Source organism: Pan paniscus, chromosome 3 (assembly GCF_029289425.2).
Source record: "Pan paniscus chromosome 3, NHGRI_mPanPan1-v2.0_pri, whole genome shotgun sequence".
In the NCBI taxonomy this organism is placed as follows: Eukaryota; Metazoa; Chordata; class Mammalia; order Primates; family Hominidae; genus Pan; species Pan paniscus.
This window is the reverse complement of record NC_073252.2, coordinates 50,573,403-50,705,000: the sequence shown is the minus strand read 5'-3', so window position 1 is coordinate 50,705,000 and position 131,598 is coordinate 50,573,403. Positions and strand designations below refer to the sequence as shown.

General features: G+C 34.9%; 1 protein-coding gene and 1 long non-coding RNA gene across 2 annotated transcripts; one reads left to right on the top strand and one right to left on the bottom strand.

Moving 5' to 3' along the window:
• Positions 1 to 23,933: 23,933 nt before the first annotated feature.
• LOC129397593 (uncharacterized) lies at positions 23,934 to 101,220 on the top strand. Its single transcript, XR_008625150.2, has 5 exons — positions 23,934 to 24,211; positions 25,515 to 25,605; positions 44,189 to 44,419; positions 92,003 to 92,046; positions 100,771 to 101,220. It is a non-coding gene; the product is annotated as an uncharacterized LOC129397593 (long non-coding RNA).
• GK2 (glycerol kinase 2) lies at positions 50,620 to 56,563 on the bottom strand. Its single transcript, XM_003832276.5, has one exon. The coding sequence runs from the start codon at positions 54,462 to 54,464 to the stop codon at positions 52,803 to 52,805; it is 1,662 nt and encodes a 553-aa protein (XP_003832324.1). The 5' UTR covers positions 54,465 to 56,563; the 3' UTR covers positions 50,620 to 52,802.
• Positions 101,221 to 131,598: the final 30,378 nt, after the last annotated feature.

Here is a 131,598-nt window from a genome sequence, read left to right as displayed (position 1 = left end):
AGTAAAAAAATAACCTTATTCTAAAGTGCGAAAAAGAGATGAATAGACATTTTTGAAAAGAAGACATACAAATGGCCAACAAGTATTTGAAAAAATGCTCAACATCACTAATCATTAGGGAAATGAAAATTAAAATCACAATGAGATATTATCTTACCCCAGTTAGAATGGTGTCTTTGTCCATTTTGCATTGCTATAAAGGAATACCTGAGGCTGGGTAATTTATAAGGAAAAGAGGTTTATTTGGTTCACAGTTCTGCAGGGTGTAGAAGAATCATGGCACTGGCATCTGCTTCTGGTACAGACCTCAGAAAGCTTCTAATCATGGCAGAAGGTGAAGGGGGAGCAGGCATGTCAAATGGTGAGAGAGAGAGCAAGATAGCAAGAGGAGGAGTGGCACACTTTTTAAAATAACCAGCTCTTGTGTGAACCAATATAGCAAGAACTATATTAGCATTATACAACTCATTACCTTGGGGGTGATCACCAAGCCATGCATGAGGGATCTGCCCCCATGACCTAAAAACCTCCCACTAAGCACCACTTCCAATACTGGTGATCAAATTTTAACATGAGATTTGGGAGGGACAAATATCCAAACTATATCAGATGGCTATTATAAAGAGACCAAAAATAACAGATTCTGGAGAGTATGCAGAGAAAAGGAATCTCTTACACACTTATATACTGTGAGTATATAAACTAGTATAGCTTATGGAAAACAGCATAGAGATTTCACAAAAACTAAAGAGAGAACTACCATACACTCCTGCAATCCCACTACTGGCATTTACACAAAGGAAATGAGTTTATCAAAGAGCTACCTGCACTCTCATGTTTACACTAACAAAGGAAAGATATGGAATCAACCTAAGTATTCGTTAACAAATAAAGAAAGAAATTGTAGTATATATACACAATGGAATACTATTTGTCCATAAAAAAGAATGAAATCATGTTATTTGCAGCAATATGGATGAAAATGGAGGTTATATGTTGAGTGAAATAAGCCAGACACAGAAAGACAAATACCACACATCCTCACTCATATGTGGAAGCTAAAAAAGTTAATCTAACGGAGACATAGAGTAGAATAATAGATACCAGAGCACTGGTGTGTGCATGGAGTAGGGGAGGACAGAGAGAGGTTGGTTAATGGGTATAAGTATACAGTTAGAAGGAATACGTTCTAATGTTTGATAGCAGAGTAGAGGGACTACAGTTAACAACAATTTATTGCCTATTTCAAAATAGCTAGAAGAGAGGATATAAAATGTTCCCAACACATAGAAATGATAAATACTCAATATGATGGATATCCAAAATACCCTGACTTGATCATTTCACGTTGTATTCACGTAACAAAATATAACTCTACCCCATAATGTGTACAAATATGTATCAATAAAAATAATTTTTAAAAACCTCAATAGGGACTTCTGGGTAAATTGTCAAGATAATTTTTTTTTTTTTTTTTTTTTGAGATGGAATTTTGCTCTTGTAGCCCAGGCTGGAGTGCAGTGGTACGATCTCGGCTCACCACAACCTCCGCTTCCCAGGTTCAAGCGATTTTCCTGCCTCAGCCTCCTGAGTAGCTGGGATTACAGGCATGCACCACCACACCAGGCTAATTTCATATTTTTAGTAGAGACGTGGTTTCTCCATTTTGGTCAGGCTGGTCTCAACCTCCTGACCTCAGGTGATCTACCCACCTCAGCCTCCCAAAGTGCTGGGATTACAGGCATAAGCCACCACACCTGGCCGATAATTTTAAAATACACAAAACAAGCAAAAGACCGTGAGCAACAAAAACACCTCTGAAGAAAAATAAAACATATATAGAGAAATAACCTACCACGTATGAAAATCTATTATCAGGGATAAAGAGTCATTTTATAATAAGAAAGGTAAATTCACGAATAGGAAAGGACAATTCTAAAGGTTCACACACTTAATACTATAGCTTCAAAATACATGACATGAAAATGGACAGAAATGAAATAGACAAGCCTTCAATTCTAGTTAGAGATGTCAATATCTTTCTTTCTTTTTTTCTTTTTTTTTTTTTTTGAGACGGTATCTCGCTGTGTCCCCGGGCTGGAATGCAGTGGTGCGATCTCGGCTCACTGCAAGCTCTGCCTTCCGGGTTCAAGCGATTCTCCTGCCTCAGCCTTCGGAGTAGATGGGACTCCAGGGGCGCGCCACCATGGCCAGCTAATTTTTGCATTTTTAGTAGAGACGGGAAAATGTGTAAATATTAGGTTTCCTTTTTTATTTGTTTTATTTTTATTTTTTATTATTATTATTATTATTATTATTATTATTATTATTATTATTTTGAGACAGAGTCTCTCTCTGTCCCCCAGGCTGGAGTGCAGTGAGTGGCATGATCTCGGCTCACTGGCAAGCTCCGCCTCCTGGGTTCACGCCATTCTCCTGCCTCAGCCTCCTAAGTAGCTGGGACTACAGGCGCCCGTCACCACGCCCGGCTAATTTTTTGTATTTTTAGTAGAGACGGGGTTTCACTGTGTTAGCCAGGATGGTCTCGATTTCCTGACCTCGTGATCCGCCCGCCTCGGCCTCCCAAAGTACTGGGATTACAGGTCTTGCCTTTTTTTTTTTTTTTTTTTTTTTTGAGACAGGGTCTCGCTCTGTCTTCCAGGCTGGAGTGCAGTGAGGCAACCTTGGCTCACTGTTATCACCACCTCCTGGGTTCAAGCAATTCTCATGCCTCAGCTTCCCAAGTAGCTGGGATTACAGGCAGGCGCCACCACGCCCGGCTAATTTTTGTATTTTAGCAGAGACGGGGCTTTGCCATGTTGCCCAGGCTGGTCTCAAACTCCTGGCCTCCAGTGATCGGCCCACCTTGTCCTCCCAAAGTTCTGGGATTACAGGCGTAAACCACCACACCTGACTGAAATATTAGGAAATTATATAACACACTACCAAATAACTATGGGTCAAAGAAGAAATTACAGGAGGAATTAGTGTTTTAAACAAAAAAGTAAAACATTTTTCAAAACAATACTTGTCAAATTTGTAATGTTATTTTTCTTAAATTGGGTGGTAGGTTAACAGGTGTTTATTTTGTTATTATGCTTTATAGTTTCACTGTATTATAATTATACATCAGTTTGTATAAAAATATACAATTAAAATATAAATGAAAATCTGAAATAAACACATGGAAAATATTCCCTTATGAAAGACTAGATAGGCATAATCCAAAATAGATTTGGGATTGATATGTGATAGATTTCAAGTTTCAAGGAAAAAGTAGCATTAAATCTTAGGCTACAGTATGTGAAGTCACTGGTTGATCGTTGTTTTTTCTTCTGAAAACATGTGATCTCCAATAACACTAAAAAACATACTACAACCTGTCCTTGTTGCATGTTTAGGTTCTCTGTGGTCCTTGTCAAATAATGAAAAATAAACATATGTGCTTCATGCAGTTGGTTGTATCATCAGGCATCAAAAAAAAGAAACCATAGCATCTGTAATTCCCCATTTTAATTACATCCCGAAGTAATGGCTGCAGCTGAGCCATTTATTGCTTCTGTAAACGAGAGCCAGTAGAGGGAAGCTGATTTTCCGTAAGTCATTTCTGAAAGGGGAATATAATGGCGACAGCATAGGAGAGATGTTCAGAGTGAGGGACTTGGACTGACCTCTGATGTAATAAAAACAACTTAAGACAGGCAATATGTTTAGCATCTAGTAGTGAGGAACGTGGGGGTGGGAACAGAAACATAACCATGACACAGAAGCAGTAAAGACCCAGATTTCGCTGGAGTCACCAACCAAAGTGCAATGTCAACAAAATATCAGCAACGAATTCAGTTTCTTTATTAATAATATAAATAAATATTTTTATTCTGAAATATTTTCATTTTTCTGAGATTAAAAAAATTATTTGTGTATGTAGAAAATTTTCCTGAGATATGGTTCTTAATACAAACACATATTCAATTATTGTTTACTTATGTGATTTGTTTTGGAATTAAGAGTTAAATATTTTTATCATTGGTAATTTAAAATTACACTCACACACATACACACTTACACATACATATACATATATTCTTTAAATAGCTACAATTTCCCCAGGCAACTACTTACCATGACAAAATGTTGGTTGCTCAAAATCATTGTGTATTTTCTTAACCCTTGAATATTAAAGTACAAATAATTCTTCCTTTCTTCCCGGTATTGACAAACTTTGTGTGTTTTTTTTTTTTTTTTGCAGGAAAAAAAACCATACTTTCAAAAAAGATTGTATCACAGAGATTGTATAGGAGATTTTTATTATTGGCTAGAGAATAGATGTTTAAAACTTTTCATATTGACTAACCCTGAAAAATGAGGTTTTCATAATATTAAATGGGACCAGAAAACCATGTCAGATTTATAAAACTGTTTGTCCTACAAAACTATGTAAGTGGAAGTTTTTTGAAGAGGGTTGGCTTGAAGCACTTCATTATTTTGAAGACTGGATTAATGTTCATAGTTTTCTGTTGCTCCTTTTTATGGGGGTTGTCTCAAATGCAGTATATTATGCAATGGTTTTGTCATGTATCAGTAATGATATTAACAGTCTAATGCTAAACAGGTTCTGAGAAAATGAAGAGGGGAAAAAAATGACTTACTATATTTACCCTGAAACAAGATTCAATCTGCCACTGTATTTAATGCTATATTTTTCATTATCTCACAAGCATATGTTGAAACCACTACAGATGATGAAGTTAGCTGCTGGGCAGAGTTATCATCAATGCTTTCCATCTTTATTTTAATAAGAGGAATGAGCAAATTGTTTGTGACCTTTGTCAAGGGCTTCGTGAAAGACAAGAAACCTAACCACAAAATCACTAGCCTGGAGCCCTATTGAATATTCAGAACCATCTTTCCTAGAATAAAATATTGTATAACAAAGCCATTGTTTCTGATAGAGCCATGTCTCAAACAAAAGGTCCAAAAGCTAAAGGTAAAATATATTTTCATTTTTTTTCTTTAAAAATATTGAATGTATAATATTTGTTGGTGGTCATGTTGAATTTATAGGAAAAACACATTTCTTTAAGGTCGATGCATCCTTATAAATAATAATGCCTACCCCTACTTAGGACACCAGAATCTTAGTTAACCTTGACACCTTTATAAAACCAAGCCTCCTGGGTTAAGTGGAATCACCATATTGAATAGCAGAAGCAACATCTCTTGAGAGCTTACCACCATTGTGCTAACCTCTTTACTCAGTTATTTCACATAATCCTTACTCTGGAGGTAAATCCTGTGATCAACTCCATTTTTTAGATTGGTAAACTGGGCAGAAGAAGAGAGAGTAACTTACCTAAGATCATCCAGTCTGTGTTGGAATTCAGATGATAAAACTAAGACTTAAGGCATCTGACTCTGGGTGCCCAGTGACTGCTCTATGCTGAAGGGAACTGGTATTGCAAAATTGCTATCTTTTGAAATAATCTTAGTTATTATATAAATGATGTATTTAATATTTCTGTCTATTAAAAACATAAGAGAGTGTGAGAAAACTTTGGATTCTTAGGTGTATACCAGATTACCTTCCGAAATTATAAAAATAGTGGATTGCCTATATTTCCCTGCAGGAAGGCTGCATTTCCCTCCTAGAATTATCATAGCGTATCTCTAGCTTGAGAATATTTTAGACATATATTTGGTCCTATTTGTAGACAAATATACTTTAGTTGCCATTCTCTGTATTGCCATTACATAACCAAGAAGGCCTAAGCTAATACAGACAGGTGCTTGTCAAGTTCAATCCCCTCATTCCTGAGTGGAAAATGGTCAATGCTGCTTGACTTGTAACCCTAGGTATAGGACAGTTTAATTCACAATAAAAAGAAAATAAACATTCACAACTGCCCTCTGCCTGTTAATTGTGGGAAGATCACTGAAGATAATACAATTTACACATGTGAACTTTTGGTCTTTTGTGCTCACTCTCCAAATTTTATTTTTGTACTTGCAGTTTTCCCTTAAGAGTAGTATACTTTTCTAAAACTCTCCTACAGTTATTTGTGATGAAAAAACACAATTGATTAGAAAAAGAATCAGCTCTCTATCTTAAAGTCCTGCTGTTATTCACAAGTGATTTTTTAGTCTTGATTAGGAAGAAATATTTAACAGTGATGGTGCATTAAATTGTCTTTCTTTAGACAAATGCTACACAAAGTGGTTAGCCAACTGGCGACAATATCTAAACAGTTTGTTACCAGTTCATCATGCACAAGGGAGCTTGCCCCAGAATGTAAAACAACACATTGCATCCTTTATTGAGAATGTCTTATAATGAAAAGAAAAAATGTAGCTGAACCAAACAGTGTGCTTTTGATGTAGTTGATTTACATTCCCAGACTGGCACTTTAAGTAAGACTGCTGTAGACCACTTTCAAACAAGACTTCACAATTTCAAACATTCTTCCCTGCTGGATTGTCTTTGCTAAAAGCACTTATCTATTGCTTTTATTAAGGCCACTTAGTCTCTATATTTCTCTTAACCTTTATAAGAAAATGAAGAAAACCTCATAAATACTTCTCAATGTCCTCCTTTTCTTAACATTAAATAGTTAATAGTCCTAATATTTCTCAATTAATAAACACATTATCAATCATTGAGGTTTTAGAATGAAGAACTCTGAAATAGAAGTCCTAAGACAACTTGATTTCTTCTTATAGTAGTCATATATTGCTCACTCAATCTTTTGTGACTTTTTTTCTTACAAAAAACAAAGAAAATCACTTTTAATTCAAAAAATAGATCACAGTAATTTTATTTTTAAAATTTTCATATCAACTATCATTTTAAAATTTAATAAATACATCCATATTATCACTTCATAGACATTCTACCTTCCCATTATTAAATAGGGATATTTCAAGAGCAATATTATGGACCAATGCCTTGGGTTTTCCCAAAATTAAATGACTAAAGCCCCTGACACTGAATTTCAATCATATAATTTTATGTACGTGCATCTGTTAGTTGAAAAATTGAATATACACTGTCAAAAATTTTTTAACTGAAAGCTGTTTTGTAACATATTTTAAATGAAAAAATGGGATACAGTGTTATTCTCTTAGCTTGTTTCATTCTTGTTTGTTTTTTTTAGCTTCAGCAAAGAATTCCTGTCACAACATTAAAGAAATATGGACAGTCTTCAGGGATGCAATTGAAAATGAACAAATATGAAAATAAAACCATGGTTAACCCTAATAGATATAGTAAGAAAAGCAAATTAGGATTTGGAAATGAGGAAAATATCTAAGCAGTCACTTATATAAGAGTCACAAAATTGGAACAATGCTGTCAGTCTAGCAGTGACATACAAATGACACTTTTGTGCAGATTCACTGTACAGAATTAGTCTTGAATGGCTAGATCTAATTTGAACACGATACCTCTTTTCAACTCTTAAATTTCTCAAATTAATTTTTACTAATCATTATTCAGTTTTTATTTGGCCTAGCCTCTTAGGTGCTACACTTGAGTCTTTCTATCAATGACCCCACTCCTGGGAACACAGTCATAGAAGAACAGGATAAATTGCTGTCCTGATATGAACTGACTCCCAGGGTGGTATGCCTACATGCTTTGCATTGGGCTAATGGGCAAGACTTGAACAGATGTGTTGGAAATTCCCACTTCTGTTTTGTCAGTTAACGTTGATAGACAAATATACTATAATGGCTGCTATACGGAGTTTGCAAAGATAAACACATCTCTTGAGAATAATAACATTGATATCCTTTGGAGTTGCATAAAAAAATCTGGGAGAAAAAAGATTTCTTGAAAGTGTTCTCCTATGAGTATGTTTTTCTGTGCTATCATAGACTCGGCAAACTGTCTTTTGCTGTTGGGGTTATAGTCTGGCTATACTGAGGTAGAAACAATCATTAAAGGAGTAGACGTGAAATTCTGAATCAGGAAGACTAATTCCGGAGTAGCCATTTGCGGACTCCAGATAAGCCCTCTGAGACATTAGTGGTTAGCTGTCTGCAAAACAGGGCTCTTAATTTCTACTTTAGGAGATATTTTTGAGTAGTAGAAGAAAAAATACTTAGAGACAGTTTAGATGTTAATAGACATTAGGTGATCAATTAATGCTTAAAAATGTTTTTGTCTAGGTGCAGATACATTCACTCTTGTTTTACACATGTAATTTCAACTTTATGTAACATACTGAAACCACTGCTACATCCTCATATGAGGGTCTCATTCATTCATTTTCATCTGGTATATTCATTGTATATGTGTATGTATACAGAACAGCAGGCACATGCACCCCCACACCCATGTTTGCTTCCAGATTCAAATGGTTTTTGGACTCTCTGAAGCCCATTTAGTTTTTTCTCTATGCCCATGAATCGCAGAATAAGAAACTTTGATTTAGAGTCTCTATCTCATGACATTCGTTTGGATGATCAAATTGATATAGCAGTTACTAACAATGCTATATTCCGAAAGTTCCTGCATTCCTTTGTCTTTTTTGAGTAGGTCCTTGTTGGCTAAAGAATTGGGGGGAAATTTTCTAAAATTTGATTTTCCTTTGTAAAAACTAATTGGCTATATTCCAAAGGAGCAAAGCCAGATTGTCTTTGGAAATTGAAACTAAAACCCTGCACTTGTGATCAGAGACCCAAGTGCTATGATTTATTAATATTATTTTGATATCAAGTACTTGAAAAATAGTTTGTATGAACAATTGGGGAGTCTAGCAAAATAGTTTTGACATTTCGCTAACATTAGTGCTTCAACACTGAACCATCTGCTAGAGAGTTCCGAGTCTGAATGAAAGGTGCAAACCTGGATTAGCATCGATATGGTTTTCTTTCAAGTTTGGCTTATTCTCATCTCACTGGATGTTTTCCAGGTCCCTTTTGAAGCCAAGATTGCCATTGTAGAGTGCAATGCCATATGTTAAGATTCATGTGACATATTACCTAAAAGTCATGAATTATTATACCGTGTCTCTTTACAAAGCTGTGATTAGAAATGTTTATGTAAGTGCACCTCCAAAGAAAAATGGTACCCAGTGTTGGGCAACAGTTTGCCTGGTAGCATCAATGAGATTCCCTGACACAGAGAGTATCTCAAAAACAGTTTAATCCTGGGATAATGAAAAATCAATGCCTTTTCCCTAAGTGTGCTGATCTTAGAGAGGAAATAACAGATTAAAAGAATCATTAGGAATAAATCAGTAACTTCCTCTGCAACACAAAAAATCATCAAGAAAAATGCAATGACTCAAAAGCTAATCAAAACACCTTATGTCTAAGGACAAGTCAAAAATTGCAAAATAACACATCATGTTACTAAAGAAAACATAAATGTCAATGTTTTGTTCTGCTGAATATTTCAAAATATATATGCATATACAAATAAATACATATACATACATATATGTATACATATATATGTACATACACACATTTATACACACACACAAACATACACATAGTGTTTGCTGGTAGTTAATCAGAGGTACTGCAGGTTATAAATGGAGCTTGACATTTTTCTCTAATATCATTCAAGAAATGAATAAATGGAGCTCATCTTGGTATTTTAAAATGCTAAACAACGCTTTGGCTTTTAAAAGGATTTGGAATGGCTAGCTTTGTATTTCTTTATGCATAAGGATTAGGGCAGGAGGAATGTTTCTATATTCCATGTTCTGTAGTCTATATTCTAAATAATGCTCATAGACACTTACTGACAGATATATATTTGTACTGCTTTCGAAGTATCTAGGATAAGATCATTTTTGATTAATGCCTAATGTTAAAAAAATACTAGTCATTATGAGAAACAAAGATATGTCAAAACAGCTTGTTTAATCTTTGGAATATGTAACATTTGTATATATTACTATACATAAATTAGTGATGAAAGATTAATCAAAATTGGTAGTACTATAAATCACCTGGAGGAGACACATACGTTTTGATAATAATGATAAATAACTGATTTTGTCAGCAACATTTTCTATATATTTTTTAGTGACCTAATAAATATGATATTCAAAGGTAAGGGATATTTCCACATATAACCAGTTCAAATTATAAAGATTTCTAAATCCTTAGGAAATTGTATGGAAGTAGGACGTTTTTATACATACATACATATAAATATGTACACTTCATGTAGTTACAAAATGAATACACTCAAACTTGCCGGCCCATATTTTCTTAGCTTCGACAGAACTTAGTGGGCATTTAGTCAAGGCTCTGTGTCGCTGTGGGATCAGCCACACGTGATTATGTATGGGATCAGCATGATCGGCTGTCACTGGTTTCACTGACATCTGTCCCCACAGTGAGACAAGCTGCAACATGAATTATTGAAGACATACACATGCAGATCTTTGTCATGATTATGCCAAATAATACATTTTGCCACACTCTTGAGAGCTGAAAGAAGTCATGGACCATGTTGTCTTTAACCCTTTTTGGCAATCTGCTACTTTGTTACAGATTTAAAAAAGAAACACAACACTATGACACTTTGTGATAGGCTTTTGTTTCTAACATAAATGAAAAACAAATTCTCCCTCCCCTCCCTTGAAGAGTTTTTATTTGCTCTTTTTTACAGATATTCGCCAAATGATTTGAATACACTTAGTTTGATAAATTTTTTCTACAGTTAAATGGTAAACAGAATTAGTCTCCTCATTTATAGACGATTTCAATTTGGCAGATTAGTTGATGCTACCTCACTAAGGAACCACCTTTAATTAGAGGAGCTTGAAGTAGTTTACAAAAACACAATACATTTTAGCATTAATAATATCTCTTTTTTTTTTTTCTTTTTTTGAGATGGAGTCTCGGCACTGTTGCCCAGGCTGGGGTGCAGTGGCGCAATCTCGGCTCACTGCAAGCTCCGCCTCCCAGGTTCACGCCATTCTCCCGCCTCAGCCTCCCCGAGTAGCTGGGACTACAGGCACCCGCCACCAGGCCCGGCTAATTTTTTGTATTTTTAGTAGAGACGGGGTTTCACCATTCACAGGATGGTCTCGATCTCCTGACCCTGTGATCTGCCCACTTTGGCCTCCCAAAGTAGTATCTTTAAAGTAGTTGGGAAATTTAAACAACTTGGTTGATATTCTTGTTAATCAGGAAATATACTCCAGGGTAACAACTTGAGGGTCCGTCTTTTGAAAATTTTGTTCTGCTCTGAAGCAGTGCTTTTATAATATAATCTGCCCTCTAAACACCACAAAAGTATATCCAACACTCAATTGTATCTATTATGTATATTTTTATATTTATATGTTTATGTATTAAGGGTTGGGCAATATATATATTTATAATTCTAGGACAAAATATGTTGCTATATTACTAACCATGTTACCATATAATTGAATGATTCAAATATAATATATTTGGCCTTGAATAAGTTACTTAACCTCTCTGTGCCTCAGAGACAGAACATTGCTCAGATATAAAATGTCATAATAGATACATACTTGCCTGTCATGCAGGGTTGTTGTATAGGTAGAATAAACCTATGAAATGTAAAATGTATAACAAATTCAGAACACTAGTATTAAACATCCATAATAGCTGTTTCATAAGCTAATAATATGGCTGTTATAATGGCTTATTTCCCCAAAGATATTTGCATTTAACAAAAATGTTTACATTTCCCCTTGGAAAATATGGCTAAGAAATTTTCCGATAATTATTGCTACCTTCCCTTATTTTCTACCCTGTTCCTATTTCTGTTTCCAAGGTCAAACACTCAGGTGCTTGAATGATGGCTGTGACTCCTTAGAAATCATTTTTTGGTAAGGCATCTAGAAGAATGGAGTTAAATATTGCTGGGAGACCATTTTTCTTGGTTCCCTCCTGTTTCTGCACATCTTATGAGCAGGGAGGGGGGCTGACTTTCCTTTTTCTGTACTAGCTTTTAAAAATATGTTTCTATAGTCAACATCTTCTCTCAGAGCAAAGCTTACTCTCCAGTATAAAAGATTTTAGTTCTCTAAGCTCAGGGCTTATCTGTGCAATGCAACCCACTGCATGTGCAGCTATCATTTACCCCTTTGTGCATGTCCGTGTGGAAACTGGAGTTTAGCACAAATACAGACTCTCTGACTCCTCCTATTATGTAAGTATTAAACGGTCCCTGGTCTTTGAACCAGGAGTCTTAAGTCTTTGGCCAATATCCATGAAACCGCAGTGGTCTAACTTGTTAGACTGAAAGTGCAGTAAAATTTCAGATCCTTCACAGTTCTTGGCAGATGTTTCTCCTCCAAACTCCGCACCCCCCACTGTGTCCCTAATCCAGTATATTCAAACCTTACATGAAGAGAGATTTTTATGGGGTAGGGTGACTTTAAAATAGAGGAGTTAGAAGGCAAGAAAATGAATTGAGAGGAGTCTAAATTCACTTCCATGCCCGCTGATGCCAGGCTATCAATAAAGGAAAGCTTAAATGTAGTGCAGATCTGATGGTAGTAATAGCAGTTTCTCATGGACAGATGTGGTGAATAAGTACCTGATTCTGCACCTTTATCCTGGCCTCACTCACCACACAGCAATGCCTCCTGACCACAGCAAACTAGTTCCTACTCATTATATTAGAATAATAGTCTTTGGCAACAATATAATAATTGTTACATTAATAATATGATTATTACATTAACAATGTAATAATGCTGACTGTAGCAAACTGATTTGGCAGTTGTCTATATATATGGAGTAATGTTCCTTTTGTTCTCCTTTATTCCCTAGGTTTGTGTGAGACTAAAATAAACATTGGAGAAGGTAAGTTTCCTTTCAAGCTCAGAGAGTTGAAAGCACACAGTTAACTAAATGGAAGAAAAAAAAAAAAAAAAGCTTGGTGTCCTGTCTTAGTATTTGACTAGATTGTGTAAATTGCTATGACTGCATGAGTATAAAGTTGTTCTGTGCCAGCATAAGAGAAGATGAGGATCAGCCTTACTCCAGATGTCTTACAATCCATGATATGCATATATTACTATAAAATTATGATAAAATTTGGTTTTAGAGCCTAACATATATGCCACACTTTAAATACTATTTGCACACAGTTTCAATATATTTTGCCCTGAATACTGAGACAACCTGAGGTAACTTTGGATTTTTGAGGGCAGGGTAGAAAAAATTAAGAGAGAAAAATCTTTATAAAGGATTAATAGTCTAATTTCAAAGACATCGTTGGAGAGAAAATCAGTTTTCAAAAAATCTAGGATTTCTCTGTTCTAAGTCAAGTATAAAAATAATATATGGAAAAACCTGCATTGTTTGCAGTCGATATTCTTGTCCCCTACCAATGTTAACTTATTTATGAGTATGCAAATTGTATGCAAAACTAGGAGACTCCCTGGGGGTATAGCATTCTACTGTCAGCAAGATATTCTAAAAACAGATGTTTTAATATAGTCTTTAGGATTTGATGAGGGAAATTATGAAGTGCTATGTGAAGTCAGTTTTTTGTAATTTAAAATTTTTCAAAAGCAGATTGATGCAGTCTTACTTAGAATAGGTATATAAGCTTTCTCTTGCTAGTAGTCAGACTAATAAAAAATGATTTAGTATGGCAAAAATAATAATAAAGATGTGCCATCTTAAGGACTTTTCGGAATTCAAGCATTTCCTTTTGCAACTATTTTATGATTATAGTCCAGCCTTTTGGGTGTTCTGTATCAAAAGCTTGCGCTAATTTGAGCTTAGTAAGAATATATTATTTATTTAAGTATACTCCAAATAATAGTATAGCTTATATAAGGAAATTTACATTATAGACTCTTTACAATTTTCAGAGATTCAGAGGCATTATACAATTACTGTAAATTTAACTGTGGAATAAGATCACTTTCTCAGCATGGAGCAGAAAAGTCCACTGATTTTATATCTCTTTTCTCAGACTTCATTTAATTATAAATATAAACAAAAAGCATTTATCATTTAATTGTACAGAAATGTGTGAATTGGTGGCTTGACATATGGCATGTCAGGTGTGAGAGACAGGAGCCACTTCACCTCTTATTCCCATTTCCCATCAACTCAGACTCTTCTCCAGCTAAGTTTTCAAGGCTACAGAAATATTCACAAAGAAAAATAAGGTCAATTGCACCCAAGTTGCTAACTTTATGAGCTTCTCCTATATTAAATATGGTATAAAGGTTTATTCCTATCATTTGTAGCCGTAAGCTACTATTAAACAATGACGACTCTTCTAAAAAGCTAAACCCCAGTAGGCTTGTGAGCAGGACATTTTTTCCAATGCTATGTTCCTGTCGGAAAAAAAATAAAACAAACAAAAAAACCAAACAAGAAAAAAAAACTGGCTTTTTGCGCTCAATACCAATTTGCATGCGGGTTTGCATATATTTGCATATGACATTCCTGAGCCCCTAATTCCAAATATGCAAAATAAAATAAAATTAATTGAATAGGGTAAATGACTACAGTTGAATTCCAATTCAATGGAAAGGGCATGGCACACACAAAATACATAACAGATTTAAAAAGTAATCATTCTAATTGCATTCCAGATGAAGAGTCAGTAACCCTGAAGCTGAAGATGGCTATGCCTCAACTTTTCTTGGCAGAGGGTTTACTAGGGACTTCTTTGGCATATTCTGCCTGTGTAGCTATCCTACTCCCATCTAGTAGAGGTCACATCAGCAGCAGCAGTAGCCTAAATTTTTATATCTGCGCATACACTATACATACATGATCTCACTTGAAAATTACATCGACCCTCCGAGAAAAGCTAGATAAAATTATTTTCCTTAATTTAGAAATGTAGAACTCAGGGGCAAGAAAAGCCAAGTTGTTAAAATATTATTTATAGCAAGCAGCAGAGTTGGAAAAAAAAAAAAGAAAAATACAAAATGTGGATAGTTTACTCCAAATGTAATGTTGTTTACTCCAAGGCACTTCCCACATATCTTCCATCCTAGTTTTATAAATAGGATTATAGCTGATTGGTTTTTTGTATCTTTTACTCTTATCATCAAGCTCTTCTGGGGCTCCCTTATGTAGCCTGTTTTCTTTGACACTTTAAAATCTTAATGTTTTAATGTTTTCTCCATTTCACCCTTTTGACTTTAAGAAGAAGCTCTTATAAACTCATTTGCATTGCAGTGTTTATAATTTAATGTACGTCATGCATCACTTAATGACAGGGATACATTCTGTGAAATGCATCATTGGGAAATTGTGTTGTAGTGCAAACATCATAGAGTGCACTTACACAAACCTAGATGGATGGTCTAGCCTACTACACACCTAGACTATATGGTATAGCCTATTGTGCCTAGACTGCAAACCTAGGCATGTTATATACTGAGTATTGGCATGTTACTGTACTGAGTATTGTAGGCAATTGTAACACAATGGTAAGTATTTGTGTATTAAAACATATCTAAACATAGGAAAGGTACTTTAAACATGCAGAATTATAATCTTACAGGAACACCATTTTATATGCAGTTTGCTGTTAACTGAAAAGTTGTCATGTGACACATGACTATACTGGAAAATAATCTTAATTCAATAAGTCTGAAGAGCAACTTCTTTATAAACTTACTGAGAGTCTCTTCTATGATAAACCCTTTTCTTAAGTCTGGGTGCAACAGCATAGAAAAAAAAAACAGTTAAAAATATTGTCCCTTAAATTCTAAGGTTGGGAGAAGTGGAGGATGGCAGTAAATAAATTGTAAAATAAGTTAAATGATTATACACACTATGGAAAAAAATGAAAGAAGAAAGAGAAATAGGGGGTACTAGATATTGGTTGGGAGGGATTGCTTCAATTTTAAATAAGGTGGTCAAGAGAGGCTTTAGTGAGAAAGTGACATTTGAGCAATGACTTGAGAGGATAAGAAAGTGGGCCCTATAGCCATCTGGGGAAAGAATCTTCCAGGCAGATGGAAAATCAAACATGAAATCTCTATGGCAGGAGTATAACATGTTCAAAGGGCAGCAAGGAGGCCATTGTGGCCTTCGAGAGGACTTGAGTTTTTACTCTGAATGAGATGAAAAGGCCTTGGAGAGTTTAAAGAAAGAAATATCATGATTTGTCTCACCATTTGTGGTAGAATGAAGAACACAATCACAATATTTTGTAGCTCTTCCTAGCAAGAGATGGAATCATATCATTCAGAGTCCAGTCTGGAGGTGGAAACCTAGTTACTTGAGATAATTGAATATAAATAAATGTTTATAACTAAGTATAAAAGTATTAAGTAGGTCATTCAATAAAAAAGAGAACACGAAACTATCAGTGAGGTAGGAAGCAGCTACGTCCCTTAGGGGTGGGCAAAAGAGACTAGACTATTTCAATTTAGCAAGTTAGAGGAAGTGTACCATGAAGCAAAACAAATCAGACCTCTGAGGAAGGAATGTTGGCCAGCTTTTGTCAGAGTCGCTGAGGGATCCTGACCAGATCAGTACCATGTGTTGAGAAAATGATCAACTAGATTAGGTTCCTGCCATGAGAAGGACCTGCTACTGGGTGTGAAGAAGTGATGATGCAGTGATGCACTCACATGAACCACAAGAATATAGGGACCAAATTGGGAGAAGCAAGTCCACTTTCCTTTCTCCAATTTTGCAGTCTCTCTCTGTTATCTCTGACTCCACTGGCAAAGTCAAACATCATCTGCTCAGTCCCACCTCCATCATTACAACAAAGCAGAGTATAGAAGGATGAGTTTGGATCTCAGTGAAAATTGCATAATCATCAGTGCAAGGCTTCAATCTGGCAAAAGTGATGTTATTTAATTTTCAAGGCTAAGTCTCAAGAGGCATCTTTTCCTTTTGCTCACTTTGGATGCTACCTTGAGATCACCATGTACTGAAGGCAGTCTGGCTATTTGGAGGATGAGAAGCCACATGAAGGGGAATGATGGCATCCCAGAAGCCATCTTGGACCTACCATATTTTCTTGGGAGCTGGAAGCATATGTCCAGCCGTACTGTAGAATTGCTTCAAGTTAGGTGTTCTGTGTGCTTTCTGTTATTCCTTTTGAAGGGGACTGTCTAATGGAGTTCTCTAGTTTCCCTCTAATCATTGTATGACGGATATCTTAATAATTAGTCTCTAGAAAACAGCTCTCTGGACCCACATAAATGCAGCCAAGAAGTTGTGCCTATATCTGAACTAAATGTAGATTGTGAGATAGTGGGGTTTCTGTCTGATTCTGTAATGAGAGGAGAGTTGGAGGGGAAGGATGAGCAATTTTTTGCATGGGTGAGGAATGGAAGTCATCATAATTGGAGGGTGGACTGAGGTAGACTGAAAAACATGGCTGCATTATTTTACAGCTCTTTTCATTAAAATTTTATTACAATGTGTAGAGAACTTAGTTTTCCCAGCCAAGAGCCAAACCAATTACCAGACCTGTGAGGCCATCTTGGATCTTCTAGCCCAGCTTAGCTTCCAGCTGAATGCAAGAGTAAGTCTAGATAAAACTAGCAAAAGAATAGCCCAACTGTATTAATTCATTTTCATGCTGCTGATAAAGACATACCCGAAACTGGGAACAAAAAGAGGTTTAATTGGACTTACAGTTCCACATGGCTGGGGGGAGCCTCAGAATCATGGTGGGAGGCAAAAGGCACTTGTTCCTTGGTGGCAACAAGAGAAAAATGAGGAGGAAGCAAAAGTGGAAACCCCTGATAAACCCATCAGATCTCATGAGACTTATTCACTATCATGAGAGTAGCATGGGAAAGACTGGCCCCCACGGCTCAATTACACCCCCCCGAGTCCCTCCCACAACACATGAGAATTCTGGGACATACAATTCAAGCTGAGATATGGGTGGGGACATAGCCAAACCGTATCACCAGCTAATTCACAAAATCATGAGAAATAATAAATCATTGTTGTTTAAAGTCTCTACGTTTCGAGGTAGTTTGTCTCACAATGCTAGCCAATCTATATTACTTTAACAGGATCACTCTAGCTATTTGGTTCAAGGAAGTCTATTAGAAGTAAGGGTGAGGAAAATATAAGGAACTAGAGAAGAAGGAAAATGTTATTCTATTCCTCAAGCTCAAATTAGAAATTAAATTTTGAGAAACATAGAATATTTAAGGCAACAAAATGAATCTGTGATGGTAGACATTAAGGCAACAAGAAATAAACAAGGAAAGGTGGTTTTTAAGGCAAGGATCCTTACTAATGTCTCTAAAATTATACAATGCATGAACTATATGTAAAAAACTGAATATAGTTTCTGAATAAATATAATAATAATAACTAGAATTTAAATATACTAACTCATCTTTTCCTCACAATAAATCTATAAAAATTATACTATTATCTCTAACTTATAGGTGAAGAAATAGAAGTATAGGAGGTTAAGCACCTTACCTCAGGTTGCAAAGCTAGTGAGAATTGGAGCTAGAATTCAAAGTCATACAGATTGAAAGTTCTAGAATCTGTTCTCTGAACCACTAGCTACACCTCAAAGCCAAAGAATTTGGAGTGTTTCAGTTAAGTAGTTGACATTTACTGAATTTAAATTGTATTCGATTCCTAATGTGTATAATATATTTTATCTGAATTCATGATGTATAGTTATAGGTTTGTTTTTGTCCTTAAAATTATTCCATTTATTTAACGTAAATCTAAGACTCAGTCTATCTATGATGGTAAGTAGAAAAGAGTGAGGGCAATTTTCCTAGAGCAGAGGATACGTGAGTTAGGTATTAAAGAAATAACAAGAATAAAACATCTTCCAAATTTCTGTGCACATCAAAATCTTATCTAGTTTTCAAATTACAATATACAGGCTATTTTTTTTATAAAAGCATTTCTGACTTTTTCCAGCCTGAAGTCATTGCTTTTCCACCAAATTTTTTAAATAACAAATATATCTCTCAGGACATATTTTCTATCTTGTCTGACATTTATTTATAGATATGTTGTATCTTCTTTAAGATGGAATCCAGGCAAGGTTTATTTTTGTATTTCTTTTCCTTCCAATGTGATGAGTAGATAGGTGAGTGGAAGAATGAATGGATGATTAAAAGGATAGATGGATTGATGAATGAATGTCTCATGCCTTTGAAGTAACTCACACTTTTAACCCACATTTTCAATATTGCCAAGGGAATATTTTTTGTAAAAAAATTGTTTTACTCCAGCCAGGCATGGCAGCTCACGTCTGTAATTCTAGCACTTTGGGAGACTGAGGCTGGTTGATCACTGGAGGTCAGGAGTTCCAGTCCAGTCTGGCCAACATGGTGAAATCCCATCTCTACTAAAAATACCAAAATTAGCCAGACATGGTGGTGGGCTCCTGTAGTCCCAGCTACTCAGGAGGCTGAGGCAAGATAATCATTTGAACCCAGGAGGCAGAGGTTGCAGTGAGCCGAGATCACACCATTGCACTTCAGCCTGGGTGACAGGGCAAGACTGTATCTCCAAAAAAAAAAAAAAAAAGAAAAGAAAAGAAAAAAGCTTTACTGATATGCTAAGACAAATTAATGATAAGTTATTGAATTGTTTCATAGAATTATCCAGGTAAGAAGGATATGCCATGTTGTTTGGCCCGATTGCCTATCTTTCCACAAAACTACCCAATAGTCATTTTTTAATAATCATTTTGAAATTGTCATTACTCATCCCACTAGTCTGTTTCTTTTATTAATTCATTTTTGTGCATCTATTTGAATATCCATTGAAAGGAGACGGGCACATTCCTCAGCCCCGGGCTCAAAACAAACAAGCCCAGTACAAACACATCCCATCCTCCCATCCCACCACATATCGCCATATATCTCTCAAACTTCCTGAGCCCAGTACAAACACCACCAGGAAAGTCTCCGATAAGGGGACAGCCGTTCAAAGTTTTACTGAAAGAGCGGGAACCAAAAGAATTCCTTTGTTCCCGTGTAACTTTCAGGCTATAAAAAGCAAACACTCGCATTGTTCAGGGCCCTCTTGTATGCTGTGGAATGGAGGGACCAGGTTCGAACTTGTAGTAAAGATCGTTGCCGCTTGGCTTTGACTCTGGACTCTGGTGGTCTTCTTTGGGGAACTAACGGTCTGGGCATAACACCATATGTAAGGAACTATTTCACTGATGTGCCAGGCCTTTCTTATTTCCAATCAGAGTATTTCTCGTCATAATATAAGCTTATTTTTTCTTAATTTTTGAATGCAGAGAGTACCTCTGATACTTAAAAAAAGTAAATCAGTTACCCAGGACTGTCACATAATTTGCAAGGATAAGTGGAAAATAAAGATGTGGGCCCCGTGTTGAAGAAATATTGTTAATTTCAAGATGGCAACAGCAGGTCATTAAAGCAATCACGGGGCCCTGTGTGACTGCATGGGTTTCACACTCATGAAGTGGGCCCTGGAGTTACCTTTAGATTTTTCGTCTGTAACCTTGATAATTAGCTCTTTTGCCATGGAAGCAGAATTAAATACCTCTTTACTTCACTTTCCAGTGGTGAAACAAAACAAAACAAAACAACAAAACAAAACACCTTTGATGATAACCATGAAGTGCCACTGAACATGTACTTTAGGGGTGGTTAGGCTGTGTATTTACATTTTCTGCCTATTGAGATATTAGAACATTATTGAAGTATAATATAATACAGATGAGTGCACGTTATAGGTGTACAGCTCTACAAATTTTCACCAGTTAAATACTCACAAATAGCCAGAAAAAAATAAGGAAACCAAATTATTTGCATCCAGGATATCCCCCTTGTGTCCCCTTTGGTTACTTACATTCTGCCACCCAAATTTAAGGAACATCATGACTTCAGCAGCCTAGTTTAATTTTGTATGTTTTTATATAAATGTAATAACATAATACTTACTTTTTTATGTCTGTTTTTTTGCACTCAAAATTATGTTTGAGAGAGTCATCTCTGTCATTACATTCAGTTGTAGTTCATTCACTCTCATTGCTGTGTAAGATTCCATTGTGTGAACATATGACAATTTTTAATCTATTCTTTTGTCGATGGGCATTTGGATAGTTTCCAATGTTTGAGATATTACAAATAGTGCTGCTATGAAATAATGTTGCTGTGATCATTCTAGTAATGTATTTTTTGTGACTATATGTAGGAATCTATTTCTACTGTGTATGCACCTAGCAGTGGAATTGCTAAGTCATGAGTATGCATATGTTTCATTTTAATGGATACTTTTGAACAGTTTTTAAATTTGCTATACAAATTTACACCCAAATCAGCAGTATATGAGAGTGATTGCTCCACATGCTAGCCAACACTTGATATAACGCCTTTTTAATTTTAGCCATTCTGATGTTTGTGTAGTGGTATTATATTGTGGTTTTAATATTTACATCTCTGATGACTAATAAAGCTGAACACTTTTGCATCTATTTATTGGACATCTGAATATCTTTTTTGTGAAGCATCTGTGAAAGTCTATTGACCATTTTTCTAATGGGTTGCTTATGTTTTTCTTTTTTATTTACAGGAGATCTTTATATATTCTGGATCTGGGTCCTTTGTTGGGTATATGTGTTAAAATATTTTCTTCCTCTCTGTGGGTTGCTTATTCATTCTTTTAATAGTTTTTTTATAATGAACACTGGTTTATATTTTAAAACCTTTTTTATTAAATAATTATATGACAAAACCCATAAAGGACAGAAAGACTTTCTATGAAAATATCCATCCAACCTTTGCACAAATGATACAGAATTGACTATGGTGAAGCCTAAAGTAACATAAATTTAAGTTAAGCAGAAAGAATAATACTGATGATGCATCAAAATCAAAGAATTTCCCATTGAAATAGTGGGAACTCCAACTATTTGTATGTGTGTGCCCAGTAAGAGCTTTCTGACATTGCCGACTATTGTGTGGCAACCAGACTTCTTAGCAGAATATTAAATATTTGATAAATTCTAATGGCACACTAATTTTAATTTATGAATATCAAATTTTAATAACACTTATTAGTTCAGTGGATTATTGGTATTTAGTATTTAGACCTTTTTATACATAAAATACAAGTCTCTAACACAGGTCTGATTAATTTCAAATAATGAATGAAAATTAGTCTTTGGCTTTTGTTTGCAGTCATATTTGCCTGTGGTCAATTATAACTTTCAGATGTTTTTCCCTACAGAGTTGGTGTTAACAAGTCCTTCTTTCAAAATATACATGTATTATTGTTTGTTGTCTTCTAACATAACACAAAATCACCAGTGTTATACACGTCTCCTAGATATTTATATTTTGTCGTCAAAGGGTATGATTTTGTTTGCTAGACATTTTTATTCATTCATTTATTCATTTTGTTCATGTTTTCATTCACACATTCAATAAACATTAGTTGCACAACTGCTAGATACTAGGAAAATGGCCGTGAAGAATTAAAAAAAAAAATCCCTGCCTACATGAAGCTTACATTCCAGTGAGAGTAGATAGATAAACATGATCTATGTACTTGTAAATATGTATACCTATATATGTATGTATAAATGTATGTAGGTATATATATACATATATATGTGTGTGTGTGTATATATATATATATATATACACACACACATATATATGAGGAAGAAGCTCTGGCTATCTTGAGAAGAGCATTCTAGGTGGGAGGATGCAAAGATCTGGAGGCAGGAGAGTGCTTGGATGAAGATAACTTCCATATTGTTGTTTTGATGACTTCAATTTGACGCTCACTGAGATATGTACCCTTTTAATCAAAGTCACAATTTGGCAATTATCAGGCTTGTCCCATGAACTTAAACTAGAAATAGACCTGAAAACAAAATTATTTACTTGGAAAACATAATGTGTGGTTCTGAAAATTAGAAATTAGAACCACTAAATTCATCCTCTATTGAAAGAGTTCTGTGGCAATTTTGAGGCAATTTGATTTCAGAGGCTAAGTTGTGACTTGTGATTTTCATAATTGAGAATGACATAGAAAGTGTTTCTATGGTTTTACTAAAAAAAAATAGTGTTACTTTATTTTGTGTCCATGGGATACTAATAGTTTAAAAGTAAGGAAGAGCAATTTTATGAAAGTCTGTCAGGAATTCAGAATGTTATTCTAAGGTTCACAAATAATGAGGCAAAAAGCAATGTGCTGACTGTGATAACCTAACTCCAGAGATGCATGGTTACTAGGCACATTCAATCCCAGGGTTCTTCTATTAGCCTAAAACTCTCATCTTAGTGTTCTTTTCCACATATTTATAACTTGTGTGAAAAAAATGAACTGTTAATAAGATTAGATATTTATTCAATTTATATAATTTAGTGTGCTAATAAATTTGAGATTCATAAAGAAGCAAAAAGACTGCTGAACAGGACTCTATATGCCACTTTTTTCACCTTAAAGTTTAAGATTTTGAAAATTGTTATGCCTGTGAAATAGTTTTTAATCTAGTTCAGATCAACTTTTCACTATTCCTCTAAAAGTGTAATGATTTTCTAGCAATTCCAATAAAAATATTTTCATAAACACTTGTAGGAGTAATTAAGAAAAATATCTAAGGAAGAACTACAGTAATTAACATACCAGGATTAAAGTTGACTAGCAAGAATTACTAGAGCAGTTTAAAAATATCCATATGTCTTAATAGAAAGTTGTTGCTACAGAGAAATGCTAAATGTTTAAGGTGATGGTTATAGTAATTACCCTCATTTGATCATTATACTATGTATAAATGCATTAAAATATCCCATTGTTTGCTGTAAATAAGTATAATTGTTATGTGCCAATTATAAATAGAAAAATAAATTAAAAAGGAAAGACAGGAATCAGATTCACTGAAATCAGTATTCTGTTTTCTTGAATTAATCAAATATTGAATTCTTAATTCAATAGTTCTCAAGAAATTATAAATAACATCATTTACTTATGTATTTTTTTCTGCTTTAATTTATTTCTAGAGTGATCCTTTCTTTCCTCCTCCCTCCTTCTCTTTCTCTCCTCTCTTCCCTTCCTCTCTCCTTGTTTTCTTTCCTTTTATCTTTTATGTATGTTTTTATGTTTATCTGTATGACATACCCAATTTGTTTAAATTTCAGAAGAGCAGCTATATGAGCAACATCTCATGACTGAAATACATCCCAGCATTACGTATGCAGCAATATTAGATGTTGCTCCTCCTAGAGTTGTATCCCATAGGAGGTAGCCAGGCAATCAGTACCCTCAGCAAATCAGTGATGACGTGAGCAAATAATTTTACCTTTTTTCCATCCCAAGCAATAAGTTCACATATCTACTTGGTCAAATGTGGTAGCTTCTTTTCTCTTTAAATGTTTATACGTATCCTTAAAGTTAAAATAGGTCTTGATGGTTTTATGGGAAGGTATAGTGTTTGTAGAACATGACAAAATATCTTTCCAACAAGAATAACACTATACAGTATATGATGTCAATAGTTTGCAAAGTAATTTCATTTTTGACCTTCTTTATTATTTACATGCAATTTAATTATTTGAAGTTACTTTTGTACCTTTCCATTATGTTTATTTGATAAAATTATGCTTGTTGGGATATTACTAATACTTAAAATGAAAAAAAACAGAGATGGTTATATATTAATGGAAAAGAAGTAGATTTAACCAGCTAATTCATGTAACACATTTTTATTGCTCATATATAAACATGGTTCCTGTCCTACTTAAACTTAGATTCATGTGTGGAGAGATAGACAATTGAGACATAAGCAAAGATACAAGTATATAGTCCAAATTGAGATGTGTGGTGTGAAGAAAAACAATAGATGCAGTGGAGGAGAATGGGCTAGGGAGGACTAATTTTAAAATGTATGGTTAAAGAACATCTCTGAAGAGGTGACATTTAATTTGAGACTTAAATCACTGACTCAGAAGACTGAGTGAAGAATATTCCGGAGAAAGGAACAGAATGTGGAAAAGTCCAAGAGAAGGAAGAGTCCTGAATCTCGTTTGCTTCACTTCCAAGGAAGTCTCACATTTCCCCTTCTATTGCAGCCATGATGTGAGATACATCTTGAGTAGCTACTAGAGTTTTTTTTTTCTTTTTTTCTTTTTTCCAAACTAAAGGACTGTTTTGTCCTCATTACTCCTTTTTTCATGGATTATTCTATTTAAAAAAACCAGTGTGGCCTCCCAGTGCCAGTGATTCTAAGTTCAGTGTGGTTTAGATATTTTCCACTGCTGATATTAGGTTGAACTATATAAAATTACTATTTTGTGGGTCAAAAACACGATTGCTTACCATTCCATGTAGTTCTATCTGCATATTTCTACTTGCTCTGTCAACCCTGAAAGATCTCTAGTGCTAACTTTATCCCTGGGATGTTTTTGGATAATAAATTGAAAGGCAAAGACTTATTTTTAATGGCATTCACTATCACACATTCTAAAACTGTTGAACTGTTGCAGAGAAAATTTGGCTTTATAGAAATATTTTTACCTAATATGGATAATCAAAACATGTAAGGGAATTGTGCATACTTTTCACTTTTTATTTTTTTGTTACATTAGGGCATCAAAATTCCAATATTCAAACAGATTTTCAAGACGGCTGACTAGAGGCACCCAGCACTTGGTTTCTCCATAAAGAAGAACCAAAACAGTGAGTAAATAATCAGTTCAAATAGATCCTCTGAAAAACAACATTGGAATTCAGCAGAGAGGTTTCAAGAAACACCTGAGGCAGGGAAGGAGAGTGAAGCAAGGCAGCCAGCCCTCTGGGATACCCTGGGAGCCCACAGAAGATCCTCGTTGTAAGACAGAGTGAGATAAGCGACGTATCCCCAGTGGTCCACATTCCCACTGAGGATTCCTGAAATCCTAGCTATGGGAAAGCCCTCTCAGCCTTCACAAGCCCTGAGACTATTACAGGGAGCTGCTTGGAGTTCATGAGATGGCATTGCTCCAGAGAGGAAGCTCATGTTAGGTCCCACGTCCCCCAAGACCCAAGCAGCTGCAACATGATACCAATTTGAGAGCCTAGCATCCATTAGACTGTATACTGACATGGGGAATAGCCCCCATATCTTCACATCCCTGTAGCCCTAGTGACATCCCCTAATATCCACCTGGAAGGCTGCCATGGCACAACACAAGGTGGACCCGGCAGTGAGTACTGCCAGGTCCCCAGCGCTGTAGCCCACACAGTCCTACACTCCAGGTAACAGGTAGTAACAGCACACTGGAGAGGTTGGCCTCTGGACTAAGGGAGCCAAAGCAATGCAACACACAGCCTGAAAGCCACCTGCTGGGGACCACTGCCACTGATGGCAACCTCATCACCCATAGTAGCAGAGCTGCAGCATACATCCACATGCCCTGAGGACAGATTCTGCCTACCTACCACTGCTACTGCCACCACTTGATCATGCTCTTAGGGGTTTGGGAATGGCCCTGAGTTGCCCTCTAAGCCTGTACCTGTGCCTGTGCCGCCCCTCCCAGTGTTCAAGCACACCGCCTGGGGACCTGGAGGAAGTCCAGTGGCATCTGTCACTCTGGGCATGTGGATGCACCATCAGGAGGTCTGACAAAAGACACAACTTTGCTGCTGGCACATGAGCATGCTGTCTGCTGGCCTGGGGATCACCCCACCCCCACCCCCCACAGCCTTCTCCTGTGCGCATTTTCAGAGGGATGTGAGGACAGACTTACACTGCCTGGCACTGACTCCTTTATTGCCCAGCACAGCCAAGGGCCTGGGGACTGCACCCACTCTGTTGATCACCCTAGGTCCATGTGCATACCATCAAGGGACCTAACAACAACCTAGATCATCTGTTACTGGCATCCAAGCATGCAGTCTGAAGGGCTGGAGATTACCCCACTTTGTTCACAATAGTTAGCAACCATGCACCCCTACTGGGGGCTTGAGGACAGGCCCACAGAGCCTGCTGCCACTGTCATCATAACCGACCCACATATGTCACTTGGGAAATGGCCTGTCCAGCTCATTACCACCACTGCTAACACCAATGCATGCTGCTTGGGACCTCAAGGGTTGTTCCAACATTGCTACTGCCATTAATGATGTCATGCACACTGCCTAGGGACCCAAGGACCTGCCCCCATATGTATAATATCATATATTTAGTGAAGTAATAATAGCTGGAAACTTTTCAAGTATAGCAAGAGAGTTAGACATCAAGATACAGTAAGCTTACAGATCCTCAAATGGATACAACATAAAAGGTTCTTCTCCCTGGGAAATTATAGATAAGCTGTCAAAAGTCATAAACGAAGAGAAAATCAAGGACAGATTAGGGAACTCTTATCAGACTAACAGTAAATTTCTCAGCAGAATCCTTAAAGCCAGGAAAGAATGGAATGATATATTCAATGTGCTGGGGAAAAAAAGTCAGTCAAGAAAACTATATCCTAGCAAAGTTATAATTCAAAAGTGAAAGAGAAGTAAAGTTTTTCCTAGGTAAGTGAAAACATGATATTCATCACTAAATTGGCCATACAAACAATGCATAAGGGAATCCTACACCTTGAAGTAGTATCTACCAGGATGGTATCTACCATCATGAAAATGCACAAAAGTATACAACTCCCTGGCAGAACAAACAAAAATGAGGAAGATAAAGGAGTTAAATGTTACCACTACAGAAAACCACCAAACCACAATGATAAACAGTAAGAAAGAAAGAAACAAGAGATATAAAAAGGATATACCAATAAAAAAAATCTAAAAACCAGGAATAAGTCCTCATCTATCAATAGTAACCTTGTATGTAAGCAGATTAAATTATCTACTTAAAAGACATAGACTGGCTGAATGAATTAAATATACATGAGCTAACTATATGCTGCCTATAAGAAACTCATCATCTGTAAAGACATGCACTGAAAGTAAAAGGATGAAAAAAGACATTCCACGCAGATATAATTTGCACCCAGATATATAAAGCAAATATTATTAGATCAAAGAGGAAAGAGAGACTAAAATACAATAATAATTGGGGCTTCAGTTTTCAGCATTAGACAGATTACCTAGACAGAAAATCAACATAGACACACTGGATTTAAACTACACTTTGGACCCAGTGGACCTAATAGGTATTTACAAAATATTTTATCCAACAGCTGCAAAATACACATTCTTCCCAATGGCATAAGCAACAATCTCCAGGACAGACCATATGTTAGGACACAAAAGAAGTCTCAAAAAATTTAAAACAATTGAATTCATATCAAGTATCTTTCCAGACTACAATGGAATGAAACTAGAAATCAATAACAAGAATTGTGGAAAGTCTAAAAATATGCAGAAATTAAATAACATGCTCCTGAGTGACTATTGGGTCAATGAAGAAATTAAGACGGAAATAGAAAAAATTCTTGAAACAGATGAAAATGGAAGCACAACATACCAAAACTTATGGGATATAGCAAAAACAGTGGAAAGAGGAATGTTTATACCAATAAATGCCCATTCAAACTCTTAAGTCTGGTAAATAAATTAAGTAAAGTTGCAGGATACAAGATCAACATGCAAAAATCAATAACATTTCTATGCATCAATGACAACCTAGCTGAAAACAAGGATGCAAATTCCATTTACAGTAGCTACACACACACACACACACACACACACACACACACACACACAGAATCCTAGGAATAAATTCAGCCAAAGAGGGGAAAAATATTTAGAAAGAAAACTATAAAACCCTGATGAAAAACATTGAAGGGGACACAAATAAATGGAAAGACATCCCATGCTCATGGATTAGAAGAATTGATATCATTAAAGTGACAGTACTACTCAAAGCAATCTATGGATTCAATACTATTCTTACCAAAATATCATGACTTTTGGCCAGGCGAGGTGGCTCACGCCTGTAATCCTAGCACTTTGGGAGGCCAAGACCTCAGATCATCTGAGGTCAGGAGTTCGAGACCAGCCTGGCCACCATGGGGAAACCCCATCCCTACTAAAAATACAAAAATTAGCTGGGCCTGGTAGCAGGCACCTATAATCCCAGCCACTCAGGAGGCTGAGGCATGAGAATTGCTTGAACCTGGGAGGTGGAGGTTGGAGTGAGCCAGGTTTGCGCCAGTGCACTCTAGCCTGGGTGACAGGGTGAGACTCCATCTTAAAAAACAAAAACAAAAACAAATAACAAACAAACAAAAAATGACATTTTCACAGAAATTAAAAAAAAAATTCTAAAACTTATTTGGAACAAAAAAGAGCCTGCACGGCCAGAATAATTCTAAGAAAGAAGAACAAAGCTAGAAGCATCACACTATCTGACTTCAAAATATGTCACAAGACTGTAGTAACCAACACAGCATGGTATTTACATAAAAACAAACACCACAAACCAATGGAACTGAATAGAGAACCCAGAAATAAATTCACTTATTTAAAATCATGATTTTTGACAAAGACATCAGGAACATACATTGAGGAAAACACACCATCTTCCATAAATGTTGCTGGGAAAACCAGATATTCATATGCATAAGAATGAAACTAGACCCCTCTCACTCAACATATACAAAAATCAAGTCTAGATACACTAAAGACTTAAACAAAAGATTTAAAACTATAAAATACTTGAGGAAAAAGAACAGGGTGAACACTTCAGGGCATTGGTCTAGGAAAGATTTTATGGCTAAGACATCAAAAGCATAGGTAACAAAAACAAAAATAGAAAAATGGGACTATATTAAACTAAAAATTGTCTGTATAGCAAAGGAAACAATAAACAGAATGTATGGACAACATTCTAATATTTATCCTATGTTGAATAGGAAAAAATATTTGAATAGGATAAATCTACACATTTATCGTATGTTGAATAGGAAAAAATATTTGCCAACTATTCATCTGACAAGGGACTAATATCCAGAATATATGAAGAACTCCACTCAACAGCAAAAAATCAAATAACCCCATTTAAAAGCAGGCAAGGGATCTGAACAGACATTTCTCAGAAGAAGATATACATGTAGCCTACAAATACACAAAGAAATGCTCAACATCACTAATCATCAGGGAAATGCATATCATAACCACAATGAGATATATATCATCTTGCTTGAGGTATATAATAGTTACTATCAAAAAGACAACAACTAACAGATGCAGGTGAGAATGCAAAAGAAGAAGTCTTCTAAACTGTTGGTAGGAGTGTAAATTAGTACAGCCATTATGGATCACAGTAAGATCCATATGATTTTTTCAGAAGACTAAAAATAGAACTATCATACAACCTAGCATTTTCACTACTGGATATGCATCCAAAGGGATAAAGATCAGCATGTCAAAGGGATACCTATATCCTCATGTTTATTGCAACACTATTCACATTAACTAAGATATGAAATCAACCTAAGCATCTATCAATGGATAAATAAATAGATAAGGATAATACACACACACACACACACAATTGAATACTATTTGGCCATAAAAAAATGAAATCTTGTCATTTGCAGTAACATGAGTGGGACTGGGGGACATTATGTTAAGTTAAATAAAAGAGACACAGAAAGAAATATTACATATTCTCACTCATATATGCGAGCTTAAAATGTTGATCTCATGGAGATAGGGAGTAGAATGATAATTACCAGTGGCTGGGAAGGATGTGTGCATTGGAGAGCATGGGGCCTGAAGAGAGGCAGGTTATGGAAACAAAGATACAGTTACATAGAAGAACTAAGTTCTAATGTTCAATTGCACGGTAGGGTAACTATAATTAACAATAGTGTATTGTACATTTCCAAATAATTAGAAGAGAGGATTTGAAATGTTTCCAACACATATAAATGATAAATGCTAGAGACAGTGGATATCCTAAATACCCTGACTTGATCATTTCATGTTGTATGCATGTAACAAAATACCATATGTATCACATAAATATGTACAATATTATATATCAATAAAAACCAAAAAAGTAGAAAAATAGTGTTTTGAAATATTTTCAGTACATCACAATATCACTATTTCTTCTTCCATTCAATGTAAAATATTTTTGAAACTCTATGGAATTGATTTGTATACAATTACTATTTTTTCTTGATTTCTACCATAATCATAGGAATAATCATAAGCAGTTTTAACAGTTTTCATGAAAACTGGTTACAATCGTAGCAATAATTATAGTAGCACTTTCTAGTGCAATAGCAGTGTATGCACTTTGCAAAGTGCTTTCATATACATTATCAGATCTTTTTTCATAAGTAGCATTTAGTTTAGTTCCTCCTTGTGTTCATTTCTTGCATTTAGTTTAATTTCTTACTTGCTTGTTCGTTGTAAAAATCATTTGTGTTTACAGTAAATTCATTTTTTTATTAAATCTGTTTGGCTAATTGAGACATTATTAACTTATGACCAAATAGCCAGTGAGAAAATCAGCTCTGGGTTAAAGGTTACCATGATTTATGCTATCACTCTTTTGGAAACTTTACCTTAACTTGTGGTGCTCCTGTTTGGCTGGAAAAAGCCATATGGCCAATGAAAATGTGCAGAAGTTGCCTGAAACCAATCCACAGAGAGCTGGTAAACTATAACTTTAGGCTGTGATGACCACATGCTGCCTTTCATCAGCCAAGAAAACAAAAATAGCCAAGCTTTTTATAATGCTTTCTAAAAAAATTGTAAATCCATGATTGTATCTTCTATCAGAAAGTCTTCGTGGTAATACAGGTATCCTAGGTATGGGCCTCATTGATCCTCTAAAAAAAATGTACCACTAGGGAATTCTACTTCACCAACATTTTCTTGACAATAGTTGAATCAATCATGTAAATCAGTCTTAGGATTTAGCTGATTCTGCAGCATGGCGGTTTTCTTTGAAAAGAAGAAATGTCTTGATCCTCAAGACATTCACCGTCATCTAAATGTCTTCCCCTTGATTCAGTTTCTTACATTATAGACTACTTTAGTGAAGATATCCTTTTCTTGCAACAGTTATTCACTTAAAAAGCCTTCAAAATATTATCCAGTCACTGAAGGTTCTTTGAAGAAAAATATGACTGCTCGTGTAAACAATTAATGGTTGTTAAGCATGGCAGTGTATATTATGACAAACAACACATGCTACATTATGCCAGCTGGTGTAATGATGTGATAATGTCTGACTCATTAACTCTGGCACACAGTTTACGATGCCCTTCTATGACAGGATTAATTGATTCACACATACATTAAAACAAAAATAACTAAACTGAAATTTAGCTGGAAGCCTGGCTCCTCATTTGTCATAAACCCTGCTGTTGGTGATAGCTGACAAAGACCCTAATGCCGAACGGGGTTGAGGTTCCCTTCCTGACCTCACCTTTCTTTCTGAATGGAAACAAGAGCCTTGGAAACAAACCAGAATGCTTTAAGGTAAAGTCTCCCCTAGAGAATAATTCATGCTGGAATATATATATATATATATATATATATATATATATATATATATATATATGCATATACAGTTTTCACAGTGAAATTGCTCAAAATACTTTTTTAAAAGCAAGTAGCTACAAAGCAACCATTACTAAAGGGTGTCTGGTCTACGAGAAATACAGTTTAGATGACTTTTTGAAATACTTGGATGTTTAAAGATAACTCATCAAATACTTGTCAGAGAACTTTTTGTAACTGTAACTAATCCAGAATGATGTTAAGCAGAATAATAAACAGAAGGCTAACAGGAGTGCTAACTTTTACTCTTGGTCTCATCTACAATTTCATCTATTCATTGAAGTGTGAGGGTTGACAATGCTTAAAATCTGAGCCTAGGGAACTCTTCTTCACCTAAAACATGAAAATGCAATAACAGTTCTATTAAATTGAAAGGCTCACTTGTTCCAATACAAAATCTGTATTTGGCATTCTATGACACTTTCAATTAAGAACTAAATTATTTCTTTATTAAATGTTCATTGTTTCACTTGAGATGATATTGTATTTAGCAATTTCTAGTTGTTTTATTAAATCAAAACTGAATTGTATAATATGATTTTTATTTCACAAGTGCTTCTATGCACTGGATTTATTAATATTATTGTTACTATTGTTGTTACTAGCAATTTTGGCCCAAATGTTGGAGGATATAGAAAACCCAAAAGTTTACCTGAGTATATTTTATTCAACATACTGAAAGACAAAATGTAAGGGGGAAAAAGTGAAAACGTTTAAAAAATTACAATTTCTTTAATTATTTTAATTAATTTTATTCATTTTACCATTTTTTGTTTTTGGAATCAGAGGATGCACATCATGTCCTTCTTTTTACATTAAGACTAAACAATTTACTAGGCTGGTCAAGTAACCATGATTTGTTCAGTGTTGTATCTAAAAAGAGTCTCAGGAGTCATTGTCATCTTGTAAAGAAGATATGGAATAATAAATTTACCTCTTCTTTTGCCTTGCTTATTTTTCTTGTGACATTAAGTTAGTAATTCCAAAACTTTTTGTTACCATAGGCTATTTTTTTCCATTTTTTTCTTCTATAAATCACTACTTATACAATTTTATTTATTATTATTATAAAATCTATGTCTAATGGAGACAATTTAGAAGATACAATGAAAACACAATGAAGAAAATTAAAGATTATCCATAATTTTATGACTCGGAGAGAAGCACAATTAACAGATTAATAGACTTCCTGTCTTAATTGTTTTATGTATATTTTTATATACTGTTTCTAAAGTTGAGATTATTTAAATATGATTTTGTATCCATTTTCTTTCTTTGGATTATATTCTGAACATTTTACATTTTATTAAATGTTTTAATAACATTATTTTTAATGACTATATAATACACTTGAAAGTTTCAATATTGCTGGTCACTTCATTGTTTTGAACTTTTATTTATTATATAACAGTAAGATTTACTGCAATGAACATGGGTCCCATAATGTGAAAGCATCAATCTATAGAAGAGTAAACTTGAATTTGTCAACAAACAATTCAGATGCCACACTGCTTAAAAGTTAATCAAAACATAGTAACTGCCATAAAATCTTGAGATCAACATTAGATATCAGTGTTGTTGCTCTGAATTAGTAATATTTCACCAAAGTGGAAAGGAAAATTTATGCTCATTTATTTCTCTCCAATTTGTCAAGAAAACACACGATGTATCTTCCATGTGTTGACATGTGAAAAAAACTCTGAAACCTACAAATTGACAACTAATACACTAGTAGATAATAGGTAAACTTTATAAGGATAAGTAGAGTAGAACTAATAGTGTGTGGTATAATTCACTCTCCCTATTTAAAAAAAATGGAAATATGATTTCCAAAGAGGTGACTATGCAAACTACTGCAATAGGAAGAATAAGCACTGAAGAATTAAAATATAAATATAGATATGCAGATTATTGGATATGTCTTTCAGCATGAAGGTACTTATTTTGAGGGAAGAAATATGCTCTACCTGAGGTCCGATGCGGGCTGTGTTGCTTCTCAGCATGCTGCCTTAGCTTCCTGATGACTTCTCAACATTTGCTAGTTGTACTTAATAGTCTGGTTTAGCATTGGGATAGCTTCCCTTATTTCACTGAGATCAGTTCAGTGTGCTGTCTCAATTCTTCATAGTTTTTTTGCTTTTTAAATTTTTTTTGAGTGTGTGTGCGTATGGCTAATCTTTTTGTTTGTAACTATTGTTTTTAGTGAAATTTGAGTAAGAATATTGAGAAAAATACCTTAGTATATAATTTTTAACAAAAAGAATGTTTTTAAATGTAAAAAGTAGACCTGCCTATCATAAGCTTATCATACACTTGCAATGCCTATGTATACATAGTGCTTGTAGGCATTTGAGTTTGCAAACCCTTGGTCTGAGATTGAGCTTGGTTGAGGAAAGAAGGAGGTGTTACAGACAAACAAGACAACACACCCAATAGAGTCGGCTGAAACTTCAGTTTACTTTACAATCCCCTCCTGGCCGCACTGCTTTATAATTCCAAGTAACTCATCCTATTCCTTCAAAGATGGCTAATAATTAGGAAGAAATATGGAAAGAAAAAAAAGTATGTGGCTGAGTGCAGTGGGGCAAGTCTGTAGTCCCAGCTACTTGGAAGGCTGAGGCAGAAGTTTCCCTTGTGCCTAGGAGTTCAAGTCCAGCCTGGGCAACATAGCAAGACCCCATCTCTATAAAAAAAGAGGTACAATAGTATATGCAAAGCAAATAAAGCATTTATGTTAAATCATATAATTAGCATTAAGAGTTTAGAGCTGTGTCTGCAAATAGTAAATACTCAATAAGTGTTAGACATACATCACAAAGTAGTTATAAAAAAGACACAGTCATCTGACAAGTAATAGTTTATACTTTCAAAGAAATTACAAACCATATAGTTACATTTGCATGTAATATATACACATATAATATTTATAATACACATACATACATTCACATATATACAAACATACAGAGAAAAAAGAGCTATAAAAGGAGACACCATGATACAAAGGAGATTATAAAGCAACAAAAGATTAAAAGTTATCAGGCAGAGCTTAAGATAGAAATGGAAGACAAAAATAAGCATTAATAGAAACATGAAAGCTATATTAGAATGACAAACTAAAATAAATACAAATAAAAAAGTCAAAGACACAAAATAATAATAGGCTTGAGGAAATCACTCAAAGTACTTGATAACAGAAATAAAATACCATCCACAGGGATCCAATAAATGCATAACTGGTACCCCAAAAGAAGAGAACAAAATAGATTAAATAAAAATAAGTAAGTAAATAAATAAATAATACTTTTTTAAAAAAAGGAATTGAATTTGCAGATTGAAATGGTATGCAGTGAACCAGGGCAAACTGAGATCGAATGTTTAACACCGAGCTCCAGGATCTGCTCCAACTTCACGTGGCATTCTTCCCTCCTATCTACACAGTCTCATCATAACACCAGTCATAATGGATTAAGGATTCACACTACTCAAGTATGGCCTCATTTTTTAAATACCTGCAATGACCCTATTTCCAAATAAGGTCACATTCTGAGGTCCTGGAGATTAGAATTTCAACACATCTTTTGGAGGAACACATTTAATTCATAATACCTTTCTTTACCTTATGGGGAAAAAAATACTTTTTCTGTTTAATTTTGAGATGGTTGGAGATTTCTGAGATTGGAGCATTTTCCTTATTGCAATAGTCTTTTTTTGTTTTTCGGAGTAAAGTCTTTCCTTATCTAAGTTTGAATTATTTTTGACAATAGTTTATAGGTAGTACAGTTTCAAGTTTAAATTTGTTATTCCTATCACCTTTCCATTAATCCACAAAAAATTAGTGCTCACAAAAAGTTGATGATTTGGAAGATTTATTTTTCAATAATTATAGTTATTTTTACTAAAACATAAAAGTTTTTTTAAACCATTTTCTTACATAAAAATCAGAAAGACAGCTAGAAGTAAGATGATTAGTTACTGGCTGTGTAAAACTGGAGTCGACATTTTAATTGGTTAATTCAAACAGGACTGCTTCTAAAAGTAGAGACTATTCATCGAAAAGTAACAAAATAAACTAATCATCCCTATGATTGACTATGACTTAATAACATTAAGCCAAAATCTAAAAATCTAATGCTTTACACTGTGTAAAAGACATCAGAATGTTTCACCATTTGTCTAAATATTTTGTATTATAAGAATAAATAGTTTTTTGTTTTAAAGTAATTTTCTTTAGAATTTATAGTTTATTTTGAGAAGTTAAGATTAAAATACAGGAAATTTGACCAGTGGCCCAGAAATAATCCTTTAACATATGGTCTTTGGAGGTAGGCTATATTAGATATAATTTAAAAGATAGGCAACAAAAGATGTATAGGAGTATTGTTACATCAAACATTTTTGATGAAATCAAAATTTTAAAATTTCAGCATTTACTATTCAGATAAATGACAAATTTCAAAAGAAAAAATACTTTTAAATCAGTAATTGCTCTTTGGTAAATCATCTCATTCAGAGAATGGTAGAAATGAAGATTACAAAGCTACCAAAAAAACACTAAAGTACAGTTTCTAATAAGGGTTAGAAGGGGACAGTAACTTGGAAATCTGTATAGGAAAATAATCCCCAAAGGTTAAAATAATCTATAGTAGTTATTTAAAAGGAGAAATACAGAAAGGAGAGCTCTGCAATTAGTCACAGGAAATCAAGAGATGTTGTTAGAAAAGTCAAACAAATAAAATGTTTGCTCCTTAATATTTGTGTAATTTCCAGGCTCTGTTTCCTAATAGTAAACTGTAGACAACAGTAGGTAACACTCCAGGTCGCTGCAAGGATTAAGAGAGATAATATATATTAAATCCTTAATACATTGTGTAATTCATGGTAGATACTTAACCTTCCTCTAATTTCCTTTCCTCCACACAATTGATTTTTATCCACTGAGTCATAGGATAAATGGACCAGATTAGATTACAACTCTCTCAGTTCAGAATCACTTCAGCATCTCATTCAGAAAACAGCCTGAACCACACATTTATTTTAAAATTGTATTCTTTCAAAGAAATTGTTATTTGAGTTATTTTTACTTTCCAATGCGTCTGTATCTTTCTCAGTCAAAATATGAGTTTTTCTGTGTGTGTGTGTGAATTTTTTTAACATCTTTGTGAAGATATTTTCTACAGATTACTGTAAATGAATATTATTTTAATTAATGCATATGATATGTAAGGGTCCTTTGTATTCCTAATCACAGTGCAGATGAATATGCCCTGTCATGTGGGAATCAAAGCTATTGCTTTGACTTGTAATGAGTTGTTTATATGTTATGCAATGGTGCTGACTAGTGGCTTATTTTTTGAAGAAAACAACTTAAAATATGTATTTTGCATGGCAGAGCAGAAGTTTGGCTTCTACATATCCACTTAATATGACATTATCCTGCAATATTATACTTCATTTATTCATGCATTCATTTATTCATTCTGGACAGTCACCAAGATATTTATTGCCAATACACAGAGCCTGTACACAGTGCTTTGCTACACATGGGTTCAAACACATAACTAAACACTGTAGACAAATGCTACATTCCAGAAATTAAAGGAAGGTCATATATATAGAACTTAGAGAGTGAGGGGGCTCTAGTTGGGAGATGAGGCAGGACCAGACCACACTGAGCCTCAAAGGTCATATTAAAGGTTTTGGTATTAATCCTAGAATAATGAAAAAAAAAGAGGAGGAGAAGAGAAGTAATTAAATTTTCATTTTAAGTTGCAACTCACTTGTTTCTAAAGGGGATAGTGGTATGGTGAAAACCTGGAAGGATGCGAGGACAATAGTTAGGATGCTGTTAAAGTAAATATTTGGTCAGAAACAGCAATACATTGAACTAGGGTATCAGTAGCAGAGCTGGAGAAACGTAAATAGATTTAAGCAATATTTATGATCTAAGTTTGGCAAGACTTTATGACAACATGGATATAGTTTAGAGAGCGAGGAGCTGTGTGGTAAGATGAACAGAGATATTAAGTACGATTTTCAGGTTTCTGGATTCGAAGACTGGATAGTGACTTCATTCATTGTGATAAATAGAAAACACTTCAAGTGGATCATGTTAGGAAATAAAGCTATTTAGTGTAGTCTAATTTCTTTATTTGTCTTCTTCCCATACCTAAAGTTTGTAATACTTCGTTGCTTTTGTCATTTTTTTTGGTAGATTTTCACCTTATTATAAAATTAGTGCCTTTCATTCCTTTAAAATGGGGGGAAATAGAACTAAAGAAGATTTAAAAATCCTTCATTTTTTCAATCAGCTTTAATAAAATACTTTTAACAAAAATATTGGCTAAGCTAGCATATGAATATATTATTTTATTTGAGAAATAAGTCTTTATGAAAATAATATGCATTTCAATCTAACTTATTGCAAAGTGTCTAAAGTGTAAGTCCAAGATTAAATCCAAATTTAAGATATAATTGCTAAAAGTTAGGAAAAAGTTTTAGTTAACAGTATGTCTTAGTTCAGACTACTAAAACAAAGTATCATAGACTGAGTGGCTTATAAATGACAGAAATTTATCTCTTAACAGTTCTGGGGGCTGGAAGTCCAAGGTCAGGGTGCTAGCAGCTTCCAATTCTGAGAACCCTTTTCCAAGTTGCAGAAAGTCTTCCCCTTGTATCGTCACAAGGCAGAAGAAGAGGACAAGAGAGCTCTCTAGCATTTATTTTATAAGGGCACCAATTCCATTCACAACGGCTCCACACTCATGACATAATTACCTCCCAAAGGCCCCACCTTTTAATGTCATCATATAGAAGGTTGATATTTCATTCAACACATGCATTAGGGTGAGCGGACACAAACAGTCTATTGCACCTTAAAGTTGGCTGGTACTCATTACATTGGAATTTTCTAATCAATTGGAGCAAAGATGGATTAGAGCTTGTTGTGATTGTCTCAAGAGAGTGATAACCTATTTTGACACATGAAATTTTATAGGTTATATAATAGAAGAATTCGCACTTTTGGATTTTTATATCGCAGACAAGATGCCTGTTAATATCCCACTGTTCAATCGCTCCAACTTTACTATCTAATATTGATTTTTTTTCAGATAGGATATGTTTATACTCAGTGATTCTTTAATAAAATAACAAAGTGTTTATTAGGGAAATGTGCTGCATTTTGAATGAAGAAAATTCAGAGAAAAATAAGTACAGATAAATAAATAAATGATATAATCAACTTTATTCTGTTCAATGGCTGGCCATAGTTTGAGTAATTTTATTGACCCATTAGCGTTAAATCAAGAAAGACTTAATGGAAGACAGTGATATGTACAATTTTTCAAAACACAGTGTTTACAATGGGTAAAATGTGATACCTTCAGAATTCTAGGCTTAGATTTTTTTTTTTACTCTATCTTATGCATGACTTAAAATACTGCCAACTTGCCAACAGGTATTCAGTACTAGAATGTGATAGCACAGTGGGGTAGACAGCTAAGTGGAATTTAAGATTTACTGTTGATGTGCTAAGCAGTATTAATATTATTATTTTATTATTATTATTGTAATTTTTAGAGATTTGGTCTTGTTCTATTGCCCAGGCTGGAATGCAGTGGCACTACCATAGCTCATTGTAACCTCAAACTCTTGGCTTCTAGTGATTATCCTACCTCAGCCTTCTGAGTAGCTGGGACTATAGCCATGCATCACCATACCTGGCTAATTTTTGTATTTTTGTAGAGATGGGGTCTCAGTATGCTGCACAGGCTGGTCTCCAACTCCTGGCTTCAAATGATGCTCCTGCCTTGGCCTCCCAAAGCACTGTGATTACAGACATGAGCCACAGTGGCAGACCATATTATTTTGTAAATGTTTTAATTAAAAGTTTCTTTAGAAACATTTTAGAATTTTAGATGTTACTTCTGCTGAAGAAATAATATAAAGGCTTTAAATATTAGGGAGCTATTCATTTTTTACCCATTCATCACATTTTGTTTTCTTTTTAATTGAACATCTATTCTCTGCCAAACTCTACTGGAAAAGAATACACATAGACACAGAAATAAGAGAGCTCCTAGCTTAAGAAAGCTTGTGGTCTAGTAGACAAAGGAGATAAACATGTAATTAAGATGCTATTTGTTAACTGCTCCTAGAGGAGTGTACAATAATTTATAGGAACTCTGAGCAGGTAACACAAAATTTAGCCTGGAAAGGAGGTTATATTAGTGGAAGTCTTTCCAGTTGCGTATGATAGAATTCCAACTCTAATTGGCAGCTGAAACTGGATTTATTTGCTCACATAGCTGAACAATCTCCCTATATCTACTTGGAATTGAGTACTGAAAATTGTAGAGTAATAGGAGTAACGTTCCCCATTTTAGTAGACTAGAGGATGTTCAAGCCTCTCTCATCTCAGTCTCTTTCAGCCCTATTGAGAATCAATTTTAGAGCCCGGAAGCAAGGGATGAAAAAGGCCAGGGACCAGACCACCTTTTAATGATTCTAGGTCTATGAGGCTGGGCTTGATTGTGTGCTGGCTCAGTTGGTTGGGTCAATAAACCTATTATAGTGGGAAGTCTGTTAGGGCAGTTCTCAAACGTGGCTGCAGATTAGAATCACTTCTATAATTCAAAAAATATGCCAAGAAATTAAGTCAAAATTTCTGGTGATGGGTTCTGGAATGAATATTTTAAAATGTTCTTTAGATGTGGAAAGGAAGAAAAAGGCTACATACCTATAAAGGAAGATGTATAGGTGAGATTGTGTAAAGAATAGTGAGCAAAACAAATGGCACTCTTGTGAATAGAACACTCACCATTGCCTCTGCTCTAAGGCAAATCTTAGCGTGAATGCTGGAGCAGCCCTACGTGACCAAAGGGAAGAGCATGAGGAGATGGCATTCCCATGAGACATCTTCAAGAAATAATGTTTATTATTTTCTTTGGTTTTATCCCCAGTCTGATGTAGCCCAGGGAAATGGCTATCACATTTTAATTTAATATGTGTGCTTGCCTCTGCTATAAAACTATACATTTTTATAGGTAAATTATCTTATTCATCTTCATATTCCCAATGTCTAGCTGACACGATACTTGGTATATACAGGACACTCAGTAAACGACAATGGGATTAATGAATCTAGTGATATAGTACCACTATCTAGGGTTTTCCATATCTGGATTTAAAATCTGTAAAATTTTCTATTTGTAAAAATAGAAGTACTTACCAAAAACATACTTCTATAAATATTTGTGCTTTAAGAGGTAGCAACTCAGAAGCAAGTTATAATTCAAGATTGATCCAGAAGATCTCTGGGAATAAAAAGAATAAAATTCAAGTCTATGCTTATTCATTAGGAAAAAACCTCCAGCTCAATGAATTTTCTGTTGCATTTTAAAAAATTGGCCCTGTGATTACACCCTAGAGAAGAATAAACAGAAATTATGTCTTCTTATATAATTTATATATTCTGTTTAACCTTATGTAGTTATATCAAGTAAAATGTATGAGATATAAACTATTTAAAACATCCATGAAAAATAAAAATTTCTGAAATATTAGCCCATTAGGAAAGGTCAAGTTTAAAATGCCATATTCACTGGACATTTGATGAGTTTTTTTTTCTGTTACATAGTATGATCTTTAAAATGGTCATTTTGATAGCAGGTCTAATATCAAGTGTGTTTTTTTCCTACTGAATATTCCACATTCTCTCTGGCAATAAAGGTTCTGGATCCCGGCAAGGGCAATTCTTCTGAGGACGCATAAGGCAATTGCTTGTAATGCAGTTTACTTGTCCAAAGAGTTCTTGGCTCTGTAGTATTGACAATAACAGAAATGTATTTGGACATCCCAAACCCAGTCAAATATGACTAGGAAGACAATGAAAGGAACAGATGGATATCTTTACAGAGCAACAATTTCAGAGCCACACTTGGGGTCATGCCCATTTTTTTTTTCCAGGAAACGTGAGAAAGGGAACAGATAAGGATCAGGGAGAAGGGCTTAAATCTCTCTGTGGTGAAAAAAATCTCTCTACATTCTTGAAGATTCTGAAAACTAAAATGCATATTATTTCAAGGTTATTATGCAAAGAATACTAAAATTTGAAACTAATGCTTTATGGATAATGTACCACGTTTAAAGATAAACTAGCTTTAGAGCATATATTTTAGCACACAAAGTCAAGTTCTTTATTATTAGCATGTATTTTCCTAGAAGACAAGAATAATTGAATTAAGATAAACCCTATGTGTTAAGACTTCTTTTGAAGCATTCTAATGAGAATTCTGCTATGGGTCTTTCAATCTCTCCCTTTTTTTGTTCTCCTATTGTTCATAATTAACTATACTTTCATTTCAATGCAATTACACTAGTACACTCGTATAACATGAGACTGATGAGAGAATTTCACTTGGATTGTGGAAAGTTTTCAGGGTAGCAAATATTACCGTATTTCTTAGGGAATATTATCTTAAAATGCGTATTGAAAAAACATCACCTCTGAACTTTATTATTTGGAGAACAGGACATTTTTTATTAAAAAAAAACAATAACCGGGGGGATATATGAATTTGGAGAAGGGCTAACAGCATATTTAGAAATTGTTAGCATAATGATAATTTTAAGTTATTTGTTACATGAGAGGCATGATCCATGAGGTGGTATTAGATGTTACTTATATCAGCCCTGGATGGGTCATAACCACAAAAAAGTAAAGTTTTCATGTGGTAAAATATACACAATAGAAAATTTATCATTGTAACCATTTTAAGTGTACAATTCAGTGACATTTAGTACATTCACACTCTTGTGCAATCACCACTGTCCATCTTCAGAAATTTTTCATCATCCCAAACTGAAACTGCATGCTCATTAAAAAATAATTACTCCCTTTACCTAGCATCTGATGACATGATTCTACTTTCTGTTTTTAGGAATCTGACTGTTCCAGGCACCTCTTATAAATAGAATCATACAATATTTGTGTTTTTATGTATGACTTATTTCACTGAGTATATTGTTCTCAAGGCTCATCCATTTTGTAGCAAATGTCAGCATCCCACTCCTTTTTAAGGCTGAATAGCATTTCATTGATTGTACATAGCAGATTTTGTTTATTCATTAATCTTTCCACAAACATTTGTGTTGCTTCCAAATTTTGGCTATTGTGAATAATGTTGCTATGAACATTGATGTACATATATCTGTTTGAACCCATGTTTTCACTCCTTTTGAGTGTATAGTTAGAAGTGGAATTGCTGACTCATGGTAATTCTATGTTTACTTTTTGAGGAACTGCCATACTGTCTTCCACAACAACTGCAACATTTTATATAACCACTAGCAATGCACAAAGGTCTTAATTTTTCCACATCCTCTCCAACACTTATTTCTGTTTTTTTTAATTGAATAGCCATCCTAATAGTATCTTTCTGTGATTGTGATTTGCATTTCCCTAATGACTAATGATGTTAAGCATCTTTTCCTGTTTTTACTGGCAATTTGTATATCTTTTTTAGAGAAATGTCTATTAAAGTCCTTTGCTCAGTTTTTAATTTGGTTGCTTTTGTTTTTGTTTTTTGTTATTGAGTGGTAGGATTTCTTTATATATTCTGGATATTAATCCCTCATCGGATATATTATTTGCAAATATTTTTGCCCATTCTGTGCCTTGCCTTTTTACCGCCTCTTGCCTTTTTATCACCCCCCTTCCTTGGAGTCATGAATTGTTGTCTTGATCATCCAGATCTGCGATGATTAAGAACACCTGTGGCAACACCAAACAGAGCCCACAAACATCGTGCTGATGAGCAAGGACTAGGGAAGAAGATGCTCAAGAAACATCCATGAAAACAACCAGGAGGGCTTTGAGAGAATACGGAGCTGGAGCTCGGATCTTCCTTTCTGAAAAGCATGGGAAAACCTAGAAGGCTCTGTCTTAAGATAAAAAGACCAGGGACTTTCTAGGGGTCATAAGGTGAGGGGTTGTAACTTTTACAAGATGAATCTGGGGACCTGGGGGGAAAACGATGTTAAAATCCAACAGTGCCAGAGATTAGAAGGGGAAGGAATCAGAAAGGAGGGAGAATCATATTATAAATGTCGAGGATAAACTACAGATGGAACAAGATAATCAGTTTACTGTACCATATCAGGCAGGGGATAATAGTGATGCCTGAACTAAAAGTGTGAATGAAGGGGAAGGAAGAGAAAAGCAATTTTAAATTCAGTTCCCCTGACACACCTCTTTCCTCAGGAATTAATTGAATGTTGGAGAGAAACCCCTGTGTGATTATTACTGCATTTACAAATATCTCCAAATATGAGCTTGGAGAAAACTGTTTTTATTCTTAAAATTGAAATCTTCAAAGAAAATTGGCAGTGTCGTATAGAAGAAAGCTCCCCTGGGTTCTAATCCCTGCATTATCAGGCACAAACCAATCCTTGGACCTGGAACCATAACTTCCTCTGCAACCCAGTTTCTAAATCTTTAAGATAACGGGTCTGACATCTGTGATTTCTAATTTCCAGCTAAAATTCATGAGGTGTATGCTATAGTTTCAACGTTTGTTTCCTCCAAAACAGATGTTGACATTTAATTGCTATTGTAACAGCTGTAAGAGGTAGGAACTTGGAGTGGTGATTAGGCCATGAGGGCTCCACCCTGATGAGTGGGACTGGTGCTGTTATAAAAGGGCAAGTTAGTCCCCTCTTACCTTCTGCCTTCCACCATGCAACATCACAGCAAGAAGGCCCTCACAAGATGCTGGCCCCTTGATCTACGATTTCCCTTTTTCCTGAACTGTGAGCCAATACATTTCTGTTTATTATAAATTACTCGGTGTCAGGTATTCTGTTATAGGAGCAAAATGAACTATGATGGGATATATTTTAAATGTAAAAGTTTCTCTTTCTAAATTGTAGGTTGACTTATAACAGTCTTTGACATCTGGAAAATGAAAAGTAAATACCTGCAGTTCTCCAGTAGCAGCTATATGTTACATGACAAAAATGAGACACCATGAGATGCTATTAAAATATTTTGCTTTTGTCCTTGTTCCTCTTATTTGGGCATTGCATGATTCTCATAATACATGTCGGGGCTGGTATAAGAAAGTGAAACTGTAGTGAACTCACAAAAACAAATGAGAGAAGAACACAAATACAAAGTACTGGACATTGACAAGAGCTGAAGGGTAGAAGCTGTGAAGGGATGAATGAAAGACAGACAAATGATTGTCCAAGTACTTATTGAGGCAAACATTTGGTAGATAATTTGTTTTTGATACAACTGTAATGAATGTCATTCTTCTCTATGGAACAGCACGCCAAATCTTTAGCACATCGCTGCTTGGTGCCCAGTGGGCAGCAAATGCCCAATTGCCAATGCCACTTTTTAGCGCATGTTCATCTGCAGGATATTAAACAGATTGCCATCCTTTTGATGTTTGTGAATACGAGTAGTAAATACCATATGATATGACTCAATGAATTTGTTTCAGAAAAAAAGAAAAAGACAAAGAAGAGAATGAAGAAGGGAAAAGACAGAGACAAACAGGAGAAGGAGAAGGAAATTTCCTTCTTTCTTTGATAGGAAGGGGTGAACTGGCAAATCTGAAAGGAAACAAATGTTACGGAAGTTAGTAACAAGCTTTGTATCTAGAAAAGAATGATACACCTGCCAGTTCACTTGCCAATTTCTGGCACATTTTGTGACTAAAGAAATGATTCCCCAGAGAATCTGTAAACATTTTTTTTTTTCAGGAATAGAAAATCATGAGTGAACAGAGAATTATTTCATTATAGTTCAGAATCTTCCAGAATGCGTCCGCCTTAATGGGCCATAGAATTTGTATGTGTGTATGAGTATGTAAATGTGCCCCAAATTATTCATTGGTCAAGACATTACTTAAGTTTCATAAGAAGTCTAATAAATGGTTATTATTACCTTCACTTTCATCTTTTAGATAGTAGGTATAGGTAGATGTAGTCCAAGAAAAGCACTATCAATTGGGTGAAATTAAAGGAACATTAAAAATCTAAAAACTTTTTTTCTAATCTTTCTTTCAACATGTTTTAATGACATCTAGTAAGTGACTTAAAATTTTCACCTACTTCGTTGTATTAGATGATGTTGGATTAGACGGTCTCTTGAGCCTTACCTAACTACAACCTCTTCTTGCACATGAATGTAGTCTTGGAGTTTTCTTTGAGAACACTATTTTTGAGAATACCAAACTCTACAGAACTAATCATATTCCCCAGATGAATCATCTCCTAAATGCTAACGCTATAACTTTTTTGGATGGTGAAGATGATTTTCTTGTTATTTTCCTCAATGTTGTTAATTGTAAAACCGAGCTAATGGTAAATATCTATGACCTATTTGAAATAGAATGTGGAAGAAGTGATCAGTTGATTCAGTGACGTGCACTTGAGGCCAGACAAACTTTTTCTCAGAGAAGAGAGAGAGCAGAGAGAGAGAGAAAGAGAGAGAGAGCGAGCGAGCAGAGAGAGAGCAGAGAGAGAGAGAGAGAGAGAGAGAGAGAGAGAGAACCTAATTAAAGATTCTTTCCCAGGTTGTCTATTCATCCCCTGCTCTGGTCACATTGCTGAGGCCCACAAAGTTGGAAGCAGGGAGGTGCAATTAAGCATATTGTCTACCTCTGTTTGGAGAAGAATCTAAACAAAATAGAGTTGTCATTATTTGTAGTTACTAGAACATTTTTGTCCTGGTTTTGCTCAACTCTGTTTCAAAGCTACTGGTATAGACAGTATAGTGTTTCCTTACTATTTTTGGCATTATAAATATTTTCCAAACTTGACTTTCCTATGACACTTGAAAAACATATTCTAATAACTGAATATAAGAAAGGTTTGTTAGTTTTCATAACGGTAAACTGAATTTCATAGATAGTTTAATATGAGATTAACACTACAGTCTTACCACCTTCTGTTTTTTTTTTCCCACCAAAGGTCAAGGCCTTCTCTTGTTTTCTTTTCTAAAATAAATCATTTTGTTGAGGGCTGATATGATAATGAAGTATAATGTATGCTAAACACATAGAGAACAAGGATCACATGCAATTTCTCCAAGCCTCAAATAAATTGAGCTGTAAAGGTTGTTGATGGAAACGATGGGGGCTGTTTAAATATTAAGTTTATTCATTTTGTATTGATTGAAACAATCAGAATATAGACAGACTATAGAGCTGTCATTTCAGTGGGAGGTTAAAGTAGGTGACTTACTGAGATGGTATTGTATTTATTCTAGACTTTGCTGGAAGATTACCCTAGGGGATCTTATTAGTTCACAAGATTTAAAAAAAGGCATGAAAGCAAATTTTCCATATAGAGCAGTCATAGAGTTGGTACATAATTTCCCACCAAAATGAGGATTGTATAATGTAACATTTAGACTCACGCATTGAGAATGAGGGCTTACCATGAGTGAAACAATAGGTTCCTTGGTAGATTATGAATATTAATATCAAAATGATAATATAAGCACCAGACATCACACACAAACAGATAATAATTCAGATTCTGAGTAGGGTGGGGAGGGGGAGATGCTTATCTCTCTCAGTGCAGTGTATATGGTTTCCATTCCCAGAGCTCAGTTAGAAATGATCTAGCTGTTTAGTGCTGCTTCTACATTTATATCACATGAGGTGTTTTTAATTAGATTTAATAATACATCTGTCTTCTCTTCGGATACCTTTAACATTTCTTTCCCTTCCTCACCTTGTTTCTCTTTTCTTCTTCTCCTCTCTCTCTCTTTCTCTTCCTGTCCTCCAACTTTTTCTCTCTCTCACTATTCTTTCTTACTGTCCTCCTCCCCTCCCAGCCACAATTTAAATTTACAAAATGGCTTCTCGGAAAATAGCATCAGAATTAGGTGCTTTTCTTTCTCCTGGTTAGTGTTCCAGCTCATGCTCTCTCACTCGCACATATGCCTGACATTAAATGATGACTTGCTGTTTCATAACATGCGTGCAGTGAGACCCCATCATCATAATTTCACCATGTAGTTCTGCTTAGTGGCAATATAGAGAAATTATTAATTAGATAATTTTATAATAAAATATACAGAAGCTCCTTTATAGCCTTGGGGTAAAGTATTGTAATTTACCAATATCCTATGAGTTAAGTTAAGAAAATGAGACTTTTAAAGGCAAAGATACCTAAAAAAGATAAGCTGATAAGCACAGGAATGTGCATATGGAAGGAGTGAGAGTGAGATGCTGAGTTTGAGGACTTTTATTTCTGATTTTCTTATGACATCTTTGTTTGTAACTCTTCATAAGGTCATTTGGAATAAGTCCCAGAAGGAGAATTATGACCGGATAGAATGAAATGAGAAATTAATTTGTTTTAAATGATTGTAGACATTATCATGTACTTCTCCAGCCTAATCACACAAATGACTTCAAATAGAGCTCACAGACCTGCTAGAGAGGAACTGGTACACCCCATGCTAGCTCACTGCAGACTCAGTGAGGATACATCAGTATGCATAATAAAGAGCAGAGATTAAGCTACTTGAATAAACTTTGGCTATATTCCTTAAGAGTTTGAAGATAATTTTCTCCTTTTAAAAATAGTTTTACTGAGGTATTATTGGCTGCAAATATTTAAAGTGTTTGATTTGATTAATTTTGACATATGTATTTATCCTCCAAACCACCGCAATAATTACTATAATAAATATATATTTCCCCCCCCAAATTTTCTTCGTGCCCCTTTAAAATCATGCCTCCTAAGCCTTCCTGCCAATTTCTCATCACCCCTCTCCCAGCTCCCAGGCGCTACTGATCTGCTTTCTGACACTGTACAATACTTTGAATTTTCTAGAATCTTCTAAGGACAGGATCATACTATACTTTTTTCGTCTGGCTTATTTCCTTTAATTATTTTGAAATTTGACTATGTTATAGTGTTTACCAATAGTTCATTTCTTTTTGTTACTAAATAGTATCCCTTTGTGTGGATATATCATAGTTTGTTTATCTTTCTACCTGTTGGTGGCCATTTGAGTTGTAAACAACTTTTGGCCATAATAAGTCCTGTGAACAAGTCTTTGTATGGACATATGTTCTCATTTCTCTTGGGTAAATATCTAGGATCATATGTGTATTTAATTTTTGAAGAAATTCTCAAAGTGTTTTCCAAAGTGCTTACACTATTTTACATTTTCACAAGAAACATGAAAGGCAAGTTCTTCTACATCTTTACTAGCATTTGGTAGAGGCACTCTTTTTTTGTTTGTTTTGTTTTTTAAGTATTCTGGTTACTGTGTAGTTTCTATCTCATGTAGTTTTTCTTTTTTAGTTTGTTAATCTGGTGAAGTACATTGAGTCTTCTAATTATGCTGACTCATTATCCTATTGTTACATTCCCTCACTTGGTCATGATGTATTATTCTTTTCAAATATTGATAAACTAATTTGCTAAAATTTTGTTCAGAATTTTTGCATCCATGTTTATGACAGATGTTGGTCCATAGTTGTTTTTTCTTGTAACATCTTCTTTTCCTGGTGTTGGAACCAGGATAATGCTATAAACCTGGCCTCATGGAATGAGTTTGAGAACATTCCCTTCTTTACAGTCTTCTGGAAAAATTTGTGTAGAATAGGCATTATTTCTTCCTTATAAGTGTGAAAGAAGCCACTTGAGCTTGAGGTTTTCTTTGTAAGGGGGGTTTTAAGCTAGAAATTCAATATTTTTAAGAGATATAGAGCCATTCTGGTTATCTATATTTTCCTGAGTTTAAGAAGTTTGTGTTTTCCAATGAATTTGTTCATCTTATCTAAGTCATCAAATTTACTGGCATAAGGTTTTCATAATATTTCTATATTCTCATTTTACTATCCTTAATATCCTACAGGACCTGTAGTAGTAATGTCAATCTCATTCCTGATATGGATAATTTTTGTCTTCTCTCCTTTTTTTCTAGTAATGGAGGCTAAAAGTTTATCACATTCACACTCTGAAAGAACGAACTTTTGGTTATATCAATTTTGCCATTTTGTTATTGTTTTCTATTTTCTATATCTGTTTTGTATCTTCTTTAGAATTAATTGATTACTACTGCTCTCATCTTTACTATTTCTTTACTTCTTCTATTTAGCTTGGGCTTAATTTACTACTCTATTTCTCGTTTCTTAAGGTAGAAGCAGAGGTTAGTGATTTAAGACCTTTTCTCCCTTCTAATACAGGCATTTAGTTCCGTAAAATTCTTCTTAAGTACTGCTTTAACAATCTCTCATAAATTTTAATATGTTGTGCTTTCATTTTCACCCAATTCCAGATACTTTCTATTTTCCCTCTTTATCTCTTTAACTTATCAATTATTTTAAAGTTTGTCACTTAGTCTTCAAATGTTTGGGGACTTTTCTAAAGATTTTTCTAGTGTCGATGTATAATTCTAATGTGCTCAGACACCATACTTTGTAAGAAACCTTTTTTAATTTTTTGAGGCTTGCTTTTTGGCCTCTATATGGTCAATCTTGGTAAATATTCACTGTGCACTTGAAAAGAATATGTATTCTCCTATTGTTGGGTGGCATTTTCCATAAATGTCAATTAAGTCATGTTGTTTGATAGTATTGTTAAAATCCATATCTTAGTAAATTCTTAACTACTTTTTCTATCAAATATTGAGGAAGAGGTATTGAAATATCTTCCTGTAATTGCACAACTTTTTATTTTTCCTTTCAGTTCTATAAGATTTTATGTATTTTGAAGCTCCATCATGAGGTGCATAAATATTTAGAATTGTTATGTCCTGTTGAATTTACCCCATTATCATTGCAAATGATCTTATCACTTTTAATATTCTTTGTTTTGAAATTTACTTTCTGATATTTCTTTTTTATTATTATTAACTTGGTATATCCATTTTCTATCATTTTATTTTTGACCATTTTTCTCTTATGTGTAAAGTATGTTTCTTGGAGGCAGTGTATATTTTGGTCTTATTTTTTAAATCTGACAAGTTTCCTTTTTAATTGGGGTAATCAAATCATTTACATTTAACGTGCTTGTTGGTATGGTTAGGGTTAAATATATTTTCCTACCTTTTCTTTGTTCCTCATCTGTTTTGTAACTTTAGAATTGAATATTTTGGTAGTTCTAGTATATATTTTTAATTATAAGATTTTGTTATTTCAGGATTTATAGTATATATCTTTCATTATCACTATAACTTCAAGTGATACATCATTTTCCACACAGTATATGAGTCTCAAACTACTACACCTTCATTTATCCACTTCTTTGCTATTGTTTTCTTTTAGACGTGCTTACATTTCATACTATATTATTATTTTTGTTTGAACAGTCATTTGTTTTTTCCTACTTGAAAGCAATATTTTCTGAAATATTCTAGTGTTTTTTCCCAGCATATATCCAGCTAATATATTAAATAAAAGGGTAAGTTATAAGAAATATTGGTGCAATCATAATATACTTTTTGTAGCAGCATAAAACATACTTAACTTTTAAATACTGCCTTTGTAGGTTTCTCCTGATAAATAATATGTATACACATTGCCCCAAAATGTATATAGCTGTTTACCTTAAAGTATTTAGGATCATCCATGTTATAATCTACTGACTACAATGTACTTTTAACTTATAAATGAGCTACTCTATATGATATAGACATGATATAAAAAAGGGAAATAGTGTCCCTGTCCCTCTAGGATTCACACAATAATTCAGTAAAATAGTAATTAGTGAGACCATGTAAATTGTCTAACAAATTTCAATTTGGCAAATATTTTTCAGGAAAATATCTAAGCTATGAGAATACTAAATTTCTATTGTAAGAATTTAGCAAATATTTCCATTAAACATTCAGTTAAGATGTAGTCTCTCTAATATGTAGAAAGGAGGACTTGTAGCCTATTAAAAACAAGAATAACAATGACAAAAAGTCCCTTAATTTTAGCAGATTAATTACACCTCTTAATCAAGTGTGTGTAACACAAAGAACCAAATCTGGGTCCATAAGTGTTAGAGGATAGTTGATAAAAAGATTCCATGAATAGAATCTGAATAGCCTATATTTTAGAAAGAATGGGGCAGAATGTTATGGCAATGGAGGGGGCCAGCCTTCAAGATGGCTGGCCCAACCCTGTCGATGTTAAAAAAAACACACCCAATATTTCTACAGTGCTCTTCTAACGTATTTTCTTTATTTCAGGTCACAAGTCTAGGGTTTTCATGGGTCATGTAGCAAGTGGTTTATAAACAAAATCAGAGTCTATAATAGTGTCATTATATTAAGAGGCAGAACTGCTGTATGCTTTCATTATGTAAAATGTTTACATCTTGGGACTCCATAGCTGGTATTATTATGGTACACCCGATATATATCTTGCTCCAATTAGCATTACCATGCTACTCACTATAAAAAATCCCAAAGGCAGACTAGAGAAGATAGAAGGATCACCACTTTCAGGAGACTGACGGGTAACCCAACCCATTGACTTCATTACGGCTTTCTTCCATGTGGCATAACGAATTTCACTTTCTGTGGCCTGGATCTGTGGTTCAAATCGTTCCATCCTGAGAACCGACAAAGCCTGGGGTTCAAGGCTCCAAACGCTTACTCCCTCTGCAGCCCCTGCTGCCATGGCAGCTCCTAGTGCAGTTGTTTCAGGCATAAAGGGTTTTATTACTGGAATATGAAGAATATCTGCTTGTAGTTGCATAAGAACTTTGTTGTTGGTCATTCCTCCATCTACCTGCAAATGACGAAGTGGAATTCCACAGTCACGGTTCATGGCTTCCAAAATCTCTCGGGTTTGGAAACAAACAGCTTCTAATGCAGCAAAAGCAATATGACATTTATTGGTAAACTGAGTGAGGCCACAGAGTATCCCTCTTGCACTGGGCTCCCAATAAGGTGCATATAACCCTGAAAAGGCTGGGACAAAGTAACAGCCATAAGAAGTTCCTACTTCTTTAGCAAGTCTTTCAATGTCTCCTGAGGTCTCTATAATTCCAAGATTGTCTCTTAGCCAACGAATAACAGCACCTGCTATAGCAACAGAACCTTCCAGTGCATAGTATGCTGGCTTCTCTCTGCCTAGTTTGTAAGCTACTGTGGTCAGAAGGCCATGTTCAGAAAACACACATTTACGACCTGTATTACACAGTAAGAAGCAACCTGTTCCATAGGTGTTTTTGGCTTGTCCCTCCTGGAAGCACATTTGTCCTACTAATGCAGCACATTGGTCCCCCAAACACCCAGATATTGGCACACCTTCCAGGGCTCCAGTTTTAATTAGGCCATAGATCTCAGAAGAACTGAAGACATTTGGAAGAAGGTCCATTGGAATTTCAAAAAAGTCACAGAGCTCTTTATCCCATTCCAAAGAATGGATATTAAAAAGCATTGTCCTACTTGCATTTGTTACATCTGTACAATGCACACCTCCATTAACTCCTCCTGTCAAACTCCAGATAAGCCATGAATCAATGGTACCAAAAAGAGCTCTACCTTCTTCAACAGCCTTTTGGACGTTTCTCACATTGTCAAGCATCCAACGAAGTTTTACTGCACTGAAGTAAGTGCTGAGTGGAAGGCCTGTCTTAGACTTGACGAAGTTACTATTTCCTGGAATTTTTTTACTAAGATCCTCAACAGTAGTCTGGGTTCTTAGATCAAGCCACACCACAGCATTGTAGAGAGGCTCTCCTGTTAACTTGTCCCAGATTACAGTGGTTTCCCTCTGATTGCTGACACCAACAGCTTTTATGTTGGATATATCAATATTCAGTTCATCAAGTTTCTCACACGTTCTCGCTATACACTCGTAGACAGACTGAAGAATTTCCTTAGGGTCTTGTTCCACCCATCCTTCTTTTGGGAACTCTTGTGTTAATTCCACTTTGTGATGACTAAGTAGTTCCGCTGTTTTTGAATTGAAAACCAGAAAGCGAGTGGAGTTGGTGCCCTGGACCACCGCTCCCACCAACGGCCCCACAGCTGCTGTCTTCGGGGCTGCCATGACACCAGTAGGTCGGCTCAGCAGCTCTGGGACCGTTTCCCAGGCCAAGGCGGTGTTGGGGGCAGGGAGCGCAGCCAGTCAGGAGCACAAGGCGCAGGCGCAAGGCAACCTTTGCCCTTTAACTGGCGCGGCGCCTTCTCACCCCACCCCTCCAGCCCAGGCTTCACCTCCAGCCACTCAGTTGTCTTCTAAGATTTAAGTTTTTTTTTTTTTAAATCATATATTTATCCATGTAATTACAGTTACCGGCGTTCACTCTTTTGTGTGGATCTATATCTCTACGTTATCATTTTCCTTCTTAGTAGTGCAGGTCTGCTGGAGATGAATTCTTCCAAATTTGAACATCTGAAATATATTTCATAGTAATATTCAAAGGTATTTTCTCGGGGTATAGAATTCTATTTGACATATTTTTTCTTTTTAAGTTTCAGGACCTCGGAGCTGTTGCTCTACCATCTTCTCTCTTGCTGTTTCAGGTGGAACTTTGCTATTATTTTTAACATGTCCATTTTTCTCTATCTTTAGGGTTTTTCTCTTTATCAGTGGTTTTGCCCAGTTTTATCATGAAGTGTCTTGGAATAGTTTTCTTATTTTCTTTGCTTGGGGTTTACTGAACTACTTGAATCTGTAGGTTTACAGGTTTCATCGACTTTGAAAAGCTTTGGGCCCATTATTTCTTCAAATGTGTTTCATTCTGTCTCTTCTATCCCTTAGGGACTCCATTGATGCCCTACTCATTATAATTACCTTTTCTCCTTGTGCTTGATTTCAGATAGTTTCTGTTGCTATCTCTTCAAGCTCACTAATCTTTTCTTCTCCAATGTCTGCTCTGCTATTAATTCATCCAGTACATTTTTCACCTCACATATTGTAGTGTTCAACCCTAGAAGTTCAATTTGGGTTTTTAAATATCTACTTAACTTTCTGAACACATGGAATACAGTTAGAATAACTTTTAATTTCATTTTCTGCAATTCTAACCTCTGTGTCAGTTCTGGTTCGGTTTTGATTGCTTGCTTATCTCCTTATTATGGCTTGTATTTCCCGTTTCTTTGCATGCCTGATAAGTTTTAATTAGATGCCAAACATTGTGAATTTTACCTGACTGGTTGGTTGCTTGATATTTTTGTATCCCTATAAGTGGTCTTGAGTTTTGTTTTGGGATGCAGATAAATTACTTGGAAACAGTTCAATTCTTTTGCGTCTGCTTTTAAGATTTCTTAGATGGCACAAGGATAGTACTCAGTCTGGGGCTAATTCTTCCTCTTTACTGTGAAGAGATCTTTCTATGTACTCTACCCAACACCCCTGACAAATGAGCCTGTTTGGAACAGTAATTCCTCCCAGCCCTGAGTGACCACTGGATACTGTTATCTCTAGTCTTTCCAGGTGCATCTTTCGTTAGCCTCAGTAGTTTTCTCATATACATGCACTGATCAATACCCAACTGAATACTCACTGGGGGACCCTGTAAAGCTCTCTGGAGTTCTCTCTCTGTGCAACTCTTTTTTCTCCAGTGCTATGCCTGGCAGAGTCTAGCTTCTTTGGTTTCTCTAGGCTCTCAGCCTAATCTCCTTGCCATAGGTTTCCACTGAGTTTCAATTGGGTTCCCTGTCTGTGCTGTTGCTTCAAAACTCTCTCAAGAAACTAAGCTGGGGAAATCATAGTAGTCATGTCACTTGTTTTTAACCTCTTAGAAATTACTGCCTTTCATTCCGTGATATCCAGCATTTTGTGAACTGTTGTTTTATATTTTGCACATTATGTGAACTATTTCATCTATTTTTTCCATTTTTGATTGTTTTAGATGAAAAGGTAACTCCAATCCTTTTTACTACATCTTGGCCAGAGTGGAATTCCACTAAATGGAAACTTAAATTTTCAGAATAACTGTAGAGTCAGTGAATAAAGACTTATTTAATCATTAATTAAAATATATTGAATATGCAGTCAATGAATGGCAATTTTCTGTATTAGGGCATAGGCTACATTTCTGAATTAGCTCAAGGATAAGGCCCATTTGTGTTTAGTAAAACCAAATAGAACAAGATAGAAAATAACTTAAAAATTAACTGTGATATTGTTATTTCACTATTTTAACTGGGTCATATTTTTTATTTAGGCAAAAACCCTTCAGGAAATACTATGAAGTCTGGGAAAGAAAGAACATTGAGACTTAATTTGCGAAGTAAGGTATAGAAATGATTAAAAACTGGATCAGATTTTCCTGGTTGTGTCTTTGTTTTTAAAATTCTATCAAAGCTTTTCCAAGCAAAATTGTAGAGGCAACATTTACCCATATTCCAGTTAACCATAACATGTCTGCATTTTCATGGAACAAATTTATATTTACATTGTTTTAACTTTTTTCTCTCCAGGTATTTGGCAAGAGTAAACATTGTGTGTATAGATTAATGTACGCAATAAAAAGATTTGACCCAGAGCTTCTTTTCTACATTCCCTCTCTCCGTTCACACCAATATTTACAAACAAATGTTCCTAATTCCATTAGTTTTTGAGTCTGGGAATACTTTAAGTATTTTGTCTTTAATACAAATACCTTATTTATAAAATCGTCAGTTCTGCTTATAAAGAACTGGCTTACATAGTAGTTTCACTGATAATAAATTGTAGCCACTAAATAATCAGATAATAAGTGTCCCAATATAGTTTAGAAAGTTTACCAAATTGAAATAACTTCCTTAGAGTAATTGCAAACTACTGATGGGTTTAACCAAAGCTGATAAACAGTATTTAAAACAAGCAAACGAAAACTAAGGAGCTTAAATGAAGTCCACTATCTTCTTTATTTCAAAAACAAAACAAAACAAAACCAACTAAAACTTTTGTTGTCTATAATAGCTTCTTTATATTCTAATGTAGGATTTAAGCACTTCTGAAATCTTTGTTGGCACTACTTTATTTGTGAAGCCATTCAATTTTACAAGAAAATTGTTATTTCATTTGTATTATATTCCACAAAATCATAAATGCTTTAATGGTGAACATACTATTCAGAATAGTTCAAACAACAAAAATATATGAGGGGATTTTCTTCAAAAAGTCTTTTATTATGGGATTGTTAAAAATAGAGTTGTTAACATACTTGACTTTGTATATTATTCATTTACCTTCAAGGCTACTCTTCTAAAGTGCAGCTACTTAGTATTGAAGGTTTTAAGTAGTGTTCACATTGTAACATTTAAAATTTACTCATTCAATCAGTAACATGGTGAATATGTTTTGAGAGGTTGCTATCTATGGATTTCATTATAAGCCATGATATAGTGGTGCATCAAACATTCTTACTGCCCTTATTATAACCTTTAAGTTAAGAACAGTACCAGCTTAACGTACTTATCTTAATGACATATTTTCCTGTGCATGTTTTAGAGAGCCACTTGTTTAATTATTTTTTTCCTGTTAAGCACACTAAATTGTAAGTTCAATGAAGTCAGGGACCTTGGTTATTTAATTCAATCCTGTATTTTCAGCACTTACACTCAAAGCAGGAATTCAAGTAGCATTTGTTGGATGGATTAATGAACACCACTAAATATGGCCCTCACTTTATTAAGCAATCATCGTAAAGTCAAGATAAATTTAATTTTGCTTGCTGGATAGGCTATTGGTTATTCATTTTTCTTTTTCTCTTCTTCTTTCTTTCTTTCTTTTTTTTTTTTTTTTTTGAGACAGAGTCTAGTTCTGTCGCCCAGGCTGGAGTGCAGTGGCACGATCTCAGCTCACTTCCGCCTCCAGAGTTCAAGCAGTTCTCCTGCCTTAGCCTCTGGAGTAGCTGGGATTACAGGGGCCTGCCACCACACCTGGCTAAATTTTGTATTTTAAGTAGAGATGGGGTTTCACCATGTTGGCCAGGCTGGTTTTGAACTCCTGACCTTAAGTGATCTGCCCGCCTCAGCTTCCCAATGAGCTGGGATTATAGGCATCAGCCACCGCACCAGGCCTCATTTTCAATCTGATATAATAAGATGGATTGATGAAGAGACAGAGGATTGTATAGATAGAAAGATATGATAAAAGTAGTATAATAAAATGATAATTATATAATCTGTGTGGTAGATACGATGTTGATAAAAGTTTTTTCAACTTTCTATATGTTTTCAAATTTTCATAATAAAATGTTAGGAAAGTGTGATGTAAATACAAGCTGATCAAGCTGCAAAACAGTGCAAAGAGACCTATTTCATACAGGCTTTTTTGTTTGGAGGGACAGTTGAGTGAATGGAATAAAAAAGTCGCTGTTACGTTTACATCAATTTGAGAGACTGTGTGGCAGAACAATCTAGTTATAGTTGTTCATCCCAAGAAAACCATTAATTATGAATGATTTTTATTAAGATGGTTGTACTTTCATTATAAGCATTTTCTTCTGCTTTTTATAAACTTTTTAAATTCTAGGAAACCAGCTGCCTGTTTAATGCCTTGGCTCTTAGAAATTGCAGACATCTAAGAATGCTGCCACTCTTTTCAATCTCGAGAGTGGGAATCAGTGGAAAGTTTAGATTTCACCGAATTTGGACTTATCTTAGTCATGAATTTGAGAGTGTGCAACCTGATGGTAAGAGCATTCATTTATATAGTTTGTGGCTAGCAAATTTGACTTTTTTAGACCGTGTCATAACCAATGCATCATCACAGTTGGTAATCTTCAAAACACTGATGCATTTTTCTACATGCTGTTCCCAAATGTGCTGGACCAGCTGTTGAGAGCTATACCATCCAATCGCCTGGAAGACCTCTTCTTGGATCACAAATCACCTAACGTACTATCCCTCTTTGTTCTAATGAAGAAAGGAAAAATTAAAGCAAGCTACCGTGGTTTATTACTCATGTTTTCTCTGTTATGCATGGGCCGTGGGAGCCACCGCATTCACATTAGGAGCCCTTGGCATTTTAGGTAAGCATTACATGACAGACAAGCCAATGAGTTTAATATTCACGGATCTGGAAGTGATTTTATGAATATTTGAATCTTGAAATGTTTGATTGATTGTGTGTGTATGTGTGTGTGTGTGTGTTCTTTGTCATTTTCTCAGTGAAAATTGCCCTGACACTGATCTCAATGTTAATGTATTCCTGCTTACATTTGACTTTGGAATATGTTACAGCTAATTATCATTACACAGGATGAAAGATCAGAGCCCTGAGTGAGGTGCTTGGGTTTAGGAACAAAGGGAGACCAAATCAGCATCTTGGCTCTAGGCCCAATAATTGTAATCAAACATCTTGAAACTGATGGGATCTTTGCATTTATTTTTTATTTGTTATTTTTTTGTTTTCTTTCCTCACTTTTTGAAAGGAGGTGGGAAAAGGGGGCTAAGGGTTTGAAGGGGCTGAAATTTCCCCTTGAACATGATGTCAATATGTTGGCGTGTCTCCTTTTATTAAGACGCCATCCAACTGATAACAAGTCCTGCTGTGTTTTACCAACATAAAAAATTAGACTGGAGACCGAGGAGCGGCAGGTGGCTTTTGGCACCAAGAAATAATCACACTTGATGTGGAAAGTAAAGTAAAAGGAGCCATCTGTTCACTGCAGGAGGACGTGAAAAATCACATTAACATATTGTCACTAACATCATGAAATACCCAGTTAATAATAAATTTAGTTATCATGGCAAGTTGCATTGGATACTTACTCTGAAAATGCAGAATGTGAAAGATGCTCATTCTTGCCCACCCCTATCTTTTTTTTTTTTTGAGAGAGAGAGGAAAAAAAAAAGCGTTAAACCTTTCCTTGGAATGTGTGTATGTGTGTGTGTATGTTGGAGATGGGGAGGGGAATGTGTATCATTTTCAAGGCAGACTATGGTTCATTGTTGCTGACTAAGTGAGCAAAATAGCCACTCCGGCAGATGGAAGATGTCATTTCTTGATTCCATCCACTTATTATCTACCGTGTAACTCTACAGCTTCTTACCTGGATGGAAGAGAAGGGATGTAGAAGAAAAAAAGGTTGTTTTGATCATGTCCCTTGCACGAGACCCAGAGCATGCAGATGCTCTGTGAAAAGGATGGGGGACAGAGTACTGCCACATGCAAGAATCAGTGGCTGTGGCCTTTTCTTGAGCATCGAATTTGCCTTTAGTAAAGTGTTCCAGCAGAGTATTTTTCTAGTGGGTTTTCTGTGAAATGCCTGCACATACTTTGCAGAACAAGTGTGTTAAGGCAATGTGATGGAAAGGTTTCCTTGCACTTCTTGTGTGTAATGTTGTTTGCATATGTCAACAAAATGAATAAAGAAGCTACAGAGCATGGAGGTCAAACTGAATTGGGAAAATTGGGGTTATTGTCACTGGGTCATTACTAAAGCCATATTTAAACATCTTTTGCTGTCAGAGTTTGCTCTCTAGTTTCTTATAGTCATTGCTTATAATCACTGCAAATTGTGACTCAAACCCACACTATTACTATTATTAATATTAAGATCTCATTCTATTTTATAAAATTACAGTTGTCACATAATAGAATCCTAATTAATAAGTTGACCAGTAGTTATTTCCTGAATATGGCTGTTGGTCTACATCCAGTCATTATCCCATATGCTTGAGAGAAAAAATATATAGATAACAAATATCTATATGTAATCATGAAAACTACGTTAGAATAAGAATTAGAATTTTAGTTCCAGCTCTGACTCTAGCTTTATGATCTTTAGCAAGTCAAATCACCTCTCTGGCTTTTTTTTTTTTTTCCAATGGCAAAATTTAGGCAACCTCTAAAGAAACTCCTCCTTAAAACTTAAAGATTTTTTAAATATATTGTCTAATGAAACTTGATATTTATTTTAAGTTAATGAAAGAAAAATTGTGTTCAAGAAGCAATCATTTCGATAGTGTTATTTAAAAATTGTTAATGACCCTGAAAGGTAATGTGCAAATTAGGGTTGCCAACTTTCATTCAGGTAATGACGAGACAGGTTGTGATGGCATTTTGAGAGAGACCTGCTGTTTTGGGAGCAGGATGGTGGTAGTCTTTTCTTCTATTGCGTATGTAATATTCTGTCACTAAAGGTGAATGTTACCATGAAGTCCAGATCTAGGTGTAGACTCTGTCACCTGAGTTACCAATGTGTCTCATTCTAGTCCTAGATAATTTGCAAAAAAGTGGTCATGGGTGGAACAGAGACTTCTATTTTGTATTCGTTTCTAAAGAATGATAGAGTTCTGTTCTCTCAGTTAGATGATCTGGACACAATCCACTGTCTACTGATAAACAGCCGCATGCTTGTTAATTTGTTCCAGTAGGCTTAAACCATATGCTGACTTACCTTTTGGATGTTCCTCCTTCTACTATATATTTTCCAAAGTATCTTCAGCTCATTTTCCTTCCTCAAATAAACCTTTCTTGAGCCTTTAACTGTAGTTAAATCACCCTGCTATAGTTCCCTGTTGAACCTTGTTCTTCTGTTTTCTTACATTTCTTACATTTGAATTAATTGTTCAGAATGTAAGCCCCATGAAGGCAGCACCCTGTCTATCTTGGTCACCCATTATTAACATCATGCCAGGCATGTAGAACCATTTAATAGGTATTACTTATTGGTAGACAGTTGGACAGCCCAACCAACTTTCAGGGTTTGTCAGGTTTTAGGGAAAACAGAACATGTGTTTGGCATTTGCATCACCATATAGTCATCCTGAAACTCTCAGGTGATCTTCAGGTGACTGTTCCAGAGGTCACCATTCCTATTGGAAGCACAAATAAATCTAGACTCCGCTTTAGGGTTCTGATGGAACAATTAGAATTTTTAAAGGATATCCTAAAATAGACATCAAAACAGTTCAGCTAAATGCTGAATATTTTTGAATATTTACTACTTTGTTTCTGATAATTAGGCAGCACTGGAAGATAAATTTCTAGGGCAACCCTGGAAATTTTCTGAATCCACCAAAACAGTTAAATCATACATGGACAAACTATTCTTCAGTAGACTAGAGTCCATCATTTTACCAATTTTTATTCAGCGTAGGGGAAACATGTAAATTTAATTTTGCAGAGATGACAAATGGCAGAAAAATATGTTTTATAGCACAAAGCAAGATCTATATATCAATTTCTGTGTTTTCTTGCCGAAGTGTTTAGAATGAAATGAATTGGCCAGCCAGGTGTGGTGGCTCATGCCTGTAATCCCAGCACTTTAGGAGGCCGAGGTGGGGGGATCACGAGGTCAGGAGTTCTAGACCAGCCTGGCCAACATGGTGAAACCCTGTCTCTACTAAAGATACAAAAAAAATAAATAAAAGCTGGGCGTGGTGGTGTGTGCCTGTAACCCCAGCTACTCGGAAGGCTGAGGCAGGAGAATCGCTTGAACCAGGGAGATGGAGGTTGCAGGAGCTGAGATTGTGCCATTGCACTCCAGCCTGGATGACAGGGTGAAACTCTTGTCTCAAAAAAAAAAAAAAAAAAAAGGACAAATAATTAAGTATGATTTAAAATGATGAAATGAGTTACTGGTGTCCTCCCCACAGCTACTGTTGTTAGAATTGTTATATTGATAGAGCCACATACATTACATGGAAGTATACATACTGAACTCATTGTATATTTGTTATTCTAATACATATTTACCGAAAATGTTTATTAATAATGAATAATCTCAATACTAGGAGACATATGTATTGGCCTAATGCTTTATCAGCTGAAAATGTAGCAAAAAGCAGCAAACAGAAATGAAAAGTCTGTGATAATCATCTAAAAATATAGATAAAATTAGAAAATCATCATACTTAATGATACTGAATTATGCTGTGTAGGAAGTTGCCAAATGTTTGGACTTAGGTTGAAAATATTTTGCCACGGTGCATAAAAATTACCACGGTGCATGAAAAAGACCCTTGGAGGCAGTTGTAGTAACTGACAAACATTTTAAGAATTGACAGTCCCCCTTACCCAGTAGATATGTCATTCCCTGCATGCTGGGCTTCTTTGCAGTTGTTGAAAACTAAGGCAGATGGGCACTCCAGTCAGCCTGAGGGGACAGGAGTAGCATACATCAGAGCACCAGGTGCCCTGAGATTCCTCCTTTTCATCAGATGGGCTAATAGACCCACAGAGGCCAGGGATTCAGTGATATCCTAGAGGGTCTTGCAGGTGGTCATCACTGATGTGACTGGTAGACTTCCTGCCGACCCCTGGTTTCACGGAGTGTTGAAAGCATAATTCTTTCACTGCGACAGCTAGGGTTTGACATGAAATAGCATATTAGAGAAACTCTGATGGTTTTTGCAGCATGGAAAACATTCAGAGGTTGATGATGATGAAGAATCCCAATGTTTTTCTTTTCTCTTTTTGTTGGCTAGCTATAGGTATCCTTAGTAATTCCATCTGTCAGTACTCTTTGCTCTTCCTCTGAACTTCTGAGGCATGCAATGTCTCTTCATTCAGCACTCTTAATTCCTTTTTACATCTTGTATTCTTTTTTCTCTGATTACAGTGTAAGATACCTGATGGGAAGGGATTGCTTTATGCATTTTATAATCTCAGTAGTGAATGATGCACAATAATAATAATCTATATTTTTGCTCTTCTTGTTTCTTCTTTCATTCATTCAAAAAATACTGACTGAATATCAACTATTTAATAGTTGCTGGGCTAGCTTCTGGAATACAATTCCTCTAGACAGACATAGTGCTTGCCTTAGTGAGGTTCTAGTGGGTAAGTCAGACAAAAACTGAGGAAATAAAGGTAAACAAATACCAAATTGTACTACCTTTTAGAAAGGAACACATGGCTAAGATCAAGTATAACTGCAAGTGGAAAGCTGACTGTTTTACTTCTGTTTTTCTTGCTATTTTTCTTTTTTCCAGCTTTTCAACTTTTATTTTAGATTCAGGAAGTACAAGCGCAGGTTTTTTACAATGGTATACGGTGGTATATTGTATACACTGTAATACATTGTATTACAATGGTATATTTTATACAATGGTATATTGCATGATTCTGAGGTTTGGAGTACAATTGAACCCATCATTCTAGTAGTGAGTATAGTACCCAATAGGTAGTTTTTCAGCCCTTGGCCTTCTAGTTAACCTTTGCCCTCTTGTAGTCCTTAGTGTGTGTTGTTACCCTCTTTATGGCTGTATGTATGCAATGTTTAGCTCTCACTTAAAAGTGAGAACAAGTGGTATTAGATTTTCTGTTTCCACATGAATTTGCTTATGATAATAGCCTCTAGCTGCATCCATACTGCTGCAAAGGATGTGATTTTGTTCCTTTTTATGGCTGCATAGTATTTCATGGTGTATATGTACCACATTTTCTGTATACAATCCACCTTTGATAGGCATCTGGGTTGATTCCATATCTTTGCTATTGTGAATAGTGTTGTCTTGAACATACGGGTGCATGTGTCTTTTTGGTAGAATGATTTATTTTCTTTTGGATATATACCCAATAATGGGGATGCTGGGTGAAATGATTGTTCTATTTTTAGTTCTTTCAGAAATCTCCAAACTACTCTCCATGTGGCTGAACTAATTTACATTCCCACCAGCAGTGTATATGTGTTCCCTTTTCTCCGCAGCATCTCCAACATCGTTATTTTTTGACTTTTTAGTAATACCCACTCTAACTGGTAAGAGATGGTGTCTCATTGTAGTTTTGATTTGCATTTCCCTAATAATTAGTGACGTTGAACTTTTTTTCATATGCATGTTGGCTGCGTGTATGTTTTATTTTGAGAAGTGTCTGTTCATGTCCTTTGTCCACTTTGTAAGGGGTTGTGTGTTTTTTGCCTATGTTCCTTGTAGATTCTTGATATTAGACCTTTGTTGGATACAAAGTTTGCAAAATTTTCCCCCATTCTTTAGGTTGTCTATTTATTCTTTTGATAGTTTCTTTTGCTGTGCAGAAGCTATTTAGTTAAATTGTTAGTAGATATCATTTCTCAATTTTTGTTTTTGTTGCAATTGCTTTTGAGGACGTAATTATAAATTATTTGCCAAGGCTGATGCTGAGAAAGGTGTTTCCTAGATTTCCTCCATGATTTTAACAGCTTGAGGTCTTATGTTTAAGTCTTTAATCCATCTTGAGTATATATGGTGATAGGTAGGGGTCTGGTTTCATTCTTCTGCATATGGATAGCCAGCTATCCCAGCACCATTTATTGAGTAGGGAGGTCTTTGCTCATTGCTTATTATTTTTGTCAACTTTGTTGAAGATCAGATGGTTGTCTGTGTATGGCTTTAATTCTTGGTTCTCTATCCTGTTCTTTTGTGCCGTTTTTTGTTTTGTTTTGTTTTTAACCAGTACCATGCTGTTTTAACTACCGTAACCTCATAGTATAGTTTGAAGTTGGGTAATGTGATGCCTCTGACTTTGTTCTTTTTGCTGTTGTTGTTGTTACTGTTTGAGACAGAGTCTTGCTTTGTCTCCCAGGCTGGAGTGGAATTGCATGATCTTGGCTCACTGCAACCTCCGCCTCCTGGGTTTGAGAGATTCTCCTGTCCCAGCCTCCTGAGTAGTGGGGACTACAGGTGCACACCACCACACCCAGCTAATTTTTGTACATTTTAAAGTAGAAACAGGGTTTCACCATGGTGGCCAAGATGGTATTGAACTCCTGACCTCAAGTGATCCACCCGCCTTGATCTCCCGAAGTGCTGGGATTACAGGCGTGAGCCACAACACCCAGCCTGTCTCTGGTTTTGTTCTTTTTGCTTAGAATTGTTACTATTTGGCCTTTTTTCCCCCTAGTTCTGTGGAAAATGACACTGGTCATTTGATCAGAATAGTGTTGAATCTGTAGATTGCTTTGGGTAGTCTGGTCATTTTAATGCTCCAATCCATTAACATGGACTTTTTTTTTTATTTGTTTGTGTCCTCTATGATTTCTTTTTAGGAAGTACATCTTATGTATTTCCTTGGTTGGATGTACTCCAATATATTTTATTTATATGTGGCTATTGTAAATAGGATTGTGTTCTCAACTTGGCTTTTAGTTTGACTATTTTTGTTGTATAGAAATGCTACTGATTTTGGTATCCTGAAACTTTACCGAAGTCACTTATTAACTCTAGCAGCCTTTTGGCAGAGTCTTCAGGGTCTTCTTTCCTATTTGGATGGCTTTTATTTCATTCTCTTGCCTGATTTTCCCTGGATAGGACTTCCAGCACTGTGTTGAATAGGAATGGTGAGAGTAGGTATCCTTGTCTAGGTCCACTGCTCAAGAGGAATGCTTCCAGGTGTTGATTATTCAGTATGATTTTGGCTATGCATTTATCATAGACGGCTCTTATTATTTTGAGGTATGTTCTTTTAATTCATAATCTGTTGAGGGTTCTTATAATGAGGGGATGTTGGATTTCATTGAAGGTTTTTTCTGCACATATTGAGATGGTCATATGGTTTTATTTTTAATTCTGTTTATGTGTTGAATTACATTTATCCACTTACATATATAAAACCAACCTTGCATTCCAAAAATAAGGGCTACTTGATCACAGTGAATTAACTTTTTGATGTGCTGCTCGATTCAGTTTGCTAGTATTTTGTTGAGGATATTTGTGTCTGTGCTCATTAGGGATATGGCTTGTAGTTTTCTTTTTTTGTTATGTCTTTGCCAGATTTTGGTATCAGGGTAATTCTGGCTTCTTCAAATGTGTCAGTGAGAAGTTCTTCCTCAGTTTTTTGGAATAGCTATTTTTCTTTCTCTTCTTTCACCTTAGTTATCTCCTCTTCTAAGTCAAATATTCTAAATCTCTTCTTTCAGGTGGATGTACGTGCATTTAAAAATAATTATGAAAGGCTAATCACTATTATTATAATACTTTTCTTTTTCTGCTACACCTCTCCTGGGTATATTTAAGCAGATTGTCCCATAAATTAGAAGAATCCATGGCTTTTTAGTGGCTACATGCAGTGGTATGTCTTTCTGAGTATCACATTCAACAGATTACATGTAGACAAATTCTGATTAAATTAGAATACAGAAAATACACTTTGCTAACATGGAAAATTTCCTTCTGAGGCCTCTCGTTGGGTTATAGGTGGCCAACTCTCCTCTTTATTTTCATGTGGTCTTCACCCTGTGTGTGTGTTTGTCCTAACCTCCTCTTTCTATAGGGATACCAGTCATATTGGACTAGGACCATTGATATGAATTTATCTTACCTGTTTTACCTCATCAAGGGCCTACCTCCCAATATAGTCACATTCTGAGGTACTAAGGGTTAGGTCTTCAACATGAATTTTGGGGGTGACACAACTTAGCCCATAACAGATACTGTAATAATTACTGAATCAGTCAGGGTCAGTTATAGTCAGCAAAATGGAAAGCACTTCAATTATTTGTGATGGAAACAATTTAAAGCAAGGGATTGATTTTATGGGTGATAGGAGAGTTGCAAACTTAAAGGAGATGGTGAGGCAATCCAAATATCAAAAAATAGGAACCCCCTTATAAGCCTAGAGTGAACAGACAAAAACAGGAAGTAGTTCTAACCTAGGCAATAATGCATCACCCCATGGAAGCTGGAACCACGTAGGCCTGCCTAGAGGGCCTGAAAACAAGGAAACCACAATGGAAACACACTTGCTACCATAGATTAGTATTCCAGACAGACAGAGAAGGGTGAGTACTCTTACCTGTTAGTCTCATTCTTCTGCTTGTACCTGCTAATGGCTAAACCTGGGCAGAAGTCAGTTGATGCAGGAGCCTAAGAATTATTTACAGCCTGGCTGGCTGGAGTCAGTCCTCCTGCATTGCAGTCGAAGCAGGAGGACAGGGAATGACTTTAGGGGCAAAGAAGCTCAAGACTGACATAAGTACTAAAAAAATGAGAATATTATAAAATGATTCAAAATGGCCCTTCAAATAAATGAAGGCAAATTTACATATTTATATTTATGGATAGTGACTGCTATATACATCTACTCACAACTGGCCAAACAAGACTTACTTTATTTTATCCTTCTAATTACTTTAAAAATATTTCTCCTCTTTTTTGCTGGAAGATCCATTCTCCCTCCTACCCCACAATCTGTGCATTTCTAATTCTAAACCTTGTTTAAAAGCTTACTTAAATTCTCCTTGAAGTTTTCCAAATTCTTCTTTCCTCCTGTTTCTCCTTAATCCCCATTACACTCTGTCTATATTGGTGTCAAGTCACTAACAACTTCCCATTTATATTAGTAGCTGTGTATATACACAATTATGTACTTTTCAAGGATAGGGTCTGGGTCTTTACCTATCACACAGTTTTTAATATGCAGCTTGTACGTTATTGAAAATCAGTTAGTATATCTAGTATACTTAAGAAAACTCTTATAATAGTGACATGATTCCCACTCATTATTTATAATCTTATTACCCCTCCTATCATTTTCCCATTATTTTTTGCCCTCCTGAATGACAAAGCTAAGAGAACACAAAGAGGTTTTTATTTGTTCTTTTTTTAAAGAAAGATGTACTTCATTTTATGGTTACATAGGTGAGAATCAATCCTTATCCTGGGATTCAAGGAAATATCCTCTTGTCTCATCTAAACATTAAAAAGCATGTGAAATTTTGAATGAGTATCCTAAGATAATAGATCTCTTCTGTTTATATTTTTGCTTTTTTTGAGTGTCTATTTTTGTAGATTGGGAAATAAATATATTCCTTCCACTAATACTTATTGAATACTAACTATGGTCCAGGCATACTCTAGGCATTTGAAATATATCAGGAAACAAAGCAGACAAATTCTTCCTTGTATTCCAATGGGAATAACAATGAACATTAAAGAATTTTAAGTTTGCTTGAAGTGATGTGTGATATGGGGTGAAAAATAAAATAGAATGAGTTATGTAAAATCACAAGTGCCAAGATGGAGGTAAGAAGCTGATTGTCATTTTAAATAGAGTTCTCACAGTCAGCCTCATTGTGAAGTGACATTTGAGCAGAGACTCAAAGGAGGTGATGAAGTTAGCCATGCAGGTGTGTGAGAAAAGAGCTTTTTAGGAATACAGAACAGAGTGTAAAGGCCCTAAAGCCAGAGAATGACCAAAGCAGATGTCCCAAACTTTTTAGATTCATGAAGCTCACAGTGTCTTTAAACCAAAATAAACAGTTTTATTCATTAAGTAGTTAGTCCCAATCAACATGAATTTTCTTCCCAAATACTTTAGTAGTCAGTTGAAAAACTAAAACACATATATTGTAAGAAAATGAATATTTTTATTTTATTTATAAATTACCACAATTATTTATGAATGGAACATGTATGCCTATTGAGAACTCAGTAGCTTCTCAAATCTTAAAGTTAGGTAAACATTAACATCATAATTTCTTATTCCTCACTAGTTTTGTGAGGTGTAAGACTTTTACCACAAAAACTACCCCAAATTCAACTTCACAAGGGTTTGACCTCATCGAAAAGAATAGAGCACAATCTACTGCTGAGCTGTGAGCTGTCTCAAGCTAGTAGTTCATATGGTGTCTGGCAGATGTCAGGTATTGCTTGTTTTTCCTTTAAAATTTTAAGATGTCTTTCAATACCTTTGTGAGTTTGTTCTGTCATTCTAGGGCATCTGTATTACTCCATTTTCATGCTGATGATAAAGATGTACCCAAGACTGAGTAATTTATAAAGAGAAAGAGGTTTAATGGACTCACAGTGCCATGTGGCTGGGGAGGTCTCACAGTCATGGCAGAAGGTGAACGGCAAGTCTTACATGGTGGTAGGCAAGAGAGAGAGCTTGTGCAAGCAACCCCCCACCCCCCTTACAAAACCATCAGATCTTGTGAGACTTATTCACTACTACGAGAACAGTATGGGGAAACCACTCCCATGATTCAATTAACTTCCAGTGGGTCCCTCCCACAACACGTAGGAATTATGGGAGCTACAATTCAAGATGAGATTTGGGTGGGGAAACGGCCAAACCATGTCAGCACCTCAGTGGATAGTTTGGGAAAACAGGAACAGCAAGGTGGTGGGTAGCTGGAAAGGAGTGAACAAGGGGGAGAGAAGCAGCAGTCAGAAAGTGATGGGAGGAGGCAGAAGTTGTACCACCCTCAGACCATGGTAAGGACTTCAGCTTTAACTATAAGGGGAATGGGAAGTGTCTTAGTCCATTTGGATTGCAATAACAAAATACCATAGACTGGGTGGCTTATAGACAAGAGAAATTTATTACAGTTCTGGAGGCTGAAAAGTGGAAGATCAAGGCAACAGCCAATTAAATATGTGAGAGCCCACTTTCTGGTTCCTAACTGGTGCCTTCTCTCTGTGTCCTCACATGGTAGAAGGGATGAGGGGTCTTTTTCATAAGGGCACTATTCCCATCTATGTGGGCTCCACTCCTATGACCTAATCATCTCCCAAAGGTCCCACTTTCTGCTATCATCACCTTGGTAGTTAGGATTTCAACATATGAATTATGGGGGGGACACAAACATTCAGACCATAGCAGGAAGCCACTGGAAAGTTTGAGCAGAAGAATGACATTATCTAATTTAAAAAGTATCACTTTGGCTGCTGTATTGAGAAAAAAAAAACTATAAAGATGGGGTGAGGGCAAGGTTAGAAACACGGAGTCCTGGTAGGAGGCTTCTGAAGTAATCTAGATAAAGAATCATGGTGACTGAGACTAAGATGGAAACATTGAGATGGTGAAATGTGCTCAAATTTTAGATGTATTTTGAAGGCAGTCAGTAGGATATGTTGATGGATTAGAAATGAAACATAAGAAAAAGACAGGACTCAAGAATAATTCTGAAGTTTTTGGGCCAAAGAATATAAAGGAGAAAGTTGCTACCATCAGTGGAGGTAGGGTAGATTACAGGTGGAGCAGGTATAAAGAGCTCTATTCTAGACAGTTTCCACTTTAGACATCAGTTAGATCTGTAAGTGGAAATGCCAGCTAGCCAGCCTGGTAAACAAGTGCAGTGTTCAAAAGGGAGGCATGGGATAAAGATGTAGTTTGTGTTGGTGTGAGGTGTGTGGATGGCATTTAAAGTCAAGAAGCTAAATGAGATTCTCTAGTGAATAAGTATAACTAGGAGAGAAAGGTCCAGAGCAGTGAACTGGGACACATCAATATGAATGGGTTTGGGAAAAGAGAAGGAATTCGAATGTAGATTTAAAAAGTAGGGGAAAAAGCAAGACAGTGTGGTACTCTGGAGGCTCAGTGAAAAGCAGATCATCTATTTGTCTGATGCTGCAGAGAGGTAAATAAAGATATGTAAAATAATATGCAGTTGGTCAAACACTTCAGTAAACTCAGAAATGAAATTCTTTCATTTAACAAAATAACTTGTGTTATGTCATCTAAGAATCAAGGCAAAGTTACTACAAGCCTTTCCTATTCAAGGATGAGAAAATCAGAATTTCAAATTATAAATTATCAGAAGTATTAATTCTGATTTTGTAATAGTGTCTGAGTTTACTACTAGTACATAGTGATACCCTGTGATAAATTTTTAAAAAATAATAATTTGTTAAAAAAGTTAATTAAAATTAATCATAATAATCTTGACATATAAAATTTGTTTTCAATGTTTTAAAAATTGGCAAGAGAAATACCTTTCAGGTCCAGCACTGCTTTTCCATAGTGACTTAATATGTATAAAATATTCGGAATATTTGCAGAACATCTGGTAAAAGCAGGCAGCAGTTTCCTTTTCAATATGTTTTAACTGACAATTTGAGAAAGCTGGAAAATAACAATTTTAATGTTCATTTAAAATTGACTTTGCAAAGAAGCAGTTTTATTCCTGTTTTCTCTAGTTGCTTGAGTTGGTTTCCTCACTTCAAAATAAAATTTTCTCAAATAAGATTGATAGAAAATCCATTAAATAATATTTTATTATTCTAAAACAAGACCTCAAATATCTCACATTCTAACTGAAACCTTTCATTGTCAGCAGCTTGCTTATTATTTATTCCCAAGACACTATTATTTGACCCCATTAGATTGTCATTAATGTGATTTCTGTAGGTTCTCACAATGTAATAAACCCCTTCTTGTCTCTCTCTTTCATTTATACCTCGAATCTCATGACTGATCATCTAAGCTATGCTTTCACTGGTGTATAAGTCTGGGTACAGTCAAGAAAGCAGAAGCCATACTAGATATTTAAAACACATGGAGTTTAATATAATGACATGTGATAGATGAGTTTAAAATACAAATAAGGGATGGTGCCACAGCTCAGGTTAGCAAAAATAGGAAGTCACCACCACCCCCAGGGCGGGATAGAAAGCATGAAAGAGTAGCATTCCTGTAGTCCAAAAGTCAAAGCTTACTGAACAGAAGTAAAACCATGGTGAGAGTTGCTTGGCAGAGCTGGTATTATGAGGGGAGGGTATGTGCAGAAAGAGCTGGAGAAGATACAGCTGCTTCTAGAAAGAACAATCAAAGCAGAACAAGAGAAAAAAATAGCCCTGGGGTATGTGCAACTGAGTACAGTCAGAATAAAAGAGAACCCATACCAATTATTTTTAACAGAGGTAATTTAATATAGGCAATTGGACATAACGGTATTGAAGTACTGAAATACTAAAGAGGGGACACTGAGGCAGTACAGAGATAGTAACTGAAGAAAGCAACCACTAGCCCCAGGGCCAGAGTAAGAAAAGAAAGAAGTTAGGAGTATTGGAAGCTAGGGACTTGAAGACGGGTCATGCCGGGCTGAAATTCAGTCCTATGAATGGGGGAGAAGATGGGTAATAGCTAGCTGCTGTTGTAACCTCAGGGGCCTAGGCAAAGGTCCCTGTGGGCTGGAACTCAGATCTTTGAGGAGGGGCTGCTTACCAGCTTGTGCTGGATCCTTTATGAAGTGTGATGATGAGACTGTTTCTGGAAGTGTCTAAAACAAAAATAATAAACAAAAAAACCTGGAACTTAGAATCAATGGCTACCTGAAGAAACTGCCACTTTTAGAATGAAAAATCATTGCTGTGGTCATGCTGTCACTAACAGAAAGCAAATAGGAAAGAACTCAGCTGCTCTCCCTTTTACTGCCTTACAGGTTTCTCCTTGCACTCCCTATTTACAAAGCCTAACAGGAGTCTCTTGGCAAAGGAGAAGTAGAGTTTGTGGAGTCAGAAGTTCAGCATAACAGGGCAGACTATAAAAGGGTGGGTTTGGGGCTAATAAATGATAACTTAATTACACAACCATTTGCTCCCCTATCACCATCTTCCACTAGTGCCTCCCTATTGACTAAATGTACCTAAAACCAGTGAGCTAGGGAACCTGGACAATGTAATTCCTCACAGAGCAAGGGAAGGACAGGAAGTGATCTAAGTACAATAGGCAAATGACTGACACACAAATACTCTTTGTTCTTTTGTACTGTCTACTACTCTGGATAAGCAAAACCCCAACACTATATCAAATATATAGCCCAACTTCTGTGCTATATACCCAGGGGTCAGCAAACTATGGTCAAGTTAAGCCCACCACTTTTTCTACAACCTGCACGCTGAGTGGCTTTTACATTTTTTAATAGTTGAAAAAATTCAAAAGAATAATATTTTATGGCACATGAAAATTATATGAAATGTAGCTTTCAGTGTCCATGGATAAAGTTTTATTAGAACACAGCCATGCTTATTCATTTACATGTTGTCTATGACAGCTTTTCCATCACAAAGGTAGAGTTGACTAGTTGCAACAGAGACCTTATGGACCACACAGCCTCTCTGGCTCACTAAAGAAAAGGTTTACCCACTCATACTTACTTACTTACTTACTTTATTTATTTAAAACAAGATTTCACTCTGTGGCCTAGGCTGGAGTGCACTAGCACGATCATAGCTCACTGCAGCCTCAACCTCCAGAGCTCAATTGATCTTCCCACTTCAGTCTCTCAAGTAGCTGGGAATACAGGTGTGCATCACAACACCTGGCTAATTTTTTATATTTTTTGTAGAGATGGGATTTCGCCATGTTGCCTAGGATAGTCTCAAATTCCTGAGCTTAAGTGATCCTTCCACCTTGGCCTCCTAAAGTTGACTGCCTACTCATTATTCACACCCAGGAAGCTTAGTCCTGCTGATAGAAATACAGCCATGTTGATTAGTATTTTATTTCAAGGCCATTTGTTACTCTTTCACTTGAACTTGGTCAATTACCTTCTTCCCTTTCCTTCAAACATCTGTTACAGGTCTTCATCACTTTCCTCAAGTCTCTCAACACCCACGCCTTTACTCTAAGTCATGGACAACGTTCCGTCACTTCATTGACAAAATTGGGATACAAAGAAACTTATCCTTTTCTTTCTGCTCCAGAGATACAAACAAATACATCTAAAACTCTACCTTTTATCCCCTCTTAAGTCTCAGAGAATGTTGCATCTCTCCTTCATCTTAAGGGTGGCCATCTCACCTGTGCTCATGGCCTCATTCCGTCTCACCTGCTCTTTCACCATCTTCTACTCTCATCTCTTCATTGTCTGTTTCCCTTCTAGAAACATTACAGAGTAGTGACCAGGAATAAAACCTTAAGTTTGGCTGGCTAAGCTCAGATTCTACCTCCACTGCTTACTAACTCTCTAATCATTAGCAGTTTATCTTAATCTCTATTAACTTCAGTCCCTTCCTCTGTAGAAATAATTATGTGTCAAATTGCCATAAGCATTAAATAAAACGATGCATATAAACATCTAGTGCAGTGCCCCACATATAATGTGTTTAAAATATTTTAGTTATTTTAAAATATCACTAAATTTTTACTATCATCACTCCAACCTCTAAAAGGGCTGAAGTCTCCCTCCACCTAAAAACTTTAAAAAGCTCCCTTAATCCTGTGCCACCCTTTTGTTATCGCTTTCTTCAACCTCTTTTTTCATTCAAACTCTCCCTTCCCATCAAAGTAGTCTATTCTTCTTGTTTCAAGATTTCACTCTTCTTTCATTCACTCTTTAATGCATTGAAATTTAGTTTCTGCTTTTAACTAGTCTTCTGAAAATACTCTTACAAACGTCATTTATGATATCCCAATTCCCAAATCAACTCATAGTTTTCAGTCTTCATATTATCTAATTTCTCTGTGACATTCAATCTTGTTAATCACTCACTCTTCTAAACTTTCCAACCCCTGGCTTCCAAAACACTAGTCTTTGGATTTCTCAACTGTTATTTTTTCTCTCCTGGGCATTTCTTCATCTGTCCGTGCTTTAGTTCCCATTCTGTTCCCACTGTTCATGTTGTATCATGTATTTCCTGGGCAGTTTTCTTCAGCTCCTATTAATATATATGTGCTTATAATATAGTAAGCATATGTTTTATTAATGCATTAATACATGTATGCTTATAATACTATAACTGCAACCCAGATCTTTTCCAAGCCCAAGCATAACATGGCTAACTGCCCACTGTACATTCATATCAATATGACCTACTTTTAAATTCAGTGTGTCCAAAAAGCTCATATTTTTCTTAATTTGCTTCCTCTACTTTTTGATGAAATCATTGGCATATAATCAGTCCAGAAGGCTGTGAGTCATTCTTGATCTTTCCCTTTTCTATATAAGCCAAATTCACTTAATCTCCATGTCCATCCAATTTTCACTCTTAAACGTCTCATTCTATTTTCTAGTGTGAGTTTTCACACTGAAACTCTCCTCTGCCCTGGTTTCACCCTCACCATCTCCAAACCACACTGCAATAATAGCCTGTAACTGCAGGCCCCTTTACCAGTAGTCTCGTCTGTCTCAAATCTGAATTCCACACAACAGCCAGCTCTATGTCTATTTTGACAACGCTATCCTTCTGTTTAACCCTTCAAAGGCTCCTCATTGACTGCACATTACACTCTGATCTTCTTCAGATGCCATATACCATCCTCTATGTCGGGGGAACTATCTTCCTCTCTAGTCTCATTTCCTGCTGCTCTAAAGTCATATTTTATATCTTTTCAACAGTGTACTCTGCATTCAGAAATACGAATTATCCAGCTCTTTCTCCTCTCTGGGCTTTGCTCATGCTGTCTCCTTAGCCTGTAACATTCTTCCTCCATCTTTCCTCCAGCCCTCGACCTAGCCAAATGTTTCATCATTTAGCATTAACCCCCGTGCCACTCCTCACAGTAGGTCTCCCATTCTCGGTTACACTCCATTCTTCACTTTTTCCTTACATTTTCACCAATGTTCTTTCCGTTGTATTATAATTATCTAGCATGGTGTCTGAAAAAGAGTTCGCACTTTAGGATAGAATTATCCAAGAGTTTATTCAATATTTAATAGTTAAGTATTACTTACAAGGTAAAATGATACATTCTTGTGTTTGCAAGAAGTAACATGTAAATCTGCCTTTCAAGGGCATGTGGTCAAGTAGGAGCTAGGTGGCAGAGAGTTAACTAGTTTTACAAACCAGTGCAAGGTAGAAATTTGTAAGTGCGGAATAGCAGTGAGGATAAAGTATTCAAAGAGTTCATGTGATATAAGGATTATTCCCATAATGAATATTTGCCAGATATTCAAAGCACTAGCCTAAATATTTTGACATTCTATCAATTTGATACAAGAGTTATGATTTTTAATTATATTGCATTTAAAACTTCAGTGCAAGTACAGCTCATATTGCACTATCCCATACCCAATATTTGACTAGTTGTATCTCTGACTGAATTTCTTTGCCTTTCCAAGTTTCCTCCTCCTCCAAAATGCCTTGCCCAGCAATTGCTTACAAATGCTTTTAAAAAATATTTACATTTGCATATTTCTCCAGGAATATTAAAGCAATGAGAAAGGGAAAACCTATAAATGCCACTTTCACAAGAAAGTGGGCAAGAAAGTGGGGAAGTGACAGAATGAGAAAGACAAGGAAGAGTGGCAGTAGAAAATGTGCCCAAATGAATAAGAAGTTAACAACTGTAATATCGCTCCATGAAATACATAATGTGGGCATGATATCTCCATTTTATGGAAAAGAAAATTGAGAGTCAGAGTTGTTAAATAACTTACCTCAGTTCATGCATCCAGTGTCTCCAGGGCTGAATCTAGGTTTCAAATCTTCACAAAGCAGAAAATATGAAGAGAAAGAAGAAAATATGCCAAAAGATTCATCACCAGCTCTATTCTTGGAAAATCACTCTTATGCAAAATGTTGAGGAAGTTTATAATTGTGTTTAAAATAATTAACTTTATATTTTATATGTGTGTGCATATAAAATCAGAAACTGAAAATATAAAGACTATGCTAATTTAGTTATGTCTTGGTAATTATTCTGAGACTGATATTCAACCACTCTTCACGCACACATGCATAATCTCCCACACTCCCTCACCCCAATCTCTGCCCAGTCCACCTTTCCCATTGAACATAAGTCACACTAGCCTGAGCAAATGTCCTCCACCTCAGGCAGTCTGGACCACTTGTTTTTTATGGAAAATACGATAATTTCTTATCTCTATGCCTTTGTTCCTGTCATTCTTTTGGCTGGAAATTCTGTTTCATGCACAGTCCACACTTTGGACTTTCAATATGCTTTCCATTTTTCAAGTCTAAATTCTATAGAAGGACGTAGAAGGAGTTTACTGATCTCTAACTGGAAATATTTCCATTTTCCTCTATGCCTGGCTATCAAAACAGCTGCTAACATCTGAATATTGTGCTTTCAAAATCACCACTCTGTTTTAGGCCCACACACTATCTTTGAAATAGGTATTATATGCTCCACTTTATCTTGAAGAAGTTAGGGGCAAACTGTTTGGGCTGTTTGGGCAGTTGGCCACACAGACCCTCTTTGGATACAGAAAAGAGATGTGCCTATCACAGGCCACATATTCTAAGGCTCCAGTCCAGTCCTCAGCTGTCAGTGACCCTCCCTGAGGATGAGGATTCCAGCTGGCTAAGAGGAGCCTGTGTCCCCTCCCTTTCTGTCCCAGGGACTCTGGAATTCCTTGCATGCATGGAGCTGAGCCCATTCTTAAGGTCTGCTCAGGCCTTCTTCCTTGGCTTTATCTTCTTCAGGGCAGACAGGACAGACACTATGTGCACCCAGAAGTCAAGTATGACCAAAGGACAACTGTTTTCAAGGAAGGTAGACTGAACTTGGACCTCAGCAAGGAGTCCAAACCTGTGACTTGAGACCTCTCACATTTTGGATGAGAACCAGGAATGAGAAGATACAGGGCTGTGGGTTGGGGCAAGACAAAGTCAATTTTCCCCCAGTCCTCCAAGCTGTTGGAGGGAAATTTGAGCACCTGAGAATTTTAATTTTTAGCTCAACCTTCCAGGTTATTCTGATGTGTATTTGTCAAGGGGGAATGGAGTAGGTTATATTTGATTTGACAGTTTGTTAATTTGATTTATAATTTTAAATATTTAGTTATAAAGTATGGACCAAGATATTTGGTCAATTCAGGAATTGTTTGCCCATCTATTGACTGATCATGGTTGGGGCATGGAGGTCTGACCATGTCAGTTCTTGGTGAGACAATTTTCATGTTCTATATACACTCCAGACCTCTGTGCTATTGGCCAAGGTTTGATTGGCCTGAGCTGTAGTTCAACTTCTCCCTCTGCCCAATTCTGGTTCTTCCTCCTTCTTTCCAGCTATGTTAGGTCCTGGTAAATATCTTATACAACAAACACTGTCCCAGTGTCTATTTCCAGAGAATCTTGCTTGTAACACCTAGCAAGTCTAAAGTACACTCAATAAATATTTCTTGAATATATGGTAAACACATAGTAATAATAATAGAGAGCCAACATGTAAAATGCTTACTATGTGCCTGTTACTATTCTAAGTAATGATACATATTAATTCTAACAATATTATTGAGGCAAGTATTATTATTAACCCCATTTGATAGCTTAGGAAAATAAGGGCCAGAGAGGTCACATAATTTGTTTAGGGTCACATAGTTGGTAAGTAGTGGCTCTTACATTAGGACACAGGCAATCTGATTCCAGACTTGGCATTATTAATTACCATACTAAAATGCTTCTCTGAAGATAGTAACAAACGTTCACTGATGACTGAATAATAATATACTTCTGTGGTATAAGTAGTCAGTTAACATGCTATTGATTATGCTTGGGATATCAAAAAATATAAATGCTAGTAAACGCATTTTATTCTTTAGAACAAAGTTGAGAAAAGTAAATGAGAGATATTTTTTAATTGACCTATTAGAGGATATTTATTTTTGACCTTTTCTCTCATATTTGGTTGAATACTCCTGATTATTTTCCCGTTCCTGTCTAATCTTTCTATTATGATAGGAGTCAGTCCTTGGGGCAAGTTCTATTTTTTGGAAATCTTTTGGAAAAGACTATGTCTTGGCCTGTAGCCCACCATTCTTAGTGACAGACTGGGCTGGATAACTCTCCTCTGTTGTTCTTGCTTCTCCTAAGCCAAAGCCTGACACTGACCTGCATTGAAAGGATATGTAGTAAGGTGGTCTTAGACATTGTCCATTAGCCAACCTCGAGTCAGTACAGTCATGAATTTTGTTTCCATTTTCCCAGTGTGGGCTCTCGTCACAGGTCTTGTTTAGTGGCTTTCTTGCTGCATTCCCCACTTCTTCAGTCACCTGGCTCCTGTCTTGTCACCAATTCTTATAGGAATTGTATTTCCTGGTCAGAAAATATGGCTACCACTTTCTATTTTTATCTGACTGCTGCTGTCTGCTCAGGTGATCCCATAAATGAAAACCTCTAACTAAGTCACCATAAGCTGCCTACCCTACTTGGTGTATATTCTACCTAGTTTTTACTATATTTTGACATTTTTGCTAAAGATACTTGGCCAACTGTTTTTTGCCCCTCTACGTACTGATGTCCTGGTTCCTCTTGCCCCTTTTTAATTTCATCTGTATCTGCTACTAGAATGACTGATCCAAGTCTTGCTTCTTTGTTCATACCCTTGTTTGTTAACTGATTCTATAGTTCATTGGAAGAAATTCATTCTGGCTGTGTTTTATCTGAATCAATTCCTCATTGATTGGTCTCATATTGATCTTACAGTCACTAAAAATGTAAAGTGGGTGAACAAGTAATTACAAATTAAATTCATGCAGAAAATTTATCCAAGGAAAGATAACTTCCATTTTGGACAATCTGTATTATTTTATTTTAGATATGCACTATTTAAGTGATTGTCCCACTGTTGCACTGACTTTACAAAAATATCTTCAGAGAGCAGAGAAGTAATTTTACTCCATTTTTCTCAAATATTAGTAGTAAATCATTTATTGAGTAGGTAATCATTTACTTGACAAATATTTATTGAGAGGCCACTATGTGCCAGACCCTAGGCAATGTAGCATTTTTGGCATCTTAAATTCCTTACTTTTCATATACCTGTACTTTTTAGATGAAATTCATGATTGCTGTATAAAGATGCTGGGGTGGACATTTATTTTTTCTCATCACAGAAATGAACTAGCTGAGGCTTAGAGAAGTTTTCGTGACTTGACCAAGTTTATTCTGCTTAATGGCACTGAGGATAAGACTTCTGATACCCTTGCTGGTCTTTTTTTCACTAAGAATATTAAAGATTAGACATTAAGAGATTAAAGCCCATAGGGAAAGAAAAATTAGCCTTATATGTCACTTGGAATTACTCATTAAACAAGTCTGATAGAAAATAATACTTCCACAGAATGAGTAAATGTTTGGAGTTCTGTCAAGAGATATTCTAATTAATTTTTTTCTGAAAATGTGATGGACCCTTTTGAAAATTCCTCAATTTTATCAAAACTAGTGGAAGTTCTGCCATTCTACTCACTTAGATGGTCATTTTTCTATAATGCTTTTCTTGAGGTACATTGATAAGAAATAAATATAAGCCATGTTCACATAGAGAGACATACAGCTGGGAAAATCTAGCCCACTGGTATTTCTGGGATACTTACTTGCATGATACGGTAAATACAGTCAATGCATGGAGAGACACAATGTAAACTGTTACTTTGAAATGCTTGCTTTTGGCACAACTTCATCACAGGCGTTTTACAATTTACAAAGCAGTATGGAGTAATGTTGACAACTTCTGTGTTTACAAATTCACTGGTTCCTCTTTACTCCAGGCAGGATTTTTGGTTTTGGCACCTTTTCAGATGTTTGTCATTTCTTCCCAATGTGTTTGCATCTGATATTACTCTTTACTCTATTAGAATAGCTATTACTTTATCCCAAGTTGAATGGGCCTCAGTGAGCCTATTTGACTTCCAAAAGGAAATATTTGTTATCTGGCTGGATCTGATGCTAGGTCCTTTGCAAAATGCCTGGCTTCATTACATTTAATACATCAAAACCGCGATTTTCTTTTAATAATGACTGAAGAACATGAAAGCTTGAACAATGATATCCAATAATTATCTTCACTTTTTTCAATGTAAAGTACTGAAAGCCTTTGAAAACAGCTACTTGGTCATCTTTAAGAAAGTAAGACTTAATTAAAAGGATCTAAAGCTGTTATCAGTACAGTGTTAAGAAGTACCTTTTTGTAGCATTTTTTAAGATTCCTTATTCGGGAGGCTGAGGCAGGAGAATGGCATGAACCCGGGAGGCGGAGCTTGCAGTGAGCGGAGATCACGCCACTGCACTCCAGCCTGGGCCACAGAGCGAGACTCAGTCTCAAAAAAAAAAAAAAAAAAAAAAAAAAGATTCCTGAGATAAATATCTTTAGGATGGTTAAGATGTTGCCACACCTATGAACTGAGAGAAGTATTCAATAATTAGATAAAGATAAGAATAAAAATATTGGCCTGACTAATACCTAACATTTACTGTGGGCTTACTTCATGTCAGACAGTATTCTAAGATCTTCATGTGGGTTAGCTCATTTAATCTTCCAAAAAATTTTATAAGATTTTTGTTATCCCCACTTTAAAGACATGAAAACTGAAAAACATAAAGATCAAGGAATTTGCCTAAGGATGCACAGTTAATAAGTGGTAAAGCTTGGAGTCTAACATGGGATTTTGTGCTACTTAAGTGTCGACTATGGATTATTTATTGTGCTATGGTTATGGGTTATTGTCTTTAAAGGTTTATATATCCCATTAGAGAAAAAGCAGAAAACAACGTTTAGCAATGTACATTGTATAGAAGCCACTATGGTTTCTAGAGAAATGGAGAGATACACTACATTTGTGGATTAGATAATTTAATATTGTCATTTTGCCTAAATAACTAGGCAATTTTGAAGGAATAGACAAGCTAATTCTAGAATTTATATGAAGATGCCAAGTATATAGAATAGCCAGTTTTAAAAATTAACAAGGAAGACTTACATTACCTGATTTCAAGATTTTATATAAAACTACAAGAAAGAATATAGTGTGATTTTGGAATGCAGACACATAGAATAAAGGGCTTATAATAGATACACATATATAGGATTGATCAATTTTTGGAAAAAGTGCCATGAAATTTCAATTGGGAAAGGCAGGTCTTTTTAACAAATGCTGATGGAACAATTGAACATCTGTATAGAAAACCCCTATGTTATTCTTACACACCCAAGAAATGGAAATGGCTCACAGACTTAAATGGAAAATACAGAATCATAAAGCTTCTAGAAGAAAACATAAGGTAATGTACTTACAACCTCAGTGTAGGCAAAAATTTCCTGGAGAAGATAAAAAGAACACAGACCATGAGGGAAAAATATTGTTAATTTGAATGTCATCACAATTAAAATTTTCTACTCATCAAAACTTACAAGCCAAAAACTAATATGAAAGGTCTTACATTTAGAACATACGAAGAACTTCTCCAAAGAGTCAATAAAATAAGCTAATTAAAAGACAAACAGAATATGCTTCACAAAGAAGATATAAAAAGAGCCAAAAATTATGTGAAAAGGTTCTTCAGTGCATGAAAAGTGCCTTAGTCCTTAAGGAAATGTAAAGTCACAATGAGTTACCACTTCACATCCACTAGAATACCAATACCAGATGTTACAGGTGTGGGTCAATTTTCATACATTGATGGTGAGAAGGTACAACACACCTGTCCCATGTATCACAACTCTACTTTTAGGTATTGAAGAGATAAAGAAAAGACTTGTACAAGAATATTCTTATTACAAAGTCTAAAATCTTTTTGCATGTATGAACAAAGATGTTCTTTACTTTTTAATTAAATAACAAAAATTGTTTATATTTATGGTGTCAACATGGTGTTTCAATATATGTATACATTGTGGAATGGCTAAATAAAACTAATTACCATATGCTTTACCTCACATGCTTATCATTCTTTTGTGGTAAGAACACTTAAAATCTACTCTGCTAGCACTTTTCAAGTACACAATATATTGTTATTAACTATAGTCATTACGGCATTTCTTATATGGATATTATGATAAATGTATTACCTCTGTCTAACTGAAATTTTGTATCCTTTGACCAACAGTTCTCTAGTTCTTTCAATCTTTTACCTCCTATCTCTAATAACCACAATTTTACTCTCCACTTCTATGAGTTCAACTTTTTTAGATTCCTTTTACAAGTGAGATTATGTGGCATTTGTCTTTTTGTTCCTGGCTTATTTCACTTGATATAATGTCTTCCAGGTTCATCCATGTTGTTGCAAATGACAAGATTTCTTTCTTTTTAAAGGCTAAGAAGTATCCCACTGTGTATATATACCACATTTCTTTATCCATTAGTTAATCAATGGACACATGTTGATTTCATATCTTTGCTTTTGGGAATAATGCTACAATAAACGTAAGAGTGCAGCTGTATCTCCAACAAGCTGATTTAATATCCTTTGTATATCTATCCAGCAGTAGGATTTCTGGATCATACGATAGTTAATTTCAGTTTTTTGAGGAACGTCCATACTGTTTTTCATAACAGCTGTACTATTTTACATTTCCATCACCAGTGGCTAGGGTCCTCTTCTCTCCACAGTCTCACTAACACTTGTTACCTTTTTGTCTTTTTTTCCAGTAGTCATTCTAACAAATGTGAGGTGATATCTTATTTTGGTTTTAGTTTGCATTTCTCTGGTGATTAATGTTGAACATTTTTCCATGTACCATTTGGCAATTTTTATGTCTTCTTTTGAGAAATGCCTATTTACCTCTTGCCCATTTTAAAATCTGGTTGTTTTCTTGCTATTGAATTGTTTGAGTTCTTAATACATTTTGGATATTAACTTATCAGAGGTATGGTTTACACATATTTTTCTCCCATTTCATAGGTTATCTCTTCACTCTGCTTGTTGTTTTGCTAAGCAGAAGCTTTTTAGTTTGATGCAATCTCATTTGTCTATTTTTATTTTTGTTGCCTGTGCTTTTGGGATTATATCCAAGAAATCATTGCCCAGACCAATATCAAGAAGCCCTTTCCTTTATAGTATGAGATAAGGGCCCAATTTCATTCTTTTGCATGTGAATATCCAGTTTCACTGACACCATTTATTGAGACTGTCTTTTCCCTCTTGTGTGTTCTTGGCATCTTTGTCAAAGGTGAGTCAGTTGCCTGTAAATGCATTACTTTGCTTCTGAGCTACCTGTTCTGTTTCATTGGTCTATATGTCTGCTTTCATGCCAGTAAAATTTTGTTTTGATTACTATAGCTTTGTAGCAAACTTTAGAATCAGGAAGTGTGAAGAGTTCAGCTTCGCTCTTTTGCTCAAGGTTGTTCTGGTTATTGGGTATCTTTTGTGGTTCCATGTGAATTTTAGGATTATGTTTTTCTATTTTTGTGAAAATGTTATTGGAATTTTGGTGGTAATTGTATAGAATGTGTAAGCTTGCTTGGGTGGTATGGACATTTTAACATTTTAAAATAGGCATTTAATTTTAATAGTGATATTTCCAATCTATGAACATGGAATATTTTTAAATTTATTTGTGTTTTCTTCCATTTCTCTCATTAATGTTTTATAGTTTTTAGTGTACAGATTTTTTTCAACCTCCTTGGTTAAATGTGTTCCTAATTTTTATATTTTATTTATATGTAGCTATTGTAAATGGGATTGTTTTCCAGATTTTTTCAGATAATTTGTTATTAGTGTATAGAAATGCTACTGATTTTTGTATGTTGATTCTGTATAGTGATACTTTCCTAAGTTACCTCATTAGTTATAAGTCTTTTATTTTTAATTATTTTATTTTATTTATTTTCTTATTTTTACTTTTTTTTATTTGTATAGAAATGGTTTTCTGTTCCTGTGCTAGTTCACTTAGGATAATGGCCCCCAGCTCTGCCCATATTGCTGCAAAGGACATAATCTCATTCTTTTTTATGGCTGCGTAGTATTCCACGATGAATATGTACCACATTTCCTTTAACCAGTCTACCACTGATGGACATTTAGGTTGATTCCATGTCTTTGCTATTGTAAGTAGTTAATAGTAGTTTCTTATGATTCTTTGTATTTATGTGGTATCAATTGTAATGTCTCTTCCTTCATTAATGATTTTATTTATTTAAGTGTTCGCTCTTTTTTTTCTTAGTTGGTCTATCTAAAGTTTTCTCAATTTTGTTTATTTTTTCAAAAATGTACACTTGGTTTCTTTGATGTTTTGTGTTGTTTTTCTAGCCTCTATTTTATTTATTTCTGCTCTGAATGTTACTATTTTCTTCCTTTTGCTAAATTTGGGCTTAGTTTGTTCTTTTTCTCATTATCCGAGATGTAAAGTTAGGTTGTTTATTTGAGATTTTTCTTCTTTCTTAATGTAGGAATGTAGGTATTTATCACTGTATCTTCCCCCTTAGAGTTGCTTTTGTTACAGTTCATAATTTTGGTATATTGTGTTTTCATTTTTCTTTTTATAAAGATGCTTTTTGATTTCTCTTTTGATTTCTTCTTTGACCCATTGATTGTGTGGATATAGGTTGTTTAATTTTCCCTTATTTTTGAATTTTCCAATTTTCTTCATGTTATTGATTTCTAGTTTCTTACCAATGTGGGCTAAAAATATGCCTGATGTGATTTCAATCTCCTGGAGAATATGCCACTTTCATTTGAAAAGATTGTGTGTTTTTGCTGCTGTTATATGAAATGTTCTATATAAGTCTGTTGGGTGCATTTGGCGTATAGTGTTGTTCAAGTCCACTATTTCTTTATTGATTTTATGTCTGGATGATCTATCCATTATTGCAAGTGGGATACTGGAGTTCCCTACTATTAGTATAATATAGCTGCCTATTTCTTCCTTCAGTTCTGTTAATATTTGCTTTGTATATTTAGTTGCTTTAATTTTGGGTGTTACACATTTTTCATACCAATAGTCATAGCCATTAACCAAATATGGTCATTGTGTCCTTAAAATGGGGTTAATGTGGTTAAGAAACTGAATTTTTAATTTTATTTCATTTTAGTTATTTTAAATTTAAATAGTCATGGCTAGTGGCTATCTATTGGACAGCACAACTCTGTATAGTTAACAACAGATTTACTCAGCCTCTATTTTCTATATACATTGTAGTTACAGGCTAGTTGCATACAAAAGTAACCTGTACATTTCTTCTGACCTCAACTACTGGTGGCCTCATGGCTTCATGCACCTTCTAGGTTGTGGCATGTGCCGCAAAACAGTTGGATAGAACCCTAAGTGAATATCTGGTTTAGCCTTGACAAATGCTTTCCTCACTACCACCCAATACCAGAAAGAGTTAATTGTTCCTAGCTGTTGGTCTTCCAATTTAAACTATTTGATCTCTGCATGCTCAGTATGTCTCCCTTAAAAGAGAGCTGCTTGCTATATTGCATGTTGAAAATATTGAAAGGTGAGAGATGGTTATTCTTGATCACTCTTTAGATTTAACCGCAATGTTGCTGCAAATGCATCTCGCAAACTACTAGGTGAAATCATGGCAAATTCTGGAAGAATAGGAGAGAGGTGTAAGTCATTCTGCCTTATTTTATGCATCTAATAATGACAGTAATTATTTTGTAAACACAAAATTTAGAGGAAAAAATGCTAACCTGGATGGATGCCTAGTTAATAGATATAATCTGGGACTGTCTCAGGAAAATTGAGACATATGGTCACCTAATGGATAAGCCATTATCTTGCTTCAAACAAAATTTCAACCATAGAGAAGAATAAATAAAAGCATAAGGAATTTATAATTGGAATCAAAACTCTAAAAAATTCAAAAAGCATAAAAGAGGTGAGATTCACTTAATATTGTGTTTTGGGGAGAAATGTACTATTAAATTATCATCTGTTCTCTCAAAACCAAGTGAAGAATTAAATGCATGTGAAATTCACAGTAGAAAATAGTTTATTTCTTGTAAAACAACAGTTTCTGCTAAAAGTACAGCCAAGTCTCTTTAATATGTGATTAAAGGCAAATTTTTTTTGAAGTTTTTGCACATTGGAGTGAAAGAGAAAGGACTGGAAGTATTTCTATCATGAATTAATGGTTTACTCCTGAAAAGCATTCAATTTCTAAATTAATTATTTTGAAAAATAAGAAACTGTTGTAAGCATAAGTTTTTAATAAGATCAGTGTATCCTCAGTTTATTTGATAGTAAGTAATGAAACAAGCAACTAATCCTGTAATAAACTAATAGCAGTTACATAAAAATATCAATTAAATTGATATTTGGGGGAATCTACTAATTTTTATTACACATCTCAGTCCAACTTACAGAGTTATAAAATCCACTGTTAGCCAATATATCTGTGTAAATTTGTCTACCTAGAGTGAAGGATCTGGCTTATAATGGTACCACCAAATCCACAGAAAACTTAACGAAATTAAAGACAAAATTAAGAACAAAAGTGAATGAATATTATATGTACTTGATGATATGGTTTGGCTGTGCCCCCATCCAAATTTCATCCTGAATTGTAGTTCCCATAATCCCCACGTGTCATGGGAGAGACCCGGTGGAGATAATAGAATCATGGAGGCGGTGCCCCCATCCTTTTCTTGTGATAGTGAGTTCTCATGAGATCCGATGATTTTATAAGGGGTAAGCTTACCACTTTGCTGGGCACTCATTTCTCTCTCCCGCCCTGTGAAGAGGTACTTTCTGCCATGATTGTAATTTTCCGGAGGCCTCCCCAGTCATGCAAAACTGTGAGTCAATTAAACCTCTCTTCTTTATAAATTGCCCAGTCTCGAGTGTTTCTTCATAGCAGCATGAGAACAGACTAATACACTTGGTCATTTACATCTTTTGGATTTAGTAGTGTTGAAGGTTTCTAAGGAAGCGAAAGAAGTTAGGAATGCTGTCACTATTGTGTAAGTGATTAGTCATATATTTCTGAATAAACTGGCCATTTTATGAAGTATGTAAATAGAGCAAAGCCAATAAATGCAGAAACCTTCACTCGTCCAAAATATGTTGTACCTATTATGCACTTACTGGTGGAGAGGGAGGGAGTCCCAGAGATTATCAAAAACATGAACAATTACGTTGAAAACTCCTCATTCAAGTGGCCAAGGAATCAAGTGTTCTGTGGATATTAATATCCAAATTTAAATTTATCTTAGTTTAAAAATTATATTTGAAGTAAATAATATGCTTTTCTTTTATGTTCAAAAGTTTCTTGTTTGACATCTGAAAGAATGACAAATTCAGAACTATTTTTCCTTATGTAAAGAAAAAAATCTAAAATAAACATAGACTAAGGAGTAATTTAGAATCTATTTTATTAGTATACAAATGTATATTTTAAATTTGTTGAACTAATTTAAATTATAGAAAATAATTATAAAGAATAATGCATTTTGGAACTATCATTTAATTGGAGGGAAAAAGCTGCAAATGACTTTTGGGTAAGTGTATGCAAGAATTTTATAGACTTAATATGACTATGGTCCCCAAAACTTACTTTTATCATACCTCTGTCTATCTTAAATGCATCAAAGCCATTTAATCATCTTGGTACTTTGTTAATGCTACAAGGTTTTCAAAGTCATATTCCTTTTATTATTAAATTACTACATATTGCTGAGATTTTGCCAATGGTTCACTTCACAAGAGTCCTAGCCCTGCCTCATTGTACATTATTATATTTATTAAATACATATTATGAAGTATGGCACCAAAGTTAAGGTTTCTTTTACTCTTAGGCTCTAAAATATTAATATCTGTTCTTTTAGTTTGAGACTTGAAACTGACTATATATTTAATTTCAAAACCTACTCTTTCAAAAAAAGATTTATATTTTTCATTTTTACCCATTGATTGTGAAAAGAAATAGGATTACCCCACATCACTGAAAAAATAATACAAGTCTATCTTTCCTGAAAAAAGTATAAATTATTTTGATATATAATTAATGCTTTTTACATTTCTAACTAAAGTTAGCATCTCTCATTTCTGTTGTTTCATAGGTAGACAGATTGATGTATTAGGGTTCTTAGAGAGAGACAGAACTAATAGAATATATATATGTGTATATATATATATATATGAAGGGGAGCTTATTAAGTATTAACTCACACAATCACAAGGTCCCACAATAGGCCATCTGCAATCTGAGGAGCAAGGAGAACCAGTCTAAGCCCCAAAACTGGAGAACTTGGAGTCTGATGTTTGAGGGTAGGAAGCATCCAGCACGGGAGAAATATGTAGTCTGGGAGGCTAGGCCAGTCTAGTCTTTTCACATTTTTCTCCCTGCTTTATATTCTAGCCACACTGGCAGCTGATTAGATGGTGCCCACCCAGATTATGGGGGCAGGGGCCTTCCTTTCCCAGCCCATTGACTCAAATGTTAATCTCCTCTGGCAACACCCTCACAGACACACCCAGGAGCAATACTTTGCATCCTTCAATCTAATTAAGTTGACACTCAGTATTAACCATCACAATTGATAATAGATGGTAGATGAATAGAGAGACAGATGACATATAGGCAAACAGAGAGACAAACATAGATTTGTGTCTTGTTTTTCTTATATCTTTACCAACCTCCCATTCCCCTTTACCCAAATTATCATACATCTCATGGTATGGACGGTGGTCACTCTTAAAACATTGCATGAAATGATAAACTGACTATTTTATAGAGAAAGTTGTCTTGCAATCTCCTGGATTAACATATTTTTACTACGAGATTCCCTGAAATGTTTTATATCCCAGTACCTACTAGAGTGCTTGTTGATAGTAAGACATATAATATTTGTGAAACAAAAAAAGTGCTACTTAAATGCAAGATTCTTATTGGACATTGCCCTTGTAAGACTGCTGTCACTGCTCTCATTCTTAACATGTTCTTTTTTTTTTGGACCGGGTCTAGCTCTGTTGCCCATGCTGGAGTACACTGGTACAGTCATAGCTCACTGCAGCCTTGACTTCCTGGAGACTCAAGGGATCCTCCCACTTCAACCTCCTGTGTAGCTGGGACTAAATGCGTGTACCAGCACACCCATCTAATTTTTTAAAAAATGTTTTTGTAGAGATAAGATCTTGCTTATGTTGCCCAGGCTGGTCTCGAACTTCTGGCCTCAAGCAATCCTTGCACTTGGCCTCCCAAAGTGCTGGGATTACAGACATGAGCCACTGTGCCCAGCTTAACTTAGTATAGCTTTTATAAGTTTATTCTCCAACATTTCACTTTCAGTTTTCTGGATAAACTTATTTTGTCATCAAGTAGCAATTTTGGTAACATTAGTTTGGACAATAGAGGGAAATTTCATGCATATCTTGTCTTATCCAAATGTTCAGATACCTGTTTTTGAAACTTCAGGTAATTCTATTAAGGTAGAGGCTAGGTAGGTATCCATATTATATTCTTGTTTAAAGGAGGGTTATTCTCTATATACTGAATGATAAGATTCTTTGATTTAAAAAAAAAAATCAAAAGATATATTTGATAGCCCTAGGACCAAAATGGGTTGCCAGGTTCATAACTTAGAAGAATTTGCTCTTTATAACTTAGCTCAAGAAATCATGCTTTCATTGCATGCTTTCAAAACATCCTGTCAAAAGACCTCACTGAAATTAATGGCTCAGAACCGATGCTAAGCTTTCAAGGATGCTGCAGTGATTTATTGAGTGGTGCCAGTCTCCGGCTTCGTTGGGTGGAGAGCACTTGTCTTCATGTAACAGGGCTAATATTACTTCAAGCTGTTGTCAGTTGACTCGGTAAAATTGCTTAGATACACTCCCCACACAGTTAGCTGGTGATGATTACCCTTAAGTATTCACAGAGCAGAAGCCCTGGGGAAACACTAATTAGCCACCCGCAAGGAAGATGTTCCAGCCACATAAACAATCTCCTGAAGTCTCTGGGCTGTAATGAGGACTAAGCCCCAGTGACAAAACCTGCCCTGTGCTGTGCTGCTGCATCAAGTTTCAGCAATTTTCAAGGAGAAAGTGATTGGAGTCAGGCCCAGGGATGCACGGAATCCACTAATCACCACACAGAGACTTTGGGTACTGGAAATCCACGGGGGAAAATTGGCTCTTATGAGCTAAAGGAGACACTTGCGTATGTTGTTAAAAAGTGTGGGGGCAATCTGCTTAAATATTTATATATTTAAGGTATATTGGGGTCTCTTTGGTCTTTGCATAGTTGATACCTTGCTCTCTTTTAACTAACTAAAAAGACAAACAATAAACCCATATCTTTACTCAAGCTGACTAGTGACTTTATTAATGTCTGTTTATAGCTTTTTTCTTCTTTTTCTCTCTATTAATAGAAGACTAATCAGGTTGACAACACAGAAAGAAAGAATGACACAAGGTATGTGTATGTGGATTTGATGTGTAGGTACATTTATTGCAGCTTCGTACTGTGAATGTGTCTGGATCTAAATGAGGGACAAGAACGATTTATCAGGTTTTCATGATGCAGAACTTTGGAGAATCAAAAGTTAATGGGAACAGAACAAACAACTCTTTCCGGATCCCTAGTAACCACAGAAGATTAGAGAAAGAAAAAAAATATAAATTCTGAAAATGACTGCTAGAGGAGAATTGGAACATGATCAGTCTCTCAGTTCTCAGCAGTGGAGGGGACCAGTAGATGTTTTCTCTGGCTCAAAATCAAAACAGCAAAGTTGAGAAGTATAAAGAGACCATGAATGGCCACTAATTTCTAAAATAATCTTGAGATCCTTGATTTACAGTAAGCAAAGGTAAATTCACTTCCACATGGGAAAACAATGATTTTTCAACTACTTAGATTATAGTGGCATCTTCAACTGTTGGTGTCAATTCCAACCGGGGCTTTTCTTGGCCCTATAGTGAATGTGACTCAATTGCTAATTTCATGTTACATCTAATTTACCTCTTAAAGTAAAGTCCCAAGAAAGGCCAGGAAATTTGGCAAATGAGAACTAAATGTAAAAAACTTTTTAATTGTTTGTCCACAGATTTTGAAGATTAAACATAATCTTCATCAAACCTTAGGAATAAACAAATATTGTGTAATATGTTAGAAGTAGCTGTACTATGCATCAAGTATGGTATGTATTGGTATATTTCAAGGATTTTAGTTACAGTTGCTATGGTTTACTGGAAACAGATAACAGAAGAACAAAAAGTTCAAAATGAAATCATTGAATTTTCTGTTATAAAATGTGAAAAATGGCAAATGATTTCTAGATAGAATATTTGCTTATATTGTATAGTGAATATTTATATTTTAGTAAGTAAAATCCTTTCACCTTATTGATAAATCATTTGATTTACATGAATAATAAAATGAATCACTAAAGGTTAGCATGTAGACTTTCTTGTAGCTTTGCAGAAAATCAAATTTTTGGGTGAGTTTGAATAACTTCTACAAAGCACGTGAAACAAATTCCCATAATGACAAATATTCTTAGTACATCTTACTCTCACCTACACTTTTTTGGTTGTGCTATATTGATTTTTTAAGTTTTACATAATTAAAATATCATTCATGGGAAAAACATTTTGTTCTAATTATATAAAATATATTTCACAATAATAAACTCAAGTCAATTTCTCTTAAACAGAGCTGTGATAGTTAATTCCATGTGTCAACTTGTCTGGTGCCCAGACACTTGGTCAGACATTATTCTGCATGTATCTGGAGGGTGCTTATGGATAAAATTAACATTTGAATCAGTAGACTGAGTAAGGCAGATTGCTCTTCCTAATGTAGTGAGGTCTCTGCAATCAATTGGGCTTTAATAGAACAAAAGTGTTGACTCTCCTTTTACTGACTACGTGTAAGCTGGGACATTAGTTTTTCCTGCCTTCAGGCTCAAATGGAAACTTTGGCTCTTCTTCGTTATTGAGCCACCAGCTTTCAGACTGAAAGTACACCAATTTTGGACTGGAACTACACCATCAGTTCTTTTGGTTCTTAGGTTTTTGAACTTGGAGTAGAACTACACGGTCAGACTTAGACTGAAACTACGCCATTGGCTCTCCTGGGTCTCCATCTTGGTGTCTCTGAAGATCCTGGGACACCTCAGCCTCCCTAATCACATGAGCCAATTGCTTACATTTCTTTCTACATATGTATACATCCGATTGTTGTTTCTGGAGAACCTTAATATGACAGCCTTGAATTAAAACCTGATGTTTTCATACTGCCAAAAATATATAATTTGAAAGAAGCTCTTCAGGGCACAAAGAAAAATTGTACTGAATAGAGTAAAATAGGCAAGAAAGATTTATTCAAGACTGTTGCAATTACAGTCAAGACTATTGCAATAGGGGAGAGAGATTAAACTCAACTCTATTAAAGCAATGTTTCCTGAGGCTTTGAATAGATGCACATCTCTTGTATGATTTAGGTGGATTTTTACATGGAATGAAGAGAGAAAGACTCTCTGAATGTATTTCCTTTCAAATCCAGCATTCAATAATTCTAGAACAATACTGCTTTTAGATTTTTCTTGGTAAGTGGAAGTAGATATTTTATTAACTTAGCTCTGGCGATAGAGCTTTCTTTACCAATGGTATGCCCACTTCTTCTATCATTTTTAACGGACTGTGTTGACTTGCATATATTTTCAGAAAAGGTATGAAATAGCTTATGTCAAAATATTCCCAGTAGTCTGGTTCAATGGGAAATCAGTTAATAAAAGAAAGATTTCTAAAAGCAGAAGTCTGTGACTCATTTCACTTGTATCTGTATAATAGGACTATATACTCTCAAAAATTATTTGCATGAACCTAATCTAGTATCAAAATCTTCCTTTAAGGAATACATAAGATAGACATATTATCTGCCCTAACAAAATTTAGTGTCTAGTGATGGAACAGGGTAGGCTTAAATTTCTTCCAGTTTCTATTTGTTGTTTTCTACTTCAAGTAGAATTCATCTTCCTCTCTTTTTAAAAAAATTAAATTAAGAATTAATTTTTAAAAATGATATAGACCAATATCCAATTTGATTTTTATACAAAGGTAATTATCAAGAAAAGCCTTATTTTATCTTAACTTTTATCCTGGATTCACCAATACCAAATTTATAGAATAGTTCATATTCACACAATAATATTCACGTAAGACATATGATAACCTGTATTCACTCAAGATACTGAAGACCATGAAAGGAATAACAAATGTTTTCTACAGATGAGAGAAGAACCCGAGATTCTTTTACCATCTTAAAACATTATTATTCAGAGAACCAGGGTAGCCGCTATTCACTGATAGCATATCCAGTTTTTATGTGATCTGATAGAAGAAAGAGAGCTATGCCTCACAATATTAAACCATTAGGCTAAAGTCAGTTTCTCCCTCAATCCAGTGTTTTTCAATTGCAACTAGTGCCTAAGCAGCAGATCTCAGATATTGGAGTGTAATAGATTTGCCACTGTTATTATCATTCTAATAGCTTATTGGTTTTTCATCCTGCTTTATACCATTTCACTTAGAACTAAAGGTAAACCAAAGATAAGTTACATAATTTTTCTTAAGTCTTCTTTTTTTCTAAGGAGATTTAAGTTGGCTGCAGTTACTGCCAACCAAAATTCACAAAAAGAGTAGCAGCATGTTAACATATCACTAATAACTGTACTCCAATATATTCAAAGTGGCTTTTTGGTCCTGTGTTTACATTCAGTAACAACAACAGTTAGGGTGTACATCAAAGTCCCATTTTCCCAGACATTATTACTGTTCCTGAAAAATCCTATATTTTATATGGATCATTTTAAAGACATGCAAATCATGTCAATGAGGCTTTCTTCATGTAATTCTTGGGCTTGACTGTAATAATCAAGTAGATGCTTTGAAGTCTTATTGTTACTGTAGTCTGTTTATGTGTTTTTAATTAACACTACAAGCCAGATTGTTACTTTCATTTTTATTTTATTTACATTTTGCTTTTAGGTACAGATAAGAAGGTCTAAGGAACAAAACTCTTGACTGTAATATCAGAATCCTTAACTAAGGAGCTTCATATTTATATTTAATGTTAATACTACCTTGTTGCATTAGTCTATTGGTATATACTGTATGATTAACTATAGAAATGAGTCAAAGCATTCATTAAAGTATTTAGAAAGTAGAGAGAAAGAAAGCTCTTCAAGGAGGCATTATGCTGGACATCAAATACCTAGGTGGTATAAATGGTGTTTTAAAATAGTAAGGATTTAGTTGGTGCACACTTTTTTTTTTCATACTAGCACAATAGACAATGATGTCAGGATAGGTGAGGGAACAATCTGTTTCAAACAGCTTTTGCAAAACTTTGAATTTTTTTCAAAGCAAGAGACAGCCACCCACAAGGACAGCTTTTCTTTCATGAAGTACAGAATGTTGTATGGTTGCTATAATTTCCTTGGTCTCACTTGTGAGTGACTGAGTTGAGTGAGTGAATCAGTGCTGATGCCCAAAGCCTTTCCAGGCTAAGAAGTTCTTAGGCTATTTAACATGTTCCCTGTAATCCACTTAATTGCATACATAAGCTTGCAGGAGAACTTCCAGCTAAACGAATCAATAATGTATTCAGAGCACAGTTGGAAGACACTGAAAATGAAGTTTTCAGCTTTCTGGAGCATGCTGGCTGAGTCGCTTGTGAGTCTTGGTGACCTGGCCAATAATTAGGCCAATAGCTTCTGGAGCTGGGTGGTCAGGATCTGAGATGTGGGTTCTGATTAAGTGACAGTGTGAGTGAATTAGGAGACCAGCTTCCATATATTAGAGCCTAAATTATAATGAGGAGATTTGCTAGTCTAGTCAGTAATTATGTACCCTATAACCTTAATTCCAGAAATACGAATGTTCAAATACATGGGCTAAAAATCATCGAGTGACTTTTTATATTTTAAAAACATGTGTGCATCATTGAACAAACTATCAAATGGAAGTTAGGCCAGACATTGTTTTACTGCACTTATTGAGGCTACTTTTATGTAAGCATTTTTATTCTTGCCATTTAAAAATTAAAAGTTGCCAATGATGTTGAATTTCTCTGTGTTTCTCTATTGTTCATCTTCTATCTGTTCTACTAATCTAATTCCAGTTGTTTGAGTAGAAAGAAAAATACTTTTACTGTTATATTGGCTTTTATTGAAATTTCCTCACTTTTTCTGGAATTATTTAGAAAAATATCACACAAAATATTCAGAATGGCATTATGAATATAGAGGGCCAATTTAATATAAATTCTATTTGTATGTGACCCCAATAATAATATACATAAAAATTTCTGAGATCAAACAATGAATTAGACAGTTACTAGATTATCGATATGGTCTTGCATAAAAGAAACAAAATTCTTACAAAAACTGCCCTATCATTATTGAAGTTTCTACTTAATACTTATATAAATGCAAATTTCAATTGACTTGAGCTTAGATTTAAAAAGACTCATCTAATTCAGAAGTACTTATGAAATAGCACAGTGGAAAAAACATACAAGGTTGCTGTTCACTTGTGGGGCAGGGTACAGAAAATAGCATGTACATACATGGTTAAATAAATGCATAAATAAATAAGAGAATTTCAGATCATTAAAAATAGTAATATCATAAAACAGTGATAGGCTGGTATCTACTAGAGTACTTTTCTGCCTAGAGGCAGTTAGAGAAACCCTCTCTCTAAGGAGCGCTGAAATTGTGACCTGAGACTTCAGTGCTGAGAAAGAGCCAACTATATAAAGATGCATAGGAAAAGAGGGCTCCAGTACAAACAGTCCAAGAAAGGAGCAAGTTGACCACTAGATGATGAGAAAGAGTGGTGAAACCACAAGGTTACAAACGTAGTTCAACTTTTCCCATTTTAAATAAGCCTATAGATTTCTCTGAATAGTTTCCTTTGCTGATCAACAGTGGAGACTGATACATAGCAGGGATACAATAAGTGCTCATTAAAAAAGAAACAAATATCAAAAATGAAGAATGATATTATAGTCCTGATATTTTGGGTCAACTTTTATTGTTACTATCTGGTCAAGATGAAAATTATGAAAGTCTAATGTTATAATACCATACTGAATTTTCTGAGTTGCGATGTACTGCATAAGAATTCGATAATGAGAAATTTGTCATCATACACAACAATTTTAATAAAATGAAATAATGTATGTAAAAACAGAATCATAGAATCAATAAATTCTAACACAGACATCAGAGATCATCTAAACTCTCTAGCTACTTGAAATGTGATTTAAGGACAAGGAACATCAGCATAACTTTGGAATATGGTAGAAATGGGGACCTTCAACACCCAACCCAATTTACAAATGAGAATCTGCATTTTAATATGATCCCTCAGTGATCCTTAAGTACATTAAAGTGTGAGTAGCTCTGCTGCACAATGGTGGTTCCCAAATACCAGATTGCAGTCCCTATGAAAAATCATTTGGAGTAATAATCTTTTATTTTTAGATCAGTGGACCTCAACCCCTGAAGAGTAAAATTCTGGAGTGAGGTGTGCATATGAAACAACAACAACAGCAGCAACAACAACAAAATAACAGAAATTATCTAGTTGATTCTGATGCATCCTAATTCTTTCATTTGTAGGGTTGACAGATTTAGCGAATAGTATGCAATATATTTACATTAAAAATTATTCATTATTTATCTGAAATTCAAATTTAACTGGGCATCCTGTAGCTTATTTCACAATTCTATTCATGTGACACAATAATAGAGACTCGATTTAAATCTCTTTTTAAAAATCCATGGCTAAATATATCGGAACTGATTCAAAATGAGTTCTCTTGGTATGAGAGTTATTTGTAAAATGTAAATATATAAAAAGTAAGGTATTGGTACCTGTGTCAATTAAATAATATTCTTCTTTTCTTCATTTGTTGATTTTCATATGCAGCTCAATCAGGTTATTATAGATAGCACATAAAAGAGAAAATTATGTTTCTCTAACTGTAAGAAAACCAAATACAATTTATTATAACACAATTGTTTTCTTCTGAATAAACTAACGTGTCCACTTAAGGAAAATAAAAGTTAAAGGTTTTCTTTTTTTTCACTTTTTATCCTTTAATAATACCTTGTAATGGTGATTTTTTTTTTGTTAACTCTCAACTGTGGACAAATTTGAACATATGAAAAATATTAAAAATCTATATAATAGCTATTTAAATGAAGAGTATCTCTAACTGAAACAGTCTGAAACCTAAAGTCTTCTCATACAATAATATTTTGCTATTTTTTAAAAAAATAAAGGGGTTTTCCCTGTTAGATAACACATGAACATCATATTTAGAAAACAGAGAAAGAAAAAACTTACCCGTAACTTTATTAACAGAATGCAATCATTCTAATGGTTGAACATATTATTTTCTAAATATTTTCCCTGTAAACACTTTTTTCATAGTTACAATAATATTGTACCATAGTGTATGATAATAGTGCTTTTCGGCCTCATAAGTACTTCCGTTTTATTACAAATAACATTGTATTTATTGTAGATCTAATGTCTAGTCAAGTAAATACATCTAAGTTTTATTTTTTCCTTTCTTTTGGGTTTGGGACGTATTATACAAATTTAAGCCTTTCATTAATCATGCTATGTCAGACTCTTACAGGAGAATAGAAGAAAATGTGTCCCTTCTACATCTTATCCCTTATAAAACTCTTCAGTCTTAAGAGAACTGAAATAAGTAACCCTTTAGGAAAGGGCAGGGCTTCAGTTTCTGGCCAGTTACCCCAAATTCCTATTATTTGAAAATAACAGAAATGTAAGCTGGTTCTCCCATGCAAGTACTGTGAAAGCTCGGAGAAATTCAACTACAGCTGTCACATTTAGTAAGACTAAATCTAATTTGTTGGGTGGAAAGAGTTAAATGAACTTTAACTGAAAAGCTCTCTTTCTCTTCCTCTCAGGGTAGAAAATAGCCAAGGGCAACAGCGGATGACTAATGTGTAGAATATTGCAATTAGTATAGCAAGGTACTTACAGGGATCAAATTAAAAAATTCATTAACGTACGCACTTAATTAAGAAACACTTTTCGGTTTACATGATAAATTATGACACCTATTAAATCTTCCAGTACAAGCTGTAATGGCTTCTTTGCTCCTGGGTAGAGAACTATTGCCTTTGAGGTCCTTTGAAACTCCCCAAGGACCAGCAGCATTAGTTACAAGTGTATTAAAAACAATGCTTTCCCCCTGCAAGGTGCAAAAGCATCTTTATTGGAAACTAATTTAAACTTAAGAAAGCACCAGGGAGCAAGAGACTATCATGCTGCAAGCAAATGACAACACATATGAAATGACCTTGAAAAGAAAATAGAAATCTTTGCTCCCCAACGTTCGCAAAAGGGAAGTGACAAGGACAATGTCTTTGTTTGTTTGTTGTTTGTTTGCTTTTGTGTCTTTTGTTTTATCTCTGTCCTCTTTCTGCCTCCCTTAAGGATAAATGTTACCAGTGGAGAGAGAATACTTTAGAAATAAATTCTGTATTGGAATATTTGTGGTAAATATGCTTTTTTCCTTTTCATTTAATAGAAAGAATTAACAGGGAGATAAGAAGGAAGAGAGTAAGGGAAAGAGGGAAGAGAAAAGAATAAAGGTAAAAGTGAGAAATAAATATGTAAGGAAATCAGATATATCCCTCAGAATCTGGTTGTACCTGAGGCCTTTCTTCATTGTGGAAAGCAGGGATCAATAGTGATTAAAAAAAAAAAAAAAAACCCTGGATTTCTATTATTTTATTCAGAGCATCTTTAATATCTCCTTCAATATTCTTTATAACTCTGGAGTTAGCAGAGCTGGTAAGGGAAACTAGAAAATTAAATTGGTTTTCCAGAGTCAAATATATTCATTATCTCTGGTACAATTTTCTCTTCTCCAGACTACAAAGTTTTTACTTTTATGGCCATTGTTTTAACAGGCCTATGTACCACTTGACAGTTTGGAAATATTTGCCTTTCTGATCTGTATGACTTTACTGTGCAAGGGTTAGAATTATTACTTCAGCTTGCAAATCACAGAACTAGCACACACTGATGGTGGTGCTGAGTAGAAAACTCCAGCCACTTACTGGCTTTTCTGGTTTCTTTGTAGGGGCTGACTGTTGTCTTCTATAGAAAAGAAGATGCCAGAGAGAAAGCTGTGGAGCAGGATTCATGAGAATTCGGGACAAGTGTGGTGAAATTAGCAGTAAAATGCCTTTTCTAACTAATTTCTCTGGAAGCTTTCCCCCATTTGAAGTTATGTTAAGGAAGCACATCTTTAATTCCATAAAACAACCCCAGCTTCTAACTTATCACATGCAGACCATGCTGTCTTTATGTCATCTCATTTAGCGTTGTTTATACACTTATTTTTACCTTATGCCTATTACAGAAACAATATGAAAACTACCCTAAAGAAAATCTTGAAGAAAAAGTTAAAAATAAACTCTAGCACAATTATTTTCATGTCTATTTCTTACCAAAGTTACTGCAGCCTGCAATAATCACAATCTGCAATTATCAAGTGCTGTAATACGGTATTATCAGAAACTGTTTGAAAAATGAAGAATTTATAGCCACGGAAGGCATGGCCTTCCCCTAAAACTCTGAATAATCTGCGCCGCAGTTTTCCTATTGTGGCTTGCCAAGGATTCCAGATTACTTCTTTACACGTCAGTGATTCTTCTAGCATGACTGGTATGCTAGATAACATGGTCTGAGCAACAAGGATGCTTGCAACAAAGCTTGGACTACAAAACCCTTTCTTGCTATGCACCCCATTTGAAAGTGGTAGTCTTCCAAGTTACCCCAAAAATGGGTTAGATTAGTCTTCCCATGTGTGGCTTATGCTACTAGTAAACGTTAAAGAAGCCCACTAAGACACTGTGTGTCTTTATTAGTGTTATGATGATTAAGAGTTGCAGATATTAGGGAGCCCAGTTCCATGGCATTATCCTGTCAACTCCAGCTTAAAGAAGACAAGTTACCATACATGTCCTCAGGCTTTCCCAGTGTGTGCCTTAATTGACAGTTAATTGTTTGCACAATTTTTTTACAAGGCATCTAATGCCATCAAAGACACCCATCCCACACATTGCATTCCTTATAATCATTATCTCCACCAAAATTATTGTCTTAGTTTAGATTCTCCCCCAAGCAGGGCATGAAACCAGGACTGAGTGCAAGTATTCTATTAGAAAGTACATATTTCACCAGTAGAAAAGGAAATGTGCAAAATAAGGGGTGCATGATTAAGTCAACTACTATAGTAGGCATCTGGAGCTTATCCCACAGGCTGTCCTTGGGAAATGGTAAAATCCACACCTCAAAAATTATTCCAACCAAGGACAAGGGAACTGGGGGGATTATATAGCAATTTTCAAGAGTCTTTGTTTGAAGGTTCCTGTAGAAGAGTTAATTCTTGACATTTTCAATCTGCTGTGCACATAGCATTAACACTTCCCACCATCATGAGAAAACACGTGTAGGCTCATAGATGCAGATGCAGTCACTTGGAAGATGGCAGAGCACACTGAAAATGTGAGCGGTTAAGGGTAGGGCACTGATGATGTTTACCACACCTATAAGTCCAACAACCACTGCATATCCCATAAACTCATTTTTTATCAGCACTTCATCTCAATCAGAAGTTAATTACAAGGGTAATCACCACCCCCACTTACTACCAGCAATTTAGACTAGTGGGCAATTCATATCCAAAATATGTTGAGGATCTTCTTTCTAGGGTCATTCTGGTTCTCTACTGTCTTAGAGTAGGTTTCTTAGGAAATAAAACCTGAATCAAAAGCTGTGTGTTAACAAGTTATTGGGCAATGCCATTCCAAGTAAACAGGTGTGAGAAAAAATGGAAATAAAGTAGGAAGGGGAAAGAATAAATATAAATAAGTGCATTACCAAGATGATCATAACTTCATGACAAGATGACTACTTGGTCTTGGAAGAGTTCTTCAGGGAGTCAGTGAAGGTGTTGAATCCACATATAGTTTAAATAGTGGGAAGAAAGGAGAAAAATTCGTTCACTTGCTTCCATCAAAGAGCAGTCAGTTTCCTACACTGGGTACTAAATTCCTACTGTTTAGTTTTGCACTGAATGAGATGCCAGTAGGTCTTGTAATATTTCAAGCCTTAGTGTTAACAGAGAACACCAAGAGAAAGATCCAAATGCTGTAAAGCTTGAGGCTATAAACTGTAGAAGAGTGATTACAAGCTTTAGTAAAATCTCAAAGATTACCCACATCCATTTAAGGAAATGTTGTTTGCTCTGGTATCTTTTTTGCATTTATCTATATTTTATTTTCCCTTGTTTCTATGTTGTTTTTATGTGTAAATTTTTAGCAGGTGATCTCCTAGAAGACAAAAGCAAACTACCCCGACTTACTTTGTTCCCAAACAACAGTATCTAATATCTAATAATAATAGCTAAAATTCACTGGGTGTCTTAAAAATGCTGATTATGTTTAGTTCTTACAATAAATATAAGTTTGAAACTATTCAGTGACTTTCCCACGATTACTAAGTTTCTAACTGGTGGAGACAGGTTTTGAACTCAGGTAGTTGGACCCCAGGAGTGACATCTATTCAACGTTCTGTCCAGCATTGCTTTTCTAGCATAAGCACTGAAGAGCCATTTCAATAATTAATTAGCTTTATAGAGAAGAAGAAAAAGATGAAATGGAGATAGGGGTAATGGCCTCATTTTGGCAAAGGATACAATTGTGTCATCAATAGTGCAATTCTAGAAATTTTTAAAAACGTTCATTTAATTTTTTAAAAATAGTTTGAATCAGTGATTTAAATTTACTTCATTTCACTGTAATTTTTCATCCCCTGCATTTATATTATGGGACTGGTCTAATGTTATTTTTAGCAGCAATATTGTTTGCTCAGTTGACTATACAAGAAAGACATATGAATAAGATTTGCTCATTTTTGTTATTAAATTTTGCTGATTTTATTTGGCTGCAGTAGAAATTTCAAACAGAGTTACTTAATTTCCAAGTCAATTTTTTTAAATAGAGCCGATTTCTTTCAATGGTATATGATGTTTTAAATATAACAGAAATAGGCTTTAAAGGATCTCGAAACTTTTTAATCATTGAATGAAAATGTCAGCATAAGACTTTTTTTCAGGTGATGAGGTGTTCAGTAATAGATAATCCTTACTAGTGATTTTCTTTGCAGATTGTTTTGTGTGAATTAAGATCCCCTATGAATACTCCAAAACAGGCTGTAATGTCTGCTAATCACTCTAGTGTCAGAGCTTATAATGTCAATATATCTTTCTCAGACTACATCAGGAGACAGTAATAATTTCAAGAACTAGTGCTTAAAACTGCCATCAAATAAATTCTCAGTCCCATTTCACCTAAATGCACATTTCTATTTATGATAGAGGAGGGCAGTTGTCCTTAGTCATGAAGAAATTCTCATTGAAATTTGACTTTCAACTTTTTCTAGAATAAAAAAAAGAGAGAGAGAGTCTTTATTGGGAAAGCATTATTCAGGTAGGATGGGGCGATCCATGTAAGAAAATGCTGAAAGATTTCCTCTCAGCTATATTGAGCATGTTGTATCACTTTGGGTAGTGTGTTTCTCAGAGCCTATGCTACCTTTTCTTTTATAGTTAATGGAGTGAATGTTTTCTGATCCAGTCTAGTTCCTGATTTGTCTGGAGCTGACTTTATAGTCCCTGGTTCTCTCTCACTCCAGCTGTGGTCTTCCACTTACTTTGGTGATTCAAGTTAGCTTCTTTCTTTCTGCTCAGAAGTGTATAAACTGTCTTACAAAGTCAGTCCTTGATTGATGATTGTTGGGCTTATGATTTTTGACTTGATGATGGTGCAGAAGTGATCTGCATTCAGTATAGTATTCAATAAATTACATAACATATTCAACACTTTAGTATAAAATAGACTTTGTGTTATAAGATTTTGCCCAATTGTAGGATAATGTAGGTGATCTGAGCACATTGAAGGTAGGCTAGGCTAAGCTATGATGTTCAGTAGGTTAGGTGTATTAATGAATTTTTGATTTAGGATATTTTCAACTTACAATGGGTTTCTCAGGATGTAAACCCATCAGAAGTCAAGGAGCATCTGTATTTCTTACCAGTGCCCTAATGCTGGTGCTTATATTGTCCTTCTCTGATATACTTGAATCTGTGATTTTCCTCATTGTTCTGCCAGATAATGCTGACAGCATTTTGGTTCCTATATATGTTCCTTACTTTATGAGCTTCTAACTTCTTTAATCCTCTCTCTTGCATGTTTCTGGACTCTGATTTGCCCAAATTGTTTTAACAGGTGTCTTGATTTGGGCTGTTGTTCTCTTGGGCTGTGTGAAAAAATTAATCCTGAAGGTTGTTTCTTCTCCAATTGCCTGGAAATTCTGCCTTTATATGACACTGGATTATTGGTATTTCATTGTGAATGTGTTCATATTTTTGCATGAATTATCATCTAAGATTTTATTATATGCTCCTTTTAGAGACGGACAATATTTTGGGGTATTCAAGGAATTAATATAGAAGGAAAAAAGAGATATTCCTGGAGCAAGATGTGAAAAGGATAAATGGACCTCTGTTATAATCTTAGGGTGAATCTTCCATTCCTAGGTCATATGTTTGGCAGTTTTCTTCAAGCAGAAGAAAGAATTATCAAAAAAACAATGATACTTCGAGCTGGCATCTTGATGAAATCTGGCCCCTAAATCTGTGACACCTTAATGAGAATTGTAGAAGTTAAGAAACATATTTTTCTAAAACTGCAAACAAGTTTCTGTATTGTAAGAAGTGAGTGACTTGAATACGCTTTTAGAGCTATTTGTGTGTGTGTCGTAAGAAAATTACCTGCATGAGATATTTTGCCATGCAAACATAAAGGATGATGATAAAATATAATTGTCAGAAAAATATATTGAACTATGTTTTATTTGTCTTTGATTCATATAACCTGTTATCAGTTTCACTTCCTCATGGTACAAGAAGTCATTACCTGCTTTTTGCTTTAATATGCACTTATGGCATTTGTTCTTTCACATTTATTTAGCATCTATTATGTGTCAACCACTATAAAATTATTGGGGACACATTTTCTCATCTTTTAAGAAAATTTAATAGAAGGGTCTATAACATTCCCTAAAAGTTGTTTTTTGAATTAAGTTGCTGATAATATAAATCACTTTTTTTTTATTAAAAATAAGCTGTAGAATGCATCTTTATATTTGATTATGTATTTATTAATCATTTTAATGAGATTTATATATACTTGTACCCATTCAAATATCCTCTATAGTTTTTATCCTAGAGTAACTCGGATTTAAAGTCCAGAGTTATTTAATTATTTCTGGTTTCCAGTGACTTTATTAAGATGAAATATCTTCCAAAATACCAAAGGAGTATTGAGAAATAGAGGCTCTGTTGAAAATATGTCTTCACTTAAACCATAAAAAATGCAGGAGGGGAGGAACGAGAGAAGTTGATGGTACATGGACAAAATGTACCACTTCAGTTTTTTGGCACAGATAAAAATCCCCTAGATAAAAGCAAAATGTTAATATCATTTCTCCTCTAAACTTCCATTGTTAACAAAAATGGATTACAAATCGAAGAGGATCAACTCCAGTGTGCAATGGTTCCCAGTGTTCGTTTATCTTAAATGGAAAATTGACACACATATCACTCTGAAAAATTATGATTTATGTTACTAGTTCATTTCTTTCCTTCCACTACCATCACCCAAGACTACCTTCTGTTTGGGGGCGAACCCAGTACCAAACACCTGTGTGGCAGCTACGGTCTCTGCTTTCTTTTCGGATGACGTTGGCCTGATCCATCTGCAGGATGACTTTGTGTGCCAATTCTGATTATCCAGGTGGGACTAGAGTCCTTAGAAATTTGTGAGAGTCCAAGAAACATTAAAGAAATATATTTTCGCTTCCCACCAGCTTTGCTTGAACTAAGTATCTTATTGTTTTTTTCTCCCGTTTTCTTTCTAATAGGAGTGGCCTTGCATATCAATGAGGCTTTACTTGATCCAGTGCCAACCAGTCTTTGTGGGGTAATTAATTGGCATAGTGATTGGCAAAAACCCAGCCCAAATTTTTGTAGGTGATTTGTGGCACAGGTAATTGCCTACTTGTGAGTAATTTCTAAATTTGTGGTGAGCAGAAGGTAAGTGATATTTTGATTCTGAAGCAGCTTATTAGCAAATTACTGTATAAAATTACAAATGCCAAAGAATTCAGTTTTGATTTAAAAATAGTTTTGACCAGTCTGGATTCTGGGACATAGGAAAATTATTTTTGAGTATTTAACATGGGTTGTCAGTTTCCTGTAACATTACTACATATATATATTTTTTTACTTTACTATTTAACATGGGTTGTCAGTACCCTGTAACATGAGTATATATATTTTTTAACTTTACTACATTTTTTATTATTTTTCTCCCTTTATGAACAATGAAGTGATAGTTTGGAAACATTTTGGTGAGCTTGTTCATTTATTAAAAAACTATTGAGCCCATCCAATTTATAAGAAACTGTGTGGTTGGATCTTATTCTTTGATGCATAGAAAATTGTCAGAGAAATAACAGATGACAAAAGATTGCAAAGTTAATTTAATCAAGAGGCAACTATTAAAATCATTGAATTGTACAGTTAACTTACATGCATTTTACTGTATATAAATTTTGTTTTACTTTATGTAAATTAAACTTCAATAAACCTGACTTTGAATAAAATAAGCAATTACTGAGCATCTATAAAGTTACCAAGATTACACTAGTCACTGAAGCTACGGGGACCAGTAGCTTCACTACAGGGATAACTCAGCTTTAGTCCCAACTTGCAAAAGCTCACAATCAAATTAAGAATATTATAATTCTAATGGTGACCACTTGAGTGTGCAAAATACAACAATGGAAGGGTGTTAAAGAAAGATGTGGTACTTACAAGGAATATTTAGCCTTTTCTTGGCAGAGAGAAAAGAGAGATATGCAGGAAGAAAAGATCAAATTACTAAACTGCTTGTAGTATCTAAAACACCCCACTTATTTATGTCTTACTTTTAACTAATGACAAATCACTTTCAGAAGATCTTCTTTGAATTTCTTATCTCGGTTAATGGCTCTTCTCACAAAACTCTGGGCATGGTGCTACCATGAAATTTTAAATTTTCTAATGCTCCATCCTCCATTAGATTATTGTTAGTTTCACCAGGACCTCGTCTCATGCGTGGTGTGTAAATATTTATCCACATATGTTTACTTAACTTAAATATACTGAATAGAAATGATGGCAGAATTGGATTATCAGGAGTTTTTCAAGTAATTAGGTATGGGGCTAGGGGGTAGAATTTGTAGCAGAAAGAATCTTAGGTCTTGAAATAACATACTGTGTTCAGGCAGCTATTAATAAACTAAATAAATACTGAACTATTAATAGTTGGGAAGTGTCAATGGAGTGGGAAAGAGAAAGAGAGGGATCAGGATGGCTAGAAGAAAAAACACTTGAGAGTAGATAAGGAGGATCTTTCTTGTTTTTTACCTGTTGGTACTATGTGTCATCGAAGAATTTTATGCAGATCTGTAACATAATTAGGTTTGTCTTTTGGATAACCTGCTCTCCTTCAGAATGATGTAAGGAGGATAATTATGGAAGCAGGAATTTGGTCAGGAAGTATTGAAACAATTCAGCTTGGAAGTAATGTGGGCCACAACCAAGGCAAAGGCATTAGAAGTGGTAGACAAAGTTTGGATACAAGAGATAAAACTGCCAAGCTTTTGATAACTAGTCAGATATGGTTCTTAAGATACATTAGTAAGGGGATAATAACACATTTCATTTTACATATATTGAGTTTGAAGTAGAAATATCTAGTAGACATGTATAGTAAGCAATTAGATAAATTAGATTTGTACTCAGAATGAAGATGTTAGCCCAAATCATAGGAGTTTGAGATCCAAAGGAGAGAAGACATAGAGGGAAAGAAGAAGGACACAGAAGGCAAATGCTTAACCTTCTCAAAAGTTAATGTGTACACAGAAGAGAATTCAGTGGAGAAAGCTCAGGATGTTTGGAGATAAAGAAAGGTAAGTATAAAGAATTAGACAGTGAAGACATGAAAAACAAATAAAACAGGAATTTAAGAAGGGAGAAAAATGGTCATTAAAATAAGATGATATAAAAGTCAAGTTAGATAAAATCTGGGAGATTTTTAATCAATTTGAAAATATAGAATTGATTGTGTAGAAGTTATGTATTGCTGTATAATGCCAAATCACCCCAAAACTTAGCAGCACAAAACAACACAATTATTCTCTTACAGTTTTTGTGAGTAAAGAACAGGAAAAAAAAAAAAAAAAAGAAAAGAAGATCATGCATGGGTAAAAGTTTCATTCAATGTGCAAGATAAACCGATAGATTTTAATGTAACAGAGTATGATAAGCATAATGATATGTTTCTAGATTCCACAGCAATTAATCTGTAAGGAACCAACACTTGTTGAAATTTGGTGTAGTATCAAAGAAGACTATTCATAGTTCTCTGAAAAGACTATTAAAATACTTCTCCATTTTCCAAAAAAAAAAAAAAAGATGTTGTCAAATAATTTTAACATCATTGGGGAAATATGATACAATGCTAAGAGATAGAAGTTGGCAACAACATTGAAAAAAAAAAAGAACAGGAGCAAGGCATCTTGTCAGATTCTTAGATGATTTCAGTCAAGGTGTCAGCTAGAACTGGGTTTCATGTACAAGCTCAAATTGGTAAGAATCCACCTCTAAGTTCACGTGGTTGTTGGCAGGATTTAGTTCCTGATTGGTTGTTGGACTGAGGGCCTCAGTTCCTCTTTGCCTGTTGGCCAGAGGCTGCTCTCAGCTCCTTGCCACATGGGCTCTCCATCATTGCTGCTTGCTTCGTCAAATCACAAGAGCCAAGAAAGCAATAGAAAAAGGCTGATAGAAGTCACCATCTTTTGAAACCTAACTATGAAAGAGACAGCCTGTCACTTGTGCAGTATTCCATTGGTTAGAAACACATGCAAGGGGCGGGGATTACACAAGGGCATGAGTACCAGGCATTGGAGATCATTGGAGGGTTTTTCTTAAGAAATCTGCCCACCACAATTGGTGACCGTTTCCAGTAGAGTATCCAGTAGAGTTTGGAGGAGTAGTAGACACAGAAACCAGATTCCATTGGTTGAGATACAAATACCAAATAAGTAAGTGGAGTTTCGTGTAGACAACCGACTTAAGTGTCTTGACTAAGAAAATCAGAAGGTTGGGAAAAGTAAGGATTTGTAATGATGGGAGAGACTTCAGCCAGTCTATAAGATGAGGAGAAAGGACCATTAGAAAGAGAGGGAGAGAGAAAACAGAAAAGAGGGAGGGGATAACTGATGGAGCACAATACTTGAAGAGTCTGCAGAGGATGTGACTCATAGCCCAGACAAAGATAGGAATTAGCAATAAACAAGTAGAGAAATAGCTTGTCTTCAGTGATGGAAGAGAGAAACATAATTGTAATAAATGTAGGTAAGTATGGAAAGGCAAAACTGTGAACTAATCCACACCTGCTGACTTCAAGTTTCTTGCCGTGGTGGGAGGCAAAGTGAGAAGTAATCTGTTTTCCTTTAGAAGCAGAGACAGGCATAGAGTTGAGGAAGGTAACAAATTAGAATAGCAGCTGAGGAGGATGAGAGGAGGTAGGAATTACTAAGGCTGGTATCTCTTTACGTTTGAATAAATTTCCTATGTATGGGTTATCAATACTGTGTATTGGTCAATAAGACTTCAATCTTTTGATTACAGAAATGACATGATGAAAACATTGTTTAAAAAATCACTTGTAAATACCGGAGTCAGAGATGGGAAAGTTTGGTTTTGTGAAGAAAATTGAAGCATCTTTGGCTGTAATTCACTCAGGAAGCACTAAGTTCCCAAAACAAGGTGAGAGGTTAAAGGAAGGAACCATTAACCAAAAACTGTGATAACATTGGAGTGGGACAGATGACTATAAGGAGTGTGTAGGGATGGGAAGGACGGAAGTATATGTTAATAGGTTGGAGTGAAAATAGGCAGTTCATAAGAAACCAGCTCTGTGTCTCTAAAGAAGTCACTTAGTTGATTTGAATGACTCTGACTTCCCGTCCAGCTTTCCTATTATCTTACTTCAATCAACCTTTATTAGCAACAACACAAAAAGTACACACACATTTTTTGTACATACACACACATTTTTTGTACAATTCAAGAGGTAATGATCCATTCACCAAGTAGGGGATTTATTGGAATATGAAGCTATCATAAAAATCAGATTACCTGAATATCTTTATCTGTGAGGTTGTTTCAGGATTTGAGGAAAAATAAATATTCCCTGAGTAATACTCTGAGAGGGCCAAGCAGCTTGTCATGACACCTGTGGATTAATGACTCTTAGTGGTCTCATTCTGAAATCTCTTTTCCCATTATCACTTAAGCATGGTGGAGTGTTCTATCCTAGTCAAGGATACAAGAAGAGGGCATACATTGGGTAGTTTTGATTTTTGCTAAACACGGGAGACAGGTTTGGATCATTGAAGGATGCTAGATACAAATATTAAGAAATTTCTAATCAGCCAGTGTTAGAAAGACCAATTTAAATTTACATTAGCCTACATTTAAGTATCAACGCTTTAAGCTTTCGTTCTCTGCAAGTAGGCTGAACTGCTTGGTAACAGGTCAAAATTGTAAATAGCAAGCCTGCACCTCCAAACTACTCTAAGGCTGGCAGAGGCTGAATGCTTAATTTATGGTAAATGCATGATTAAGTGTTGAATGGCGGTCAGAAGGGACTTTCTAAGATTATCTGATTAGCTTTTAGCACCCAGAGATCCCTTCTCAGTGGAATCTGTGCTCTATAATTAAGAACCAGTAGTATAAATGTGTAATAGGGATTTTTTGATTCATGTACCAACAACACATTCACAAAGGGCAAACCATAGGAAAGTATATAAGAAAGAGTTTGAGATTTTGAATATTTGGTGAATTTTTCTTAAATAAAAATTATTTTGTTGTTATAATATACAATTTAATGTTTTACTTTACTACTACTACATGAAGAATTTTTTCACTTTGTTTCTTTGAAAAGCAGAATACTAAAATGTATTTGATTATTTAAAACATTCCTGGATTTCAGTAGAAACATGTTTATATGTCTTGGCTCAGGTCATCTACTGAGTTAGTCTATGAACACGTTATTTTGAAAACCTTCAAATTTGAATGATCAAAATTAGAAGTGCATGATTATAATTAATGTTGATATAAATTATTTGATTTTTACATACATTATTATTATGACCAGTTCCTAAGGTTATTTCTTAAAGTATGATGTTAAATTTTAATAATCAGGAGTATGTTATTTCAGTTATGTAACTTATAAAATATAAAATTTTAGAGCTGAAAGAAACTTATGATTCCTTTCTTCTTTTTTTAATTAATAGGTACTTTTAGGATGCTTGCAGCCTTTCTTTGAAGAAAATTTCATGGTCGAATAAGTATGGGAGCAGGGGGTTAAGCAATATCCTACAGGTTTCTTTCCTAAAGGGATTTTCTGAATCATTACTGTGTTACAACGTATTGTGTATTTTCCTGGAGGGCTACTTTATCAAACATTGTTCTATAGAACCCTGCATGAAATGCATTTTGGGAACAATTATTTGTCTAACTCCTGCATTTTACAGATAGGTAACTGAAGACCTAGATAAAGTGATTTTTCCAGGGCCATATATCTGTTTAGTGACAGATGTTAAAAAAATAACAACAAAGCTTGAATTTCATTCCTATTGTCTTACTCTCTCACACTAACAGATTTAAATATGATGTATGTAGATTTTTGGTAAAGCAAATTATGTTGATAAATATTTAGATAAGTTATTTAAATATTTAAATATTTTTCTTTGTTGATGCTTTCCCTTTTCAGTTGAATTTGTGATGATAGAATTCTGTTTTGGCCCTAAATACTAACATTTGCTCAAACAGAAATTCCATTTGGTCATCTCATTTTGCAAGAATACATATTTGACTCATGACACGTTCTTAGGCTGGAGCAATGCTCCATGACTTTTCTATAGTACACAGAATTCTGAGAGTAGGGCAGTGGCTGTTGGCTGGAAAAGGAAAAGAAAACCACTTAGCTTTTTATTTCAAGTTAATGTAAATTTTTGTATAAGTCAAGAAGAGCCAAGGATTTACCAGCAGATTATTTATGCATTGATATAATGCTCTACTTATACAGTATTGAAAGGATATATGAAAAATGAAATATTTTTTGGGGCAGACCACCTGCCCTTGTCATATTTATTATACTCACAAATTTTCAATTATTTTAGTCAGGCTTCTAAATTGCTTAATATCTTTCTAAATATTACCAACTTAATTTATCACAGAAAATTAGTGTTACATTTCCTTGTACTTGTTTAGTGAAGGTTTATAATTTAATTACTTGGATGTCTTCTCTAAAATGAATTATTTCAGAACTCTTAAACATTTTTGCCAAATAAAAATTTTCTTTTTATTAGCAATTTTCTTTTTCAAAGCCACTAATTATCTTCCCTCTTGCAGTTACAGCCTAATAATCAGTTAATTTTGTTCTTTCAGAGATGCATTGTTCTTGGAATCACTATGGGTTTTTGCAAAACACAGGTGGATAAAGTATGGACCTCATGCTGCTGCTGCTTCTGTCACAGTTCTTTAGAAAACAGAAACACTAAATACAGCAATTTGAAAAAAAATCAAAGGATGAACAATTAAAGTGATCAGAATTTTATAAAATTTGGTAAGCTTTGTAAGTTATATAAAAGTGACTGAACTCCTGCTCTAATTCTGAAATTAATTATAACAATACAATTACAATGATTCACTGGGCTTTTCCTAGCACACTGTTCTTGGCTGGAGTGCAACATAAGATGAGTTGTTCTTTGACCCCATCCACAGTGATTTAATACAAAGACATAAAAGGACTCTGTTGGAAAGTATTACAGTGTGTTGTCTTAAGAGGTCCCAACTGTATTCATTACAAGAAACAGACTCTGTGTCAAATAAGAATGAAGTAACAATTACACATCTCAGAAAAGTATAAGCTAACAGATGTTAGCTTTAGAAGAAAAGATATGCCATAAGTTTGCTGAGTATATACCAAAACTCCTAATATTTCTACTGATAGCCTGAAAAGCAAAATTCAGAAAAACTATATATGAAATGATTTGTACATTATTAACAACTCTATTCAAGTGGGGCAAAATCAGTTTAGACATAGACAGACTTTTCTTCCCCTGCTTATTCTCCGCTCCTCCATGTACCTCGTCTTCTTCTCTCTCCTCTTCTGCCTTTTTTTGTCTGTCTTCTTTCTTCTCTCTCATATTTTCCACTTTTTGATGCTCTTCTCCATGCTCCTCTCCTAGCTCTTCCCCACGGACTCACTTCTTCTTAGAGTCATACTTCATACTAAGAATTGTCATCTCTAAAGGGATGCATATGTAGATGCAAAATATCACAAATTTCTTTATGGAATTTCTTAAAGATGTGTTAATTTTTACGTATGTATCATCATGTGGAGACATTCATTCAATAGATGCCAGTTAGGCTTTTTATCAAGCTTTCTGCCTCTTCTAGATTTGCTTTTCTCCTGAAGAAAATGTAGGAAAAGACTTGATCAGGTATTTCACAGGAAGGAAGCACGAATGGCTTATCAGCATATTAAAAATTCTCTATGTTTATTTGACAAAAGAAATGTAAAATAAACCGTTAATGAGATACCATTTTACAACAAGATCATAAATTTGAGGAAAAGAAAAGAATTACCCAGTGTGTCCGGAAAGTATACTTTCATATACTGTTAGTTAGAATATCAGTTGGTGCAACTTCTTTGGAGCAATGTGGCAATACCCAACAAATAATGCTTAAATATACACATCCTTTCATCCTGTAATTCTATTTGTAGAAATTTAGTCTACAGATATTGTAAGTATTTTCTAGAAGTTAAAACCATATTATAACAGAAAGATGTGTGTATAGGAATATTAATTACAGTATTGGTTTAAATATAGAAAGGGATGGGAAAAAAATTAAATGTTCATGGTTATACAAATTGTGGCATAATAATACAATAATAAGGAGAGGACCATGTAGACCTGTAAAAAATAGTGTGGCTTATATGTTTCAATAAAAATGATCTCTAAGATGAATGTTAAGTTAAAAAAATAAAATAAGCCTCAGACCACTGTGTATAATATCCATTTGGGTTTTTAATAATATGTGCAAATATATATATGTACATATACACACGCAAATGTACACATATACTTCTCTATTCATTAAAAAGTGTGAAAGCAAAACTAGGCATTAGTAAAAGTTGGGGTTTTGTTTACTCTTTTATCTTAACATGAGCATATAAAATTTTTGTATTAATTAGTTTATTTAAATACCATGTAGAACCCTAAAAATTAAATGAAATAATATATTATTTATAAATTTTAAATGTATCTTTAAGCAATTAACATATAAACATTTTTAAAAAGTAAAAATTGAGTTATTTTATTTTTCAAAAGTATTTTTGACATAAGTACTTTAATTCAGATGCAGATAAAACAAAATTATTTTGAGATTATAAGATAATATATTTGAGAATCATCTGTTCTGTAAAGTATTACTGGATTTATAAAATAACATTTATCTATCTCTTTTCTGATGACTGGTAATACTATCTGCATCCTTACAGATATTTCTCATCTTATTTCTAATGCACGTATGCTTTTTTTTTTTTTAATTGTAGGGTTATAGAAGGCAGAGTAGTTTGTGCATTATTCAGCATGGGTCCCCTTTGTCAATATAGGTTCTCCATAATGATATTGAGCAAGGAAGAAATCAGTGTGTAAATTTGACCTTTGGCCTAAGGTCTGGTGGGGCTGACAGTCACCTATCCAAGGTGGTGTCAAATGTTCCCTATGTTCAAAAAAATTCACCTTGAAAGGATTGGCTTAACATGAGAAATCTCCAAATTAATTGACTCTTTAAATCAAAATATTGGAAACCCTAGAATTTTTTTTTTCTAGAAGGAACAACCATACTGTTATATCATTATTCATTCATAATTGAACACTATTTCACTTATTAGATTAGTCTAGGCAGAAGGAGGCCAGAGTAATTTAGCTTGAGGAATATCAGCAAGGTTGAATGAGTGACCAGGAAAAAGTGAGATTAATTCCAGTGTCTGAGAGGGTAGGTCTGAATGAGTTTTTGAAACACTGGACTAAGTATGGGGAGGGGTTTTGAAGGGATCTTGCCTTTGAGTTAATGCATGGAGAATAAGGAATTGGTCATTAGAGGTTGTATTCTAAAGGGAGGAGTCAGGAAAATACAGATGGTCAACTTCAATTTTACAAAAGATTAGTCTTACATTTTTTGGTTTATGACCATATTTTCTTATAGTGGAAAGAAAATAAACATCAGAGAAATGTGTTCTAATATTGACACTGATGTCGTCCAAGGCTTTATGGAGATTATTATCCTATATTTCCCCCATCTGTGAAACAAAGACAATTTATGTCATCTACCTTGCAAAAGGGTGACATGTAACTGCAGCTATTATTATTAGAATCAGTGAATATCAAAATACAAAGCTTTATTAATGTTAGACTCTTTCATTATGGTAAAATATACATAACTGAAAAGCCACCATTTTAACAATTTTTAAGTGTTCAGTTTAGTGGCATTAGGTGCATTCACTGTTTGTATGTGTGTAACCATCCTCACCATGCATCTCCAGATCCTTTTTTCTTCCCAAACTGAAACTTTGTATTAATTAAACATTAACTCCACATGTCTATTTCACCCAGCTCCCGGCAACCACCATTCAACTTCCCATTTCTATGAGTCTGATGCCTCTAGATACCCTATGTAAGTGGAATCACATAATCCTTTTCGTCTGGCTAGTTCACTTAGGATAATGTCTTCAAGGTTCATATATGTTGTAACATGGGTCAGAATTTTATTTCTTTTTTTTTTCTTTTTTTTGAGACGGAGTCTCACTCTTTGCCCAAGCTGGAGTGCAGTGGCACAATCTTGGCTCACTGCAACCTCCACCTCCCAGCTTCAAGTGATTCTCCTGCCTCAGCCTCCTGAGTAGCTGGGAATACAGGCACGCACTACCACACCCAGCTAATTTTTGTAGTTTTAGTAGAGACGGGGTTTCACCATGTTGGCCAGGGTGGTCTTGAACTCCTGACCTCAGGTGATTCGCCTGCCTCTACCTCCCAAAGTGCTGAGATTACAGGTGTTAGCCACCGCGCCCAGCCAGAATCTTATTTCTTTTTAAGGCCTAATAGTATTCCATTGTCTGTAAATACCACGTTTTGTTTATCCATCCATACATCAATAAGCATTTGGTTTGTTTCCACCTTTTGGCTACTGTGAACCGTGCGCTATGAACGTTGCCATACTAAACATACTCTACTTTTAAAAGAATCCTAACTCTAATTAATAAAGCATATTAAATTGTACAGATTTGGTAGGAATAAATGTAAGTTATTCCAAAAGTTTTTAGGTAATATCACTAAGAAACACCAGATTTAGTTTGAGAGGTGTTATATAAAATGCAAATTCAGTATTTGAATAGCCCAAATGATATTCACAATTAGCACTGAGACTATTGTTACTTAACATCTGGACTCAATTATGCAAAACTTATATAAAAATATCAAATGTCAGCAAAGAACATTTATTTCTTCTTCTTAAAATTAATTAAGGATTTTTCTTTATCCTCTTTGTAGGCTATTTAAGGTATAGGGATAACAGACATGTTTGTACAATGTGATGTTTAAGGTAAAGTTTTTATTAAAGAATGTTTGGTTTAGAACAAAAGCTCTTCACTTCCTGATGGATAGAGGACACCTCTGAAGATTGAGGTATTTTCAGTCAAGTTCTGACATACTTTGCATCTTGAGGAAGAGAGGGAAGCAGCCAGAGGTGGAGAAGGGGGAAATTTCAAGAAAATAGGGCATGGAAGACTGAATGAGGAAATATTCTGTCTTTCAGTGAAGGAAGGAACAAAAAGGCAAAACACATAATTGGTTCCATTCCTTTGTGGAATAATTTGATGCCTTTCGCACAGCTTCTGGAATCATTACCGCAACTTGGCAAGCCTGGGAAATAAAATTGAGATATGAAACAAAGAGAGAAGACCATGGTTTTCTCTATGATAATAGAGGAATTTGGATCAAAAAAGACTAAAAATCTGTAATGTAGTTATTTATTGAATCTTTCTTATACTCATAATTGGAACTTTATTTCATTTAACACTGAAAACTGAATTAGTGGAGAAAGAGAATTATGTTTTTCATTTTTGAATTGGACTCTCCAGATGCCCCTCTACATGCCGTCTTTAATCAGAGCCAGATCTAGGAAAATTCTAGGCTAAATGAAATGAAACACAGAAAAATGTGTTCAAATTGTCAAATGTTTTCAGTAGATCCATATGTGTCCTACTGAGCTGTACTGAGCCTTGATTCTGGAAATAAAATCTTAACTTGCCTTTTTGATTTGTGACCATTTGTATTTCATCACCTTACAGTTGATTTAACCATATTTTTAGTATTTGAAAATATGGTTCTAAACTAGTAAAGGATCCCATACATAGGCTGAAGTATTCAGAATAAACTAGGCATGTGAAATTGAATAATATACTAAACTGTCAAAGGCATTTATTAATCCTATAGTTTTCTGATTAATTTGAGTTTATTTAGCATATGACTTTGCACTAAATATTTAACTTCCCTGTTCCTCAGTAGTTTAACTTATTAAAATGAGGAGCTTGCAGTAAATTATTCTGAAATTCCCTTTTAAATCTTAAATTTTATAGCTCTATTTGCATCAGCTTCTCCATCTATAAAATGGGTTTGCTCTTAGCATTTCCAGGTTTCTGTGTCTTCTGCCTTTGTTACCAGTTGGAAGTGATTCTTGATGGGAGAAACATCTGTTTTACCATTGTGTAAGTCAGGATAATAATGATTTTAGGAAATACTAGGTCACATTAACTAACCTTTCACAATAGAGAAACACATCTAGGTCAATTATCTTTGAGTGGCTCAGTTGTTTTACTGGCACTTAGCTAGTTACACCACATTTTGGCATCACAATTTAATTGGGGTTCTTGAGCCCTTTGAGCAAGTTTTTGTTGACTCATTGGCCTCATCCCAACACTCTTTATAAAATTCTTCAGAGCAAAACAAAATTTTGAATGTACTTTCAAATATTTGGAGGAATTACTTTTTATACAATATTTCTGCTGTTTTCTAATCAGCAAGGGCACTTTCCACTGGGTGATAAATATGTTAGCATGCTTTTATAGAGTCAGTAAATCAGGAACAATAATAATAAAAAAGCCCTGTCCATAACTAACTTCAGATTGCAATTTATGTAATGACATCACGTTCCTTCTTTAACTACAGCACGGAAGTCTCATTTACCTGCTAGTCTGATAAACACTAGATTTTTTTTCAAGTTGAAATTTAATATAGAAACATAATATATGACATTTGTATTCAAAAGGAAGTAATGAAGAGAAGATGAAGAACTGATAGAGCAAATGACGTGATAATATATGCTGTAATGGGTAAGACAGAGGGTGGACAGATGACAAAATCACATTTCTTTTTCAGACACAGTCCCTGAATTTTTCAGCATGTACATTTACAGGCAATGAAGACATATCAAGACTCAAGTGGTGACAAGAGAGCTTACTGCTCTAGTTTTAGTATCTTCTATTCCATGAATATTTATCACGGCAGCACCACACAGAACACTTCTCCCTGCTTATTGCAGTCATCTGCCATACATGCTATCGTAGTTAAAAGTCTATACGCTTTTCTGTTATGAGGCTTGCTGTTTTGTGGCTTAAAGTATCTCTGTGCCTTAATTAATGCTGCCTTTAATTTCCATTGAGACAAGGAGCAACTTCTTACTTTCATAAAAGAATTTATGATGTTTAAAAATAGTTGTTCCCTTTCACTAACTCAATTTAAATGTGAAGGTAATTTATCTTTTAATAGTCATCTGTTCCCAATCTGACATGCTTATTTTATCTAAAGTATTTATATTAACATACATATTACTATTCACATATAATTCTTTAACCTCTGTTGCCATTTAGCATCCAAAATCTGATTCTAGAAACCAGAGCTGACTTAGTCAAATGAAAGCCCTAAGGATGTTAGTACAGTTGTTATAAATAAAAGCTATATAAATTTTGTTGCTATGCAGACATATTTTGAAATTTAAACTCACAAATCCTAACCAGACTAAAAATAAATAATTGACAGGCTCAGCATTGATTCTTCCATATTAAAATATGATTTGTAAATATGCAGTAATAAATTATCTAAGTAAATCATGTTAATTTGCCTTTTTATATCAAAAGTAGTGATTTCTACAATTCTAATTATCCATTGTTTCCAATTATTCATAATAATGTTGTTTGCCAAATTAGTTATTATGGAATTAACTTATTTCTATGGTGGTAACAAGACATGATCAACAATTGAGGAGATTATTCAATCTAGGAGTTCTTCCTTATTTATAGTAGTTAACTGTAAGTAATATGAAATAACACGTTGATGTTACATTAGTTTTTGAAGGTACATTTGAGAAAATGTGAAATTTGAAAACAATATTCAATCAGAGTTCTTCCTAATTTTCTTGATCCTTCTCTTTCATTAGGGCCAAGCCTGACATCAGATGAATTTTTAAAAATTGCAATTAAACCATACTGCTAATCTTATATAATGAGCATAATTATATCCTTCCCTCAGTATGTTAATTTATTAAACAAATATTGATGTACTACTGAAAATAGTGGACTGGTGAATGTTAAAATAATGGAGAAAATGAAAACTTCTTTACAAAATAAGATGTCCTAAGTTAGGTAGAGAGTAAGCCTCATGAGAACAAGAAACAATGTGTGCTCTCTTCTATAGAGTCTCACTGATTAGCACAGGGTCTGGCAGTAGTTGGCAAATAATAAGTGCTCGTTCAATGAAATAAAATTTAATAGGTAATTTTATCATATATTCTTGTTCCACATATTCATCATTGCTATTTTATGCCTCCAAATTTTTGTTCATGACTATTGCTCTCTAAAATTATTTTTTATTATTTTCTTACCTGGCTATCAGTCATCTTTCAGAAGTTTGAACTGGCATTATAATATCTAAGAAGTTTTCTGGCTCTCCACAGCTGAACAAAGTAATCCCGAGTCTTAATACTTCATCTTAAATACACTCTGTGATTCTTCTGGAGGTCTCTGAGTATCAAAGCACAACCGTACTTCGGTGGGGATGGTTGTTTGTTGTTTATTTGTTAGTTTCAGTTATTTTTAACCAGTCTTACTTTGCTCTTACTTTCAAATTTTGTTTTGTACACTTCAATGGAAATTAATAGAATAGCAAACTCTTCCACGTAAAAATATCTTACCTATGATTTTGATTGTTTCTGGTGAATAGTTAAATAATGTGACTGGCATGTTGTTATAGCTACTTAAGTAATTTGCCTATATGTACCCATATGACTACAATTCTGCCCATAAAATGAATTGGATATGACCATTTTTAATGGTCCATATTAGAAAGAGAATTTTGCTGTTTTTCCAATTTTAGGGAACCCACAAATCATCAAATTACTCACATAATTCCTATGAATCTCAAATAATCTGATTAGAATTCCTTCTGAATTTAAAGTAAAATGACTGTCAATCTTAGCCTACAAGAAACTTATAGTCTTAAAAATATTATCAACAGAATAACAGTACTCCTAAAGCAATAGAGAGGTATGGGAAACCAGAAGAATTAACGTGATATGCAGTTCACTCCCACCATACCATCCCTGTATCTGTCTCCTTCAAGCAAAATACAATCTTTATCTTTTCACAATTTATGGGTAAGATATGTAGAACAATTTGCTTAGCTAATTTAAATATGTTTGATGCAGAGGTTTTACAAAACACATATGTATTGATTAATCGGGCTTTATTTTGATTCTTATGAAGACAAAGAATTATGATCTATAATATAACAGTTAATTCATAGAAAACCATTTAGACTACTGGATCAGTGAATAATATATGTGTTACCTGAACGTGGCCCTGTCATATGATTTTGGACACAACTAATTGTTCTAAGCTTTGATTTTTCCCTTTATTGTATTAAAGAAAAAAATTAGTTCTTTAAATTCTGAAACACAGTCATTCCTGAACTATTACTTGTCCTGCACACTTCCAGGAAATGTACCATATATGTGCTGAAAACATTGTTTTCAAATTGGATTTTGGTAAACTGAACCACTGTTTCAACTCATTGCAGATTCAATTTTAAATTGATATGGTGGGAAACACCCATTTTGAAGGTACTTTAATATTCTCATTTCTTGAAGCTTGCTCTAAGAACTCAAGGAAAACAATACCCAGAAAATAGGAGGCATTGGGAAGCCAACTAGATTGTGGGAACGATAAATCATTTAGCAGAATTGGGACATCCTTCCTAAGTGTTCCACAGCTGTGGATACTGCCAAAAAGTGAGTTATTTTCCCAGAATAATTCCAGGGAAAGCTCAAAAACTGGAACCAGACTGGGTGTGGTGGCTCATGCCTGTAATCCCAGCACTTTGGGGGACCGAGGGGAGTGAATCACTTGAGGTCAGGAGTTCGACAGCAGCCTGGCCAACATGGCAAAACCCTGTCTCTGCTAAAAGCACAAAAATTAGCTAGGTGTGGTGGCAGGCACCTGTGATCCCAGCTACTCAAGCGGCTGAGGTGGGAGAAAGAATCTCTTGAACCCGGGAGGTGGAGGTTGCAGTGAACCAAGATCACACCATTGTACTCCAGCCTGGGCAAAAGAGCTAGACCCTATCTCAAAAAAAAAAAAAAAAAAAAAATCGCAACCATCTGATTCCAGGGAAGGCAACTTGGGAGAAAAGAACTGAAATAAAAAATATCATTTGAGTGTCAACTTATGGAATAATAGGTAATCTAGGGTTTCACCTTCCTTACCCTCTCTCCAATCATGTAGGCAGGCAATTAACACTCATTCACCTCTCTGGAAACATGATTTATTCTCTGGAGAAACTGAACCACAAACAATCTAGGCATGAAGGATATGTGGCTTTCTTCTAAATCTAAATGGGTACCAAAATTATTCAATTACATTTTGACCAATGAGACATTTTATAGCTTCATCTCTTCCTTTTGTCTCAGGGGAAAAATGGAAAACATGCATATTTATCTACACAATGATTTCAGTAGTGCAAATAAATGTCAAGTATTTTTACTTTTTTATTTTAAGCAAACTTTAATTAAATTCATGAGGGTTTGTTGTACAGATTATTTCATCACCCAGGTTTTAAGCCTAGTACCCATTCATTATTTTTCCTGATCCTCTCCCTCCTCCCACCCTCCACCTTCAGGAAGACCACAGTGTGTGTTGTTTTCTATGTGTCCATGTATTCTCATCATTTAGCTCCCACTTATAAGTGAGAACATGTGGTATTTGGTTTTCTCTTCCTGCATTAGTTAGCTAAGGACAATGGCCTTCAGCTCCTTCCATGTCGCTGCAAAAGACATGATTTCATTCTTTTTTATGGCTGCATAGTATTCCATAAAGTATACATAGCACATTTCCTTTATCCAGTCTACCATTGATGGGCATTTAGGTTGATGCCATGTCTTTGATATTGTGAGTAGTGCTGCAATGAACATACATGTGCATTTGTCTCTATAATAGAATAATTTATATTTCTTTGGGTATATACCCAGTAACGGGATTGCTGTGATGAATGGTATTTCTGTCTTTAGGTCTTTGAGGAATTGCCATATTGTCTTCCACAATGGTGGAACTAATTTATATTCCCACTAACAGTGTATAAATGTTCCCTTTTCTGCACAACCTTGCCTGTTATTTTTTGACTTTTCAACAATAGCCATTCTGACTGGTGTGAGATGGTATATGATTGTGGTTTTGGTTTGTATTTCTTTAATGATCAGTGATGTTGAGCTTTTTTTCATATGCTTGTTGGCTGCATGTATGTCTACCTTTGAGAAATGTCTGTTCATGTCCTTTGTCCACTTTCTCTTTTTTTTTTTTTTTTTTTTTGACGGAGTCTTGCTCAGCCACCCAGGCTGGAGTGCAGTGGTGCGATCTCAGCTCACTGAAACCTCCGCCCCCCAGGTTCAAGCGATTCTCCTGCCTCAGCCTCCCGAGTAGCTGGGACTATAGGCACGCACCACCATGCCCAGCTAATTTTTGTATTTTTAGTAGAGACGGGGTTTCACCATGTTGGCTAGGATGTTCTCGATCTCTTGACCTCGTGATCCGCCCGCCTTGGCCTCCCAAAGTGTTGGGATTACAGGCGTGAGCCACCACGCCTGGCCCTTTGCCCACATTTTAATGGGATTATTTGCTTTTTTTGTGTAAATTTGTTTAAGTTCCTTGTAGATGCCGGATATTAGACCTTTGTTAGATGCATAGTTTGCAAAAATTTTCTCCCATCCTGTAGGTTGTTTACTCTGTTGATAGTTTCTTTGGCTGTGCAAAAGCTCTTTGGTTTAATTATACTTCATTTGTCAATTTTTGTTTTTGTTGCAATTGCTTTTGGCATCTTTGTCATGAAATCTTTGCTCGTGCCTATGTCTGGAATAGCATTGCCTAGGTTGTCTTCTGAGTTTTCATAGTTTTGGGTTTTACATTTAAGTCTTTAATCCATCTTGGGTTAATTTTTGTATATGGTGTATGGAAGGGTTCCAGTTTCTATCTTCTGCAATATGGCTAGCCAATTCTCTCGACACCATTTATTGAATAGGAAATCTTCTCCCTATTGCTTGTTTTTGTCAGGCTTATTGAAGATCAGATAGTTATAGGTGTGCAGTCTTATTTCTGGGTTCTCTATTCTGTTCCAATGGTTCTTTCTATGTGTCTGTTTTTTGTATCAGTACCATGCAAAACTCTTACTGTAGCCCTCTACTATAGTTTGAAGTTGGGTAGCATGACGCCTCCAGCTTTGTTCTTTTTGCTGAGGATTTCTTTAGCTATTTGGGTTCTTTTTTGGTACCATATGAATTTTAAAACAGTTTTTTCTAGCTCTGTGAAGAATGTCAACCACTGAGATGATCACGTGGTTTCTGCTCTTCATTCTATTAATGGAGCGTATTACATGAATTCATTTTCATTTGTTGAACCAGCTTTGCATTCGAGAAGCAAATACCACCTGATAATTGTGTATCATTCTTTTGATATGCTGTTGAATTTAGTTTGCTAGTATTTTGTTGAGTATTTTTATAAGTGCTCATCAATCATCGATTTGTAGATTCCTTTTCTTGTAGTGTCTATGGCTGGCTTTGGTAGCGGGAGACTGATGACCTCATAGAATGAGCTTGGAAGTATTTCCTTCTCTTTAATATTTTCAAGTGTTAGAGGAGGGATGGTGATAATTTTTCTTTAAATGTTTGGTAGAATTCTTCTGTGAAGCCAACTGGTCCTGGACTTTTCTTTGTTGGGAGTTTTTTGACTACTGATTCAATCTCCATACTAGTTGTTAGTCTGTTCAGATTTTCTATTTCTTTTTTTTTTTTTTTTATACTTTAAGTTTTAGGGTACATGTGCACATTGTGCAGGTTAGTTACATATGTATACATGTGCCATGCTGGTGCACTGCACCCACTAACTCGTCATCTAGCATTAGGTATATCTCCCAATGCTATCCCTCCCCCCTCCCCCCACCCTTACACCATGGAATACTATGCAGCCATAAAAAATGATGAGTTCATGTCCTTTGTAGGGACATGGATGAAATTGGAAATCATCATTCTCAGTAAACTATCGCAAGATCAAAAAACCAAACACCACATATTCTCACTCATAGATGGGAACTGAACAATGAGATCACATGGACACAGGAAGGGGAATATCACAGATTTTCTATTTCTTGAGGACAAATCTTGGCAAATTTCAAATTTTGTGTTCCAGGGATTTATTCATTTCTTCAAGGTCATCTAATTTATTGGTGTATAATTGTCCATTGTATTCTCATATGATTCTTTGTATTTCTATGGCATCAGTTTTAATGACCCTCTTTTATTTCTGATTTTAGTTATTTCAGTCTTCATTTTTTTCTTAGTTAATCTCGCTAAAGGTTTTTCAATTTTGATGGTCTTTTCAAAAAACCAATTCTTTACTTTGTTGATTTTTTTAATGTTCTCTATTTCCTTTATCTTTCTTCTAAATTGTATTTTTCCTTCCTTTTGGTAGTTTCAGATTTAGTTTGTTCTTTTCCAAATTCTCTGAAATGTAAAGTTAGATTATCAATTCAAGATTTTTCTTCTTTAATATATTTATTTATGGCTATAAACTTCCTTCTTAGCACAGCTTTCAATGCATCCCATGAAATTTTGTATGCTGTATTTTCATTTATGTTTATTTCAAGGCATTTTAAAAATTTCCCTTGTAACTTCTTCCTTGACCCATTGGTTGTTTAGGAGTGTGCTGTTTAATTTCCAATATTTGTGAATTTTCCAGTTTTCCTCTTGCTATTGATTTCTAGTTTCATTCCATTGTAATAAGAAAAGATGCTTTGTATGAGTTCAATCTTGAATTTCTTGACTTATTTTGTGGGCTAATATATGCTCTTTATTGGAGAATGTTCCATATGAACTTGAGAACAATGTATATACTGCTGTGGTTGTGTGGAGTGTTTTGTATGTATCTGTTAGGTACAATTAATCTTCAGTATTATTCAAGTTCTCTATTTCCTATTGATCTTCTGTCTGATTGTTCTATCCATTACTGAAAGTAGAGTATTGAGATCTCCTACTATAAGTTTGTTGCTATTTATTTCTCCCTTCAGTTCTGTCAGAGTTTGCTTCATATATTTAGGAATTCTGAGGCTTGGTGCATAAATGTTTATAATTTTTAAATCTTCTTGGTAAATTGACCATTTTGTCTTTACATAATATTCTTTTTTGGTCTCCTATAAATGTTTTTGCCTTGCTATTTTGTTTAATGTTAGTACAGCCACCCCTGCTCTCTTTTGTTTCCATTTTCATTGAAAATCATTTTCCATTTTTTCTCTTTCAATGTATGTGTTTAGATTTAAGGTGAATATCTTGTAGTCAGCATATGGTTAAACTCTATTTTTTTTTAAATGCATTTAGCCAGTCTATGCCTTTTGATTGGGAAGTTTAGCCCATTACATTTACCGATAGGGAAAAACCTACTATTGCCATTTTGTCAATTATTTTCTGTATTGTCTGGTAGTTTTCTGTACTTTCTCTCTGGTTTTACTCTGCCTTCTGTTGTGTTTTCTTGATTTTTTTGTAGTGATATGCCTTGATTATCTTCTAATTTCCTTTTTTTGGGTATTCTATAGATGTTTTCTTTGTGGTTGCTATTATAATTATATAAACATCTCAAAATTATAGCTGTCTATTTTAAACTGCTAAAAATTTAACTTCAATTACGTGCAAAAACTACTTCTTTTACAGCTTCACTTTGCCATTTTGTTATTGATGTCACAAATCACATCTTTATGTATTGTGTGTTCATTAACATAGGTTTAACTTTTTATATTTTTGTCATTTAAATTCTATGCAGCAAAATTATAATAATACAGGTTACTATATGTGTCCATCCATTTACCTTTACTGGTAAGATATATATATTATATATATATGTTTATGTTCTTTAATACTAGCAATAAGAGATTAGAAATTAAAATTAATAAAGTGCCAATTGTAACAGCAACAAAAATCATTAAATACTTATGAATAAATCTTGCAAAATATGCAGAATCTCTGCAGAAAATAACAAAATACTGATAGTAGGATTAAAATAAATAAATGGGGAAATATATTGTGTTTATGGAGTGGGAGATTTAGAATTTTAAGTATCAATTCTCTTCAAGTTGATCTATAGATTAAACACAATCACAACTAACATTCAGGAATATTTTTGATAGAAATTACCAGATTGAATCTAAAATGTATTTGGGTAAGCAAAGTAATTAGAGTAACCAAAACAATTTTGTGTAAGTTTTAAAAAATCACTTAGATGAGAGATAATTGACATGGGAAAAGCGGTACATATTTAATATATATTACTTGATGAATTTGGGGATAATCATACACCTTTGAAACAATAATCACCATCAAGTCTGTAAAAATATCTTTTTCCTCCCAAAGTTTCCTCCGTTCACCTTTATTATTAGTACTACTACTACTACTAATATTGTTGTGTATGGTAAGATCACTGAACATAAGATCTACCCTCTTAGCAAATTTCAAGTATTTATACTCTAATGTTAGATAAAGGCACTAACTCTACAGTAGTAGATCTCAAGAACTTGTTTATCTTTCATAATTGAAACTTTGTACCTTTGATCATGACCTCCTTCTTTCCCCCTCCCCCATCATTGTACACTCTGCTTCTTTGAGTTTGGCTATTTTAAATCACATATATAAGTGAGATCATGGAATATTTTTCATTTTGTGTCTTACATCTCACTTAGCAGTGTTCTCCAGGTTCATCCATGTTGTTGCAAATAGCAGGCGATTTTTTCTTTTTTAAGACTGAATAATATTCCATTACACACACACACACACACACACACACACCACATTTTAAAAATCTGTTCATCTGTCAATGGACATTTAGATTATTTCCATATCTTGGCCATTGTGAATAATGCTGAAATGAGCATGGGAGTGCAGATATCTCTCTGACATATTGATTTAATTTCCTTTGGATATATACCCACTAGTGGAATTGCTGGAACATATGGTAGATCTATTTTTAATTTTTGAGAATCTACATACTGTTTTTCATAATTGCTGTACCAATTTACATACTCACCAACAAGCATTCCTGTTTTTCAATATCCTTGCCAATACTTATCTTTTGTCTTTTTAATAATAGCCATCCTAAAAAGCATGGAGTGATATCTTAGTGTGGTTTTGATTTGCATTTTCCTGATGATGAGTGATGTTGAGTCCCTTTTTATATACTTGTTGATTATTTGTATGTCTTCTTTGGACAAATGTCTGTTCATGTCCTTTGCCCAATTTTTTACAGGTTTTTGTTCTATTACTGTTTAGTTATATAAATTCCTTTTATATTTTATATATTAACTCTTTGTCAGATATATGGTTTGCATATATTTTCTTCTATTCTGTACATTGACTTTTCAAGGCTTTGCTTATTTCCTTTGGTGTGCAGAAATTTGTAGTTTGATGCAATCCTACTTGTCTTTTTATTTGTTGCTTTTGTTAACTGTGCTGGGGTGGGGGGAGGGGGGAGGGATAGCATTAGGAGATATACCTAATGCTAAATGACGAGTTGATGGGTGCAGCACACGAACATGGCACATGTATACATATGTAACAAACCTGCACATTGTGCACATGTACCCTAAAACTTAAAGTATAATAAAAGAAAATTCACTGCCAATATCAATGTTAAGAAGCTTTTTTCTTTTCCTCTGGGCCTTAAGTTTAAGTCTTTTATTTATTTTGAGTTTTTTTTTTTTGTACGGTGAAAGATAAGGGTACAATTACATTTTTTTCATGAGGACATCCAATTTTTTCTTCCTTTGTACAGTTATTTTTGTTTCCCTTTGTAATTCATTTCTTGTTAAGGAAATCTCTGCCTATTCTAAAATCATGAGGAAAGGTTTCTGTTTTTTTCCACCTAGATTTTTTTTAATTGTCCCATTTTCACATATAGATGTAGAGGGTATCTGGAATAGATTTTCATATAATGTAAGGGTAAAAATGTATGTTTATATGGCCATCTGATGGACTCATTATGGACAAAATCTCGATCTTTTCCTTACTGCTCTGCAGTTTTACATTGGCCATAAATCTAATGACTGAATACATGTGGATCTTTTTGTTTACTTTCTATTAAAGTTTATTGACCTGTTTTTCTATACTTGTACAATGCCACACTGTCTTACTGTGGCTTTTTAATAAACCTTGATATCTGGTAGTGTAAGTCATTCAGCTTTATTCATCTTCTTTAAGATTTTCTTGGATATTCTTTCTTTCTTTTTTTTTTGAGACGGAGTCTTGCTCTGTTGCCAGGGCTGGAGTGCAGTGCTGAGATCTCAGCTTATTGGAACCTCCACCTCCCAGGTCCAAGCCATTCTTTCTTCCTCCTCAGCCTTCTGAGTAGCTAGGATTACAGGTGCCCACCATCATGCCCAACTAATTTTTGTATTTTTAGTAGAGATGGGGTTTCACCAAGTTGGTCAGGCTGGTTTCAAACTCCTGACCTCAGGTGATCCGCCCATCTTGGCCTCCCAATGTCTTGGGTATTCTTGATCCTTTATATTTCTTATAAATTTTAGGAATATCATCCACTTTTACAAAAATTTTTTTGAACTTTGATTGGAATTTCATTAAATCTATAGATTAATTTGAAAGTATTGATATCTTTAAAATAGTTGGCTTTCTAATCCATAATCATAGTATATAGTTTATCTTATTTAGGTCGGCCGTGGTGGCTCACATCTATAATCCCAGCACTTTGGGAGGTTGAGGTGGGCGGATCACCTGAGGTCAGGAGTTCAGGACCAGCCTGGCCAACACGGTGAAACCCCATCTCTACTAAAAATACAAAATTAGCCAGGTGTGATGGCACATGCTTGTAGTCCCACCTACTCAGGAGGCTGAACTGGGAGGATTGCTTGAGCCTGGGAGGCAGAGGTTTCAGTGAGACAAGATCACACCACTGCCCTCCAGCCTGGGCAACAGAGTTAGACTCTGTCTCAAAACTAACTAACTAAATAAATAAAATAATTTATCTTATTTATTATAATAGCTTTACTGAGCTATAATTAACCTAGCATACAATCTACATAAGTATACAATTCGGTGGTTTTTAATATATTCACAAACTTTTACAATAATCATAACTATCTAATTCTAGAATATTTTCATTACCCCAAAAGAAAACACACCCATTCATTACAGGTCATTTCCCATGACCCTCCGTCTAGTCCCTGGAAACCCCAGTCTAATTTATGTTTCTATCAATTCACTTGTTTTAAATATTCCATATAAATAAGATTCTATAATATGGCCTTTTGTAACTGGCTTCTTGTATTCAGCATAGTATGTCCAAGTTTCATTTATGCTGTAGCATGTATCAGAACTTTATTATTTTCATTACCAAATAATATCCTATTGTATAGATATATCACTTTTTTTTACACATTCATCAGGTGATAGGCATTTGGGTTTTATTCACTTTTTGGTTACTATAAAAAATGCCAAGATATATATCTATGTGTAAGTCCATGAAAACATGAACACTTGTTTTCATTTCTCTTGAATATATGTTTAAGAGTGGAATTGTTGAGTCAAATGATATCTTTATTTGCTTTGATTTTTAATTTTTAACGATATTATTTTATACTTTTTAGAATAACATTTGTATGTATCTTTTATTATATTTATCCTTAAGTATTTTGATATTTGTCATGCCTATAATCCCAGCAGTTTGAGAGGCCAAGGCAGGTAAATCACTTGAGGTCAAGAGTTTGAGACCAGCCTGGCCAACATGGCAAAACCCTGTCTCTACTAAAAATATAAAAATTAGCAGGGCATCATGGCGCATGCTTGTAATCCTAGCTACTTGGGAAGATGAGGCACAAGGATTGCTTGAACCTGGGAGGCGGAGGTTTCAGTGAGCCAAGATCATGTCACTGCACTCCAGCCGGGGACACAGAATGAGACTCCATCTGAAAAAAAAAAAAAAAAAAAAAAGATGATGTTGGTATCTTGATAGTTTTATTTATTTTCTTTCTTTCTTTTTTTCTTGCTTTATTGCACTGTCCTGGTCTT

What these genes read in the sequence shown, in the direction of transcription:
- GK2 (XM_003832276.5), bottom strand. Translation starts at nt 54,464, where the DNA reads ATGGCAGCCCCGAAGACAGCAGCTGTGGGGCCGTTGGTGGGAGCGGTG.